The following is a 144,179-nucleotide window of genomic DNA, read 5'->3' as shown; positions in this document are numbered from 1 at the left end:
GGATGTTCGCAATATACACATATAGTGGTACCACAGACGGCTAACCGGGTCAAGCGCTCTGTGATAAAACGACGGTGGCCCTATTACTATGACGAAGGAACTATAATAACCTGCTGGACCTAAACCAATTGGGAAGCCGGTACAAATTCGGATGGCTTCTGCGTACTGTTAGCTGCTCCTAAAAAGGGAGAGTGAAATTTGGACCTACCCCTAAGTGTGTACAGTCTATCACGGTCTCTCACAGTGTCAGCTAGCACGAGTGAAGAACATGGGAAACTGGCATGGTACGCACGGTAAACACATCTCAAAGAGCTGGCTAATTTTGACAAGCGTAAAACATGCCTGAGTTCGTGGCCGAACCTGCAGGCCCCAATGGCAGTTAATGCCGCTCAATACACGCAATCGTCCACGCAATGACATCAGTGCTTGAATCTAATTATGCTTTGCAGTCTCGTTTTGAAATTCTCCAACTCGATTTCGAGCAAGCTTGGAACTGTGTTTTTTATCAGTTTATTCGCAATTTTAGAGTGCATGATTAATGGCTCGACAATCACTCAAAGCCTGGCCTGGTTATAATGAAGCTGCATTCATAGGTTAGTTAATTAGCAACTTTTCACGACCCTCGAATAACATTCAGCGTACCATGACCAAGGTTTACGCTGCCAGGCCACTTTTGTTTACTTATTTCGCCGATGCTCTGCATTTGTAAACCACCGGAAAACGTAATCGCGATTTTCAGTTGAAATTGTCGGAGGTTCAAACCTCAGCATACGACGACTATGTCGCGGTGCCTTGTGGCGAGAAGGAAAGCGTTTCGGAATTTGTGCACAAGGTTAAAACATTTGTACAGATTGCGGATTGTGGAGACAACCGGCATATTAGTGGCATTTGACACGGTGAGTGTCCATTGACTCCTGCCATTTTCGTTAATGGGAAATGGCGCTCAACACCTGCAATGCATTCACCTCTACCGCAAACCTTGACGAGAAGCGTGAAAACAGGTGGACAAAGCAAGGCACAAGTACGCAGGACGGGCTCAAACAAAAACTTTAGTGCAGCGTGAGGGTGCCGTTCGACGCGTATACATAAAGTGACCTCTACTTCAGAAAGCAAATAAAACGCGTGAGAGAAAGCAGACGGAAGAAAAGTGAGTCCCTTGTATATTTAGAAGGGTCACCCTGTCTAATTTATTTTTCGTTTGCGAAACTATGGAAAATAATTAAGTTATTCACTCCAATAGAATAAATGCACTGAAATGCATAGGATTTTTGCAGTTTTTTTCCGTGGGTTAGGTTTGAGGAGGTGCAATAGCAACAACTTGTTTGGCGAGTAAAGGACGGCAGATTTGGACGCGCGTTAGTATGCGGGACAATGAGGAAAAACGCCCTCTTTTCCGCCAAAAATAATGAACCTATGTCGCAGAAAGTTTGTCAAGTAAGAGTTGGACCACTGTTCGCTCAATTATTTAATTATTAATTAATTAATAGTTATTTATTAAATTATTAATTAAGTAATTAATTTATATATTTATTTTTATTTATCAAAATACCCACAGCGCCAGGTTGGCATTACAGTCAGGGGGGGGAGGGGGGAGACAAAATTATATCATTGAGAAAAAAAGCAGTATATAGAATACATAAAGAGAAAAAAATTACCTTTCTGGGCAAATCGCCAACGCAAAAAAAAGAAGAGAAAAAGATAAGAATAGCATAACTGTACATGCGCGAAGCGAAACAAAGCGGTTCTGGTGGCGCAAGCACAAACTACAGAACTAAAAACTGCAGGTCACCCGGCTGAAGCAAAGGCATCACTTAAAATCTCTGTTCTTCATATATACTCTTCAACCTTAAGTGGGTGATCGTGCCTGGAGATGTGTACTCCGGCGGTATTATGTAGCTATGACGATTGAACCCGGTTTTAGAATCATATATCTTACGCAAAAATTTTAATCTTAATGTTTTTCTACGATTTTGAAGTGTATTCAAGCCTAATGTTTCGTTTGTTTGGGATGTGCTAAAATACCGAGTATAATTTTAAACCACAGAACGGGCTGCTAAGCTTTGTACTCTTTCTAGTTTCCTTATGTCTGTCACCGTCCACGCGTCCCCGATCAACAAGCATACTCCCGTATTTGTCTTATGACAATCTTGTAAAGTAAGTTGCTTGTTTCTAAAGGAAAGTATTTCACATTTCTACGTAGCATGCAAAAAAGTCTACACGCCTTAGCAATTATATAGTTAACATAACGGTGCCAGCATAGTGGAGGGTCAACCCGATTATATTTATATTCACACAGAGATTCAAGACTTGTCCCGTTAATGCAATACGCAAAACACATGTGGTGACCTTCGTCTCGTAAAGCACATCTGCACACTTTTATCAAGATTTATGCTCATGCCCTATTTGTCACACCACTCTGCAACCTTGTCTAAATCCTTCTGTAGTTCATTGTAATCATCGGCACCTTTCATAACAGGTTAGAATACGCAGTTGTCCGCAAACGATCCCACGAAATATCGTATGATAACGGTACTATCCTTTATGTATAGCAAAAAACAATAGCGGACCCAAAACTGAACCTTGAGGCACCCCCGATGACACATCAACACCATGCGACCACTTACCGCCAAAGACTGCGCGTTGTGTCCTCCAATTTAAGTATTCTTTTATCCATTCAACAACCCTTTTATTTATGTTGTACTACAACAATTTCTCAAGCAGCAAGGAGTGGGGCACCAGGTCAAAAGCCTTCCGGAAATGTAAAAAAATCCCATTTACACAACCCTCTTTGTCTACAGCGGATGCTACGCCGTGCGTTAATTCTGTAAGCTGAGTAATACAAGAAAAACGGCTTCGAAACGCATGTTGCTGAGGGATCAATAATGAAAACTAATTAAAGTGAGTCATGATGTTGCTAAAAAGTACATGCTCAAAGATCTTGCAAAGTACGCTAGTCAAGGGCACCGGTCGATAATTAAACAGAGTTTCGAGGTCCAGACTTCGGAATTGGAACAACAAGCATAAAAAATACCGTTCGTGTGTGATATTGCAGACTTCACCTCATTGGACGCTAGTGGCAATTGTTGCTTTTTCTGGGGTGTCGGTTTCTTCTGTACGCCTTGTATATACTCGATTTTTTCCCCGGTGCTCTACGAACCTTCTCCTTGAACCACGGCTTACTTCTACCAACGCGTTGCCGTAATTGTTCATCACGGGATGAATTTGTCACGCAACTCGAAAACCCTATTTTTAAGTAAACGCCACAATTCGTCTACGTTCAGCGATTCTGACAATGTTTCAAATACGTTGAAATGCGAGTCGAGTGCCTACGAAATTTCATTGACTTGTGTCTTTCGGTAGCTGTATATCTGTCTGCATGCGCTATTAGAGAATTTAGTGTACTCCCATTCCAGTTTGCACAATGCATCGTTATGGCCGCTTATGCCTGGCAAGATGAGCACTGGTCGCGTATCCATAGGGAAATTAGTAAAAAGTAAGTCTATCACATTACTTCTACGCGTAGATTGGCACAAGGCGAACTGCGATAGCGCAAATGAATTGTATAATTTTATAATTTCCTTTGCCGACGCACTAGACAGGATAGGTATTGTAGCATTTTGCAACCAATTAATTTCGGGTAAATTAAGATTACGACAGAGCACTAAGGTGTCATAATTTCTCACTTCTACATCTTCCACTAGCTCAATTAAAACCTGTCCCTTTATGCCAGGAGGTCTGTAAGAGCAACAGACCGCCAGCGATTTTTCATCTTTCAAACGATGTTGCACCCAGACAGCCTCAGTAGAATCATCTGACTTGCGTAAACTCCGCGACTGTATGTTTTGATCAACGAGAATAAGCACACCACCCCCGTGAGAGTCTCTATCTTTTCTATAGCAGACGTAGTTGCTAGGAAGACCACGATTCAGTGCCAAAAATCACAGATGGTTTACTCATGTCAATCAAGTTAAAAAATTCGTCTGCTTTGTTTCGGAGGCTTTTGCAGTTAACGATAAGGAAAGACAACAACGCGCCTTTCTCTCGGCTTTTTCGAACAGCTCGCGCAACTTTCCCCATGGATTCGTCATAAACACACTTCATTTTGAGCAATTAGAGTACGTCACGCTTAACGTGGCCTTTCTCTGCCTCAGTCTAGTGTTCCTTGCCAGATGTTATTCTGTACACACCGGAACGTGCTCAAGGTTCCTTAACGGAAGTGCATGTTTTATGGCTACAATTCTCACCTGAGTACGCGCCTGTAGTTAAGAAGAAGCTCTACAATGAAGTATTCGACAATGTATTCGGCATCACGCTTTAGAATTTTATGTGCAGTAGAGGCCAGACTTAGAAAGTGAGAAACCTTCCAAAAGAATACAAGTGTCATAAAGTATGAATGCTTTCATTTTAAATTACAACCTAGAACACTGTCGGTCGCAACGTCTTTAGAATAGTGTTTTTATATGCCATGAGGATCTCACTGCTATACATGTAAGATAATTAAAACTATAGATAATGTTTTTCATTGGTGGGAAGGGCGGGATATATGTGACAGTTTCCAACACGCAATAAAGAACTAGTTTCGTTTCTGTCTGCAGGGACATTAAGCAATTAGCAATAAATAATGAAACCAGACCACCTATGTGCTCTATAGCGTTAACTGGCGTCTAAGGCACATGGCGCGCCCATATCTCCCTGTTCTGATGTGGTACGAATAAAAAACTTGGCCGTGTAATTTTTGTGGAAAAATTGTTAGTTTTCTGGCGATACACAAAGTCGGCATTATTCTTCGCGATAGGAGACCAGGGTGGTACCGCTGTCAAGCTTAAAGCTATGCCAAACGCAAATGCCAGTCTCAACGTGACTATAGCTTTAGGCGCTTTGTTTGTGATGTCTGATATACTGTCTTGATTACACATATTTTTGCTGAAATCCGACCGTAAAGAAGAAGAAGAAGAAACTGTAGTAAAGAATAGTCCGGCAATTCTTGATGAGGTAGCCTAAGGTGACGGCTCGAAGTTCTTGGACTCGAGCGGCATCTTTGGCTTGCCGGACGGCCCAGAGCTGGTCTGCCAGCTCTGAACTTCTGATAGCCGCCTCCCAGCGGCGGCGACGCCTTGGGAGAAGGTCCCCGGCGGCTCCCGCATCCGGGGCGGCGTCGGGAAGAACGGAGCTCGAGCCTAAACCGTAAAGAGTAATAAATATAGCCGACTGCTTGGAGAATTGAGCTCCTGTACTGCAATCCAGAGACTTCATCTAAACATTGCTCTTACATTTGCTTTGCAGGAAGGAGTCCAGCAGATTGAGTTACCTACGCGAAAGTGCCTAGAAACGAAAAAAAAGCTTAATAAAATGTGTCAAATAGGTTACTTTTTCTAGGACAGCCTAAACACACATACACAATGCTTTAGAGCGCAACTATTCGCACTATCAGCTTCTCCGCAGCGCGCAGTTAATGCGAACCTTAATAGCAATGCACAGTCAATTTAGCATATGCTAAATAAAAGTTTATGGAAAACACCTTAGAACTTGCGATTCGCCTTGCTTAGTAACTCAGGAGACCGACTGCAATGCATGCTCACTGACCTAGCGAGGCAAAGCAAAAGGGTGGGTCTGAAGTAATGTTAAACTGAAGTGATGTTTAACAGTCTCGGAAGAGAACGGATATTTACGATAGGTAGCAAGGCACTGGAAGTGGTAAGGTATTAGACCTACTTAGGGCAGGAAGTGACCACGGATCCGGATCGTGAGACTGAAATAATCAGAAGAATAAGAATGAGCTGGGGTGGGTTTGGCAGGCATTCTCAAATCATGAACAGTAGGTTGCCACTATCCCTCAAGAGAAAAGTGTATAATAGTGTTTCTTACCAGTACTCACCTACGGGGCCGAAACCTGGAGGCTTACGAAAAGGGTTCTACCTAAATTGAGGATGACGCAACGAGCTATAGAAAGAAGAATGATGGGTGTGACGTTACGGGATAAGAAAGGAGCAGATTGGGTGAGAGAACAAACGCGGGTTAATGACATCTTCGATGAAATCAAGAAAAATAAACGGGCATGAGCAGGAAATGTAATGAGTAAGGAAGATAACCGATGGCCGTTAAGCGTTACGGACTGGATTCCAAGGGAAGGGAAGCGTAGCAGGGGGCGGCAGCAAGTTAGGTGGGCGGATGAGATTAAGAAGCTTGCAGGGACGACATGGCCACAATTAGTACATGACCGGGGTTGTTGGAGAAGTATGGGAGAGGCCTTTGCTCTGCAGTGGGCGTAACCAGGCTGATGATGAATGATGGTGACGAATGATGAAAGTGGATGAATGAAAAAGCCTGCCTGCTCAAGTTAGATTCATTACATTATTTGACATCTTCTGTATAATGCATTGTTATTTTCTATTTCTTGTTTTCACCCAACAAATTTCCGGGATTCTATTCCGAATAATCGTCATGAGTTTGAGTGCCTTAATGAATTATATTGTGGTCATTTCTTATACACTTCACTTTCTGCAGGTGATTATTCTTCGGCCTCATCGGTTGTGGGGATCATCTTAAGATTGACCTGTCCCTGTAGTACGATCTGTCCGCCACGTATTTGAGTCGTAATTAAGAACCTGTTCCCTGCTACGTCGGAATATCCTAATTTCACATGCCCTAATTAAGTCAGGCTTGATAAATACCAAAGGTAGCCGGTTCGTCTCTCGACATTCACAACCTCCGAATGAATCCAAATTCCACATATGGTCACTTCGCACACAGCTCCAAGTGATTTTGACTCCCCCCAAAGCGCGAGGGTTTGACTTTCACCGAGGTCGTGGGTATGAATGTCTTAAATAGCTCTGTCCTAATTAACTATATGGAAACACAGGGATAGCGAATAATAGCAACGGGAAAGAGAAATGCGGCCATAATGAAACACAAAACGCTATAGGGATACAATAGGTACGAGGTGTCCCGAGGTCTGTGGAAATGTTTAAAATATCCAGGACTTAAATTCTGTGCTCGGTGGTGACCAATGGTCAGTAGGACTCATCGTATTTTGCACTCACCGGAAACTACACGTGATCCTGTACAGAATGATTTGTGTTGGACTAGATTAGAAGAAGGGATGCTCAGAGTAAAATTGATTTTTAAGAACGATTGAGGAATATTGAAGAAACGAATGGGTTGCGTGACTGTCCATGTACTTGTACAGGAAAGACATTCACTTACACTGGAGGAAAAGATTTAGGAAGCTCACCACCAAGTGTGCGACTAGTATAGCAAGCAACATAGCAATAAAGAACGTCAAATGCAAAGCCAGAGAGGTTGAGTCTATGTCATAGGTGGCTGAAATAGCAAACAAACATACTATGAGTTACTACCGAGGTGGAAAATTAACATCAGTAAAGAGACAAAATCTCGTATCTCAAACGGAAGCTCCTTAAACGAAGTCTGCCTTAAAAAGCGTAGTTATTGGGCGAGGTACACCAAGAAAGAAAACGCATGTGAGCGCTGTAGTAAAGGTAGGGAAACGATGAAACATGGCTTGTCAGAATGCGAACACAGCTACCCAGTTCACGTATTAGGCTTCCCTGGCCTCGTCGAAGCCCTTAGGCTCAGGGATAGCAGGGCGAAAGTAAAGAATGTTCCCATTGGAGGTTAGTAAGATGCGACGGAAGGTATCGTGGCAGAAAAGTAAAGAGACCACAAACAACGAAGCCTTACAGAAACAGAAATAGTGCTTCGGGTAGCTTGAGGCTGGGAATTCTCTGTGTGTGTCTATTTTTCAAAAAAAATAGGTAGGACAAGGGCCTAATGGCGCAACGCGCCACCCCGTTTCAAACGGGAAGCTCCATCTACGTACATCTACAAAGGGAAGCTCCATCAATCTACATACACGTTATGCGGCAGGAGAGAAGAAATACGCGGTAAAAATTTTGGATTGGAAGTAAAGAGCCGTCTAAAGATCACCGAGAAGAAAAAAGTTCGCAGTTTCGCCCGAACGGCGAAGCATCGATTCCGATAGCAAATTAGGAGGAAATATATGAGAAATAAGGATCTTAGTTTATCGTCCCTATAAACTTCGAAACATTCTCCGACTACCTGAAACGGCAAGCATGGTGTCGGCGCGTATAGGCAAAAATGGACGGCGAGAAAAGAGCATGCAGAAACGTTGTGAGCAGACTGCACATAGATTGCAAGATACCCCGCAAGAGGCATGGTGTTGCTGACGGTGTACAAGCCGCAGTCCTCTCCCTCCCGCGTTGCCTTCCCACTTTCATATCTTCCAAGCGCGAGATTAAGCCGTGATAACGAGTTCCCCTTGGACGCCGTGGTGAAAAACGCAGTTGCTGCTGTAGCCCAATACCGCGCCTCCCCCCTTTTATCCCCATGTCCTTTCACGTGACGGCCAACAGCGCGGTTACCCACTGCCTTACTTCCGTGCTGCCGTGGTGTGCTTTCACTTGCACATACACAATACGCCGTGCAGCGACGCTGTTTTCAGCATTGGACTTCATGCGGAACATCACTGTGGCGCCGACGGTAACGGCGACGGCAGAAATGCTCCTGCTGTGTTCATATAGTTGTCGCCATAAAACTTGGCATAACGCGAAAAGGAGTTCAATAAATGGAACAAATACCGTGGAGGCAGCTCGTGGAAGGAAATTATGAACGTTGGGTTCCTTACATACCAAAAAGAAACAAGGGCACGCCAATAAGATTCTGGAACCATGTAAGTGGACTCGCAGCTATGAGGAAACGGCTATAAGGGATGAAGGCGGTAACACCTTAGAAGAAAATGATGCGTTGCGCTATATCATAGCCGTTATTACGGATAACTTCGGCATGAAAGAAAGGGTAGTATAAACTCTGTCAGATCCAGAGACAACAGAGAAGCATGAGCGAACAAAAGTGTGCATATAAAATATTTAGTGGAAAAAAAATAAAATACTTCTAATCACGCCAAAATAGGGCGCGATGAAATCCCAATACAGCTGATCCAATCCTCGGTGCAAAGAGCAAGTCATTGTTGTTTAAGGCCATAGAGCAAGTGATTAGAACGAAGAAAGTTGAGGTTGTATGGCGTCAAAGCAAGGTGCTTTGACGCCATACACCTGTGCAATTTACGAAGGCACAGGTGACAACAATAAGAGGAGCTCATACAGAGCAGCTAGAGTAACGTAACGGACAGTAATGTTAACGTACAGTAACGTAAAATAATTTGCAGGAATTAGTAGCCGTGTTCCTGAAACGTGAGAATTCCGCTTGTTCCTGGCTAGGATAATATCTTGCCACTTCAAAACAATACTTCTTGGTCTACTGTTTTCTTGAGGAGACACATCTTTTCATCCATTCGGACTGTTTTCTCCAGTACTTTTTCTCCCACAGGCCACCAGCTGACGCTTCCAGAAGTAACACGCCGTCCTTCTTTTCTGTTAGCACAAAAAAAAAATTCAAAACATTTATTCCGACTTTTTGCTGGCCGTCATTGTAAAACTCCGCAGACCTTTTCTTTCAGCTTTTTCGTGACATTTACCGTCTTGAGCAGTAAGCGGAACATAAACTTTCTTTTTCATAACAACGAGTTTTCTACTCATACTTGCAATTACCGTGCAGTTGGTGGCCCATATTTTTGATATCTCCTTTTAATTCGTGTTTACATTATTAACGAACAAGCTCCTTCCACCCTTCCTTTGTATACTGTTTCCTATCAATGTCTATTCTCAAAAATAATATCATTCCACGCTTTTCTGGCTTCATAAGAAGCAGATACCTTGTCGCACTTCTCGTCTTCATTGTGGCATTGCAATTACACCAACGCCAATCGGCCCACCGACGTTTGGTTTACTTTCAAGCCTAGCAACCCCTCCAGATTTAGGCGCAAAATTACTTTTGCGAACATTACCGTTAGAACTACCGCTGCTTCCGAAGCGCCTCACACAATCTTACGTTTAGAAGAAATAAAATGAAGGACACCGACCAACAGAAGTGCTAAAAAATGAATGAATCTATAACACGTTTCAGCTTCGCTACGGAAGCCTTGTTCACAATGGGAGGACGGAAGGTTCATGGAAGCTTCCCTTAAAGCTTCCATGAACCTTCCGTCATCCCATTGTGAACAAGGCTTCCGTAGCGAAGCCGAAACGTCTTTTAGATTCATTCATTTTTTAGCACTTCTGTTAGCTTCCATGAACCTTTCGTCATCCCATTGTGAACAAGGCTTCCGTAGCGAAGCCGCAACTTATTTTAGATTCATTCATTTTTTAGCACTTCTGTTGCTTCCATGAACCTTCCGTCATCCCATTGTGAACAAGGCTTACGTAGCGAAGCCGAAACGTCTTTTAGATTCATTCATTTTTTAGCACTTCTGTTGGTCGGTGTCCTTCGTTTTATTTCTTCAGTGCTTCATCCCGACCAGACCGGCTTCCGTCGAACCCTCGATTTCAATCTTACGTTTATTGTGACATAAAATTGATCTATGTTTCAATATAGCCATGCTCCGCTTCCTCTTTATGCTCAAATTTTGTTTGTGTTTTCGTAGAACGCTGCTTCATGTATGCACCTACACAACAATTCTGATTAATCACAGCTAGTGGAGCGAACTGGTACAATTCTACCAATAGCGGGAACCGAATTGGCTCTACGCGGTCAGCGTGTTGTGTCGGCCTTCATATGTGTGCTGTAGGTCTTTCCCGTGCTGTAAGCAAGAATGAAACTACTGCAGAACAAATACTTTTTTATTATAAAGATACAGCTTGTACAATTTGAAATATGGAATTTAAAGGGTCTCTGCCACATTTCTATTAACCAGTTGTCTTGTCCTGAAGAACCTGCACAGCATAAACATGCAGTGTTTTAACAATATTGGAGAACATCACAAGTGTTATTTCGAAACACAAATTGGCCGAGCAGGTCCTTGTGCTCGAGGACTCCGCCACGGGCGCCACAGCTGCCCTCGCCGCCAGTATTCAGGACGTCATGGCACCTGACCCTCGCATGGATGAAGACAGCAGGCGTCGGACAACCACTTGCATGAATACGTGTATGGACTTCAAGGCCAAGCTCTTCGGACTTCCGCCATTTGAGGATGGCCCCAACGCAGGTTACTACGGCATTTTATGTGCGAATCACTTCAACCAATCCACATCAACGCTCCACGAAGACTTAGAGACCTGCAAGCCTATTTCACATTTACACCAGGGAATCATATATTGCCTCTTCCATGTTTTCCCTTCAGATTGATAGGAAAGGACGCTTGTTGTAGGTTCTATAAGTTGACACGTAATATTTCTAAATGCTACTGATGGAAGTGTTCATCTTCGATACACACGGTGGAGCGGATTTTTCGCTCTTTCCCGCATCCTAAACTAGGTCAGCACTGTCACTGTCTGTATGACACGTATAAAATAAATAGACTCCCAGCAATGAATACCTTTTGATTACGAAAACCGCGATAAGCGTGGGACTAGTTGCAAACACTACTCATGAGCACTGTCGTGTTTCTTTCTGGTCCCTTGTTCATCGGTTTTCTTCGATAGCATGGACTACCCACTCGACCAGCATTCAATGCTTCTATTGAACACTTTCCACTGGAAGCGCAATAATAGGAAGTGTACCTATAAAAACCCTTACGCGGAAAGAAGAACAGATATATGTTCATACTTTGTGCGGACCGATTGCAGATAGAAGAGTGCAGGATGTAGAAGTCCTAGGAAAGGGTAAATGTTAATGATTAGAGGTTAGTTTCGCTTGAGACGGCTCTCGATTTGAAGTAAAAAAGAGCAGTTATTCTTTAGAAAACAGGGCAACATAGGCGTAGTCGAGGTCGAAGCAGATGACTTGAGGCTGTTGCTCGCAAATAAATAGGCAGCTTTAGAAGAGGAAGATAAAGATATAAGATAGAGCTGATGAATGAACGCTTAACCTGGCTGATGTCAGACGCAGCAGTTGAAGTGGGAGGTACGGCACCAGGGCTGAACAGAAGGAACCTCTTAAGTTACAATAAAGGAACCACAAAGCGTGAAATTGTCTAATTCAAGAGATCAGAAAAAAATTTGCTGAACTGTCAAAGGTGATAAACAAGGAGAAATTAGTTCCTGTAATAAATAGTAACGTCGAAAAAAAATTTGAATGAAGTAGAAGAAAGGGGACGCAGCGCGAAATCATGGAGAAAGAAACTTTGCATGGGAAAGAGAAAAAACAATTCAGTGTCAGATGACCAGGGAAATGGAGTGAACTAGGGTGGTTGCTTAGGCTAGTTTGTTATTTTGACCAGGGAAATGTCATGAGCAGTTTGGACGGTATAATAAAGCTAGCACATTATTTGTATACTGACTTGTACAACACCTAAGCAGCCACGCAACATTGGTTATAATTAGTGACAAACGACATTACAGGTTCGACACGAGGCACAATTTTGAGTATCTTGCGGCCCTTTATACGAAATGCTTCATGACTTTTCACGGCTTTTCTCGCACCGAGGGACATGAGCAGCACCAGCACATATTTTTTTGCTTGAACTCCTCAACAATAGCACAAGTGCTGAGGAGTCAACAAACTTAAACCTAATGTTTGCACCGGCAAGTATGTCGGCAGCGTGCACATTGGCTAAGCGATGGCTTCCAAACACTGCGCTCGGTTTGAAAGGATTGATAACGCAATGAGCTTCGACCATGATGGTAACGCGCTTCGCGGGTGCATAAATCCGTAAGCTTGCGGAGCTGTTCGCCAGATGTTGGCGCTCAGGCCTTCAATGAGGTCACACACAGATGCCCATAACTGCGTGCTGCCCTGAGTGAGCTGAAGCGAGCTGCAGCCAGCTCTGCAAAGGGGCTCAACGAAGCGCTACGGCCGCGGCAGCTATGCTACCCTGCAGAGGCGTCACTACATGCAACTGTACTGAATAACTCCTATGTGCACGAGAGGCCTCGAGTTCGGGCTCGCCCTTGTGCTCTTCATTCGGATCGGACCAGCTTTGCCCTGCAACGAACTTGACCGACGGGTGGTAGCCATATCTATATTGCGGAATTTTTACGTGATAACTCGATATGAAGTGAAATCTGTAACGTGTCTAGCGAGAAGCTGCCAGGAGTGACGGAGCACTGGCAAGCCTATGCATCTAGTCTGACCTTAAGTTTTGGGCGGTCCGACGCTAGCTGGACGTTTGATACCTGAGCGTTAGCATTGTGTTTAGCTTATTGTTTTGCTTAAAGCACGAGTGTTAGCTCAGTGTTTGAACTCAGCGAGATCTGACAGCTACGACCCTGATAAGCTGCAGGGCCTAAGTTTCATTCCTACGCGGACGGGCGCGGACGAATATTAGCAGACGACACTCAGATATAGCACGACTTATGTTTTCATGTTGGTTTTTCTTATCCGAACCAGAAACGTAGATTTTCGTCACTTTCAAGCACCCTTCTTCATTGATGTCAGCTATTTAAAAGCAGAAGCATACAAGAATCTGCAATTTGACGAATTTTGGCAGCCCTGAAAAGAGGAAGGAAAAGGCTTCCGTGTAAGCAGAGTGTCTGAGTTAAAGGTGAGTTCGTGCTCCACTTGCGAGCTCCACGCGTAGTGCTCGAGTGCAACATTTGGCTCCGGCCTTCATGGCAGCACATGGTTTCATACGATTATCCGCAGAGTGTGCGTTTCAGTAATCCTTTGGAGTGGTTCAGCACCTCTTTAAGCAACGCATTTACCACATCTCTGATGTCCGCAAATTTTTTATATGTTATTGCATGCATTACAAGGTTCAAAGGGATGCCGAAAAGTCCACATTATTTTATTCGAATGCATATGGTGATCAGTGCAAGAAGTGATGTATAGAGGACACCGTAAGGTTCTTTTTTATCTTTGACAAGCCACTAGTATCATGAAGAGGTGCGCGACGACATAAGTATGACGCGAAAGGCAATGGTAAGTTTCAATATTAGTCCGCTGCAGTAATCAAGGGTCTGTAGCCCAAAAGTTGCAGTTTCGCCCATAAGGCGAAGCTTCGACTGTGATAGCAAAAATAGAAGATAGTATACGAAGTACGCATAGTAGTTTTATAGGCCGTATAAACTTGGAAACATTCTCTTCCTAACTGAATTAACAAGAGTGGTGTCAGCGCGCACTGAGAAACATGAACATGAACATGGGAGGACCGGTAACATCCGCTGTCAAAACGCTTGCGTGAGCAAGCGCGGTAGGATCAGCGATTGAAGTGACCTTCGTGCTGTCTATCGCTTTCACGTGGTCTGGGCGCAGAGAACACAGAACGCACAAAGGTCCGGGATGCCTGCAGGTCGTTTTCAAGATACGGTACGCGCGACCGGCCGACGCCACGGAAAGTACGCAGATTCTGGTGGAGTAGAATCCCCCCTACCCTCCTTCTTGTGCTGCCTGCCCACTTTCATCCCTTCCGCGCGCGAGAAAAGGCCTTGCTATTCTGATCTACTTGTGCACGGTCGTGAAATACGCAGTTAAAACCGGAGCCCAACGCAGACCACCCCTCTGTGGCCTTTCCCGCGAGGAAACATGGCGCGTTTGATCTCCATCTTCTTGCACCACGCGTTCCTGAGTGTGTCAACAGCACAGGAGAAAAAATATAATTATGTTGCTCGGATGCTAGAGGAATTCTTCAATTTAAATAGGTGCATTTTCTTGCACCAGTTTCAGTCTTTCTTTTTTCATGCTAGTCGAGGATAGCTGACATATTCATTAGCTGCGAGAACTTCGATAAGTTCCTCATTCGATAACCTATCTACAAAATATGTGACCTTTACACTAATCTAGGGACGTATGTGCTTTCTGTTCCTGACATTGTACTTTTCTGCTATTTTGCGTAATGTTGATTATAAGCGAAACTTTCTTTAAAAAAAGAATTAAACGAACTGAGAGGCCCAACTATTGTTGCTCAAAACTGCATGAAGTTCATGCAATCTCACGCGTGATGGTTGTTTCACATTTTAAGATCTGTAGGCGCGAACACTACCTATCTGCTTTTTTATTTCCTGTGGCAGATTCTCTTTTACGTTTTAATGTCGGAGCTTGGTATATAAGTCCTCATTCTTTGTTAGCCTACAGTTAAACCACCCTGCGCAATTTCGTGTATTGTGAGTAAATCATTCTCCTTTGAAAAAGATGTTCTATGTCAAAGTTTGTATAAACGTGTCTGCATGAACATACAGTATGCTTTCAGGCTGGGTACACAGATGTAGTGGAAATCACCCTAAAGCATAAATCAGGTGGAAATGGTTTTAATACCTGTGTATATAGGCGCAGCTTATATATCGAAGGTAGAGGCACTGAACTAATGTACATGATTCTTAAATCCGAATTCAGTCTCTCTTTCTATGATAACTAGGCATGCGAGCACGCAATCCATCTAATCTGCTGGCAACCACCGCCTGGCACACCTTAATATGCATAACAATGCACAATCGCGCCGTGCTGCCATAAAACAGAGCATCCGGTTTAAAGAGCCGGCACTATTATTTTATGTTGATTTAACTAAATCAAGCTGCGCATGAATATGACTCGTCTTTCGCACAGAGAATTGCTTGGATTCCAGATAACAGAAAGGGTTAATTGCGGTGGTGCAGATCATACGAATCTATCACAAGATACAAAGGGCAAATCGCATTTATTCCGGGTTCACTTTGCGTCAGAGCCGTGCACTTGCAAGGCTAGGAATGGAGCCTTTGTCACCATCGGTGCGCCAGAAAAATCGCGCCTGGCTAGACATCTTCAAACAGCTAAATAGTTATTTTGACGAGAGTAGCCACGGTAGCGTGGTGGCCTGTCGCATTCCGGCAGAAATGCAACAATGCTTGTGTCATCTTTTGGGTGCGCGTTAAATAACTCCAGGTGGGCAATTATACATGAAATCTCCAATATTGCGTCCCTCTTAATCCACGAGGCCCATTCCTACTTCACGTCCACCGTTCATGGCGACTTAGAAATGCCGGAGTTATCTGTGAGCCCATCAAGCGTCCCGTACGGCTGCCCCTTCATGTAGAATTGCAGTGTTTAGAACGCAAACGCGTGTATGATTGGCCACCGGGTATGGAACCCCAAGTAAACCTCAAGGAATATTAAAGCGCTGGCTGCCTTCATTTGCTACTTTTAGATGGGTACGCATTCATATGCTTACCCAACGAGACAACCACCTGTAAAGCAAGAGGAAAAGTTTCGGCCGATCCCCGAACCAGCGCAATACCGGCCCTTCCCGTGGCAGAGCTGAAGCAGGCTTCAAGCACTCAGCAAATGGAAGCGAAAAGTGCATACATTCTTCAGAATCCCGCATACGATGCAGATGGAGGCCGCTGCAGCGGGCGCCTTTACCTTTGTGCTGCCTGTCGCTTCCACGCGAACAAAGCAGCGAGAATACAGCGCTCACAAATCTCTGAGCACACGCCGCACCCAGCCCTTTTCGAGGATCGCTTTCGAGATATGGGCCTATGCGTCTCTCCTCAACGCAATGCCACGAGAACACAGCGCGCAAAGCTATCAGCAGTCGGCACACACTGTCTGCATAACAGATCACATTCAAGATATGGTCCGTGTGGCGCATAACGGTACTACGCTCATGGATGAGGCAGTAAAGAGGCGTTACAAGCTTATAATAATCAGATCGTCATCAGCGCATCCACTTGCAGTAGTTTGCTCGCCTTATCAATTTACCTTGCGCCGCCGTCTTCAGCAGTTCGTGAAGCCGCAGCGCTGCCGATTATACCGATAGTATCAAGTTTCATAACATTGATAATGTCACCGCCCTGCGTGGAGATAAGCCAATGGTACAGTACTTACACCTACTTAAACAACATCCAGAGGAGTTTCTGCGTGGCTTTTTTCTAACGCTTTCTCTCTTCCTGACTGATTTACTCCCATGAGGGAATAAAAATTACACAGTGGCGGAGTGGTTATTGCATCGCGCAAGGAATAGCATTAGTCGCAGTGCCATGAGTTAGAGCCACCGCTCTGGGTATGTTCTTTTTTTGGCATGCCGAAATCTACCTTTCCAAAATTTCTTACTCTGTAATTGGCTTCGTAACATTACGGTCCACACAAAAGATTCATTCAGCGCATTGCTAAAGGTGTCTTTCAGATTCGCAGTTAGTCAAAACTAAATATGTTTTTAGAGAATGTTTGCTTTCACAGACGACGAGCCTAATGAAAATGTCGCACAGATACCAATAACAGCGCAACAAAGAGGGATTACACTAAAGTTTACTGAGAGAAACATTTCCTGCTTTCTTTTTTATCTGTGAACGCACCTCTGAGTTCACAACGCATATCAAAGGGAAGTTGATCAAGCGTCGCCACGCTTATTCGTACTGTCCGTGGCGAGTGCTTCGATATAGATCATAACCAGCATCCGCAGTAACAGATAATGAACGAAAGCGTAAAAACCCTCGTCAGTGTGAGCATCGTGTACGACGCTTTAAGTTTGTCCACCAGAGTGTTATCTTCCATTGCTACATTGATAAGTTAGGTGATGCTGTTCGCACCATGCGTCACCGACTTTGTAACTCAATGTGACCGTGCTACGCTACCATTCATTTTATGCACCGAAACCAAAAATTCAGCGACGCAGAAATATAAAACGGCCGCAACAGCGAAACGAGATAGCATTTCAATGAAAAAAGGCTTGTCGAGCGAGCGCCTCCACCGCAGCCGTGGCGTAGTTCATTGGACGTCCGTCACGGCGGTGGCAGGTGGGTGGTTCGAAGCCCACTGCCGGACACCCACCGGTAACTAAAAGGGTACAGGCGCTCCCCCTCCTACCCGTGGCACGGTAGCGTGCGGGATGTATCGACGCCTGGGAGAGGCTAACCAATGCGGCGGACCACCCTGTGAGGCCCACAATTTCGTACGGTAGCCCGAAAAGGGTGGCATGTTTCAAAGAGTCGTGGTGTGCATGGCTGCTAGGGTGGCTTCTGCCCTGTGCGGCGCGCGATTTGTTCTATTCCAGAGTAAGACCCACAGCCCGGCTACGCATGCAACCAAATAACGCCCAGTGAAATACAAAGCCCGGTGATCTAGTTACGAACACCGAGTCAAACACAAAGCCCGGTGTCATATATATACCCCAAACCGGTGGCATATATGGCCCGGTGGCACATATGGCCCGGTGACACTTGGCGGTTGGTGTTAGCCCCTTTTTTTTCAAATTTTGTAACAGTAACTTATACGTGATGCTGACAATTCTAAAGCATTACGTACCTCAAAAAAAAACAATAGCCTTGCCAATACGACGCATATTTCGAATCTATGTGAAGCAAAGTTACCGTGAAACTGGAAAATAAGTGTTCTATTATCTTTTACAAGTTGTTTTCCGACATGACGGTTATGGCCTTGGCTGGCTGATCAGCAAGTGTCGTTCGCCGTATGACTGGTGCTGTATATTTGTAAGCTATCTGGAACGGTAATATGGCGGTCACATATATAGTTGCCAATTTTAGAAAAGGTTTGCTCATATTGTCGCAGCCTAGTAGAAAACCGGAAAGCCGGCGTAGGGGACGTATGGAAGCACTTTATCAGAGCAGTCAACGCGACGTCGTTGTCGTCTCTGTTTTTCCACTCGCGCGCTACTTCAGCGTCGTTCTCATCGCCTGGCACATACCCGCCGCGACCATATAGGATGTGGCATTTGCCCACCCCACCCCCTTTGAAGAAAGAGGCATCGTCCCGATGCACCAACGTCCGAAGGCTGTGTACAGGTGGTGCAAAGTAGAGGTCATGAGGAAATGTATGGTTTCATAAGAAGCACATGCACAACCTCGGGCAGATGCCTCCGGCGTTTGGAGCCGTTATGCCTGTCGAGGACAACTTCATAATTAACATCGCTGATGCGGCGCAGAACTGTGTACGGGCCGAAGTATGGTATGGTATGGTATGAATACCATTATTTAGGTCCTGAGGGATCAGTCTGGGACTGATGCGGGCCGCTCCCACGTCGGTACAGAGAGGCCGAGCCCCGCTGCCGTCACACGGGCCCTCTGGACAGCCCTGAGTTGGTCCGCCAGCACTTCACTCTGCAGCATCCTCTGCCACGACACTTCACCTCGAGAACCACCACCAGCTAACGCCAAGCAGCGCCAAAGCATGTGTTCTAAATCGAGCAAACCCTCACACTTACTACAATAGAGTGAAACGCCGAAGTCCGGATTAATTTTATTGAAGTATCTTCGCAGGAGCTTTTCAGACAGCCCCCGCCGACGAGTCCGAGTCCAGACCCACACGTGGTCACCGACGTTGTACGTGGCGGGTCTGTGTCGAAGATTGTAGTGTCGGGCATCGTATTCCTGTTGTTCTTTGGTTCGCAAACGCGCAAGCTGCCTGGTTTCCTCTGCGCGTTGCGTAAACTCCACGGGACCAGTCTTGTCGTCACTGCACTCGTGAGGCATCATTGCATCCAACATTGTTGTCACTTCGCGTCCGTAAACGAGGTTGAAAGGCGTCACGCGTGTTGTCTCTTGGCGAGCCGTGTTATACGCAAATGTAACATATAGTAAAATCTCGTCCCAGTTCTTGTGGTCGACGTCGACGTACATACTCATCATGTCTGCCAGATTCTTATTCATACGTTCTGTCGGCCCATTGGTTTGGGGATGATAAGCCGTGGTCTTTCGGTGAGTGGTACCACTTAGTCGCAACACGGTCTCCAGAAGCGCAGCCGTGAACGCAGATCCTGTGTCTGTTATGACCACTGCGGGAGCGCCATGCCTGAAGACTACGGATTCGACAAAAAATCGTGCTGCTTCGGCTGCTGTTCCCCGTTGGGTAGCACCTGTTTCGGCGTATCGGGTAAGATAATCCGTGACGACGATTATCCATCTATTTCCGGCAGTAGACAGTGGAAACGGCCCTAAAAGGTCCATGCCGATTTGTTCGAATGGCGATTCCGGTATCTAAACAGGATGCTGCAGTCCAGCTGGCTTGCCGAGTAGGGCTTTGCGGCGTTGGAAATCCAGGCATGTCTGTGTTTAACGTTTCACGATCGACGCAAGTCTCAGCCAATTGTACAATAGCCTAATTCTTGCCAATGTCCGAGTGTAGCCCAGCTGACCAGCGGTCGGCTCGTTGTGACAGGCATGCAGGACTTCGTCGCGAAGAGATGCGGGAATGACGAGTAGGGAGCTGTTGCCACTAGGTGAAAAGATTTTTTATACAGAACGTCGTGGCGTAAGCAGAATGAAGGCAGCTCTCTTGCGAATAACCGCGGCACGCTGCCTGTTCTTCCCTCATATTAATCAAAAAGAGGAACCAGTTCTGCGTCCTCGCGTTGGTGGCGTGAAACGGCGGCAGTATCTAGCACGCCTAGAAAAGCCGTGTCATCATCGTCGTGCACTGCAGTCTGAACAGGATACCGAGAAAGGCAGTCGGCGTCGGTGTGTCGTTTCCATGATTTGTAGACAACCGTGAAGTCGAACTCTTGGAGACGAAGACTCCAGCGCGCTAGCCGACCAGCTGGATCTTTTAAATTAGTTAGCCAGCAAAGTGCATGATTATCACTGACAACGGTGAAACGCCAACCATACAAATATGGCCGAAACTTCAGGACGGCCCACATCAGTGCGCGACATTCTTTTTCTGTAGTGGAGTAGTTTGCCTCCGTCCATGATAGCGTCCTGCTCGCGTAAGCAATCACTCTTTCGGCACCGTCCTGCCTCTGTACAAGCACTGCGCCGAGGCTGACATTACTAGCGTCGGTATGAAGAATCGTAGGAGCGTCGTCATCAAAGTGTGCGAGCACGGGAGGTGTCTGCAGCCGTTGCCGTAGGTCGTGAAACGCCCGTTGCTGGTCTTCACCCCATATGAAGGGGACATCTTCTCTGGTTAGATTCGTTACTGGGCATGCGATGCGCGAAAAGTCCGCAATAAAGCGTCGGTAGTAGGCGGAAAGGCCCAGAAAACGTCGCACGGCCTTTTTATCTGATGGCGTTGGGAAAGTAGCAACGGCAGAGATTTTATCAGGGTCAGGTCGGACACCTTCACGACTGACAACGTGACCGAGGAATTGAAGTTCTTCAAAGCCAAAATGGCACTTTTCAGGTTTTCAAGTTAGACCAGCTGAGCGTATTGCTTCAAAGACCGTCTTTAGTCTCCGTAAGTGTTCCTCGAACGTGACGGAGAAAACAATCACGTCGTCGCGGTACACCAGACAGGTTTTTCATTTGAGGCCTGAGAGTACCGTGTCCATTAGTCGCTGAAACGTTCCCGGCGCAGAACACAAACCGAAGGGGAGCACCTGAAATTCATAAAGTCCGTCGGGCGTCACAAAATCGGTCTTCTCACGGTCTCTCTCATCAACTTCTATTTGCCAGTAGCCGCTTTTCAAGTCCATCGACGAAAAGTAACGTGCGTTTCGTAGCCTGTCCAGTGAATCGTCGATACGCGGCAGCGGATAAACGTCTTCCTTGTGATCTGGTTGAGTTTTCGATAGTCGACGCAGAAGCGCAGGCTACCGTCCTTCTTTTTTACCAACACGACAGGCGATGCCCAAGGACTCTTAGATGGCCAAATAACCCCGTCCTCAAGCATCGTCTTCACTTGCGTTTGTATCGCCTCGCGCTCTTACGCTGCCACACGATAAGGATTCTGCCGAATTGGTCTGGCATCGGCTTCGGTAACAATACGGTGCTTAGTGAGCGGCGTCTGGCTGACTCATGGCGTAGATGAAAAGCAGCTCTTAAACTCGTCTATGAGCTCAAGAAGGCTATTACGTTAGACGGGTGACAAGGTGGGACTGATGTCAACCAGAGGGGCAGGCATGGCAACGGTGGCCGTCGCGTGCTCCACTGAGAGGCAGTCTTGTATTGAGGTAAATTCGTCGAAGTAAGCAACAGCCGTGCCTCTAACAATGTGTCGACGTTCCCTGGTAAAATTCGTCAGCAGGAGTCCAGCACGTGCGTCGTCTACGTTAATAACGGCCCTGGCGATGGAAACGCCTTGTCTCAGTACCAGTGCGTCGATGTGTTCAGCGACACCAGTCCCCATGTTCAAGTTGTCGCAGATTACAGGTACGAGGGAACAGCTTCGCGACAGAAGCGTGACGTCGTCGTCGGCGATACGTAAGCGGGGTCGCTGGTGCTCCGCGGGGTCGACGTCGTCTGAGTTCCTAGAAAATGTAACGACGAGGTCACGGACATTAATCACTGCACCGTACTCTCTGAAGAAATCCATACCCAATATAAGTTCCTTGCAGCACTCATAGAGGATGACGAGGGTGGCGACGAAGGTTTTACCAGCGATTACTATCATGGCTGTGAATTTCCGATCGGCGTCATCAACTGGCCGCCGGCAGTTCTGATGTTGGGCCAGGTCCACGGCATCTTCACTTTTCTCAACCTGTCGGCCAGCTTTTGTCTTATTATTTCGTAGCCGTCAATGAAAACAACAAGATCGGCGCTGACGGCATCGGTCACAGGGGGTGCGGTTGGAGATGTCAGAGTTTTCGAGTCGTCGGTCGTCGGTGATGGGGGCTCTTGGAAAGCTAGACGGTTTGCAACCTCACCTCCGGAGGTCACTGCTTCTAGTTTCCCCGGCGCGGGCTAGGGGACCTGTCCCTAGAGGTGTCAGAAAAATCGCGACGGATCGGTGGGGTATAACGAGCCAGAGAAGGAGAACGCGATCGAGCCGTCGCTGAACCTTCCGGCCGAAAGTTTGTAGAATTTTTGTCGCAGGTACGTGCAGCATCGAACACAGGGTAATTGCAGTTGGGAAACGTTGGATACCCGGCTGCGCGGTAGTGGCACGCGCGATAAACATGTCCTGCTTCGCCACAATGAAAGCACAGCGGCCCGCGGTCAGCGGTGCGCCGAAAATTGGTCTTTCGAAGCGGTAAGCCCACAGGGGATTCACCGTAAGACCGAGGTGCAGCGATCGGCTGGCGGCGATACGGCATAGCTGGCGGCGGCTGTGACTGGCGAAAATATGGCGTCGAGGGTGGCGGTGCTGGCTGCGTCGTAGTGGTCGACGGTGTCAGTAGCATCGAAGTCGCGGGAGGTGGACGACAGACAGCTTCTGCGTAGGTTAGTCGTCGCGGCACCACCTGCCGTCCGGGGGACGAAAAGGCCTGTCGAACTTCCTCCCGAACGATATCATCGACAGAATCCACCACTGGTGCCATAGGAGAAGTGCCGAGCTGCCGGATCTCCTCTCGCACGATCTCCCGGATGACTTCACGCAGAGACGTGCCGTAGCTCTCAGGTAGAACTGAAGCATTCACCGGCGAGTTCGCGCGATCATATTGGCGGTACCGTTGCTTTAGTGCCGGTTCTAGAGCGGTAGCCTCCTTGGTGAATTCGACCACTGTCGTCGGTGGGTTCCTCACGAGTCCGGCAAACAGTTCCTCTTTCACTGCGCACAAGAGATAGCGTAACTTCTTTTCTTCGGCCATCTCAGGGTCTGCTCTGCGGAAAAGGCGGGTCATATCTTCTGCATACATGGCTACGCTCTCGTTTGGTTTTTTAATACGGGATTCGAGCAGGCGCTGCGCAGTGTCTCTTCTGTCGGTACTAGTGAACGTGTCTAGCAGCTGGGTGCGTAAGGGATCCCATGTGGTCAAACTTCTCTCCCGGTTCACAAGCCACGTCCGCGCACTGTCTTGAAGCGCGAAATAGATTTTGCTGGGAGCCCCAGTCATAATAACTGGCGACACGCTCAAATTGGTCCATCCAATCTTGGACATCTTCAAAAGCGTCGCCATGGAAACTTTCTGCTATCTTAGGATTCCGCAGCGTCACCTGCGATGGAGTTGCAGTAGCCATGGCGGAAGTAGGTAGACGCGTTCCAGCAGGGTCTTGCAAAGGGTGGAACTCAGGCGTCAGTCCTAGCAGGGGGCGACTGTACCGGTGAACAGGAGTTTCCACGGACGAAGGTGATTCCGTTTTCAAGGTACGGCTCCGCGAAGGGGTGCCGAGCATGAAGCCGTCCTACCCCGAACCTCCACCAGCCTAGTAGAAGACGGGAAAGCCGACGTAGAGGACGTATGGAAGCACTTTATCTGAGCAGTCAACGCGACGTGGTTGTCGTCTCTGTTTTTCAACTCGCGCGCTACTTCAGCGTCATTCTCATCGCCTGGCACATACCCGCGGCGACCATATAGGATGTGGCAATATGGCTTCGGTTTAAGTCAAAACTAAGCCACAATGTAGCAATGCAAAATCTTCACGTATGCGAAAACATACCTAGATTTCGATCATTGCAGCAGCTCGAGAGCTGCGAACCCGCACACGAGTAGCAAACCTTGCACAGGCTCAATTAACAAAGAGCCGTTCCTGTGCAACGTAACCCTTAGAGACGTGCGATTGCGTCACAGTGTGACGCGAGCGCATACACTCCACAGATCTCGACTGTTCAGTTTTATAAATCGAAACAATGGGTGAAGTCAGCGTGCAAAGACAGCGACGTAGAAGACAATGACCCAGTACTCCGGAAAGAATTGGGGAACAGAAACCAAAGAGAAACAACAAAGTTGAAGCAGGGACCATGCAGTTGGGCAAGGCGGCCACCTTGACTTGTGCAAAGTGGTTGCTGTGCCCCATCGCACCTTTCTTGCTTCCTCAAAGTTTTCGAACAAAGATGAGCAGGGATTATGAGAGCGAGGGGCTGATCAAGAGCCTACACCATAATGTTTGCTCTTTCAGTTCCCATACTCTAAAATTTCACAAGCTGTATGTGCCTATGTAAGTAAAACGTATGGCGGTTTCAGCGTATTTTCTTTGTTTACCCCCATCTATTCCTGCTAGGAAGTCGATGCTCAAAGAGACACGGTGCGATGCCTGGTGTGTGCACATGAGGATACTGCAAAAATACACCGCACATATGTTGTGTGTTGCGAAGATGTAAAGCCAGCTGGTATGTTCGGTTTCACTGCCTAAGTAGGCTAGTTTAATGATGTTTTTTTTTTCAAGGCAATTACTTCATTGACGAGTTACCACCACTTTTGTGTGTCCGGTATAAATATGTAGGAGGCGGAGCCAGGGGTTGCGGCCGTGGCCACGGTTCATTAAGGCTGGCCTGCCAAGGTGCCGCGGGATCTCGGGAGAGGCCGATACTGAAGCGCCGCTATCCTGGTCTATATCTCACGCTCTACGCATGCGTGCCGTCCTCTTGTTCACCGGCTCTCGAGGCGATAGTCGTGCCGCTACAAATGTTTCTAATCTGATACTTGTAACATGTTCTTCTAACAATACTGATACTTCTAACAAGCAGCGAGAATGCCACGTCCCTGTGATGTCGTGGGATGCGAGAACGGTCCGCGGAACTTGGCCAAGGGTACTTGAAGCGGCGAATCAAACGTTACTTATCACTGTGTGCCAACGAGTGAACCTGTCCGTTCGAAGCGGTTAAGTGCCGTGCCTCTGCCACACTGCGTTGGCAAAGAGCCGCAAAGTCGCATAGTGTGCTCGCTGCACTTTCGTCAAGAGGATTACGAGTTCAACGCCGAGTTACAGAAGTCGTGTGGAGTGCCTTTCAAAGCAATGATTTCCCGTAGCGCTGTTCCGTCGGTCTTGCCTGCATGCTCCGAAGTGTACGAACAACTAAGTACTGTGATGATCTTGATGACTGAAATTATAGTGGTAATGAGGGTTATGATGATGATAATAATGGCAACGATGATGATTGTGAGGCATGATGATAATTACGCCAATGACGATCATGAGTGTGACGTTAACCTATAAAAAAGTGGCGAGGCGATTGAACCTCTAGTTTATGTCGATCATAAATCATACGCTTCATAGAGCCACTTCTCCCCCGCAAATCGCCAGAGAGGATATAGCTTTTCATCAACCACAGCTAGCCATTGAGTAGGCTTTCAAACTTTCTCGGTCAGTGGCATAACTGTATTCCTTCCTTGCGTGTGAAATGACTTTCCAGTTTTTTTTTTGTGAAACGTGGGCAAACTCGTGAACACCGTCCCTGATTTAAGGACTCCATGACTGGTGTATATGTCCTTAAATTTACCCCAGATAAATTCAAACAAATTACACCGTAGCCGAATGCAAAGAGAACGATGCCGTGTTAGCGTTTTCAAGTGAAATTTCGCAGATGCATTTCCATGCTTGCTATTCGATCTCATAAATAATTTATTGACACCAGCACTAAGCTTACGTCAGCATGAATGAATTTTCTCATTGGTATTATCACACACCAATCTTTTCGTATTTCTTTTCTCATTCCATTTAGCCTGCAAAATGCCAGATTTGTAGAATCGTATTGATACTTCATTTCAACCAAACCGGTCGTAACACGTAATACCGGAATGAGGATTATATGCTAGCTGCATGTCCTGGATTTAGGCCTAAGCGTGACATACCAATTATTCTAAAAGTAAAGCAAATCGAAAAAACTGTAAATAATTATATATGCCGTACTCATATTTAAGGCACGAACGTTAAATCTTCGTTACACTTGTTCATGCGTGGTCCACATTTCTGCCGAATGTGAACTCGCTGTAAAATAGACTTCATCTAAAACCGTCGATAATCGTGTGAAGGAGGCTATGTTTTTCTGTCGACCGCTTCCGCAAGGAGCTATGCTTAATGCCTATTTTTACCTTGCACTCCAAATGAATTCTCCCCTCATATTCTAAAAAATTCTGATTATTTACTCGAAAGTTGAAGGGTAAACTTTGGACACTTTGACTTCTTTCGGAAGAATGGCAATAATGCCTCCCCGCATTGAAAATTCGCCCTTAACGTCTATGAAATTGTCATACACATAATTTTATAGAAATGCTGTAATTACCTACATAGTATAAACTTTCATCGTACAGCAGTCACACAATCTTCCCCATTTGACCAAAATATAACAACGCTGTCTTGTTTCACTTATCAAGGAGTCTGAGAAAGCAAACTACGCACCACTTATAACGTAAAAACACAAAGAAAAAGCTGGAATATTCCGTAATTATTACTATAGCTTTATTATTCTCAATTCTGCCGACCATAAGACTTAATGGATTTCCAATAATAATGGGAAATCGTTCTAAGATTTGCATCTCACGCCTCTAGGAAAGAAAAAAAAGCTAATATAAGAAATGTGCTTAATCTACCAGAAACGAAGACATTTCAGAATTTTCTTGCAAATTTCTGTAAGTTCTTGTAATTTCTTGTAAATTCTTTAAAAAATTTCCCAATTTCTTGTAAGTAATATTGTGAGCAACCGACGCACTTTGATAAATTATGCCATGCGAAACACTTTGCAAGAGCCTGGCTATAACAGGGTATTTTCAGTTCCACAAAGCACATGAACGAACATGTTGTTCGATAGGCGAGCCGTTGTGCGTGTAACTTGAGCATGGGTGACAACATGACCACGACAGCGTTCACAACAATCGTATCATGGCTGGCAACGACAGCATGTGTACTCTGATCGTTCTACTTGAGTCTACGATATGCCGATTGTCAGGTTCTACATCAGCATAGGGGATGTTCGCAATATACACATATAGTGGTACCACAGACGGCTAACCGGGTCAAGCGCTCTGTGATAAAACGACGATGGCCCTATTACTATGACGAAGGAACTATAATAACCTGCTGGACCTAAACCAATTGGGAAGCCGGTACAAATTCGGATGGCTTCTGCGTACTGTTAGCTGCTCCTAAAAAGGGAGAGTGAAATTTGGACCTACCCCTAAGTGTGTACAGTCTATCACGGTCTCTCACAGTGTCAGCTAGCACGAGTGAAGAACATGGGAAACTGGCATGGTACGCACGGGAAACACATCTCAAAGAGCTGGCTAATTTCGACAAGCGTAAAACATGCCTGAATTCGTGGCCGAACCTGCAGGCCCCAATGGCAGTTAATGCCGCTCAATACACGCAATCGTCCACGCAATGACATCAGTGCTTGAATCTAATTATGCTTTGCAGTCTCGTTTTGAAATTCTCCAACTCGATTTCGAGCAAGCTTGGAACTGTGTTTTTTATCCGTTTATTCGCAATTTTAGAGTGCATGATTACTGGCTCCACAATCACTCAAAGCCTGGCCTGGTTATAATGAAGCTGCATTCATAGGTTAGTTAATTAGCAACTTTTCACGACCCTCGAATAACATTCAGCGTACCATGACCAAGGTTAACGCTGCCAGGCCACTTTTGTTTACTTATTTCGCCGATGCTCTGCATTTGTAAACCACCGGAAAACGTAATCGCGATTTTCAGTTGAAATTGTCGGAGGTTCAAACCTCAGCATACGACGACTATGTCGCGGTGCCTTGTGGCGAGAAGGAAAGCGTTTCGGAATTTGTGCACAAGGTTAAAACATTTGTACAGATTGCGGATTGTGGAGACAACCGGCATATTAGTGGCATTTGACATGGTGAGTGTCCATTGACTCCTGCCATTTTCGTTAATGGGAAATGGCGCTCAACACCTGCAATGCATTCACCTCTACCGCAAACCTTGACGAGAAGCGTGAAAACAGGTGGACAAAGCAAGGCACAAGTACGCAGGACGGGCTCAAACAAAAACTTTAGTGCAGCGTGAGGGTGCAGTTCGACGCGTATACATAAAGTGACCTCTACTTCAGAAAGCAAATAAAATGCGTGAGAGAAAGCAGACGGAAGAAAAGTGAGTCCCTTGTATATTTAGAAGGGTCACCCTGTCTAATTTTTTTTTCGTTTGCGAAACTATGGAAAATAATTAAGTTATTCACTCCAATAGAATAAATGCACTGAAATGCATAGGATTTTTGCAGTTTTTTTCCGTGGGTTAGGTTTGAGGAGGTGCAATAGCAACAACTTGTTTGGCGAGTAAAGGACGGCAGATTTGGACGCGCGTTAGTATGCGGGACAATGAGGAAAAACGCCCTCTTTTCCGCCAAAAATAATGAACCTATGTCGCAGAAAGTTTGTCAAGTAAGAGTTGGACCACTGTTCGCTTAATTATTTAATTATTAATTAATTAATAATTATTCATTAAATTATTATTTATTTATTTATTTATATAGTTATTTTTATTTATCAAAATACCCACAGCGCCAGGTTGGCATTACAGTCAGGGGGGGGAGGGGGGAGACAAAATTATATCATTGAGAAAAAAAGCAGTTGATATAGAATACATAAAGAGAAAAAAATTACCTTTCTGGGCAAATCGCCAACGCAAAAAAAAGAAGAGAAAAAGATAAGAATAGCATAACTGTACATGCGCGAAGCGAAACAAAGCGGTTCTGGTGGCGCAAGCACAAACTACAGAACAAAAAACTGCAGGTCACCCGGCTGAAGCAAAGGCATCACTTAAAATCTCTGTTCTTCATATATACTCTTCAACCTTAAGTGGGTGATCGTGCCTGGAGATGTGTACTCCGGCGGTATTATGTAGCTATGACGATTGAACCCGGTTTTAGAATCATATATCTTGCGCAAAAATTTTAATCTTAATGTTTTTCTACGATTTTGAAGTGTATTCAAGCCTAATGTTTCTTTTGTTTGGGATGTGCTAAAATACCGAGTATAATTTTAAACCACAGAACGGGCTGCTAAGCTTTGTACTCTTTCTAGTTTCCTTATGTCTGTCACCGTCCACGCGTCCCCGATCAACAAGCATATTCCCGTATTCGTCTTATGACAATCTTGTAAAGTAAGTTCCTTTTTTCTAAAGGAAAGTATTTCACATTTCTACGTAGCATACAAAGAAGTCTACACGCCTTAGCAATTATATAGTTAACATAACGGTGCCAGCATAGTGGAGGGTCAACCCGATTATATTTATATTCACACAGAGATTCAAGACTTGTCCCGTTAATGCAATACGCAAAACACATGTGGTGACCTTCGTCTCGTAAAGCACATCTGCACACTTTTATCAAGATTTATGCTCATGCCCTATTTGTCACACCACTCTGCAACCTTGTCTAAATCCTTCTGTAGTTCATTGTAATCATCGGCACCTTTCATAACAGGTTAGAATACGCAGTTGTCCGCAAACGATCCCATGAAAGATCGTATGATAACGGTACTATCCTTTATGTATAGCAAAAAACAATGGCGGACCCAAAACTGAACCTTGAGGCACCCCCGATGACACATCAACACCATGCGACCACTTACCGCCAAAGACTGCGCGTTGTGTCCTCCAATTTAAGTATTCTTTTATCCATTCAACAACCCTTTTATTTATGTTGTACTACAACAATTTCTCAAGCAGCAAGGAGTGGGGCACCAGGTCAAAAGCCTTCCTGAAATGTAAAAAAATCCCATTTAATACAACCCTCTTTGTCAACAGTGGATGCTACGCCGTGCGTTAATTCTGTAAGCTGAGTAATACAAGAAAAACGGCTTCGAAACGCATGTTGCTGAGGGATCAATAATGAAAACTAATTAAAGTGAGTCATGATGTTGCTAAAAAGTACATGCTCAAAGATCTTGCAAAGTACGCTAGTCAAGGGCACCGGTCGATAATTCAACAGAGTTTCGAGGTCCAGACTTCGGAATTGGAACAACAAGCATAAAAAATACCGTTCGTGTGTGATATTGCAGACTTCACCTCATTGGACGCTAGTGGCAATTGTTGCTTTTTCTGGGGTGTCGGTTTCTTCTGTACGCCTTGTATATACTCGATTTTTTCCCCGGTGCTCTACGAACCTTCTCCTTGAACCACGGCTTACTTCTACCAACGCGTTGCCGTAATTGTTCATCACGGGACGAATTTGTCACGCAACTCGAAAACCCTATTTTTAAGTAAACGCCACAATTCGTCTACATTCAGCGATTCTGACAATGTTTCAAATACGTTGAAATGCGAGTCGAGTGCCTACGAAATTTCATTGACTTGTGTCTTTCGGTAGCTGTATATCTGTTGCATGCGCTATTAGCGAATTTAGTGTACTCCCATTCCAGTTTGCACAATGCATCGTTATGGCCGCTTATGCCTGGCAAGATTAGCACTGGTCGCGTATCCACAGGGAAATTAGTAAAAAGTAAGTCCAACACATTACTTGTACGCGTAGATTGCCACAACGCGAAATGCGATAGCGCAAATGAATTGTATAATTTTATTATTTCCTTTGCCGACGCACTAGACAGGATAGGTATTGTAGTATTTTGCAACCAATTAATTTCGGGTAAATTAAGATCACGACCGATCACTAAGGTGTCATAATTTCTCACTTCTACATCTTCCACTAGCTCAATTAAAACCTGTCCCTTTATGGAGGTCTGTAAGAGGAACAGACCGCCAGCGATTTTTCATTTTTCAAACGATGTTGCACCCAGACAGCCTGAGTAGAATCATCTGACTTGCGTAAACTCTGCGACTGTATGTTTTGATCAACGAGAATAAGCACACCACCCCCGTGAGAGTCTCTATCTTTTCAATAGCTGACGTAGTTTCTTGGAAAATCACAGATGGTTTACTCATGTCAATCAAGTTAAAAAATTCGTCTGCTTTGTTTCGGAGGCTTTTGCAGTTAACGATAAGGAAAGATAACAACGCGCCTTTCTCTCGGCTTTTTCGAACAGCTCGCGCAACCTTCCCCATGGATTCGTCATAAACACACTTCATTTTGAGCAATTAGAGTACGTCACGCTTAACGTGGCCTTTCTCTGCCTCAGTCTAGTGTTCCTTGCCAGATGTTATTCTGTACACACCGGAACGTGCTCAAGGTTCCTTAACGGAAGTGCATGTTTTATGGCTACAATTCTCACCTGAGTACGCGCCTGTAGTTAAGAAGAAGCTCTACAATGAAGTATTCGACAATGTATTCGGCATCACGCTTTAGAATTTTAAGTGCCGTAGAGGCCAGACTTAGAAAGTGAGAAACCTTCCAAAAGAATACAAGTGTCATAAAGTATGAATGCTTTCATTTTACAACCTAGAACACTGTCGGTCGCAACGTCTTTAGAATAGTGTTTTTATATGCCATGAGGATCACACTGCTATACATGTAAGATAATTAAAACTATAGATAATGTTTTTCATTGGTGGGAAGGGCGTGATATATGTGACAGTTTCCAACACGCAATAAAGAACTAGTTTCGTTTCTGTCTGCAGGGACATTAAGCAATTAGCAATAAATAATGAAACCAGACCACCTATGTGCTCTATAGCGTTAACTGGCGTCTAAGGCACATGGCGCGCCCATATGTCCCTCTTCTGATGTGGCACCAATAAAAAACTTGGCCGTGTTATTCTTGTGGAAAAATTGTTAGTTTTCTGGCGATACACAAAGTCGGCATTATTCTTCGCCATAGGAGACCAGGGTGGTACCGCTGTCAAGCTTAAAGCTATGTCAAACGCAAATGCCAGTCTCAGCGTGACTAGAGCTTTAGGCGCATTGTTTGTGATGCCTGATATACTGCCTTGATTACACATATTTTTGCTGACATCCGACCGTAAAGAAGAAGAAGAAGAAACTGTAGTAAAGAGTAGTCCGGCAGTTCTTTATGAGGTGGCCTCAGGTGACGGCTCGAAGTTCTTGGACTCGAGCGGCATCTTCGGCTTGCCGGACGGCCCAGAGCTGGTCTGCCAGCTCTGAACTTCTGATAGCCGCCTCCCAGCGGCGGCGACGCCTTGGGAGAAGGTCCCCGGCGGCTCCCGCATACGGGGCGGCGTCGGGAAGAACGAAGCTCGAGCCTAAACCATAAAGAGTAATAAATATAGCCGACTGCTTGGAGAATTGAGCTCCTGTACTGCAATACAGAGACTTCATCTAAACGTTGCTCTTACATTTGCTTTGCAAGAAGAAGGCCAACAGATTGAGTTACCTAAGCGAAAGTGCCTAGAAACGAAAAAAAAAGCTTAATAATATGTGTAAAGTAGGTTACTTTTTCTAGGACAGCCTAAACACACATACACACTGTTTTAGAGCGCAACTATTCGCACTATCAGCTTCTCGGCAGTGCGCAGTTAATGCGAATCTTAATAGCAATGCACAGTCAATTAAGCATATGCTAAATAAAAGTTTATGGAAAACACCTTAGAACTAGATATTCGCCTTGCTTAGTAACTCAGGAGACCAATTGCAATGCATGCTCACTGACCTAGCGAGGCAAAGCAAAAGGGTGGGTCTGAAGTAATGTTAAACTGAAGTAATGTTTAACAGTCTCGGAACAGAACGGATATTTACGAGAGGTAGCAAAGCACTGGAAGTGGTAACGGAATAGACCTACTTAGGGCAGGTAGTGACCACGGATCCGGATCATGAGACTGAAATATACAGAAGAATAAGAATGAGCTGGGGTGCGTTTGGCAGGCATTTTCAAATCATCAACAGTAGGTTGCCACTATCCCTCAAGAGAAAAGTGTATAATAGTGTTTCTTACCAGTACTCACCTACGGGGCAGAAACCTGGAGGCTTACGAGAAGCGTTCTACCTAAATATAGGACGACGCAACGAGCTATAGAAAGAAGAATGATGGGTGTGACGTTAAGGGATAAGAAAAGAGCAGATTGGGTGAGGGAACAAACGCGGGTTAATGACATCTTAGTTGAAATCAAGAAAAATAAATGGGCATGGGCAGGAAATGTAATGAGGAAGGAAGATAACCGATGGTCGTTAAGGGTTACGGACTGGATTCCAAGGGAAGGGAAGCGTAGCAGGGGGCGGCAGAAAGTTAGGTGGGCGGATGAGATTAAGAAGCTTGCAGGGACGACATGGCCACAATTAGTACATGACCGGGGTTGTTAGAGAAGTATGGGAGAGGCCTTTGCCCTGCAATGGGCGTAACCCGGCTGATGATGAATGATGATGACGTATGATGAAAGTGGATGAATGAAAAAGCCTGCCTGCTCAAGTTAGATTCATTACATTATTTGACATCTTCTGTATAATGCATTGTTATTTTCTATTTCTTGTTTTCACCCAACAAATTTCCCTGATTCTATTCCAAATAATGGTCATGAGTTTGAGTGCCTTAATGAATTATATTGTGGTCATTTCTTATACACTTCACTGTCTGCAGGTGATTATTCTTCGGCCTCATTGGTTGTGGGGATCATCTTAAGATTGACCTGTCCCTGTAGTACGATCTGTCCGCCACGTATTTGAGTCGTAATAAAGAACCTGTTCTCTGCTACGTCGGAATATCATAATTTCACATGCCCTAATTAAGTCCGGCTTGATAAATACCAAAGGTAGCAGGTTCGTCTCTCGACATTCACAACCTCCGCATGAATCCAAATTGCACATATGGTCACTTCGCACATATCTCCAAGTGATTTCGACTCCCTCCAAAGCGCGAGGGTTTGACTTTCACCGAGGTCGTGGGTATGAATGTCTTAATTAGCTCTATCCTAATTAACTATATGGAAACACAGGGATTGCGAATAATAGCAACGGGAAAGAGAAATGCGACCATAATGAAACACAAGACGCTATAGGGATACAATAGGTACGAGGTGTGCGGAGGTCTGTGGAAATGTTTAAAATATTCAGTACTTAAATTCTGTGCTCGGTGGTGACCAATGGTCAGTAGGACTTCTCGTATTTTGCACTCACCGGAAACTACATGTGATCCTGTGCAGGATGATTTGTGCTGGACTAGATTAGAAGGAGGGCAGCTCAGAGTAAAATTGATTTTTAAGAACGATTGAGGAATATTGAAGAAATGAATGGGTTGCGAGACTATCCATGTACTTGTACAGGAAAGACATTGACTTACAGTGTAGGAAAAGATTTAGGAAGCTCACCACCAAGTGTGCGACTAGTATAGGAAGCAACATAGCAATAAAATCCGTCAAATGCAAAGCCAGAGAGGTTGAGTCTATGTCATAGGTGGCTGAAATGGCAAACAAACATACTATGAGTTAATACTGAGGTGGAAAATTAACATCAGTAAAGAAACAATTTCTCGTATCTCTAACGGAAGCTCCTTCCTTTTCGATACTTTTCGACGCAAAATAAGTATGCCGTAAAAAGCGTAGTTATCGGGCGAGGTACACCAAGAAAGAAAACGCGTGTGCGTGCTGTAGTAAAGGTAGGGAAACGATGAAACATGGCTTGTCAGAAGGCAAACACAGCTACCCAGTTCATGTATTATGCTTCCCTGGCCTCGTTGAAGCCCTTAGGGTCAGGGATAGCAGGGGGAAAGTAAAAAATGTTCCCATTGGAGGTTAGTGAGATGCCACGGAAGGTATGTGGCATAAAAGTAAAGAGACCACAACCAACGGAGCCTTACAGAAACAGAAATAGTGCTTCAGGTAGCTTGAGGCTGGGAATTCTCTGTGTGTGTCTATTTAAAAAAAAAAATAGGTAGGACAAGGGCCTAATGGCGCAACCCGCCACCCCGTTTAAAACGGGAAGCTCCATCTACATACATCTACAAAGGGAAGCTCCATCAATCTACATACGCGTTATGCGGCAGGAGATGAGAAATACACGGTAAAAATTTTGGATTTGAAGTAAAGAGCCGTCTAAAGATCACCGAGAAGAAAAGAGTTCGCAGTTTCGCCCTAACCGCGAAGCATAGTTTCCGATAGCAAATTTGGAGGAAATTATGCGAAATAAGGATCTTAGTTTATCGTCCGTATAAACTTCGAAACATTCTCCGACTACCTGAAACGGCAAGCATGGTGTCGGCACGTATAGGCAAAAATGGACGGCGAGAAAAGAGCATGCAAAACGTTGTGAGCAGACTGCACATAGATTGCAAGATACCCCGCGAGAGGCATGGTGTTGCTGACGGAGTACAAGCCGCAGTCCTCTCCCTCCCGCGTTGCCTTCCCACTTTCATATCTTACAAGCGCGAGATTAAGCCGTGATAACGAGTTCCCCTTGGACGCCGTGGTGAAAAACATAGTTGCTGCTGTAGCCCAATACCGCGCCTCCCCCCTTTTACCTCCATGTCCTTTCGCGTGACGGCCAACAGCGCGTTTACCCACTGCCTTACTTCCGTGCTCCCGTGGCGTGCCTTCAGTTGCACATACACAATACGCCGCGCAGCGACGCTATTATCACCATTGGACTTCATGCGGAACATCACTGTGACGCCGACGGTAACGGCGACGGCAGAAATGCTCCTGCAGTGTTCATATAGTTGTCGCCATAAAACTTGGCATAACGCGAAAAGGTGTTCAATAAAGGGAACAAATACCGTGGAGGGAGCTCGTGGAAGGAAATTATGAACGTTGGGTTCCTTACATACTAAAAAGAAACAACGGCGCGCCAATAAGATTCTGGAACCATGTAAGTGGACTCGCAGCTATGAGCAAACGGCTATAAGGGATGAAGGCGGTAACACCTTAGAAGAAAATGATGCGTTGCGCTATATCATAGCCGTTATTACGGATAACTTCGGCATGAAAGAAAGGGTAGTATAAACTCTGTCAGATCCAGAGACAACAGAGAAGCATGAGCAAACAGAAGTGTGCAAACAAAATATTTAGTTGAAAAAAAAATAAAATACCTCTAATCTCGCCAAAACAGGGCGCGATGAAATCTTAATACAGCTGATCCAATCCTCGGTGCAAAGAGCAAGTCATTGTTGTTTAAGGCCATAGAGCAAGTTATTAGAACGAGGAAAGTTGAGGTTGTATGGCGTCAAAGCAAGGTGAAAGCCATTTACGAAGGCACAGGTGATAACAATAAGAGGAGCTCGTACAGGGCAGCTAGAGTAACGTAACGGACAGTAATGTTAACGTACAGTAACGTAAAATAATTTGCAGGAATTAGTAGCCGTGTTTCTGAAACGTGAGAATTCCGCTTGTGCCTGGCTTGGATAATGTCTTGCCACTTCAAAACAATACTTCTTGGTCTACTGTTTTCTTGAGGAGACACATCTTTTAATCCATTCGGACTGTTTGCTCTAGTACTTTTTCTCCCACAGGCCACCAGCTGACGTTTCCAGAAGTAACACGCCGTCCTTCTTTTCTGTTAGCACAAAAAATATTCAAAACATTTATTCCAACTTTTTGCTTGCCGTCATGGTAAAACTCCGCAGACCTTTTCTTTCAGCATTTTCGTGGCATTTACCGTCTTGAGCAACAAGCGGTACATAAACTTTCTTTTTCATAACAACGAGTTTTCTACTTATACTTGCAATTACCGTGTAGTTGGTGGCCCATATTTTTTATATCTCCTTTTAATTCGTGTTTACATTATTAACGAACAAGCTCCTTCCACCCTTCCTTTGTATACTGTTCCTTATCAATGTCTATTCTCAAAAATCATAGCATTTCACGCTTTTCTGACTTCATAACAAGCAGATACCTTGTCGCGCTTCTCGTCTTAATTATGGCATTGCGATTACACCAATGCCAATCGGCCCACCGGCGTTTGGTTTACTTTCAAGCCTAGCAACCTCTCCAGATTTAGGCACAAAATTACTTTTGCGAACATTACCGTTAGAACTACCGCTGCTTCCGAAGCGCCTCACAAAATCTTACGTTTAGAAGAAATAAAACAAAGGACACCGACCAACAGAAGTGCTAAAAAATGAATGAATCTAAAAGACGTTTCGGCTTCGCTACGGAAGCCTTGTTCACAATGGGATGACGGAAGATTCATGGAAGCTTCCATTAAAGCTTCCATGAACCTTCCGTCATCCCATTGTGAACAAGGCTTCCGTAGCGAAGCCGAAACGTCTTTTAGATTCGTTCATATTTTAGCACTTCTGTTAGCTTCCATGAACCTTCCGTCATCCCATTGTGAACAAGGCTTCCGTTGCGAAGCCGAAACGTATTTTAGATTCATTCATTTTTTAGCACTTCTGTTGCTTCCATGAACCTTCCGTCATCCCATTGTGAACAAGGCTTCCGTAGCGAAGCCTAAACGTCTTTTAGATTCATTCATTTTTTTAGCACTTCTGTTAGCTTCCATGAACCTTCCGTCATACCATTGTGAACAAGGCTTCCGTAGCGAAGCCGAAACGTCTTTTAGATTCATTCATTTTTTAGCACTTCTGTTAGCTTCCATGAACCTTTCGTCATCCCATTGTGAACAAGGCTTCCGTAGCGAAGCCGAAACGTAGTTTAGATTCATTCATTTTTTGGCACTTCTGCTGCTTCCATGAATCTTCAGTCATCCCATTGTGAACAAGGCTTCCGTAGCGAAGCCGAAACGTCTTTTAGATTCATTCATTTGTTAGCACTTCTGTTGGTCGGTGTCCTTCGTTTTATTTCTTCAGTGCTTCATCCCGACCTGACGGGCTTCCGTCGAACCCTCGATTTCAATCTTACGTTTACTGTGACATCAAATTGATCTATGTTTCAATATAGCCAAGCTCCGCTTCCTCTTTATGCTCAAATTTTGTTTGTGTTTTCGTAGAACGCTGCTTCAGGTATGTACCTACACAACAATTCTGATTAATCACAGCTAGTGGAGCGAGCTGGTACAATTCTACCTACAGCGGGAACCGAATTGGCTCTACACGGTCAGTGTGTCGGGTCGGCCTTCATTTGTGTGCAGTAGGTCTTTCCCGTGCTGTAAGCAAGAATGAAACTACTGCAGAACAAATACTTTTTTATTATAAAGATACAGTTTGTACAATTTGAAATATTGAATTTAAAGGGTCTCTGCCACATTTGTATTAACCAGTTGTCTTGTCCTGAAGCACCTGCACAGCATAAACATGCAGTGTTTTAACAATATTGAAGAACATCACAAGTGTTACTTAGAAACACAAATTGGACGTGCAGGTCCTTGTGCTCGAGGACTCCGCCACGGGCGCCACAGCTGCCCTCGCTGCCAGTATGCAGGACGTCACGGCACCTGACCCTCGCATGGATGAAGACAGCATGCGTAGGGCAACCGCTTCAATGAATACGTTGATGGACTTCAAGGCCAAGCTCTTCGGTCTTCCGCCATTTGAGGACGGCCCCAACACAGGTTAGTACGGCGTTTTATGTGCGAATCACTTCAACCAATCCACATCAACGCTCCACGAAGACTCAGAGACCTGCAAGCTAACTTCACATTTACACCAGGGAATCATATATTACCTCTTCCATGTTTTCCCTTTAGATTGATAGGAAAGGACGCTTGTTGTAGATTCTATAAGTTGACACGTAATATTTCTAAATGCTACTGATGGAAGTGTTGATCTTCGATACACACGGTGGAGCGGATTTTTCGCTCTTTTCCGCATCCTAAACTAGGTCAGCACTGTCACTGTCTGTATGACACGTATAAAATAAATAGACTCCCAAGAATGAATACCTTTTGACGACGAACACCACGATAAGCGTGGGACTAGTTGCAAACACTATTCATGAGCACTGTCATGTTTCTTTCTGGTCCCTTGTTCATCGGTTTTCTTCGATAGCATGGACTACCCACTCGACCAGCATTCAATGCTTCTATTGAACACTTTCCACTGGAAGCGCAATAAAAGGAAGTGTACCAAGAAAAACCCTTACGCGGAAAGAAGAACAGATATATGTTCATACTTTGTGCGGACCGATTGCAGATAGAAGAGTGCAGGATGTAGAAGTCCTAGGAAAGGGTAAATGTTAATGATTAGAGGTTAGTTTCGCTTGAGACGGCTCTCGATTTGAAGTAAAAAAGAGCAGTTATTCTTTAGAAAACAGGCTAACATAGGCGTAGTCGAGGTCGAAGCAGATGACTTCAGGCTGTTGCTCGCAAATAAATAGGCAGCTTTAGAAGAGGAAGATAAAGATATAAGAGAGAGCTCGGACCAGCTTTGCCCTGCAACGAACTTGACCGACAGGTGGTAGCCATATCTATATTGCGGGATTTTTACGTGATAACTCGATATGAAGTGAAATCTGCAACGTGTCTAGCGAGAAGCTGCCAGGAGTGACGGAGCACTGGCAAGCCTATGCATCTAGTCTGACATTAAGTTTTGGGCGGTGCGACGCTAGCTGGACGTTTGATACCTGAGTGTTAGCATTGTGTTTAGCTTATTGATTTGCTTAAAGCACAAGTGTTAGCTGAGTGTTTGAACTCAGCGAGATCTGACAGCTACGACCCTGATAAGCTGCAGGGCCTAAGTTTCATTCCTACGCGGACGGGCACGGACGAATATTAGCAGACGACACTCAGATATAGCACGACTTACGTTTTCAAGTTGGTTTTTCTTATCCGAACGAGAAACGTAGATTTTCGTCACTTTCAAGCACCCTTCTTCATTGATGTCAGCTATTGAAAAGCAGAAGCATACAAGGATCTGCAATTTGACGAATTTTCGCAGCGCTGAAAAGAGGAAGGAAAAGGCTTCCGTGTAAGCACAGTGTCTGAGTTAAAGGTGAGTTCGTGCTCCAGTTGCGAGCTCCACGCGTAGTGCTCGAGTGCAACATTTGGCTCAGGCCTTCATGGCAGCACATGGTTTCATACGATTATCCGCAGAATGTGCGTTTCAGTAATCCTTTGGGGTGGTTCAACACCTCTTTAAGCACCGCATTTACCACATCTCTGATGTCCGCAAATTTTTTATATGTTATTGCACGCATTACAAGGTTCAAAGGGATGCCGAAAAGTCCACAGTATTTTATTCGAATGCATATGGTGATCAGTGCAAGAAGTGATGTATAGAGGACACCGTAAGGTTCTTTTTTTATCTTTGACAAGCCACTAGTATCATGAAGAGGTGCACGACGACATAAGTATGACGCGAAAGGCAATGGTAAGTTTCAATATTAGTCCGCTGCAGTAATCAAGGGTCTGCAGCCAAAAAGTTGCAGTTTCGCCCATAAGGCGAAGCTTCGACTGTGATAGCCCAAATAGAAGATAGTATACGAAGTACGCATAGTAGTTTTATAGGCCGTATAAACTTGGGAACATTCTCTTCTTAACTGAATTAACAAGCGTGGTGTCAGCGCGCACTTAGAAACATGAACACGAACATGGGAGGACCTGAAATATCCGCTGTCAAAACGCTTGCGTGAGCAAGCGCGGTAGGATCAGCGATTGAAGTGACCTTCCTGCTGTCTTTCGCTTTCACGTGGTCTGGGCGCAGAGAACACAGAACGCACAAAGGTCCGGGATGCCTGCAGGTCATTTTCAAGATACGGTACGCGCGACCGGCCGACGCCACGGAAAGTACGCAGATTCTGGTGGAGTAGAATCCCCCCTACCCTCCTTCCTGTGCTGCCTGCCCACTTTCATCCCTTCCGCGCGCGAGAAAAGGCCTCGATATGCTGATCTACTTGTGCACGGTCGTGAAATACGCAGTTAAAACCGGAGCCCAACGTAGACCGCCTCTCTGTGGCCTTTCCCGCGAGGAAACATGGCGCGTTTGATCTCCATCTTCTTGCCCCTCGCGTACCTGAGTTTGTCAACAGCACAGGAGAAAAAAATATAATGATGTTGCTTGGATGCTAGAGGAATTCTTCAATTTAAATAGGTGCATTTTCTTGCACCAGTTTCAGTCTTTCTTTTTTCATGCTAGTCGAGGATAGCTGACATATTCACTAGCTGCGAGAACTTCGATAAGCTCCTCATTCGATAACCTATCTACAAAATATGTGACCTTACACTAATCTAGGGACGTATGTGCTTTCTGTTCCTGACATTGTACTTTTGTATTTTGCGTAATGTTGATTATAAGCGAAACTTTCTTTAAAAAAAGAATTAAACGAACTGAGAGGCCCAACTATTGTTACTCAAAACTGCATGAAGTTCATGCAATCTCACGCATTATGTTTGTTTCACATTTTAAGATCTGTAGGCGCGAACACTACCTATCAGCTTTTTTATTTCCTGTGGCTGTTTCTCTTTTACGTTTCCACGGCGGAGCTTGGTATATAAGTCCTCATTTTTTGTAAGCCTATAGTGAAACTATCCTGCGCGATTTCGTGTATTGTAAGTAAGTGACCCTCCTTTGAAAAATATGTTCTGTATCAAAGTCTGTATAAACGTGTCTGCATGAACATACAGTATGCTTTCAGGCTCGGTACACAGATGTAGTGGAAATTACCCTAAAGCATAATTCAGGTGGAAATGGTTTTTATACGCGTGTATATGGGTGCAGCTCATACGTCGAAGGTGGAGGCACTGAACTAATGTACATGATGCTTAAATCCGAATTCAGCCTCTCTTTCGAGATAACTAGGCATGCGAGCATGCAATCCATGTCATCTTCTGGCAACCACTGCCTGGCACACCTTAATATGCCTAACCATGCGCAATAGCGTCGTGCCGCCGTAAAACAGAGCATCCGGTTTAAAGAGCCGGCACTATTATTTTATGTTGATTTAACTAAATCAAGCTGCGCATGAATATGACTCGTCTTTCGCACAGAGAATTGCTTGGATTCCAGATAACAGAAAGGTTTAATTGCGGTGGTGCAGATCATACGAATCTATCACAAGATACAAAGGGCAAATCGCCTTTATTCCGGGTTCATTTTGCTTCAGAGCCGTCCACTTGCAAGGCTAGGAATGGAGCCTTTGTCAGCATCGGTGCGCCAGAAAAATAGCGCCTGGCTAGACATCTTCAAACAGCTGAATTGTTTTTTTGACGAGAGTAGCCACGGTAGCGTGGTGGCCTGTCGCATTCCGGCAGAAATGCAACAATGTTTGTGTCATCTTTTGGGTGCGCGGTAAATAACTCCAGGTGGGCAATTATACATGAAATCTCCAATATTGCGTCCCTCGTAATCTACGAGGCTCATTCCTACTTCACATCCACCGTTCATGGCGACTTAGAAATGCCGGAGTTATCTGTGAGCCCATCAAGCGTCCCGTACGGCTGCCCCTTCATGTAGAATTGCAGTGTTTAGAGCGGAAACGCGTTTATGTTTGGCCACCGGTGATGGAACCCCAAGTAACCCTCAAGGAATATTAAAGCGCTGGCGGCCTTCATTTGCTACTTTTAAACGCGTACGCATTCATATGCTTACCCAACGATACAACCATCCGTAAAGTAAGAGGAAAAGTTTCGGCCGATCCCCGAAATAGCGCAACACCGGCCCTTCCCGTGGCAGAGCTGAAGCAGGCTTCAAGCACTCAGCAAATGGAAGCGAAAAGTGCATACATTCTTCAGAATCCCGCATACGATGCAGATGGAGGCCGCTGCAGCGGGCGCCTTTACCTTTGTGCTGCCTGTCGCTTCCACGCGAACAAAGCAGCGAGAATACAGCGCTCACAAATCTCTGAGCACACGCCACACCCAGCCCTTTTCGAGGATCGCTTTCGAGTTATGGGCCTATGCGTCTCTCCTCAACGCGATGCCAACGATCAGCAGTCGGAACACACTGTCTGCATAACAGATCACATTCAAGATATGGCCCGTGTGGCGCATAACGGTACCACGCTCATGGATGAGGTAGTAAAGAGGCGTTACCAGCTTATAATAATCAGATCGTCATCAGCGCCTTCACTTGCAGTAGTTTGCTCGCCTTATCAATTGACCTTGCGCCGCCGTCTTCAGCAGTTCGTGAAGCCGCAGCGCTGCCGATTATACCGATAGTATCAAGTTTCATGACATTGATAATGTCACCGCCCTGCGTGGAGATAAGCAAATGGTACAGTACTTACACCTACTTAAACAACATCCAGACGAGTTTCTGCGTGGCTTTTTTCTAATGCTTTCTCTCTTCCTGACTGATTTACTCCCATGAGTGAATAAAAATTAGACAGTGGCGGAGTGGTCATTGCATCGCCCAAGGAATAGCATTAGTCGCAGTGCCATGAGTTAGAGCCACCGCTCTGGGTATGTTTTTTTTTCGCATGCCGAAATCTACCTTTCCAAAATTTCTTACTCTATAATTGGCTTCGTAACATTACGTTCCACACAGAAGATTCATTCAGCGCATTGCCAAAGGTGTCTTTCAGATTCGCAGTTAGTCTAAACAAAATATGTTTTCAGAGCATGTTTGCTTTCACAGACGACGAGCCTAATGAAAATGTCGCAGAGATACCAATAACAGCGCAACAAAGAGGGATTACACTAAAGTTTACTGAGAGAAACATTTCCTGCTTTCTTTTTTATCTGTGAACGCACCTCTGAGTTCACAACGCATATCAAAGGGAAGTTAATCTAGCGTCGCCACGCTTATTCGTACTGTCCGTGGCGAGTGCTTCGATATAGATCGTAACCAGCATCCGCAGTAACAGATAATGAACGAAAGCGTAAAAACCCTCGTCAGTGTGAGCATCGTGTACGACGCTTTAAGTTTGTCCAACAGAGTGTTATCTTCCTTCGCTACATTGATAAGTTAGGTGATGCTGTGCGCACCATACGTCACCGACTTTGTAACTCAATGTGACCGTGCTACGCTACCACTCATTTTATGCGCCGAAACCAAAAATTCAGCTACGCAGAAATATAAAACGGACGCAACGGCGAAACGAGATAGCATTCCAATGAAGAAAGGCTTGTCGAGCGAGTGCCTCCACCGCAGCCGTGGCGTAGTTCATTGGACGTCCGTCACGGCTGCGGCAGGTGGGTGGTTCGAAACCCACTGCCGGACACCCGCCGGTAACTAAAAGGGTACAGGCGCTCCCCCTACCCGTCGCACGGTAGCGTGCGGGATGTATCGACGCCTGGGGGAGGCTAACCAATGCTGCGAACCACCCTGTGAGGCCCACAGTTTCGAACGGTAGCCCGAAAAGGGTGGCGTGTTTCAAAGAGTCGTGGTGTACATGGCTGCTAGGGTGGCTTCTGCCCTGTGCGGCGCGCGATTTGTTGTATTCCAGAGGAAGACCCACAGCCCGGCTACGCATGCAACCAAATAACGGCTAGTGAAATACAAAGCCCGGTGATCTAGTTACGAACACCGAGTGAAGCACAAAGCCCGGTGTCATATATATGTCCCGGTGGCACATATGGCCCGGTGACACTTGGCGGTTGGTGTTAGCCCCTTTTTTTACAAATTTTGTAACAGTAACTTATACGTGATGCTGACAATTCTAAAGCATTACGTACCTCAAAAGAAAACAATAGCCTTGCCAATACGACGCATATTTCGAATCTATGTGAAGCAAAGTTACCGTGAAACTGGAAAGTAAGTGTTCTATCATCTGTCCATCTTTTACAAGTTGTTTTCCGACATGACGGTTATGGCCTTGGCTGGCAGATCAGCAAGTATTGTTCGCCGTATGACTGGTGCCGTATATTTGTAAGCTATCTGGAACGGTAATATGTCGGTCACATATATAGTTGCCAATTATAGAAAAGGTTTGCTCATATTGTCGCAGCGTAGTAGAAAACGGGAAAGCCGGCGTAGAGGACGTATGGAAGCACTTTATCAGAGCAGTCAACGCGACGTCGTTGTCGTCTCTGTTTTTCCACTCGCGCGCTACTTCAGCGTCGTTCTCATCGCCTGGCACATACCCGCGGCGACCATATAGGATGTGGCATTTGTCCACCCCACCCCCTTTGAAGAAAGAGGCATCGTCCCTATGCACCAACGTCCGAAGGCTGTGTACAGGTGGTGCAAAGTTGAGGTCATGAGTAAATGTATGGTTTCATAAGAAGCACATGCACAACCTCGGGAAGATGCCGCCGGCGTTTGGAGCCGTTATGGCTGTCGGGTACAACTTCATAATTAACATCGCTGATGTGGCGCAGAACTGTGTACGGGCCGAAGTATGGTATGGTATGGTATGAATAACATTATTTAGGTCCTGAGGGATCAGTCTGGGACTGATGCGGGCCGCTCCCACGTCGGTACAGAGAGGCCGAACCCCTCTGCCGTCATACGGGCCCTCTGGACAGCCCTGAGTTGGTCCGCCAGCACTTCACTCTGCTGCATCCGCTGCCACAACTGTTCACCTCGAGAACCACCACCGGCCAACGCCAAGCAGCGCCAAAGCATGTGTCCTAAATCGAGCAAACCTCCACACTTACTACAATAGAGTGAAACCCCGAAGTCCGGATTAATTTTATTGAAGTATCTTCGCAGGAGCTTTTCAGACAGCCCCCGCTGACGAGTCTGAATCCAGACCCACACCTGGTCACCGACGTTGTACGTGGCGGGTCTGTGTCGAAGATTGTAGTGTCGGGCATCGTATTCCTGTTGTTCTTTGGTTCGCAAACGCGCAAGCTGCTTGGCTTCCTCTGCGCGTTGCGTAAACACCTCGGCACCAGTCTTGTCGTCACTGCACTCGTGAGGCATCATTGCATCCAACATTGTTGTCACTTCTCGTCCGTAAACGAGGTTGAAAGGCGTCACGCGTGTTGTCCCTTGGCGAGCCATGTTAAACGCAAATGTAACATATGGTAAAATCTCGTCCCAGTTCTTGTAGTCGACGTCGGTGTACATACTCATCATGTCTGCCAGAGTCTTATTCATACGTTCTGTCAGCCCATTGGTCTGGGGATGATAAGCCGTGGTCTTTCGGTGAGTGGTACCACTTAGTCGCCACACGGTCTCCAGAAGTGCAGCCGTGAACGCAGATCCTCTGTCTGTTATGACCACTGCGGGAGCGCCATGCCTGAAGACTACGGCTTCGACAAAAAATCGTGCTGCTTCGGCTGCTGTTCCCCGTTGGGTAGCACCTGTTTCGGCGTATCGGGTAAGATAATCCCTGACGACGATTATCCATCTATTTCCGGCAGTAGACAGTGGAAACGGCCCTAAAAGGTCCATGCCGATTTGTTCGAATGGCGCTTCCGGTATCTAAACAGGATGCTGCAGTCCAGCTGGCTTGCCGAGTAGGGCTTTGCGGCGTTGGAAATCCAGGCATGTCTGTGTTTAGCGTTTCACGATCGACGCAAGTCTCAGCCAATTGTACTTTAGCCTAATTCTTGCCAATGTCCGAGTGTAGCCCAACTGACCCGCGGTCGGCTCGTTGTGACAGGCATGTAGGATTTCGTCGAGAAGAGATGCGAGAATGACGAGTAGGTAGCTGCTGCCACAAGGTGAAAAGTTTTTTATAAAGAACGTCGTGGCGTAAGCAGAATGAAGGCAGCCCTCTGGCGAGTAACCGCGGCACGCTGCCTGTTCTTCCCTCTGAGTAATCAAAAAGAGGAACCAGTTCTGTGTCCTCGTGTTGGTGGTGTGAAACGGCGACAGTACCTAGCACGCCTAGAAAAGCCGTGTCATCATCGTCGTGCACTGCAGTCTGAACAGGATACGGAGAAAGGCAGTCGGCGTCGGTGTGTCGTTTCCCTGATTTTTAGACAACCGTGAAGTCGAACTCTTGGAGACGAAGACTTCAGCGCGCTAGCCGACCAGCTGGATCTTTTAAATTAGTTAGCCAGCAAAGTGCATGATTATCACTGACAACGGTGAAACACCAACCATACAAATATGGCCGAAACTTCAGGACGGCCCACATCAGTGCGAGACATTCTTTTTCTGTTGTGGAGTAGTTTGCCTCCGTCCATGATAGCGTCCTGCTCGCGTAAGCAATCACTCTTTCGGCGTACAAGCACTGCGCCGAGGCCGACATTACTAGCGTCGGTATGAAGAATCGTAGGAGCGTCGTCATCAAAGTGTGCGAGCACGGAAGTGTCTGCAGCACGAAAAGTCCGCAATAAAGCGTCGGTAGTAGGCGCAAAGGCCCAGAAAACGTCGCACGGCCTTTTTATTTGCTGGCGTTGGGAATGTAGCAACGGCGGAGATTTTATCAGGGTCAGGTCGGACACCTTCACGACTCACAACGTGACCGAGAAATTGAACTTCTTCAAAGCCAAAATGGAACTTTTCAGGTTTTCAAGTTAGACCAGCTGAGCGTATTGCTTCAAAGACCGTCTTTAGTCTCCGTAAGTGTTCCTCGAACGTGACGGAGAAAACAATCACGTCGTCGCGGTACACCAGACAGGTTTGTCATTTGAGGCCTGAGAGTACCGTGTCCATTAGTCGCTGAAACGTTCCCGGCGCAGAACACAAACCGAAGGGGAGCACCTGAAATTCATAAAGTCCGTCGGGCGTCACAAAAGCGGTCTTCTCACGGTCTCTCTCATCAACTTCTATTTGCCAGTAGCCGCTTTTCAAGTCCATCGACGAAAAGTAACGTGCGTTTCGTAGCCTGTCGAGTAAATCGTCGATACGCGGCAGCGGATAAACGTCTTTCTTTGTGATCTGGTTGAGTTTTCAATAGTCGACGCAGAAGCGCAGGCTACCGTCCTTCTTTTTTACCAACACGACAGGCGATGCCCAAGGACTCTTAGATGGCCAAAAAACCCCGTCCTCAAGCCCCGTCTTCACTTGCGTTTGTATCGCCTCGCGCTCTTTCGGTGCCACACGATAAGGATTCTGCCGAATTGGTCTGGCATCGGCTTCGGTAACAATGCGGTGCTCAGTGAGCGGCGTCTGGCTGACTCATTACGTAGATGAAAAGCAGCTCTTAAACTCGTCGATGAGCTCAAGAAGGCTATTACGTTAGACGGGTGACAAGGTGGGACTGATATCGACCAGAGGGGCAGGCATGGCCACGGTGGCCGTCGCGTGCTCAACTCAGAGGCAGTCTTGTATTGAGGGAAATTCGTCGAAGTAAGCAACAGCCGTGCCTCTAACAATGTGTCGATGGTCCCTGGTAAAATTCGTCAGAAGGAGTTCAGCACGTGCGTCGTGTACGTTAATTACGGCGCTGGCGATGGAAACGCCTTGTCTCAGTACCAGTGCGTCGATGTATTCAGCGACACCAGTCCCGATGTTCAAGTTGTCGCAGATTACAGGCACGAGGGAACAGCTTCGCGACAGAAGCATGACGTCGTCGTCGGCGATACGTAAGCGGGGTCGCTGGTGCTCCGCCGGGTCGACGTCGTCTGAGCTCCTAGAAAATGCGACGACGAGGTCACGGACATTAATCACTGCACCGTACCCTCTCAAGAAATCCATTCCCAATATAAGTTCCTTGCAGCACTCATAGACGATGACGAGGGTGGCGACGAAGGTTTCACCAGCGATTGCTATCCTGGCTGTGCATTTTCCGATCGGCGTCATCAACTGGCCGCCGGCAGTTCTGATGTTGGGCCAGGTCCACGGCATCTTCATTTTTCTCAACCTGTCGGCCATCTTTTGTCTTATTGTTTGGTAGCAGTCAATGAAAACGACAAGATCGGCGCAGACGGCATCGGTCACAGGGGGTGCGGTTGGAGACGTCGGAGTTTTCGAGTCGTCGGTCATCGGTGATGGGGGCTCTTGGAAAGCTAGACGGTTTCCAACCTCACCCCCGGAGGTCAGTGCTTCTAGTTTCCCCGGTGTGGGCTAGCGGACCTGTCCCTAGAGGCGTCAGAAAAATCGCGACGGGTCGGTGGGGTATAACGAGCCGGAGAAGGGGAACGCAATCGAGGCGTCGCTGAACCTTCCGGCCGAAAGTTTGTAGAATTTTTGTAGAACGTGCAGCATCGAACACAGGGTAATTGCAGTTGGGAAACCTTGGATACCCGGCTGCGCGGTAGTGGCACGCGCGATAAGCATGGCCTGCTTCGCCACAATGAAAGCACAGCGGCCGGCGGTCAGCGGTGCGCCACAAATCGGTCTTTCGAAGCGGTAAGCCCACAAGCGATTCACCATAAGACCGAGGCGCAGCGATCGGCTGGCGGCGATACGGCATAGCTGGCGGCGGCTGTGAAGGCGAAAATATGGCGTCGAGGGTGGCGGTGCTGGCTGCGTCGTAGTGGTCGACGGTGTCAGTAGCATCGAAGTCGCGGGAGGTGGATGACAGACAGCTTCCGCGAAGGTTAGTCGTCGCGGCACCACCTGCCGTCCGGGGGAGGAAAAGGCCTGTCGAACTTCCTCCCGAACGATATCATCGACAGAATCCACCGCTGGTGCCATAGGAGAAGTGCCGAGCTGCCGGATCTCCTCTCGCACGATCTCCCGGATGACTTCACGCAGAGACGTGCCGTAGCTCTCAGGTAGAACTGAAGCATTCACCGGCGAGTTCGCGCGATCATATTGGCGGTACCGTTGCTTTAGTGCCGGTTCTATAGCGGTAGCCTCCTTGGTGAATTCCACCACTGTCGTCGGGGGATTTCTCACGAGTCCGGCAAATAGTTCCTCTTTCACTCCGCGCAAGAGATAGCGTAGCTTCTTTTCTTCGGCCATCTCAGGGTCTGCTCTGCGAAAAAGGCGGGTCATATCTTCTGCATACATGGGTACGCTCTCATTTGGTTTTTGAATACGGGATTCGAGCAGGCGCTGCGCAGTGTCTCTTCTGTCGGTACTAGTGAACGTGTCTAGCAGCTGGGTGCGGAAGGGATCCCATGTGGTCAAACTTCTCTCCCGGTTCACAAACCACGTCCGCGCACTGTCTTGAAGCGCGAAATAGATTTTAGACAGCTTTTGCTGGGAGCCCCAGTCATTATAACTGGCGACACGCTCAAATTGGTCCACCCAATCTTGGACATCTTCAAAAGCGTCGCCACGGAAACTTTCTGCTATCTTAGGATTCCCCAGCGTCACCTGCAATCGAGTTGCTGTAGCCATGGCGGAAGTAGGTAGACGCGTTCCAGCAGGGTCTTGCAAAGGGTGGAACTCGGGCGTCAGTCCTAGCAGGGGGCGACTGTACCGGTGAACAGGAGTTTCCACGGACGAAGGTGATTCCGTTTTCGAGGTACGGCTCCGCGAAGGGGTGCCGAGCATGAAGCCGTCCTACCCCGAACCTCCACCAGTGTCGCAGCCTAGTAGAAGACGGGAAAGCCGGCGTAGTGGACGTATGGAAGCAATTTATCAGAGCAGTCAACGCGACGTCGTTGTCATCTCTGTTTTTCAACTCGCGCGCTGCTTCAGCGTCATTCTCATCGCCTGGCACATACCCGCGGTGACCATATAGGATGTGGCAATATGGCTTCGGTTTAAGTCAAAACTAAGCCACAATGTAGCAATGCAAAATCTTCACGTATGCGACAACATACCTAGATTTCGATCATTTTCGATTTCGGACATACCTAGATTCGAGCCTACACCATAATGTTTGCACTTTGAGTTCCCATACTCTAAAATTTCACAAGCTGTATGTGCCTATGTAAGTAAAACGTATGGCGGTTTCAGCGTATTTTCTTTGTTTACCCCCATCTTTTCCTGCTAGGAAGTCGATGCTCAAAGAGACACGGTGCGATGCCTGGTGTGTGCACATGAGGATACTGCAAAAATACACCACACATATGTTGTGTATTGCGAAGATATAAAGCCAGCTGATGATGATGATGATGATGTTTTTTTTTCAAGGCAATTACTTCATTGACGAGTTACCACCGCTTTTGTGTGTGCGGAATAAATATGTAGGAGGCGGAGCCAGAGGTTCCGGCCGTGGCCACGGTTCATTAAGGCTGGCCTGCCAAGGTGCCGCGGTATCTCGGGAGAGGCCGATACTGAAGCGCCGCTATCCTGGTCTATTTCTCACGCTCTACGCATGCGTGTCGTCCTCTTGTTCACCGGCTCTCGAGGCGATAGTCGTGCCGCTACAAATGTTTCTAATCTGATACTTGTAACATGTTCTTCTAACAATACTGATACTTCTAACAAGCAGCGAGAATGCCACGTCCCTGTGATGTCGTGGGATGCGCGAACGGTCCGCGGAACTTGGCCAAGGGTACTTGAAGCGGCGAATCAAACGTTACTTATCACTGTGTGCCAACGAGTGAACCTGTCCGTTCGAAGCGGTTAAGTGCCGTGCTTCTGCCACACTGCGTTGGCAAAGAGCCGCAAAGTCGCATAGTGTGCTCGCTGCACTTTCGTCCAGAGGATTACGAGTTCAACGCCGCGTTACAGAAGTCGTGTGGAGTGCCTTTCAAAGCAATGATTTCCCGTAGCGCTGTTCCGTCGGTCTTGCCTGCATGCTCCGAAGTGTCCGAACAACTAAGTACTGTGATGATCTTGATGACTGAGATTATAGTGGTGATGAGGGTTATGATGATGATAATAATGGCAACGATGATGATTGTGAGGCATGCTGATAATTTCCACAATGACGATCATGAGTGTGACGTAAACCGATAAAATATTGGGGAGGCGATTGAACCTCTAGTTTATGTCGATCATAAATCATACGCTTCATAGAGCCACTTCTCACCCCCAAATCGCCATAGAGGATATAGCTTTTCATCAACCACAGCTAGCCATTGAGTGGGCTTTCAAACTTTCTCGGTCAATGGCATAACTGTATTCCTTCCTTGCCTGTGAAATGACTTTCAGGTTTTTTTGTGACACGTGGGCAAACTCGTGAACACGGTCTCAGATTTTAGGACTCCACGACTGGTGTATATGTCCTTAAATTTATCCCAGATAAATTCAAACAAATCACACCGTAGCCGAATGCAAAGAGAACGATGCCGTGTTAGCATTTTCAAGTGAAATTTCGCAGATGCATTTCCATGCTAGCTATTCGATGTCATAAATCATTTATTGACACGAGCACTAAGCTTGCGTCAGCATGAATGAATTTTCTCATTGGTATTATCACACACCAATATTTTCATATTTCTTTGCTCATTCCATTTAGCCTGTTAAATGCCAGATTTGTAGAATCGTATTGATATTTCATTTCAACCAAACCGGTCGTAACACGTAATACCGGAATGAGGATTATATGCTAGCTGCATGCCCTGGATTTAGGCCTAAGCATGACATACCAATTATTCTAAAAGTAAAGCAAATCGAAAAAACTGTAAATAATTATATATGCCGTACTCATATTTAAGACACGAACGTTAAATGTTCGTTACACTTGTTCATGCGTGGTCCACATTTCTGCCGAATGTGAACTCGCTGTAAAATAGGCTTCATCTAAAACCGTCGATTATCGTGTGAAGCAGGCTATGTAACTCTGTCGAGCACTTCCGGAAGGAACTATGCTTAATGCCTATTATTACCTTGCGCTCCAAATGAATCCTCCGCTCATAATCTATAAAATTCTGATTATTTACTCGAAAGTTGAAAGGTAAACATTGACTTCTTTCGGAAAAATGACAATAATGCCTCCCCGCATTGAAAATTCGCCCTTAATCTCTATGAAATTGTCATAGAGATAACTTTATAGAAATGCTGTAGTTACGTACATAGTATGAACTTTCATTGTACAGCATTCACACATTCTTGCCCATTTGACCAAAATATAACAACGTTGTCTTGTTTCACTTGTCGAGGAATCTGAGAACGCAAACTACGCATCACTTATAACGTAAGAACACAAAGAAAAAGCCGGAATATTCCGTAATTATTGCTATACCTTTAATTATTCTCAATTTTGCCGACCATAAGACTTAATGGATTTCCAATAATAATGGGAAATCGTTCTAAGATTTGCATCTCACGCCTCTAGAAAAGAAAAAAAACTAGTATTAGAAATGTGCTTAATCTACCAGAAACGAAGACATTTCAGAATTTGCCTGCAAATTTCTTGTAAGTTCTTCTAATTTCTTGTAAATTCTTAAAAAAATTTCCCAATTTCTTGTAAGTAATATTGTGAGCAACCGACGCACTTTGATAAATTATGCCATGCGAAACACTTTGCAAGAGCCTGGCTATAACAGGGTATTTTCAGTTCCACAAAGCACATGAACGAACATGTTGTTCGATAGGCGAGCCGTTGTGCGTGTAACTTGAGCATGGGTGACAACATGACCACGACAGCGTTCACAACAATCGTATGATGGCTGGCAACGACAGCATGTGTACTCCGATCGTTCTACTCGAGTCTACGATATGCCTATTGTCAGGTTCTACATCAGCATAGGAGATGTTCGCAATATACACATATAGTGGTACCACAGACGGCTAACCGGGTCAAGTGCTCTGTGATAAAACGACGATGGCCCTATTACTATGACGAAGGAACTATAATAACCTGCTGGACCTAAACCAATTGGGAAGCCGGTACAAATTCGGATGGCTTCTGCGTACTGTTAGCTGCTCCTAAAAAGGGACACTGAAATTTGGGCCTACCCCTAAGTATGTACAGTCTATCACGGTCTCTGACAGTGTCAGCTAGCACGAGTGAAGAACACGGGAAACTGGCATGGTACGCACGGGAAAGACTTCTCAAACAGCTGGCTGATTTTGACAAGCGTAAAACATGCCTGAATTCGTGGCCGAACCTGCAGGCCCCAATGGGCACGCAATCGTACACGCAATGACATCAGTGCTTGAATCTAATTATGCTTTACAGTCTCGTTTTGAAATTCTCCAACTCGATTTCGAGCAAGCTTGGAACTGTGTTTTTTATCAGTTTATTTGCAATTTTAGAGTGCATGATTACTGGCTCCATAATCACTGAAAGCCTTGTCTGGTTATAATGAAGCTGCATTCATAGGTTAGTTAATTAGCAACTTTTCACGACTCTCTAATAACATTCAGCGTACCATGACCATGGTCTACGCTGCCAGGCCACTTTTGTTTACTTATTTCGCCGATGCTCTGCATTTGTAAACCACCGGAAAATGTAATCGCGGATTTCAGTTGAAATTGTCGGAGGTTCAAACCTGAGCATACGACGACCATGTCGCGGTGCCTTGTGGCGAGAAGGAAAGCGTTTCGCAATTTGTGCACAAGGTTAAAATATTTGTACAGATTGCGGATTGTGGAGGCAACCGGCATATTAGTGGCATTTGACACGGTGAGTGTCCATTGACTCCTGCCATTTTCGTTAATGGGAAATGGCGCTCAACACCTGCAATGCATTCACCTCTACCGCAAACCTTGACGAGAAGCGTGAAAACACGTGGACAAAGCAAGGCACAAGTACGCAGGACAGGCTCAAAGAAAAACTTTAGTGCAGCGTGAGGGTGCCGTTCGACGCGTATACATAAAGTGACCTCTACTTCCGAAAGCCAAAAAAATGCGTGAGAGAAAGCAGACGGAAGAAAAGTGAGTCCCTTGTCAATATTTAGGAGGGTCACCCTGTCTAATTTATTTTTCGTTTGCAAAACTATGGAATATAATTAAGTTATTCACTCCAATAGAATAAATGCACTGAAATGCATAGGATTGTTGCAGTTTTTTTCCGTGGGTTAGGTTTGAGGAGGTGCAATAGCAACAACTTGTTTGGCGAGTAAAGGACGGCAGATTTGGACGCGCGTTAGTAAGCGGGACAATGAGGAAATACGCCCTCTTTTCCGCCAAAAATAATGAACCTATGTCGCAGAAAGTTTGTCAAGTAAGAGTTGGACCACTGTTTATTTATTTATTTAATTATTTATTTAATTATTTATTTATTTATTTATTTATTTATCACAATACCCACAGCGTTAGGTTGGCATTACAGTCAGGGGGGGGGGAGACGTAAATATATCATTGAGAAAAAAAGCAGTTGATATAGAATACATAAAGAGAAAAAAATTACCTTTCTGGGCAAATCGCCAACGCAAAAAAAAGAAGAGAAAAAGATAAGAATAGCATAACTGTACGTGCGCGAAGCGAAACAAAGCGGTTCTGGTGGCGCAAGCACAAACTACAGAACAAAAAACTGCAGGTCACCCGGCTGAAGCAAAGGCATCACTTAAAATCTCTGTTCTTCATATATACTCTTCAACCTTAAGGGGGTAATCGTGCCTGGAGATGTGTACTCCGGCGGTTTTATGTAGCTATGACGATTGAAGCCGGTTTTAGAATCATATATCTTGCGCAAAAATTTTAATCTGAATGTTTTTCTACGATTTTGAAGTGTATTCAAGCCTAATGTTTCTTTTGTTTGGGTTGTGCTAAAATACCGAGTATAATTTTGAACCACAGAACGGGCTGCTAAGCTTTGTACTCTTTCTAGTTTCCTTATGTCTGTCACCGTACACGCGTCCCCGATCAACAAGCATACTCCCGTATTTGTCTTATGATAATCTTGTAAAGTAAGTTCCTTGTTTCTAAAGGAAAGTATTTCACATTTCTACGTAGCATACAAAGAACTCTACACCCCTTAGCAATTATATAGTTAACATAACGGTGCCAACATAGTGGAGGGTCAGCCCGATTATATTTATATGCACACAGAGATTCAAAATTTGTCCCGTTAATGCAATACGTAAAACACATGTGGCGACCTTCGTCTCGTAAAGCACATCTGCACACTTTCATCAAGATTTATGCTCATGCCCCATTTGTCACACCACTCTGCAACCTTGTCTAAATCCTTCTGTAGTTCATTGTAATCATCGGCGCCTTTCATAACAGGTTACAATACGCAGTTGTCCGCAAACGATCGCATGAAAGATCCTATGATAACGGTACTATCCTTTATGTATAGCAAAAAACAATAGCGGACCCAAAACTGAACCTTGAGGAACCCCCGATGACACATCAACACCATGCGACCACTTACCGCCAAAGACTGCGCGTTGTGTCCTCCAATTTAAGTATTCTTTTATCCATTCAACAACCCTTTTATTTATGTTGTACTACAACAATTTCTCAAGCAGCAAGGAGTGGGGCACCAGGTCAAAAGCCTTCCTGAAATGTAAAAAAATCCCATTTACACAACCCTCTTTGTCAACAGTGGATGCTACGCCGTGCGTTAATTCTGTAAGCTGAGTAATACAAGAAAAACGGCTTCGAAACGCACGTTGCTGAGGGATCAATAATGAAAACTAATTAAAGTGAGTCATGATGTTGCTAAAAAGTACATGCTCAAAGATCTTGCAAAGTACGCTAGTCAAGGGCACCGGTCGATAATTCAACAGAGTTTCGAGGTCCAGACTTCGGAATTGGAACAACAAGCATAAAAAATACAGTTCGTGTGTGATATTGCAGACTTCACCTCATTTGACGCTAGTGGCAATTGTTGCTTTTTCTGGGGTGTCGGTTTCTTCTGTACGCCTTGTATATACTCGATTTTTCCCCGGTGCTCTACGAACCTTCTCCTTGAACCACGGCTTACTTCTACCAACGCGCTGCCGTAATTATTCATGACGGGACGAATTTGTCACGCAACTCGAAAACCCTATTTTTCAGTAAACGCCACAATTCGTCTACGTTCAGCGATTCTGACAATGTTTCAAATACGTTGAAATGCGAGTCGAGTGCCTACAAAATTTCATTGACTTGTGTCTTTCGGTAGCTGTATATCCGTCTGCATGCGCTATTAGCGAATTTAGTGTACTCCCATTCCAGTTTGCACAATGCATCGTTATGGCCGCTTATGCCTGGCAAGATGAGCACTGGTCGCGTATCCACAGGGAAATTAGTAAAAAGTTAGTCTAACACATTACTTCAACGCGTAGATTGGCACAACGCGAACTGCGATAGCGCAAATGAATTGTATAATTTTATAATTTCCTTTGCCGACGCACTAGAAAGGATAGGTATTGTAGCATTTTGCAACCAATTAATTTCGGGTAAATTAAGATCACGACCGATCACTAAGGTGTCATAATTTCTCACTTCTACATCTTCCGCTAGCTCACTTAAAACCTGTCCCTTTATTCCAGGAGGTCTGTAAGAGGAACAGACCGCCAGCGATTTTTCATTTTTCAAACGATGTTGCACCCAGACAGCCCCAGTAGAATCATCTGACTTGTGTAAACTCTGCGACTGTATGTTTTGATCAACGAGAATAAGCACACCACCCCCGTGAGAGTCTCTATCTTTTCTATAGCTGACGTAGTTGCTAGGAAGACCACGATTCAGTGCCAAAAATCACAGATGGTTTACTCATGTCAATCAAGTTAAAAAATTCGTCTGTTTTGTTTCGGAGGCTTTTGCAGTTAACGATAAGGAAAGATAACAACGCGCCTTTCTCTCGGCTTTTTCGAACAGCTCGCGCAACCTTCCCCATGGATTCGTCATAAACACACTTCATTTTTTGCAATTAGAGTACGTCACGCTTAACGTGGCCTTTCTCTGCCTCAGTCTAGTGTTCCTTGCCAGATGTAATTCTGTACACACCGGAACGTGCTCAAGGTTCCTTAACGGAAGTGCATGTTTTATGGGTACAATTCTCACCTGAGTACGCGCCTGTAGTTAAGAAGAAGCTCTACAATGAAGTATTCGACAATGTATTCGGCATCACGCTTTAGAATTTTATGTGCAGTAGAGGCCAGACTTAGAAAGTGAGAAACCTTCCAAAAGAATACAAGTGTCATAAAGTATGAATGCTTTCATCTTAAATTACAACCTAGAACACTGTCGGTCGCAACGTCTTTAGAATAGTGTTTTTATATGCCATGAGGATCACACAGCTATACATGTAAAATAATTAAAACTATAGATAATGTTTTTCATTGGTGGGAAGGGCGTGACATATGTGCCAGTTTCCAACACGCAATAAAGAACTAGTTTCGTTTCTGTCTGCAGGGACATTAAGCAATAAAGCATTAAGCATTAAGCAATAAATAATGAAACCAGACCACCTATGTGCTCTATAGCGTAAAATGGCGTCTAAGGCACATGGCGCGCCCATATGTCCCTGTTCTGATGTGGTACCAATAAAAAACTTGGCCGTGTAATTTGTGGAGATGCGTGACTCTCACGCCTCCCCTGAGATCTAGTTTTCCCGCATAGCTCGTCTCCTGCAGGGCGGCTTCGCCCGCAACGTGGCCGGGCGCCCGCGGCGGATGGAGTGATTGAAGCGCAGTGCGAGAGATGCCGCTAGTGTTGAGCTGCGGCGGGGTTACTTAGGCGCGGGAAAGAAGGCGCTGTGGCTTCCCCGACGCGTCGGCGAACGGCGTGGACATCCCGCGTGCCGCCGACGGATGCTTCTGCGAGACCGCCTCGCGTGGCCGCCTTCGAACGCGCCACGATTCGCGTGACCATACACGCGAAGGACCAGGCGTTAAGATCCAGCATGGGGCGAACATATTCGCTCGCTTCCGGTCGCGGTGAGTCAGACTTCTGGATTTGTCGCGCCCATCGGCATGTTTTGTGGATAGCAACTCGGCTAGCAGGCATTGATCTATGAAAGGTGCAATAAATGCCCTTGTGATTGTTTGCACTACTGTGTTGTCGTTCCTTTGTCCCAAGAGCACGGGTGTGAGAGACCCCACAAATTTTTGTGGAAAAATTGTTAGTTTTCGGGTGATACACAAAGTCGGCATTCTTCTTCGCGATAGGAGACCAGGGTGGTACCGCTGTCAAGCTTAAGGCTATGTCAAACGCAAATGCCAGTCTCAACGTGACTAGAGCTTTAGGCGCTTCGTTTGTGATGTCTGATATACTGTCTTGATTACACATATTTTTGCTGACATCCGACCATAAAGAAGAAGAAGAAGAAACTGTAGTAAAGAATAGTCCGGCAGTTCTTGATGAGGTGGCCTCAGGTGACGGCTCGAAGTTCTTGGACTCGAGCGGCATCTTCGGCTTGCCGGACAGCCCAGAGTTGGTCTGCCAGCTCAGAACTTCTGTTAGCCGCCTCCCAGCGGCGGCGACGCCTTGGGAGAAGGTGCCCGGCGGCTCCCGCATCCGGGGCGGCGTCGGGAAGAACGGAGCTCGAGCCTAAACCGTAAAGGGTAATAAATATAGCCGACTGCTTGGAGAATTGAGCTCCTGTACTGCAATACAGAGACTTCATCTAAACATTGCTCTTACATTTGCTTTGCAAGAAGAAGTCCAACAGATTGAGTTACCTACGCGAAAGTGCCTAGAAACGAAAAAAAAGCTTAATAAAATGTGTCAAATAGGTTACTTTTTCTAGGACAGCCTAAACAGACATACACAATGTTTTAGAGCGCAACTATTCGCACTATCAACTTCTCGGCAGTGCGCAGTTAATGCGAATCTTAATAGCAATGCACAGTCAATTTAGCATATGCTAAATAAAAGTTTATTGAAAACACCTTAGAACTTGATATTCGCCTTGCTTAGTAACTCAGGAGACCAATTGCAATGCATGCTCACTGACCTAGCGAGGCAAAACAAAAGGGTGGGTCTGAAGTAATGTTAAACTGAAGTAATGTTTAACAGTCTCGGAAGAGAACGGATATTCACGATAAGTAGCAATGCGCTGGAAGTGGTAAGGGACTCGACCTACTTAGAGCAGGTAGTGACCACGGATCCGGATCATGAGACTGAAATATACAGAAGAATAAGAATGAGCTGGGGTGCGTTTGGCAGGCATTCTCAAATCATGAACAGTAGGTTGCCACTATCCCTCATGAGAAAACTGTATAATAGTGTTTCGTACCAGTACACACCTACGGGGCAGAAACCTGGAGGCTTACGAAAAGGGTTCTACCTAAATTGAGGACGACGCAACGAGCTATAGAAAGAAGAATGATGGGTGTGACGTTAAGGGATAAGAAAAGAGCAGAATGGGTGAGGGAGAAAACGCGGGTAATGACATCTTAGTTGAAATCAAAAAAAATAAATGGGCATGGGCAGGAAATGTAATGAGGAAGGAAGATAACCGATGGTCGTTAAGGGTTACGGACTGGATTCCAAGGGAAGGGAAGCGTAGCAGGGGGTGGCAGAAAGTTAGGTGGGCGGATGAGATTAAGAAGCTTGCAGGGACGACATGGCCACAATTAGTACATGACCGGGGTTGTTGGAGAAGTATGGGAGAGGCCTTTGCCCTGCAGTGGACGTAACCAGGCTGATGATGAATGATGATGAAAAATGATGAAAGTGGATGAATCAAAAAGCCTGCCTGCTCAAGTTAGATTCATTACATTATTTGACATGTTCTGTATAATGCATTGTTATTTTCTATTTCTTGTTTTCACCCAACAAATTTCCCGGATTCTATTCCAAATAATGGTCATGAGTTAATGACCAGGATGACGGATGACCAGAATGGCATGACGGAAGGTTCAAGGAAGCTTCCATTAAAGCTTCCATGAACCTTCCGTCATCCCATAGTGACCAAAGCTTCCGTAGCGAAGCCGAAACGTCTTTTAGATTCATTCATTTTTAGCACTTCTGTTAGCTTCCATGAAACTTTCGTCATCCCATTGTGAACAAGGCTTCCGTAGCGAAGCCGAAACGTATTTTAGATTCATTCATTCTTTAGCACTTCTGTTGTTTCCATGAACCTTCCGTCATCCCATTGTGAACAAGGCTTCCGTAGCGAAGCGGAAACGTCTTTTAGATTCATTCGTTTTTTAGCACTTCTGTTGGTCGGTATCCTTCGTTTTATTTCTTCAGTGCTTCATCCCGACCAGACGTGCTTCCGTCGAACCCTCGATTTCAATCTTATGTTTACTGTGACATCAAATTGATCTATGTTTCAATATAGCCATGTTCCGCTGCCTCTTTATGCGCAAATTTTGTTTGTGTTTTCGTAGAACGCTGCTTCAGGTATGTACCTATACAACAATTCTGATTAATCACAGCTAGTGGAGCGAGCTGGTACAATTCTACCTGCAGCGGGAATCGAATTGGCTCTACACGGTGAGCGTGTCGGGTCGACCTTCATATGTGTGCAGTAGGTCTTTCCCGTGCTGTAAGCAAGAATGAAACTACTGCAGAACAAATACTTTTTTAGTATAACGATACAGTTTGTACAATTTGAAATATGGAATTTAAAGGGTCTCTGCCACATTTGTATTAACCAGTTGTCTTGTCCTCAAGCACCTGCACAGCATAAACATGCAGTGTTTTAACAATATTGAAGAACATCACAAGTGTTACTTAGAAACACAAATTGGACGTGCAGGTCCTTGTGCTCGAGGACTCCGCCACAGGCGCCACAGCTGCCCTCGCTGCCAGTATGCAGGACGTCACGGCACCTGACCCTCGCATGGATGAAGACAGCATGCGTAGGGCAACCGCTTCAATGAATACGTTGATGGACTTCAAGGCCAAGCTCTTCGGACTTCCGCCATTTGAGGACGGCCCCAACGCAGATTAGTACGGCATTGTATGTGCAAATCACTGCAGCCAATCCACATCAATGCTCCACGAAGACTTAGAGACCTGCAAGCCTATTTCGCATTTACACCAGGGAATCACATATTACCTCTTCCATGTTTTCCCTTTAGATTGATAGGAAAGGACGCTTGTTGTAGGTTCTATAAGTTGACACGTAATACTTCAAAATAATACTGATTGAAGTGTTGATCTTCGATGCACACGGTGGAGCGGATTTTTCGCTCTTTTCCGCATCCTAAACTAGGTCAGCACTGTCACTGTCTGTATGACACGTATAAAATAAATAGACTCCCAACAATGAATACCTTTTCACCACGAACACCACGATAAGCGTGGGACTAGTTGCAAACACTATTCATGAGCACTGTCGTGTTTCTTTCTGGTCCCTTGTTCATCGGTTTTCTTCGATAGCATGGACTGCCCACTCGACCAGCATTCAATGCTTCTATTGAACACTTTCCACTGGAAGCGCAATAATAGGAAGTGTACCTAGAAATACCCTTACGCGGAAAGAAGAACAGATATATGTTCATACTTTGTGCGGACCGATTGCAGATAGAAGAGTGCAGGATGTAGAAGTCCTAGGAAAGGGTAAATGTTAATGATTAGAGGTTAGTTTCGCTTGAGACGGCTCTCGATTTGAAGTAAAAAAGAGCAGTTATTCTTTAGAAAACAGGCCAACATAGGCGTAGTCGAGGTCAAAGCAGATGACTTCAGGCTGTTGCTCGCAAATAAATAGGCAGCTTTAGAAGATGAAGATAAAGATATACGACAGAGCTAATGAATGAGCGCTTAACCTGGCTGACGTCAGACGCAGCAGTTAAAGTGGGAGGTACGGCACCAAGGCTGAACCGAAGGAACCTCTTAAGTTACAATAAAGGAACCACAAAGCGTGAAAATGTCAAATTCAAGAGATCAGAAAAAAATTTGCTGAACTGTCAAAGGTGATAAACAAGGAGAAATTAGTTCCTGTGATAAATAGTAACGTCGAAAAAAAATTTGAATGAAGTAGAAGAAAGGGGACGCAGCGCGAAATCATGGAGAAAGAAACTTTGCATAGGAAAGAGAAAAAATAATTCAGTGACAAATGACCAGGGAAATGGAGTGAACTAGGGTGGTTGCTTGGGCTAGTCTGTTATTTTGACCAGGGAAATAACATGAGCAGTTTCGACGGTATAATAAAGCTAGCACATTATTTGTATACTGACTTGTACAACACCTAAGCAGCCACGCAACATTGGTTATAATTAGTGACAAACGACATTAAAGGTTCGACACGAGGCACAATTTGGAGTATCTTGCGGCCCTGTATACGAAATGCTTCATGACTTTTCACGGCTTTTCTCGCACCGAGGGACATGAGTAGCACCAGTACATATTTTTTGCTTGAACTCCTCAACAATAGCACAAGTGCTGAGGAGTCAACAAACTTAAACCTAATGTTGGCACCGGCAAGTATGTCGGCAGCGTGGACATCGGCTAAGTGATGGCATCCAAACACTGCACTCGGTTTGAAAGGACTGATAACGCAATGAGCTTCCACCATGATGGTAACGCACTTCGCGGGTGTATAAATCCGTAAGCTTGTGGAGCTGTTCGCCAGATGTTGGCGCTCAGGCCTTCAATGAGGTCATTCACAGATGCCCATAACTGCGTGCTGCCCTGAGTGAGCTGAAGCGAGCTGCAGCCAGCTCTGCAAAGGGGCTCAACGAAGCGCTACGGCCACGGCAGCTATGCTACCCTGCAGAGGCGTCGCTACATGCAACTGTACTGAATAACTCCTATGTGCAAGAGAGGGCTTGAGGTCGGGCTCGCCCTTGTGCTCTTCATTAGGATCGGACCAGCTTTGCCCTGCAACGAACTTGACCGACGGGTGGTAGCCATATCTATATTGCGGAATTTTTACGTGATAACTCGATATGAAGTGAAATCTCCAACGTGTCTAGCGAGAAGCTGCCAGGAGTGACGGAGCACTGGCAAGCCTATGCATCTAGTCTGACCTCACCGTTAGGCTCTTTTTTATCTTTGACAAGCCACTAGTATCATGAAGAGGTGCACGACGACATAAGTATGACGCGAAAGGCAATGGTAAGTTTCAAGATTAGTCCGCTGCAGTAATCAATTGTCTGTAGCCAAAAAGTTGCAGTTTCGCCAACAAGGCGAAGCTTCGACTGTGATAGCAAAAATAGAAGATAGTATACGAAGTACGCATAGTAGTTTTATAGGCTGTATAAACTTGGAAACATTCTCTTCCTAACTGAATTAACAAGCGTGGTGTCAGCGCGCACTGAGAAACATGAACATGAACGTGGGAGGACCGGTAACATCCGCTGTCAAAACGCTTGCGTGAGCAAGCGCGGTAGGATCAGCGATTGAAGTGACCTTCGTGCTGTCTATCGCTTTCACGTGGTCTGGGCGCAGAGAACACAGAACGCACAAAGGTGTGGGATGCCTGCAGGTCGTTTTCAAGATACGGTACGCGCGACCGGCCGACGCCACGGTAAGTACGCAGATTCTGGTGGAGTAGAATCCCCCCCTACCCTCCTTCCCGTGCTGCCTGCCCACTTTCATCCCTTCCGCGCGCGTGAAAAGGCCTCGATATTCTGATCTACTTGTGCACTGTCGTGAAATACGCAGTTAAAACCGGAGCCCAACGAAGACCGCCTCTCTGCTGCCTTTTTCGCGAGGAAACATGGCGCCTATGATCTCCATCTTCTTACCCCACGCGTACCTGAGTGTGTCAAGAGCACAGGAGAAAAAATATAATTATGTTGCTTGGATGCTAGAGGAATTCTTCAATTTAAATAGGTGCATTTTCTTGCACCACTTTCAGTCTTTCTTTTTTCATGCTAGTCGAGGATAGCTGACATATTTATTAGCTGCGAGAACTTCGATAAGTTCCTCATTCAATAACCTATCTACAAAATATGTGACCTTACACTAATCTAGGGACGTATGTGCTTTCTGTTCCTGACATTGTACTTTTCTGCTATATTGCGTAATGTTCATTATAAGCAAAACTTTCTTTAAAAAAAGAATTAAACGAACTGAGAGGCCCAACTATTGTTGCTCAAAACTGCATGAAGTTCATGCAATCTCACGCGTTATGTTTATTTCACATTTTAAGATCTGTAGGCGCGAACACTACCTATCTGCTTTTTTATTTCCCGTGGCAGTTTCTCTTTTACGTTTTCACGGTGGAGCTTGGTATATAAGTCCTCATTTTTTGTAAGCCTATAGTGAAACTATCCTGCGCGATTTCGTGTATTGTAAGTAAGTGACCCTTCTTTTAAAAATATGTTCTGTATCAAAGTCTGTATAAACGTGTCTGCAAGAACATAACGTATGCTTTCAGGCTCGGTACACAGATGTAGTGGAAATTACCCTAAAGCATAATTCAGGTGGAAATGGTTTTGATACGTGTGTATATGGGGGAAGCTCATACATCGAAGTTAGAGGCACTGAACTAATGTACATGATGCTTAAATCCGAATTCAGCCTATCTTTCGAGATAACTAGGCATGCGAGCATGCAATCCATGTCATCTGCTGGCAACCACTGACTGGCACACCTGAATATGCATAACAATGCACAATCACGCCGTGCCGCCATAAAACAGAGCATCCGGTTTAAAGAGCCGGCACTATTATTTTATGTTGATATAACTAAATCAATCTGCGCATGAATATGACTCGTCTTTCGCACAGAGAATTGCTTGGATTCCAGATAACAGGAAGGGCTAATTGCGGTGGTGCAGATCATAGAATCTATCACAAGATACAAAGGGCAAGTCGCCTTTATTCCGGGTTCATTTTGCTTCAGAGCCGTCCACTTGCAAGGCTAGGAATGGAGCCTTTGTCAGCATCGGTGCGCCAGAAAAATCGCGCCTGGCTAGACATCTTCAAACAGCTAAATAGTTATTTTGACGATAGTAGCCACGGTAACGTGGTGGCCTGTCGCATTCCGGCAGAAATGCAACAATGTTTGTGTCATCTTTTGGGTGCGCGTTAAATAACTCCAGGTGGGCAATTATACATGAAATCTCCAATATTGCGTCCCTCGTAATTCACGAGGCCCATTCCTACTACACGTCCACCGTTCATGGGCACTTAGAAATGCCGGAGTTATCTGTGAGCCCATCAAGCGTCCCGTACGGCTGCCCCTTCATGTAGAATTGCAGTGTTTAGAACGCAAACGCGTGTATGATTGGCCACCGGTTATGGAACCCCAAGCAAACCACAAGGAATATTAAAGCGCTGGCCGCCTTCATTTGCTACTTTAAACGCGTACGCATTCATATCCTTACCCAAAGAGACAACCATCCGTAAAGTAAGAGGAAAAGTTTCGGCCGATCCCCGAAATAGCGCAATACCGGCCCTTCCCGTGGCAGAGCTGAAGCAGGCTTCAAGCACTCAGCAAATGGATGCGAAAAGTGCATATATTCTTCAGAATCCCGCATACGATGCAGATGGAGGCCGCTGCAGCGGGCGCCTTTACCTTTATGCTGCCTGTCGCTTCCATGCGAACAAAGCAGCGAGAACACAGCGCTCACAAATCTCTGAGCACACGCCGCACCCAGCCCTTTTCGAGGATCGCTTTCGAGCTATGGGCCTATGCGTCTCTCCTCAACGCGATGCCACGACAACACAGCGCGCGAAGCTATCAGCAGTCGGCACACATTGTCTGCATAACAGGTCACATTCAAGATATGGTCCGTGTGGCGCATAACGGTACCACGCTCATGGATGAGGCAGTAAAGAGGCGTTACCAGCTTATAATAATCAGATCGTCATCAGCGCCTCCACTTGCAGTAGTTTGCTCGCCTTATCAATTGAGCTTGCGCCGCCGTCTTCAGCAGTTCGTGAAGCCGCAGCGCTGCCGATTATACCGATAGTCTCAAGTTTCATGACATTGATAATGTCACCGCCCAGCGTGGAGATAAGCAAATGGTACAGTATTACACCTACTTAAACAACATCCAGAGGAGTTTCTGCGTGGCTTTTTTCTAACGTTTTCTCTCTTCCTGACTGATTTACTCCCATGACTGAATAAAAATTACACAGTGGCTGAGTGGTTATTGCATCGCGCAAGGAATAGCATTAGTCGCAGTGCCATGAGTTAGAGCCACCGCTCTGGGTATGTTTTTTTTTCGCATACCGATATCTACCTTTCCAAAATTTCTTACTCTATAATTGGCTTCGTAACATTGCGTTCCACACAGAAAATTCTTTCAGCGCATTGCCAAAGGCGCCTTTCAGATTCGCAGTTAGTCAAAACTAAATATGTTTTTAGAGCATGTTTGCTTTCACAGACGACGAGCCTAATGAAAATGTCGCAAAGATACCAATAACAGCGCAACAAAGAGGGATTACACTAAAGTTTACTGAGAGAAACATTTCCTGCTTTCTTTTTTATCTGTGAACGCACCTCTGAGTTCACAACGCATATCAAAGGGAAGTTGATCTAGCGTCGCCACGCTTATTCGTACTGTCCGTGGCGAGTGCTTCGATATAGCTCATAACCAGTATCCGCAGTAACAGATAATGAACGAAAGCGTAAAAACCCTCGTCAGTGTGAGCATCGTGTACGACGCTTTAAGTTTGTCCACCAGAGTGTTATCTTCCTTCGCTACATTGATAAGTTAGGTGATGCTGTTCGCACCATGCGTCACCGACTTTGTAACTCAATGTGACCGTGCTGCGCTACCATTCATTTTATGCACCGAAACCAAAAATTCAGCTACGCAGAAATATAAAACGGCCGCAACAGCGAAACGAGATAGCATTTCAATGAAGAAAGGCTTGTCGAGCGAGTGCCTCCACCGCAGCCGTGGCGTAGTTCATTGGACGTCCGTCACGGCGGCGGCAGGTGGGTGGTTCGAAACCCACTGCCGGACACCCACCGGTAACTAAAAGGGTACAGGCGCTCCCCCTCCTACCCGTGGCACGGTAGCGTGCGGAATGTATCGACGCCTGGGAGAGGCTAACCAATGCTGCGGACCACCCTGTGAGGCCCACAATTTCGAACGGTAGCCCGAAAAGGGTGGCATGTTTCAAAGAGTCGTGGTGTGCATGGCTGCTAGGGTGGCTTCTGCCTGTGCGGCGCGCGATTTGTTCTATTCCAGAGTAAGACCCACAGCCCGGATACGCATGCAACCAAATAACGCCCAGTGAAATACAAAGCCCGGTGATCTAGTTACGAACACCGAGTGAAACACAAAGCCCGGTGTCATATATATACCCCAAACCGGTGGCACATATGGCCCGGTGACACTTGGCGGTTGGTGTTAGCCCCTTTTTTTTCAAGTTTTGTAACAGTAACTTATACGTGATGCTGACAATTCTAAAGCATTACGTACCTCAAAAGAAAACAATAGCCTTGCCAATACGACGCACATTTCGAATCTATGTGAAGCAAAGTTACCGTGAAACTGGAAATTGAGTGTTCTATCATCTCTCCATCTTTTACAAGTTGTTTTCCTACATGACGGTTATGGCCTTGGCTGGCAGATCAGCAAGTATCGTTCGCCGTATGACTGGTGCCGTATATTTGTAAGCTATCTGGAACGGTAATATGGCGGTCACATATATAGTTGCCAATTATAGAAAAGGTTTGCTCATATTGTCGCAGCCTAGTATGAAACGGGAAAGCCGGCGTAGAGGACGTATGGAAGCACTTTATCAGAGCAGCCAACGCGACGTCGTTGTCGTCTCTGTTTTTCAACTCGCGCGCTACTTCAGCGTCATTCTCATCGCCTGGCACATACCCGCGGCGACCATATAGGATGTGGCAATATGGCTTCGGTTTAAGTCAAAACTAAGCCACAATGTAGCAATGCAAAATCTTCACGTATGCGACAACATACCTAGATTTCGATCATTGCAGCAGCTCGACAGCTGCGAACCCGCACACGAGTAGCAAACCTTGCACAGACTCAATTAACAAAGAGCCGTTCCTGTGCAACGTAACCCTGAGAGACGTGTGATTGCGTCACAGTGTGACGCGAGCGCATACACTCCACAGATCTCGACTGTTCAGTGTTATAAATCGAAACAATGGATGAAGTCAGCGTGCAAAAACAGCGACGTAGAAGACAATGACCCAGTACTCCGGAAAGAATTGGGGAAGAGAAACTAAAGAGAAACAACAAAGTTGAAGCATGGACCATGCAGTTGGGCAAGGCGGCCACCTTGACTTGTGCAAAGTGGTAGCTGTGCCCCATCGCACCTTTCTTGCTTCCTCAAAGTTTTCGAACAAAGATGAGCAGGGATTATGAGAGCGAGGGGCTGATCAAGAGCCTACACCATAATGTTTGCTCTTTGAGTTCCCATACTCTAAAATTTCACAAGCTGTATGTGCCTATGTAAGTAAAACGTATGGCGGTTTCAGCGTATTTTCTTTGTTTACCCCCATCTATTCCTGCTAGGAAGTCGATGCTCAAAGAGACACGGTGCGATGCCTGGTGTGTGCACATGAGGATACTGCAAAAATACACCGCACATATGTTGTGTGTTGCGAAGATGTAAAGCCAGCTTGTATGTTCGGTTTCACTGCCTAAGTAGGCTAGTTTAATGATGTTTTTTTTTCAAGGCAATTACTTCATTGACGAGTTACCACCGCTTTTGTGTGTCCGGAACAAATATGTAGGAGGCGGAGCCAGAGGTTGCGGCCGTGGCCACGGTTCATTAAGGCTGGCCTGCCAAGGAGCCGCGGGATCCCGGGAGAGGCCGATACTGAAACGCCGCTATCCTGGTCTATTTCTCACCCTCTGCGCATGCGTGCCGTCCTCTTGTTCACCGGCTCTCGAGTCGATACTCGTGCCGCTACAAATGTTTCTAATCTGATACTAGTAACATGTTCTTCTAACAATACTGATACTTCTAACAAGCAGCGAGAATGCCACGTCCCTGTGATGTCGTGGGATGCGCGAACGGTCCGCGGAACTTGGCCAAGTGTATTTGAAGCGCCGAATCAAACATTACTTATCACTGTGTGCCAACGAGTGAACGTCTCCGTTCGAAGCGGTTAAGTGCCGTGCCTCTGCCACACTGCGTTGGCAAAGAGCCGCAAAGTCGCATAGTGTGCTCGCTGCACTTTCGTCCAGAGGATTACGAGTTCAACGCCGAGTTACAGAAGTCGCCGAGTTACAGAAGTTACAGAAGTTACAGAAGTCGTTACAGAATGATAATAATGGCAACGATGATGATTGTGAGGCATGATGATAATTACGACAATGACGATCATGAGTGTAACGTTAACCGATAAAAAATTGGGGAGGCGATTGAACCTCTAGTTTATGTCGATCATAAATCATACGCTTCATAGAGCCACTTCTCACCCCCTCATCGCCAGAGAGGATATAGCTTTCCATCAACCACAGCTAGCCATTGAGTAGGCTTTCAAACTTTCTCGGTCAATGGCATAACTGTATTCCTTCCTTGCCTGTGAAATGACTTTCCAGTTTTTTTGTGACACGTGGGCAAACTCGTGAACACCGTCCCAGATTTAAGGACTCCATGACTGGTGTATATGTCCTTAAATTTACCCCAGATAAATTCAAACAAATTACACCGTAACCGAATGCAAAGAGAACGATGCCGTGTTAGCGTTTTCAAGTGAAATTTCGCAGATGCATTTCAATGCTAGCTATTCGATCTCATAAATAATTTATTGACACCAGCACTAAGCTTACGTCAGCATGAATGAATTTTCTCATTGGTATTATCACACACCAATCTTTTCGTATTTCTTTGCTCATTCCATTTAGCCTGCAAAATGCCAGATTTGTAGAATCGTATTGATATTTCATTTCAGCCAAACCGGTCGTAACACGTAATACCGGAATGAGGATTATATGCTAGCTGCATGCCCTGGATTTAGGCCTAAGTATGACATACCAATTATTCTAAAAATAAACCAAATCGAAAAAACAGTAAATAATTATATATGCCGTACTCATATTTAAGACACGAACGTTACATCTTCGTTACACTTGTTCATGCGTGGTCCACATTTCTGCCGAATGTGAACTCGCTGTAAAATAGACTTCATCTAAAACCGTCGATAATCGTGTGAAGGAGGCTATGTAATTCTGTCGAGCACTTCCGGAAGGAACTATGCTTTATGCCTTTTATTACCTTGCGCTCCAAATGAATCCTCCGCTGATTCTGATTGTTTACTCGAAAGTTGAAAGGTAAACATTGACTTCTTTCGGAAAAATGACAATAATGCCTCCCCGCATTGAAAATTCGCCTTTAACGTCTATGAAATTGTCATACAGATAATTTTATAGAAATGCTGTAGTTACCTACATAGTATAAACTTTCATTGTACAGCATTCACACAATCTTGCCCATTTGACCAAAATATAACAACGTTGTCTTGTTTCACTTATCGAGGAGTCTGAGAACGCAAACTACGCATCACTTATAACGTAAAAACACAAAGAGAAAGCCAGAATATTCCGTAATTGTTGCTATAGCTTTAATTATTCTCACTTCTGCCGAACATACCACTTAATGAATTTCCAATAATAATGGGAAATCGTTCTAAGATTTGCATCTCACGCCTCTAGAAAAGAAAAAGAAAACTAGTATTAGAAATGTGCTTAATCTACCAGAAACGAAGACATATCAGAATTTGCCTGCAAATTTCTGTAAGTTCTTGTAATTTCTTGTAAATTCTTATAAAAATTTCCCAATTTCTTGTAAGTAATATTGTGAGCAACCGACGCACTTTGATAAATTATGCCGTGCGACCGACGCCTCAGCTAGCACGAGTGAAGAACACGGGAAACTGGCATGGTACGCACGAGAAACACTTCTGAAACAGCTGGCTGATTTTGAGAAGCGAGAAATATGCCTGAAATCGTGGCCGAACCTGCAGGCCTCAATGGCAGTTAATGCCGCTCAATACACGGAATCGTCCACGCAATGACATCAGTGCTTGAATCTAATTATGCTTTGCAGTCTCGTTTTGAAATTCTCCAACTCGATTTCAAGCAAGCTTGGAACTGTGTTTTTTGTCAGTTTATTTGCAATTTTAGAGTGCCTGATAACTGGCTCCACAATCACTGAAAGCCTGGCCTGGTTATAATGAAGCTGCATTCATAGGTTAGTTAATTAGCAACTTTTCACGACCCTCGAATAAACTTCAGCATACCATGACCAAGGTCTACGCTGCCAGGCCACTTCTGTTTACTTATTTCGCCGATGCTCTGCATTTCTAAACCACCGGAAAACGTAATCGCGGGTTTCAGTTGAAATTGTCGGAGGTTCAAACCTCAGCATACGACGACCATGTCGCTGTGCCTTGTGGCGAGAAGGAAAGCGTTTTGGAATTTCTGCACAAAACAAAAATAATGAACCTTTGTCGCAGAAAGTTTGTCAAGTAAGAGTTGGACCACTGTTTTTTCATTTATTTATTTATTTATTTATTTATTTGTTTATTTATTTATTTATTTATTTATCACACTACCCACAGCGCCAGGTTGGCATTACAGTCAGCGGGGAGGGGTTAGGTGGTGAGACGTACATATATCATTGAGAAAAAAAGCAGTTAATAAGAATACATAAAGAGAAAAAAATTACGGTTCTGGGCAAATCGCCAACGCAAAAAAAGAAGAGAAAGAGATAAGAATGGCATATTCGTACATGTGCGAAGCGAAAAAAAGCGGTTCTGGTGGCGCAAGCACAAACTACAAAACAAAAAACTGCAGGTCACCCGGCTGAAGCAAAGGCATCACTTAAAATCTCTGTTCTTCATATATACTCTTTAACCTTAAGTGGGTGATCGTGCCTGGAGATGTGTACTCCGGTGGTTTTATGTAGCTATGACGATTGAAGCCGGTTTTTGAATCATATATCTTGCGCAAAAATTTTAATCTGAATATTTTTCTACGAATTTTAAGTGTATCCCAGCCTAATGTTTCTTTTGTTTGGGTTGCGCTGAAATACCGAGTATAACATTGAACCACAGAACGGGCTGCTAAGCTTTGTGCTCTTTCTAGTTTCCTTATATCTGTCACCGTCCAAGGCTCCCCGATCAACAAGCATACTCCAGTATTGGTGGCATGACAGTCTTGTAAAGTAGGTTCCTTGTTTCTAAAAGAAAGTATTTCACATTTCTACGTAACATAGCAAGAACTCTACACGTCTTAGCAATTATATGGTTAACATGACGGTTCCAGCGCAGTGGAGGGTCCAATCCGATTATATTTATATTCACTCACAGATTCAAGATTTGTCCCGTTAATGCAATACATATAACACATGTGGTGACCTTCGTCTCGTAAAGCACATCTGCCCACTTTTATCAAGATTTATACTCATGCCCCATTTGTCACACCACTCTGCGACCTTGTCTAAACCCTTCTGTAGTTCATTGTAATCATCGGGACCTTTCATAACACGTTACAATACGCAGTCATCCGCAAACGATCGGATGAAAGATGATATGATAAAGGTACTATCTTTCATGTATAGCAAAAAAAAATAGAGGACCAAAAACTGAACCTTGAGGCACACCCGAGGACACATCAAGAACATGTGACCGCATACCGCCAACGACTACGCGTTGTGTCCTGCAATTTAAGTATTCTTTTATCCATTCAACAACCCTTGTATTTATGTTGTACTACAACAATTTCACAAGCAGCAAGGAGTGGGGCACCAGGTCAAAAGCCTTCCTGAAATGTAAAAAAATGCAATTTACGCAACCCTCTTTGTTAACAGTGGATGCTACGTCGTGCGTTAATTCTGCAAGCTGAGTAATACTAGAAAAACGGCTTCGAAATGCATGTTGCTGAGGGATCAATAATGCAAACAAATTAAAGTGAGCCATGATGTTGCTAAAAAGTACATGTTCAAAGATCTTGCAGAGTACACTAGTCAAAGACACCGGTCGCTAATTCAACACAAATTTTTGAGGTCCTGACTTCAGAATAGGAACAACGTTGGCAATTTTCCAGTCTGAAGGCAATGTTCCGCATGCCAACGACTTAGCAAAGAGCACATGAAGGTATTTAGACATCGGGCCTGCACAAGCAGTAAGCTGAAAGTTCGGCAAGTCAACGGGACTGCAGGCACTAGTGGTACTTAAACGCTCAAGTTGTAGTTTAATGTCCCGCCTGTCGAAAATGATGTCATTCATAGGTCCCCCTCCGATAAGCCCGTAGTGAAACATTGAATGAGTATTAGTTGCGCGCGCAGAAAAAACAGAACAAGGAGCTAAAAAATTCTGCCTTATCTAGACTATCATGAACAAGAGACCTATGGTGTTCGAGCACAAGAATCCACACCATTCTTTTTTCAAATTATGGGGTTTTACGTGCCAAAACCACTTTCTTATTATGAGGCACGCCGCAGTGGAGGACTCCGCAAATTGCGACGACCTCGTGTTCTTTAACGTGCACCTAAATCTATGTACACGTGTGTTTTCGCATTTCCCCCTCATCGAAATGCGGCCGTCGTGGCCGGGATTTGATCCCGCGACCTCGTGCTCAGCGAACCAACACCATAGCCACTGAGCAACCTCGGCGGGTGACACTATTCTTCTTAATAACCTGCCAGAATTCTCCAGTGCTACTTTTTAACCTAGAATGAAAAGAAGCAGAAAAAATGCCGTTCGCGTGTGATATTGCGGAATTCGCCTCATTTGACGCTTGCTGCAATTGTTGCTTTTTCTGCAGTGTCAAACCGACACTGTTTGTTCTGTACGCCTGGTATACTCAATTTTTCGCCAGTGCCCTACGAACTTCCCTTGTGAACCACGGCTCAATTTTACCCCGCCTTCCCGTCATTATCCATGATGGGACGCATTTCTCACGCAACTCGAAAATCTTACTTTTAAGCAAACGCCACGATTTGTCTACGTTCAGCCATTCTGACAATGTTTCAAATGCGTCGTAATACGAGTCGAGTGCCAACGAAATTTCATCGACTTGTACCATTAGGTAGGTGTATATCCGCCTACCAGCGCAATTAGAGACTTTGATGCACTCCATTTTCAGTTTGCACAAGAAAGAGGGTTGTAAGATGAGCAGAGGTTGCGTATCCACAGGCAGATTAGTTAAAAGTAAGTCTTACACATTACTTCCATGCGTAGATTTGCACACCAACTGCCATAACGCAAATGAGTTGTATAATTTCATCATTTCCTTTGCCGATGCACTAGATACATTAGGAATTGTAGCAATTTGCAACCAATTAATTTCGGGTAAACTAATATCACCACCGATCACTAAGGATTCATAATTTCTCATTTGCACATCCTCCACAAGCTTAGCTAAAACCTGTAGCTTCCTGCCAAGAAGCCTGTAAATGGAACAGACCGCCAGCGATTTTCCATTTTTCAAATGAAGTTTCACCAAGGCAACCTCAGTAGAATCGTTTCACTTGACTAACATCGGCGACTGTATTTTCTGATCAACGAGAATAAGCACACCACCTCCGTGACAGTCTCTTATCTTCTGTTTAGTTATCGTAGTTGCTAGGAAATACAACCCAATCCCTGTCGTTACCATCTAACCGCGATTCAGTGCTAAAAATTACAGATGGTTTACTGATGTCAATCAATTTATAAAATTCCTCTGTTTTGTTTCGGAGGCTTTTGCAGGTAACGATAATGAACGATAACAACGCGTCTTTCTCTCGGCTTTTTCAAACAACTCGCACAACTTTCCCCATGGATTCGTCATAAACACACTTCATTTTATGCAAGTGGAGTACGTCACCTTTAACGCACCCTTTATCTGCCTCAGTCTGGTGTTCCTTGCCAGAACTTATTCTCTACACACCGGAACCAGATCAAGGTTGCTTAACGGAAGTGCATGTTTCATGGCTATGATTCTCGCCTGAGTACGCGGTTCTAGTTAAGAAGGAAAAGCTCTACAATGAAATATTGGACAGTGTATTTATTCGGCATCACGCTTTAGAGTTCTATAAGCAGCAGAGGCCAGGATTAGAAAGTTAAAAACCTTTCAAGAGAACGGAAGTCACATAAGGAATTCATTCTTTCGTTTTTAAATTACACCCTGGAACACTGGCGGTCGCAACGTTTTTAGAATAGTGTTTTTATGTGCCATGAGGATCCCACTGTTTTACATGTAAGCAAATGAAAACTATAGATAATGTTTTTTTATTCGTGGGAAGGGCGTGATATATGTGACATTTTCCAACACTCAATAAAAAACTAGTTTTGTTTCTAGCTGCAGGGACATTAGGCAGTTAGCAATAATTAATGAAGTCAGACTACTTAAGCGCTCTAGAGCGCTAACTGGCGTCTAGGTTAGATGGCGTGCCCATCTATTCCTGTTCTGTTGCCGTACCGATAGAAAACTAGCCCGTGCATTTTTTGTGGGAGAATTGTTTGTTTTCTGGCGATACACAACGTCAGCATTGTTGTTCGCGATAGGAGACCAGGGTGGCACCGCTGTCAAGTTGAAGGCAATGTCAAACGCAAATGCCAGTCTCAATTTGACTAGAGCTTAGGTACTTTGCTTGTGAAGTGTAACACGCTGTCTTGATTACACACATTAGTAACAAATTATGGCCGATTTCTTTGAGAATCGAGCTCCTGTGCTGGAACACAGAGACTTCATCTAAGCATCGGTCATGCATTTCCTTTAAGTGAAGTGCAATACATTGAGCTACATACGCGAAAGTGCCCAGAAACGAAAAAAAGAAGCCTAATAAAAACGTGTCAAATAGTTTACTTCTTCTAAGGCTACCTAAAAACATATGCACATTGTTTTAGACCGCATCTAGTCACACTATCAACTTCTCGGCAGTGCAATGTTAATGCAAATCCTAATAGCAATGCACACTCATTTTAGCATGTGCAAAAGTGGATGAATGAAAAAGCTTGCCTGCTCAAGTTAGATTCATTACAGCACTTGACATTCTCGTTCTAATGCATTGTTATTTTCCATTTCGTGTTTTCACCCATGAAATATCCTGGCTTCTACTCCTAACAGAGGTCATGGGTTGAAGTGCCTCGATGAAATATACTGTGGGCATTTCTTATGCACTTCATTGTGTGCAGGTGATTATCATCACATTGGTTTCTTCGGCTTCATCGGTTGTGGGGACTCATATCGAGTTTTACCTGTCCCTATAGTGCGATCGGTCCGCCACGTATTTGGCGCGTAAAAAGGGTCCTGTTCTCTGCTACGTCGCAATATCATAATTATACATGCCTTCATTGAGTCCGGCTTGATAAATACCAAAGGTAGCAGGTTCGACACTCGATTTTCACAACGTCAATTGGAAACTAAGTTGGGCATATCGTTGGTTCGCACATGTCTTCAAATGAGTTCGACTCACCCCAAACGCGAGGGTGTGACTCTCACGGATGTCGAGGGTATGAGTGTCTTAATTAGGTCTATCCTAATTAACTATATGGAAACACAGGGATAACCATTAATAGGAACAGGGATTAGAAATGCGGCCATAATGAAACACAATATGATATGGCCATATAATAGGTGCGAGGTATCCCGAGGTATGTTGAAAGGTGTAAAGTATCCAGGATTTAAATTTGGATATGAGGTCGTTTGCCTGAAGTCAGGAATACCGTCAGTACTCGGTGGCGAGCAATGGTCAGTCGGACTCCTCGTATTGTGCGCTCACTGGAAGACTACTCATGAACATGTGCAGTGTGATTTGGGCTGGACTATTTTTGGAGGGAGGGAATGGCTAAGAGTAAAATGGATTTTTAGGAACGTATAAGGAATATGGAAAAAAATGAGCGTGGACGGCGAGACTGCTCAAGTACTTGCAAAGAAAAACACTGACTCACAATGGAGGAATAAATTTTGGAGGAAGAAATAGCAACCAACATGGCAAAAGAAGAACGCCAAATGCAATGTCAGAGAGGCACAGACTATCTCATAGGTGGCTGCGATGGAAAAGAAACCTTCTAGGAGGTACTACAAGGGAGGAAAACAAAAGCCGCACTCCTCATCTCCGGCGTTGCGCCCCCCCCCCCGCCCACCTTCATCTCTTACACGCCCGGGATTAAGCCGCGACAGCCAGTTGCCGTTCCCCGTGGCGAAATACACAGTTGCTGCCAGTGCCCAATGCCTCCCTCCCCCCTTTTCTCCCCATGGACTTTGCGCGACGGCCAACGGCACGTTTTCTCACTGCCTTCCTCCCTCGCTCACGACAAATCGAGCCGCGATCGCGAGCTCCCATGGCGTACAGAATACAGAATACGTACAGAATAAGGCGCGCGGCGGCGGTATTATCGCCCTTGGACTTTATACGGAACATCACCGTGACGCCAACGTTGACGGCAACGGCTCAATGGCGTCTGGACTGTCCATATGATTGTTACCGCAATAAAAGTTGGGATTACACGAAGAGCTGCTCCTTAGGTGGAATAAATGCCCAGAAAAAAAAAGGGTGGCGGGCGAGCTCGGGGTTTGAAAATTAAATGCGCTATTGATCGTGAGCTTAATAACATATTCAAAAGAGACAAAGGCACCCAAATAAGATTCTAGGCTCGTGTAAGAGCACTCGGAGCTTAAGGAAAGATGTGCAAACGGCTAAAAGAGGTGAAGGGGGTAACATGTTCGAAGGAGACGATGCGCTGCGCTACATCAGAGCCGGTATTAAGGGTGGCACGTAAGAAAGTGTAGTCCAGACTCAAACAGATCCAGCGACAATATAGAAGAATGAGAGAACAAAATTAGACATATAAAATACATACTGCAAAAAAGAAAACAGAAGAAAATGTATCTCCTAACACCCCAACAGGACTCGATGAAATTCCAAAAGAGCTAATCTATACCTCGGTCCGAAGCGCAAGGGATTGCTGGCTAATGCCATAGAGCAAGTGATTAGAACAATGAAGATTGAAATTGCAAGGCGTCAAAACAACGTGAACGTCATATACAAATGTATAGGTGATAATGACAAGAAAAACTAGTGCAGGCCAGTTAGAGTAACGTAACGTACGGTAATGTTGTGTACAGTAACGTAAAGTAATTTACAGTGAGTAGCAGTCGTGCTTCTGAAAAGTGAAAATTCCGTTAACTACAGGCTAGGATAATATTTTTCCACTTCCTAACAATACTTAATGGTCTTCTATTTTATTGAGAATACACACCTTTTAGTCTATTCGGAATGATTTCTCCAGTACTTTCTTTTCCCCCAGCCACCAGCTTACACTTAAATAATTAATACGCCGTCCTTAATTTCTGTTTGCATGAAAAAATCAAAAATTTTATTCCATCTTATTGCTTGCCGTATTTGCAAAACTCCGCTGTCTTTTCTCACCTTTCTCGTGGCCCAATCCATCTTTATTTTAAGCGGCCATAAACTTTCATTTTCGTAACAACGAGCGTTCTACTCATATTTGCAATAACCGTGTACTTGGTGTCCCACATTCTTGATATCTCCCTTCATTTCGTGTCAAAATTTTCAACGAAGAGGCATTTGTAGACTCCTGCCACACATTCCTTCTATATTGTTTTCTATCAATGTCTATTCTAATAAATGGTTTCATTCCGCGCTTTTCTGGCTTCATAAGGAGCAGAGAGCTTGTAGCCCTACAAGTCTTAATTGTGGCTTTGCAATGACGCCATGCCAATCAGTCCACCGACGTTTGGTTAACCTTAAAGCCAAGCAACCTCTTTAGATTTAGGCGCAGAATAATTCTTGCGAACGTTAACGTTAGTACAGTTGCTGCTTTCGAAGTGCATCGCACTATCTTCCGTTTACTGTGACCTAATATCAATCTATGTTTAAATGTAGTTAGTTCCGCTTCCCCTTTATTCTCAACGTTTTATGTGTGTTTACATAGAACGTTGCATCACATATGCACCTGTACAACAATGCTGATGAATCAGAGCAAGATGAGCCAGCCGGTACAATTCTACCTAATGCGGGGACTTAATAGGCTGTCAAGCTGCCCTGTCCTCCTTCATTTGTGTTTTGTAGTCTTTTCCCGCCCTTTAAGTAAGAATACAATTACTGCAGAACAAATGTTTTGTTATTTATAAAATACACTTTGTACAATTTGAAAGAACAAATTTAAAGTGTCTCGGCCACATTTGGGTTATCCAGTTGTCTCGTTCTGAAGCATTCGCACTGCATAAACATGCAGTGTTTTAATATAATTGATGAACATGGCACGGTATCGTTTATAAGCACGCATTGGACGAGCAGGTAGGTCCTCGTGCTCGAGGACTCCGCCACGGGCGCCACAGCTGCCCTCGGTGCCGGCATGCAGGTCGCCATGGTATCTGATCCACGTATGGATGAAGACAGCAAGCGTCAGGCAACCACTTGCATGAACACGTTGATAAACTTCAAGCCCGAGCTCTTAGAACTTCCGCGATTTGAGGACGGCCCCTGCGCAGGTTAGTACGGCATTTTATATGCGAATCACTTGAGCCAATCCACTTTAAAGGTCCACGAAGTCTAGGAGACACGCAAGCCTGTTTCACATTCACATAAGGGAATCATCTATTACCTCTTCCATATATTCACTTTGCATTGACAGTAAAATACATTTGTTGTAGGTTCTATTGCTGGCCCGTAGTAATTCTCAATGCTACTGATGGAAGTGTTGATCTTCGATGCAGATAGTGTAGCCCATTTTTCACTCTTTTCTCCATCCTAAAGTAGGTGAGCGCCATCGTTGTCTGTAGAGCAGGTATAAAATAGGCTCCGAATATAATATAATATAATATTTGGGGTTTTACGTGCCAAAACTACTTTCTGATTATGAGGCACGCCGTAGTGGAGGACTCGGGAAATTTTGACCACCTGGGGTTCTTTAACGTGCACCTAAATCTAAGCACACGAGTGTTTTCGCATTTCGCCCCCATCAAAACGGGGCCGCCGTGGCAGGGATTCGATCCCGCGACCTCGTGCTCAGCAGCCCAACACCATAGCCACTGAGCAACGATGGCGGGTTAGGCTCCGAACGATGAATACCTTTTGACGATGAGCGTGGACGTGATGGACGTGATGCAAACGCCCATGAGCAGTGTCGTGTTTCTTCCTGGTCCGTTGTTCATCGGTTTTCTTCGATAACATGGAGTACCCACTCAACCAGCGTTCAATGCTTCTAATCAACACTTTCCTTCGGAAGCGCAATAATAGGAAGCGTTCCTTGAGAAGCTTTAACAGGGAAAGAAAAACTGATATATATTCGTCATGATGCGTTTGGTGCCACACGCGTGGGGTGCCGCCGAGACAAAAGATGACATTGGCGAGCATAATCGTTGGGTCCCAGCTGTATTAGTACTGGCGTGTTCACAGAGCTTGATCCAGTCGTCGACATCCTGTCCCTCCAGGTCAGAGAACACACCTGGGTCACGATGTGGGGCAACCGTGACGATTGGAGCATTCGGACAAGCCGAAGCCGCGAAGAAGCCGGAGGGCTTGTCACCTGGAGGCATGGCGACAAGCTCGGTGTGCCGACCACTTCGGAGTTCCGTGGTGAGGACGGTGATCACTGACCTCCACCAGAAATGTTACTTGTGGAAAGGCACTGACGAAAGATGGTATTTACACGCTATTTACATTAAGGCCAGGCAGCCAGGCTGACACTCGTTCGTGCCAAGGGCACCGACAAACTTATTCGTCGTTCTCGCGGCGGCTTGTCTCTTTAGCATTGCTCTATGATATCGCAATAATACTTTGTGCCAACCGAATGCAGATATATGAATGCAGGAAGTGAAAGTGTTAGGCAAGGGTAAATATTAGTGATCAATGATTAGTTTCGTTTGAGACGGCTCTCAATTTAAAGTGAGAAAGAGCAAGGCTATTCAATAGAATACCACGCAACCTAGCCGTAGTCGAGGTCAGAGCAGATGAATTTAGGCTGTTGCTCGCAAAGAAATAGGCCGCTTTATAACAGGAAGATAAGGATATAGCATAGACCTATTGATTGAACGTTTAACCTGGTTGATGTCATACGCAGCAGTTGAAGTGGGAGGTAAAGCACCAAGGCAGTAAAGAAAGAAGTTCTCTTAAGTTACAATAAAGAAATCACAAAGCTAGAAAGTGTCTACCTCAGAAGATAGGATAAAGCTCGCGGAATTTTCAAAGCTGATAAACAGGAAGAAATTAGTACCTATTAAAAATGATAACATGGAAAAAAATTTTGGATGCCGTAAGGAAGTTGACGCGGCAAGAAAACATGGCATAGCAAATACCAAAAAGCATCCACTGAAAGGTGAGCAGGGCAATGTCATGAGCAGGTTCGATGGCACAGTAAAGCTTGCAGATTATTTTCTACTGACCTGTACAGCAGCTAGAGCGGCCACGCAACCTTGATTGGAAGTAGACAGGTGCAAGAAAGAGAGGCCCCTTGTGTAACAAGAGATGACTTTCTACGTATTTGCAAGACATGTCTCGCGAAAGGGTTAGGGGAAGATGGAATAACAAGCAATTTTATCAAAGATGGTGGGGATACTCCCTTTTTTATTCGTTTGGTATCACACGGACCATAACTTTGTGTAGCTTGCGGCCCTTTATACCCAATGCTTCACGACTTTTCACGGCTTTTCTCGCACCGAGAGATTCGAGTAACAGCAGCACATTTTTTTCCCCTTTAACCCCTCGACAACAGCACAATTGCTGAGAGTAGAAAAACTTAATCAGAATGTTTGCAGCTGCAAATATGTCAGCAGCATGCACATCGGCTAAGCGATTGTCTCCACGCTATGGACTCCGTTTGAAAGGATTCATAAAGTAACGAGCATCGACCATATTGGCAACACACTTCGTGGGTGTGTGGATCGATAAGCCTACACGAGCTATTCGCCAGATGTTGGCGCTCGGTCCTTCAATAAGGTTACCCACAGATTCCCACGGAAGCATGCTGCGCTGAGCGAGCAAGAGTGAGCTCAGCAAACGGGCTCAATGAACCGCGGCGGCCGCGGCATCTATGCTACCCTAATGTCGCGTCGCCACATGCAACGGTAGGGGCCCCTCGGTTAACCCCCTTTCTTCTTGTTGATCTCCACAAATGTGGAGATCAACAAGAAGAAATGCTATGCAACAATAAGCTATGCGATGAGCAAAATGAGAACAAGTGGAAAGCAGGAGCCGTTTAAGCAGGAGCCAACGTTTCGACAAGCGGACTTGTCTTCATCAAGGCGACGTGTTTTCCTCGCCACAGTATATATAGATTGGGTTCTTATGAAGGGGAGAGAGTGTCTGCTATGCTAATAAGCTGTCTGTACGAACCCACTTGCAAAAGAAACTCTGAGTGTCACTGCTCTTGGAAAAAAAAATTTTCATGAAAAATGCCCGTTAGGCCGCATATTCTTGAGCAGAATATTTGAGCCGTTTAGTAAGCCGGCAGATTTGATCTATAATACCGCATGCGGATATGGCGTCATGTGTGCCGTTTTCCAAGCGGGCAAACGCAAGCGCGTTTATGATTGGCCGCTGGTGCTAGAACCTGTGGTAAAACTCACAGAATAATGAAGTGACTGGCTGACTGCGTTTACTACTTTTAAATGCGTAGCATTGATATGCTTACCCAACGAGAAAACCACCCGTAACGTAACACGAAAAGCTTCGGCCCATCCCTGAAACAGCGCAATGCCGGTCCTGCCCACGGAGGAGATGAAGCAGGCTTCATGCACTCAGCAAAGGGAAGCGCAAAGTGCATACATTCTTCAGAATCACGCATACGATACAAAGAGATCTCGCAGCAGCGAGCTGCTTTACCTTCGTGCTGCCTGTGGCTTCCAAGCGAACGAAGTGGCGAGAACACAGCCCTCCCAAATCTCTGAGCACATCGCGCACCCAGTGCTTTTCGCGGATCGCTTTCAAGATATGGGCCCATACGTCTCTCCTGAACGCGAAGCCACGAGAACACAACGCGCGAAAGTATCAGAAGTCGGCACACACTGTCGGCACCGCAGATTGCGTTCAAGATATGGTCAGCGCTGTGCATCCTCGTTCGACGCTCATGGATTTATAGCAATCAGATGGTCATCAGCGCGTGCAGTGCCTCCACTTGCAGTAGTTTGCTTGCCTTTTCAATTGACCATAGGTCGCCGTCGGCAGCAGTGCGTGTCGCCGCAGCGCTGTCGTTTATAGCGATCGTATCAAGTTTCATACCATTTATAATGACACCGTTCTACTTGGAGATGCACAAGTGCTACAATGCTTACACATACTTTCAGGTTCAGTACAGTTTGACTTTATTCTTCATTCAAAAAACAATGAGTAAATAACAAATAGTACGCAGACGAGGGTCTCAAATTCCATTACTGCACCGGGACCCCCAATTCTAAAAAGGAAAAAGAAAGATGTGTACAAAACGTGGGTTAAAGCAGCAAAGATTTTTAAAAAAGTACAATGAAAACAAATTAATGCAGGTAATGCAATAAATTGGTAACAGACAACAAACAAAAAATTACATACATCAAAAGGCATAATTGTACAGAGAACATGTTATAGGAATGAAACTATTTTCAAAAACAAATAAACCACCTTAACTTATGTTTGAATACATTCAAAGATGACCTTAGTTTAAGTGAATGGGGTTGGTCATTCCATATGTTTCATGCTGAAAACGACGATATCATTTTTCCTAGCTTGTGTTACATTTAGGTAATAAAACTTGTAATAATACGCAAAACAAGTGTGGTTGGTATTAGTGAGTAACTGATTTGCAGTCCAGAAATTCGTAAGGAACTTGTTTGTTATGTAATTTAAAAGAGAGAATACTTAGTGGACACTTAAACAAGACAGATACAGATAATATAAAGTTTGCCTGCAGTAGCGGGAGAGCATTTGAATAATAAGATATCTCGGTGATCATGGGAATAGCCTCGTTCTGTGTGTGTTGAATAGAGAAGAAGTGGCAGTTCTACGTTTTTCCACAGGAATCAATACCATAGGCGATATGATTATAAATGAGCGAAAAGTATAGAGATAAGAATATGTTTTCTGAAAGAAATTCAAGTCATTTTATGAGATCTCTTACACCAAAAGCTGCTTTCTACTTAACAAACAGAATATGATTAGTAAATTAGAAGTGAGAATCTAATTTCATTCCAAGGAACAACACACAGTCCGCGACAGGAATAAGAGTACTGTCGAGAGTTACTTGCGGGATAGAGGGCACGATCCTTTGCTTTGTTTTAAATAACATGAACTGAGCTTTGAAAGTGTTTAAAATTAAAATATTTAACTGACACCATTCAAATATTGTCGCTATAGTTCAATGTTCCGTTTCACAGCTACGGTTTGTTAAAAGTTATCAGACATGGGAATAATGGTACCATCAGCATATAAAATAGCTTTAGTCACAACATCGTGTGACTAAACGTGTGGTCAACAACATTGTGTAAGTCGTTCATGTAAATGCCAAACAACAAGGGTCCCAGTATTGAGCCCTGTGGTACCCCTTGATAAATAACTTTCGGCTCGCAATAAGCGCCCCCTACACAGACTTAAAGAACTTGCAGAGGAGTTTCGGCGTGGCTTTCTTCTAGTGCTTTCCTTAGTCCAGATTGTTTTCCTGCCATGAGTGAATAAAAATTACACAGTCGAACATTGGTTATTGCATGGCGCAGGGAATGGCTTTAGTCGCAGTGGCATGAGTGAGAACCGCCGATGTGGGTGTTTCTTTGTTTTTTGGCATGCCGAAATCTTCCTTTCCGTGATTTCGTACTCTATAGTTGACATCGCAACTGCGCGTTCTACGCAAGATTCATTCAGCACATTGGCAGAGGTGTGCGTTGGTCTTTCAGCTTTGCAGTTAGTCAAAACTAAATACGTTTTTAGAACATGTTTGCTTTCACCATGAACGAGCCTAATGAAAATGTCGCACAGATGCCAATAACAGCGTAACTAACAAGTATTACACTAGCGCTTACAAAGGGAGACATTTCTTGCTTTCCTTTTTATCTGTGAACGCACCTGCGAGTTCACAACGCATATCAAAGTGAAGCTGGCCTAGCGTAGACACGCTCATGCGTACTGCTCGTGGCGAGTGCTTCGATATAGACCAAAACCAGCATCCGAGATAACATATAATGAACGCTAGCGCAAAAAACCGTCGCCAGTGTGAGCATCGTGTGCGACGCTTTAGGTTTTGACAACTAACCATGTGTTGTCTCCTTTCGTTACATTGATAATTTAAGTGATGCTGTGTGCAGCAATCGTCACCGACTTTGTAGCTCAATGCGACTGCGCTACGCTATCACTCATTTTATACGTCGAAACCAAAAAATTTTCTACGCACAAAAATAAAACAAACACAACGGTGAAACGAGATAACATTTCACTGAAGAAAGACTTGTCTAGCGAGTGCCTCCACCGCAGCCGTGGCCTAGTGCGTAGGGCGTCCGACACGGCTGCGGCAGGTGGGTGGTTCGAAACCCACTGCCGGACACCCGCCGGTAACTAAATGGGCACAGGCGTTCACCCTACCCGGCGCCCGGTAGAGTGCGGGATGTATCGACGCCTGGGGGAGGCTAGCCAAAGCTGCGGACCACCCCGCGAGGCACACAATTTCGAACGGTAGTGCGTAAAGCGCGGTGTGTTTAAAAAAAGTCGTAGTGTGCATGGCTGCTAGGTTGGCATCTGCGCTGTGCTGCGCGCGATTTGTTCTATACTCAGTGATAGGCCGGTGACGCGTGCGACCTACCCAGTGACACATCCAACCCAGTTACACATAAGGCCCAGTGAGCCAGTGGCGAGCATTACCCAGCGACACATTCCGACCCGTGACACATACAGCCCGGTGACACCTCGCGGGTGGTGTTGGCCCCTCTTTTTGAATTTTTTTTCCGCAGCAATTATGGCGAGATGCTGACAATTCTAAAGCGATACATAGCTAAAACGAAAACAATAACCACGCAGATACGAGGCATATTTCGTATCTATGCGATGAAAATATATTGTGAAACGGGAAATCATTGTTCTATCTTCGACCGTCATTTACAAATTGTTTTGCGACATAACGGTTACGTCCCTGCCTGGGAAATCAGCAAGTATCATTGACCGTATGAGTATATATCTGAGCTATCAGGAACGACAGTCTGGCGGCCAAGTATAGAGTTGGCAATTTTCGCGAAGGTTCTGGCAAATGCTTCGCTTTAAAACAAAACTAAGCCGCAATTTAGCACCGCTAACTCATGTAGGAGATAGTATACCCGGATTTAGATAACTGCGGCCGCTCGAAAGCTGCAAGTACGTGAGCAGAAACCTTGCACAGTCTCAATAATCAGTGTTACGTTCTCATGCACCGTAACCCATAAAACATGCGATCACCTACATACTGTGACACAATCGCGTACACTCCACATATCGTGAGTTTTCAGCGTTATACTTCGAAGAAATGGCTCAACTCTGCCTCTAATGCTGTAAAAATTTGATCACCGGTAGTTGGGTAGAATCTCCACTTTCCAACCAAGCAGCCCAGTGCTGCAACTATTTTGAGCTACGTAAGCACGGATGATTTTATCATGCCAAACGCACTCTTTCAAATGACTGGCGCCTCCGTGAAGTGCCAGTTTTTTCGCGTTCCTCTATAGTGACAGCTAGCGCTTTGAGGAGCTGCATTAAACTGCAATGCCTACATTCTAAGTTTATCTATAATGCTATCACCTTTAAATAATGTAGTCTGATGGTGCTGCCTTAAGGCCTTTGTTCTGGGTAGTGGAGCGTTCACACCACTATCATGTACTGATTTCTTATTTTACGTGAATGAGCTATTTGCCAAGAGACCAAAGGCATCCACTAGCAGTAGTGCCTTTTGGGGGGACTCGTCAACAAAGCGTCGGTAAATGAATATCCTCACCTTTTCTTATATATAAAATATTGCCGCCTATGTTTTCTCTGTTTCTTTTGGCAGCTCCTCAAACAAGAAGGCCCATTGTCCTTCCCATTCTCATAAAGAAGCAGGCGTAAAGATTTTCTGGTAACTTGAAAGAAGAACCCGTGTTGTGGTGCCTACATGGCTGTGCACACGGGTACAGGTGCTTTACGTCTTGGTTTGCAAAAGCTGCCCACATGCCGTGTGTTACCAGATATGAAATTAGTGCTACATCTAGAGTCTTGCGCAGTTTAGCTGAGCAGCCCCATCATGCTGTGCTTCTGTTACCCTCTGCTATTTGTTTCACGAGCTCTCTTTTCCCTGTCAAAGACACCGAAAAGCTGTACACCGGAGCTGCGGTGAGGGTGGCCTCCCAATATGGCAAGCAGTTGACGTCAGAGCTTAAACTGTGGGTGCTAGGCACGCCAGACACCGACACGGCGCGCATGATCGTCGAGTACCGCGGTCTCCCGATCACTGCAGACAGCTTCATCGCCTTCTCCCCATCGCCAGCTTCTCCCCATCGGCGAACTCATGCCCGGTGAGATCGCACCTCGGGGAACCACTTCACTGAAGTCGTAACTACCTGAATCCATGCCTAATATTCCGACTACCGGGAAAACGGGGTGTTCTTTATTTTCCTAGCAACCAATTTTAGTTTCGCTAATGAAGTACTTCATGTGTATCAACGACATTAGTGCCATATGTTCTGTTGTGTTTGTGGTGACGCCAGAAAGCAAAATTCCAGTTTTCGATGGTTACGAAAAAGGAAAGCCTGTCTCAGCTGACTATATGATAATTAATCACTGGGAACAGTGGTCACTAGCAGCTTGCTCCTGGACTCGCTTAGCTAGTTCTGCTACAGTGCAATGCTGAATAGTAACTGACATTTCTCGTAGCCAGTGATAGTAACGCATACGAAAAACTTGTAAATAATCATTAGGGAAGCAAAATTTATGACGTAGTTCTCACCAGATATCACATATTTGTAGCGAGAGAATAGCTTCGTAATTTTCTTTTCCTTGTGTGGTAGTGTTATATTCGGAACAAAATGTGTTTTCCCCTTATTGCGCATCGTCAAAACGTGGTTTTCTGACAGTTTCACAGCCTAGATGCTATTTGTGCAATAAAACGCGCCGAAACATGCCGAAACTTGAACATCTAGGCTCACATTTCGCAATATCCTATTATTCCGTAATCCGCCCTCTACAAGCACAGATTAGGAGAGACTTGTGGTAGCCACGCATCAATATCTCTGTAAGAAAGCGAATTTCAATATCTTCTCAGCACGTGTGTCAATCTCAAGTAGAGCCTTTGTTGTTTGGCCTTTGGCAAGCTTCCCTACCTCTTGATATATTAAAGTGATATTCTTTATACCTTGTCATGTTCGTATGCTGCGGTATGTGCAATCATTTTTATGTTGACAGTTTCAATAAAGATTTAGTTGACGGTACGGTTAGCGCTCGTACTGTCTTCTAGTCTGTGTGTGTGTCACTTCGCGCTACAATACAAGAATATACGCTACAAGCACGTTACGTGATGCCAACCTTGTGTTGCCCCCACTGTGTTCAATCTGTAACTATTGCGGTCGCCTGTTTCGATCAAGTTTTGTAACACTCTTTAAATATACTCAAAACACTCGACGGCCTTCAAGCAAAGTTCTCCTAACATGCGTGCATGCAGGCGCTGACCGCATCGGGCGCCACCTACAGGCTCACGGCATCCCCATGGGCGTCACGACCATCTCTAAACGCCCTTCATTTGACGTCAAGATGACACCGAATCAACATCTTCTGACACTCTTTCACCACGTGGTCTGCTCGGGCGGAGATCCGGAAGTAAATCGCGGCAAGCCACAACTAGATATATTCCTCGTTGCCGCATCCAGGTTCGACGAGAAGACACTTCCTGAAAAGGTGGCGTGTAAATAATTTGTTTAAGATAATTTATATATGCTCTTTTTGTTCAATCGCAGTGCCGTGATTCGTGTTTTCAACAGGCATTGTTTGTTTGTCACTACGCAGTTGCTACCTTTTGAAATATTTAGCTCCGAAGCATCTTCGATGCATGTTCGATACATCTCTTACCGAGATGTACCGAGGCATCTTCTTCGGTGCATCTTCGATACATCTCATACCGCACACGCATTATATAAACCAGTAGTAAGACTTAGTTTACTGACTAAGCAGGCTCAGTTGCAACCTGTTCTAAAATTTGCTTGAAATACCTTGAGACCGCGGGGATAGGCCTTTGTCTTCAATTGGACATAAAAATAGCCCAGGAATGATTAGGATGATGATGATGATGGTGATGATGATGACATAAGAAAAGGAATTGCAATTACTGGCACATCTTTACCACAGGTGCTGGTGTTCGAATGCTCTCCCATGGGTGTTGAAGCTGCCCTAGCCGCCGGCATGCAAGTTTTCATGGTTGCTGAATCTCGCGTCGACGAAGAGAACGCGCGCCATGCCACCGTGCACCTGACCACGCTACTGGAATTCAAGCCGGAGCTGTTTGGTGTCCCTTCTTTTCCCGATTCTCCGAATAAGAACTGAAGCACTGGAATAAAGATTCGCAGTCGAAGAAATCACTTTTACCCTATCTGATGCGATAGTTGAGTCTAGTCAGTGCAGGTTGCGTAAGAACACATCTCCTCTTGCTTTTGAGGTTCGGCGATCTATCTGAGCCCACACAATTTACAAGACGCCCGGATCTTGTAAATGCAACCTAAAAAAATAATTTCTGTCTTGTTCAAACTGCGACATTCTAGACAATGGCCCGGTCCTCCGGAATGAAATCAGAGGAGCAGGTGCTAAAGAGAAACAACAAAGGTAGGTAAATATTTGCCATACAATGGGGCACGCCGGCAACCGGGACTTGTGCAAAGTGGTAGCCGGCCACGTCGCACCTTTTTTGCTTGTTTGAAGCAGAAGAGCTGACTAGGGCTTACGAGGGCGAGAGGCCGATCAACAGCCTACATGATGTTTGCTCAGTGAATTGCCATACACTAAAATTTCACGAAATGTATGTGCCTATATAATTAAAACGTAATCTGCGCTTAGCGTATTTTCTTTAAATTTGCAACCATATCTTCCTGGTAAGAAGTCGATCCACATAGATACACGGTGCGATGGTGCTACATGCATGTGGAGTTAACGCAAAAAATACGTCGTTTGTGTGTGCCTCAAAGATACAAAGCGAGCTGATATGTTGGGTTTTACTGGTGAAGTAAGCTATCACATTGAAATTTCATGGTGCTTTTATAAATCAATTACATTCCGTGGCTAGTTACCATCGCTTTTCTGTTTCTGGTATGATTGCATGAGAGGCGGAGCAAGGCGGTAGCGGCCTAGGCCACGGTTCGTTTAGGCTGGGCTGCCATGGTGCCACGAGATCTCGAGAGCAGCTGATACCGCTCAGGTCGGGAGCGTTAGCCTGTTCTATTTCTCGTGTACTACGCACGTGTGCCTTCCTCTTCTTCACCGGCTTTGGAGGCGATAGTCGTGCCGATACAAAATGTTTCTAATCTGATACTTATTAGCTGTACTTAGCCTCTGGTGAGGGGCCGAGAGAGGCTAGGAACAGGTTGTGGGGAAGTCTAAATGTAGGTGCCACTTTTGCCACACGGCTTACTCGTTATACAGTAGAGGGTAAATGCCCAACGGGAGCACACAGGTATGTGGTGACATTGGGTACGTGTCCCTGGTGTGTGCCCGGTGGTTTATCTGGGCATATGCCACGGAGTATGTGCAACTGGAGACAGTGTGTAAGTTCTGTGATGATGATGATGACTGTGATTATAGTGGTGATGGGCTTTATGAGGATGATAGTAATAATGGCAATGGTGATGATTGTGATAGTCATGATGATAATTACGACAATGGCGATCATGAGTGTGATGTTAACCGACAAAGAATTTGCGAAGGAGATTGAACATCCAGTTTACGTCGATCATAAATCATGCGCTTCATAGAGCCGCTTCGCCCCCCCCCCCCATATCGCCAGGGAGGATATAGCGTTTCATCAACCGCAGTTAGCCATTGAATAGGCTTTCAAACTTTCTCGGTCAGTGGCATAACCGTTTTCCTTCCTTGTGTGTGAAATGACTTTCCCGTTGTTGTTGTTTTTTTTTGTAACACGCGGGCAAACTCGTGAACACCGTGCCAGATTTACAGGCTCCATGACTGGTGTCTTGTGTTTATACTTCACCCCAAATTAATTTAAACAAATTACACCGTAGCCCAATGCAAATAGAACGATGCGTGTTAGCGTTTTCGGGTGAAATTTCACAGGTGCATTTCTATGGCAGCTACGCGATGTCATACATAATTTATTAACACTAAGAAAAAGCCGGCATATTCCGTAATTACAGCTATAGCTTTAATTATTTTCAAATCTGCCGAACATAACAATTAATTTATTTCCCATGTTAGTGGCAATCATTCTAAGATTTGCATCTCGTGCCTCTAGAAAAGAGAAAAAAACTAATATTAAAAATGTTTTAATCCTACCAGAAACACAGACATTTTAGAATTTGCCTGCAAAACAACATGGTCCTAATTTCTTGCTAGTAGTATTGTGAGCAACCCACGCCCTTTGAGAAATTATGCTGTGCGAAGTATTTTGCAAGTGCCTGGCTATAACAGGGTACTTGCAGTTCCACAAAGCACTTGAAGGAACATGTTGTTCGAAGGTGAGCAGTTGTGTGTGTAAGTTGAGCATGGGTGACAACAGCAAAAGGACCACAACTGCGTTGGCAACAACTGTATGACGGATGACAACGCCAACATTTGTACTCCGATCGTTGGACTCGAGCCTACGACATTCTTATTGTTAGGTTCTCCATAAGTATAGGACATATGTGCGTATTATATACACATTCTGGTGTAATACACGGCTAACCGTGTCATGTGCTCTGTGACTAAACGACACAATGGCTCGATTACTACGTCAAAGGCACATTGCAAACCTACTAGACCTAAACCAATTGTGAAGCCGGTGCAAGTTCATATGACTTCTACGTAGTGTTAGCTGCTCTTTAAACGGGACAGTGACATTTGGGCCCACCCCTAACTATAAGCAGTCTATCACAGTCTCTGACAGTGTCAGCTAGCACGATAGAAGAACACGGGAGACTCGCATGGTACGCACGGGAAACACTTCTGAAGCAGCCGGCTGATTTTGACAAGCGAGAAATATGCTTGAAATCGTGGCCGAACCTGCAGGCCCTGATGGCATGAAAGGCCGCGCAATACCCGCAATCGTCCGCGCAATGACATAAGTGTTTGAATCTAATTATGCTGAGAAGACGGGTTGTGCAGCTCGATTTCGAGCAACCTTATCACTGTGTTGTTCCTGGTCTGGTCATAATGAAGCTACATTCATAAGTTATTTAATTAGCAACTTGTCACGACCTTCGAATAACATTCGCGTACCATGCACAAGGTCTACGCTTCCAGCCCGCTTTTGTTTACTTATTTCGCCGAAGCTCTCCGTTTATATATCATCGGAAAACGTGATCGCGGGATTCAGTTGCAATTGTCGGAGGTTAAAATCTCAGCATACGACCACCATGTCGCGGTGCCTGTGACGAGAAGGAAAGCATTCTGGAATTTTTACACGAGGTTAAAACATTTGTGCAGAAGACGGATTGTGGAGGCAACTGGCATAATAATGGCATCTGACACGGTGAGTATCCATTGACGCCTGCCACTTCTGTTAATGGGAAATGGCGCAAGACACCTGCAATGCATTTATCTCTACCGTAAACATTGGCGAGCACCGCAAAAACACCTGGACAAAGCAAGGCACAAGTACGCAGGACAGGCTCAAATAAAAGCTTTATTTTAGCGTGAGGGTGCCGCTCGACGTGTATACATAAAGCGACCGCTACTTCTGAAAGCAAATAATATGCGTACGAGAAGCAGACGGAAGAAAAGCGAGTCCCTTGTCCATATATAGAACGGTCACCTTGTCGAATTAATTTTTCGTTTGCGAAACGATGGAATACAATTAAAGTATTCACTCCAATAGAATTAATGCACAGATATGAAAAGTATTCTTGCAGTTTTTCTCTGCGGGTCAGGTTTCAACAGGTGCAATCGCAACAACTTGTTTGGGCTACTAAAGGACGGTAGATTAGGACGCCAATTGTATGCGAGATAATCAAGAAATACCTCCTCTTCTCTAGCAACAATAATGAACCTTTGTCGCAGAAAGTTTGTCAAGTAAGCATTTGACTACTATTTATTTATTTGTTTATTTATTTATTTATATAGCAGGGTACCCACAGCACCATTTTGGCATTCCAGTCGGGGTGGGGAGGTACATATGTCAAGAAGCAGTTAATATAGAATACATCAAGAGAAAAAGATTACAGTTGAGGGAAATTCGCCAACGCAACAAAAAAAAAGAGATAAAGATGAGCAGAGCATAACCGTATATGCGCGAACCGGTTCTGGTGACGCAAGCACAAAGTACCGAACAAAAAGTTCCAAATCACACTGCTGTACCAAAGGCAATACTTCAAGATGGCGATACAACATCACTAGGGAACCTGGTCCACTCACTGGCCATCTTAGGAAAAAAGACATTTTAAAAAGCTCCATTCCACATCATCAGCCTGGTTACGCCCACTGCAAGGCAAAGGCCTCTCCCATACTTCTCCAACAACCCCGGGCATGTACTAATTGTGGCCATGTCGTCCCTGCAAACTTCTTAATCTCATCCGCCCACCTAACCTTCTGTCGCCCCCTGCTACGCTTGCCTTCCTTCGGAATCCAGTCCGTAACCCTTAACGACCATGGCTTATCTTCCTTCCTCATTACATGTCCAGCCCATGCCCATTTCTTTTTCTTGATTTCTACTAAGATGTCATTAACCCGCATTTATTCCCTCACCCAATCTGCTCTTTTCTTAACCCTTAACGTTACAGCGATCATTCTTCTTTCTATAGCTCGTTGCGTCGTACTCAATTTAAGGAGAACCCTTTTCGTAAGCCTCCAAGTTTCTGCCCCGAAGGTGAGTACTTGTAAGACGCAGCTATTATACACTTTTCTCCTGTGGGATATATGGCAACCTGCTTTTCATGATCTGAGAATGCCTGCCAAACGCACCCCAGTCCATTCTTATTCTTCTGGTTATTTCAGTCTCATCATCCCGATCCATGGTCACTACCTGCCCTAAGTAGATGTATTCCCTTACCCCTTCCAGTGCCTCGCTACCTAATGTAAATTGCGGTTTTCTTCCGAGACTGTTAAACATTACTTTAGTTTTCTGTAGATTAATTTTTAGACCCACACTTATGCTTTGCCTCTCCAGGTCAGTGAGCATGCATTGCAATTGGTCCCCTGAATTACTAAGCAAGGCATATCATCAGCGAAACGCAAGTTACTAAGGTATTCTCCATTAACTTTTATCCCAAATTTTCCCAATCCAGGTGTGGAATACCTCCTGTAAACACGCTGTGAATAGCATTAGAGAGATGGTATCTCCATGCCTGACGCCTCGTTCTACATACATACTCTTTAATCTTAAGTGGGTGATCGCGACTGGCAGAAGTGTACTCCCGTGGCTTTATATAGCTATCACGATTGATGCCGGTTTGAGAATGATATGTAATGTGCAAAAATTTTAATCATAATGTTTTTCTGCCTATTTTGAAGTGCATTCCAGCTTAATGTTTCTTTTGTTTGGGTTGCGCTAAAACACGGAGTATAATTTTGAACCACGAAACAGGCTGCTAAGCTTTGTACTCTTTCTAGTTTCCTTATGTCTGTCTCCGTTCACGGTTCCCACATCGTACAAGTATTTTCCAGTATTGCTCTTATGTTAGTCTTGTAAAGTCAGTTCCTTGTTTCTAAAGGAAAGCATTACGCATTTCTGCGTAGCATAGCAAGAACCCTACACGCATTAACAATAAAATAGTTAACATGACGGTGCCAGCATAGTTGAGGAGTCAAGTACACCCCAATATATTTATATTCACACACGGATGCAAGATTTGTCCCGTTAATGCTATACGAATACACCTGTAACGACCTTTGTCTCGTAAAGCACATATACATTATTTTATCAAGATTTATACTCATGCCCCATGTATCACGCCAGTCTGCAACCTTGTTTAAATCCTTCTGTAGTCCATTGTAATCAATGGGACCTTTCATAACACAGTACATGGCGGAGTCGGCCGCAAACAATCGGATGAAAGTTGATATGCTAACGGTAATGTCATTCATGTATAACAAAAACTACAGCGGACCCAAAACTGAACAATGACTCCCCCTGATGACATATCAACACCATGCGATCGCTTCCCGCCAAGGACTGCGCGTTCTTTCCTACAATTTAAATATTCTTTCTTCCATAGCTCGTTGCGTCGTCCTGTGTTTAAGTAGAACCCTTTTCGTAAGCCTCCAGGATTCTGCATCATACGTGAGTTCTCGTAAGACACAGCTGCTGTACTCTTTCCTCTTGAGGCATAATGGCAAGCTGCTGTTCGCCATGTGGGAATGCCTCCCAAACGCACCCAAGTCCATTCTTATTCTTCTTATTATTTCTTTCTCATGGTCCGTATCGGCGGTGATTACCTGCCCTAAGTAGATGTATTTCCTTACCATTTCCAGTGTCTCGCTAAAGGCCGTAAATTCCTGTTCTCTTCCAAGACTCTGAAACCTTGCTTTAGTCGTCTGCAGATAAATTTTTGACCCGCCCATATACTTCGCCTGACCAGGTCAGTGACTATCCATTACAATTGGTCGCCTGAGTTAATAAGCAAGGCAATATCATCAGCGAAGCGCAGGTTAAGAAGGTATTATCCATTAATTCTTATCGCCAATTCTTCCCAATCCAGGTCTCTGAATACCTCCTGTAAACACGCTGTGAATAGGATTGGAAAGATCGTATCTCCCTGCCTGACGCCTTTCTTTATCCGGATTTTGTTGCTTTCTTCATGTAGGACAATGGTGGCTGTGGAGCCGCTATAGATATCTTTCAGTATTTTTACATACGGCTCTTCTACACCCTGATTCCGTAATGCCTCCATGACTGCCGAGGTTGCGACTCAATCAAACACTTTCTCGTAATCAGTGAAAGCTATATATAAGCGTAAGTTATATTCCACAGATTTTTCTATCGCCTGATTGACAGCGTGAATATTGTCACGTGGTGGTGACGTTCAAGAACACAGTAGCAATACTGTAAAAGAAAAACTAACTTTTATTGGGCGAACCTGTGCCCACAAAAATAGGCTACACTGATAGCACAACGATAGCGGCGAACACGGTCGGCGATCGTCGAAAATCTGATCAGCGGGTCAAGCGCGTCGGCTTTTATACAGCAGTCGTCGAATGTTCCAGACTAATCGTTCGGACCCGTGTGCCTACCACAAAGTTCTGCACCATTCGCGTCACGCGATGAAACCAGATAACACAAGGTTAGGCGACAACAGACAGCCTGGTAGAAGCAGCGATAACTTTCCAGAAACTTCGGATACATGCAGGCGCGTCCCGCGCTGTGAGATTACATTTGTTAGGCGGCGAAACGTGGTCGCCCGATAAAGATAGGTACACGTGTCAATACCCCCCTCGTAAAGAGCATCGACCCCATACTGCATACAAACGAAATCAATAAAGAAAAAAGACCGTTAGAACTACAATGTAAGGAAGTTCGTCAGCGTCCGTAAAAGGGTTTCAGACGCACAACGTGGACCACTTCAGATCGTGCGCGGCGCCGCTGTGAATGCGAAATTCCGTCTGGCACGACCTCATAGTCGAGTGCGCAAATACGTCGAATGACCTTGTAGGGTCCGAAATAGCGGCACAATAGTTTCTCACTCAGTCCGGTGTCCAAACACAAACACGGTCACCGGGCTGGTACTCGACGAAGCGTGGTCGGTGATTGTAGTGTCGGCTGTCGGTCCTCTGTTGGTTCTTGATCCGTAGGCGGGCGAGCTGTCGGGCTCCTTCGGCGCGCTGGAGATAGCTAGCGACGTCAACATTCTCTTCGTCAGTGACGTGGCACAGCATGGCGTCGAGCGTCGTCGTCGGGTTCCTGCCGTAAACTAGCTTTAACGGCGTGATCTGTGTTGTTTCTTGCACCGCCGTGTTGTAAGCGATGGTAACATACGGCAGGACCGCGTCCCACGTCTTGTGCTCGACGTCGACGTACATTGCTAGCATGTCGGCGAGGGTCCTGTTCAGGCGCTCCGTGAGACCATTCGTCTGCGGATGGTGGGCAGTTGTCCTCCTGTGGCTTGTCTGGCTGTACAGCAGAATGACTTGGGTGAGCTCTGCTGTAAAAGCCGTTCCTCTGTCGGTGATGAGGACTTCTGGGGCACCATGTCGCATAAGGAAGTTCTCGACGAAAAATTTCGCCACTTCGGCTGCGCTGCCTTTTGGTAGAGCTTTAGTTCCAGCAAAGCGGGTGAGATAGTCCATCGCCACGACGGTCCACTTATTCCCGGATGTTGACATCGGAAACGGCCTCAACAAATCCATCCCAATCTGCTGGAATGGTCGGCGAGCAGGTTCGATCGGCTGTAGTAATCCTTCTGGCCTTGTCGGTGGTGTCTTGCGTCGTTGACAGTCTCGGCATGTCTTGACGTAATGGGCGACATCGGTGGACAGACGCGGACAGTAATACCTTTCCTTTATTCTCGACAGCGTCCGGGATAATCCGAGCTTACCAGTGGTTCGATCGTCGTGTAGGGCGTGCAGTATTTCTGGACGCAGCGCTGACGGTACACAAGAAGGTAGCTGGCGCGGACTGGTGAGAAGTTCTTCACGAGCAGGTTGTTTTGTAGCGTGAACGAAGACAGCCCTCGCTTAAAGGCCCTAGGGACAACGTCTGTGTTCCCGTCCAAATAGTCGAGGAGGACTTTTAGCTCCGGGTCTGCTCGTTGCTGTTTAGTGAAGTCTTCCGCGCTTATTATCCCAACGAAGGCGTCTTCGTCCTCGTCGTCTTGCGGCGGGGGATCTATGGGGGCGCCTGATAAGCCGACGCCGTCGGAGTGTTTTCTTCCAGACTTGTATATTACCGTGACGTCTTATTCTTGCAGTCTGAGGCTCCACCGCGCCAGCCCTCCTGAAGGGTCCTATAAGTTAGCTAGCCAACACAACGCGTGATGGTTGCTGACGACTTTGAATGGCCTGCCATAGAGGTAAGGGCGGAATTTAGCTGTAGCCCAAATGATGGCGAGGCATTCCTTTTCAGTCGTAGAAAAATTGCTTTCCGCTTTTGACAGCGACCGGCTGGCATACGATATCACCCGTTCAAGTCCATCTTTCCTCCGGACTAGGACGGCACCGAGGCCTAGGCTACTGGCGTCAGTGTGGATTTCGGTATCCGCGTCCTCGTCGAAGTGTGCAAGTACCGGCGGCAACTGCATGCGCTGTTGGAAGTCTTGAAATGCCTTGGCCTGCGGCGTTTCCCACTTGAACTCGACACCACATTTGCTTAGATGTGTTAGCGGCTCCGCGATGCGTGAAAAGTCCTTGACAAAGCGCCTATAGTAGGCACACATGCGAAAGAATCTGCTCACTGCGTTCTTGTCGGTTGGCTGCGGGAACTTTGCGATGGCAGCTGTCTTCTGTGGGTCGGGGCGTACTCATGATTTGGTGATGACGTGGCCTAGGAACAAAAGTTCATCGTAAGCGAAGCGGCACTTTTCCGGCTTCAGAGTGATGACTGATGACTTGATGGCCTCTAACACTGTCGCAAGCCGCCTAAGGTGATCGTCCAATTTTCCGGCGAAGACAACGACGTCATCCAAGTAAACAAGACAGCTCTTCCACTTCAATCCAGCTAAAACCATGTCCATCACGCGCTGGAACGTTGCAGGCGCCGAGCACAGTCGAAATGGCATAACCTTGAACTCGTAGAGGCCGTCTGGGGTGATGAAGGCGGTCTTTTCGCGATCTCGTTCGTCGACTTCTATTTGCCAGTAGCCAGACCTGAGGTCCATCGACGAGAAGTATATAGCTTTGCAGAGCCGATCCAATGCTTCGTCTATCCGTGGAAGAGGTTACACATCCTTCTTCGTGATCTTGTTCAGTCGACGATAATCGACGCAGAAGCGTAGGGTTCCGTCCTTTTTCTTCACCAGTACTACAGGAGAGGCCCACAGGCTTTTTGACGGCTGGATGATCTCGTCACGCAGCATTTCGTCGAATTGTTGCCGAATAGCTTCACGTTCTCGCATCGAAACTCGGTAAGGGCTCTGGCGGAGTGGTCGAGCGCAGTCTTCGGTTATTATGCCATACTTTGCAACTGGTGTTTGTCGAATCCTCGATGACGTAGAAAAGCAGTCTTTGTATCGTCGGAGAAGACTTCTGATCTGTTGCTGCTTACTCATAGGAAGACTTGGATTCACCTCAAAATCTGGTTCGGGGACTATGCTCATCGGGGTACATGCGTCTGAATCCGAGAGGACAAAGGCATTGCTTATTACCCCAATTTCCTCGATGTATGCGAGATTCGTGCCTTTGTTGATGTGCTTGAACTCTTTGCTGAAGTTGGTTAGCATCACTTCCGTTTTCCCTCCGTGGAGTCGAGCGATCCCTCTTGCGACGCGGATTTCACGGTCGAGCAGTAGAAATTGGTCGCCCTCGATGACGCCTCCTACGTCAGCGGGTGTTTCGGTACCGACGGAAATAATAATGCTGGAGCGCGGCGGGATGCTCACTTGATCTTAGAGCACACTCAAGGCGCGTTGACTACGACAGCTCTCCGGCGGTATCGCTTGATCTTGCAACAGCGTTATCGATTTCGACTTCAGGTCGATGACTGCGCCATGTTGATTCAGGGAGTCCATGCCGAGAGTGACGTCTCGCGAACACTGTTACAGGATAACGAAGGTGGCAGGGTAAGTCCGGTCTTGAACGGTAATTCTTGCCGTGCCGATCCCAGTCGGCGTAATCAGGTGTCCTCCAGCGGTCCGAATTTGAGGGCCTTCCCATGCAGTCTTAACTTTCCTCAACTGGGCGGCGATGGGTCCACTCATGACGGAGTAATCGGCTGCTGTGTCTACTAAGGCGGTGACTGCGTGGCCGTTGAGGAGCACGTCGAGGTCGGTGGTTCTTTGTTTTACGTTACAGTTAGATCTTGACGTCGGATCACGGCTGCGTCGTGTTGAAATTAAGTTTGAAGGTCGCGTCCTCAAGTCGTCTTTCGTCGGTGTAGTCTTGGCTTGCTGATTTCGTCGGAACGGTGGCGTGTCGTTATTATGTCGTCTAGATGGTCTCTTCGTCGTCTTCGTTGGCGGCGGAGCATCTTCACCGCACCTCCATCGGTTGCTGCTTTCAGTTTTCCGGATATGGGCTGACGGAACGGCTTCGGACTGGGCCAGTGTATCGTCAGCGCTGCGGCGACAGGTAGCGGCCTGGTGACGGCGGACGGGAAGGTCGTCGAGTGCTCCATTGAGTGGCGGCGAGGTAATCGGCGATATCGCGGGGTCTTTCGCCAATCTGTGGCCGCAGCGCGTTAAACGCGAAACCTCGCAGTCCCATCTCCCTGTACGGGCATCGAAAGTAAACATGGCCGGCTTCTCCGCCGTGCTAGCAGAGCGGGCGGTGGTCAGCGGCGCGCCAAACGTCAATCTTCCTTGGAATGCTGCGTGGGTTGATGGGTTGGCGTGCTGGCGACGGGGCTGGTGGTGGTCGACGGAACGGTGTCTTCGCTGGGCCCGGCCGTGGGCACGGAGGGGTAACGTGACGGCGGGCAACAGCGGCGTGTGTCATCGCTTGCGGCTGAGGCTGCGGCGATTCAGGGGCTACTCCGTGTTGTTGTTGGAGCTCCTCACGCACGGCGTCGGCAATCGAAGTCACTTGAGGCTGTGATGACGGGAACAGCTTCTGTAGCTCCTCCTGCACGACCGCTCGGATCGTCTCGCGCAGGTCGTCGGTGGCCAGTGACTGAACTCCCGCGTAGCTTGTCGAGTTCGGACGGCGGTCGAATTGCCGGTTTCGTAGCTCGAGTGTCTTCCTAATGCTGTTGGCCTCGCGAAGAAACTCATCGACTGTCTTTGGTGGGCTTCGTACCAATCCGGCAAGAAGTTCCTCCTTCACACCACGCATGAGTAGGCGGGGTTTCTTCTCCTCGGGCATTTTAGGGTCGGCGTGGCGAAACAGACGGCTCTTTTCTTCCGTAAAGATGGCAACGTTCTCGTTTGGTAGCTGCACTCGGGCGTCCAGCATAGCTTCGGGCCTTTCCTTGCACACGATGCGCACTACGCTTGTAAAGGTGCGCAGGAAGCCGCTACGGAACAGCTCCCACGTTGTCAAGGTCGACTCCCTGTTATCAAACCACGTTCTGGCGGCGTCTTCTAAGGCGAAGTAGACATGCCGCAGGTTGTCGTCGGCGGCCCATTTGTTGAAAGTCGCAATTCGTTCGTAGGTCTCCAGCCACGATTCCGAGTCTTCAGTCGCTGCCCCACGGAAGGTAGGTGGGTCCCGCGGTTGTTGTAGGATAGCGGGGAACGCTGGGGCAGCCATTGGGGTTGTCTTGACCACGATCTTCTTTGTCGTCTCAGGTCCCTGCTCTGGGGGCAGTCCTTGCAGTCTGCGGCCAGCATGCTAGTCTTGGGCGATGTTGCTTGTGTCCTCGGGCTTCGGGCTTGGATCGCGGCTTTGCGGGGGCGTTCGGTAAATGAACGCACAAGCACCTCCTCCATATGTCACGTGGTGGTGACGTTCAAGAAAACAGTAGCAATACTGTGAAAGAAAAACTTTGATTGGGCGATCCTGTGCCCATAAATAAAGGGTACACTTATAGCACAGCGGTAGCGGCGAACACGGTCGGCGATCGTCAAAAATCTGATCAGCGGGTCAAGCGCGTCAGCTTTTATACAGCAGTCGTCGAATATTCCAGACTAATCATTCGGACCCACGTGCCTTCCACAAAGTTCTACACCATTCGCGTCACGCGATGAAATCAGATAACACAAGGTTCGGCGACAACAGACAGCGGGGTAGAAGCATCGATAACTTTCCAGAAACATCGGATACATGCAGGTGCGTCCCGCGCTGCGAAATTACATTTGTTAGGCGGCGAAACGTGGTTGCCCGATAAAGATAATACACGTGTCAATATGGTCTATTGTTCAGTAGCCTTTACGCAGTCCTGCCTGGTACTTTGGTTGGCTGTAGGTCTAAGGTGGTTCCAGATTCTATGTGCGATTACCTTTTTAAATACCTTGTAGGCAACGGACAGGAAGCTGATCGGTCTATAATTTTTGAAGTTTTTGGCGTCCCCTTTCTTGTGGATTATGATTATGTTAGCGTTCTTCCAAGATTCCGGTACACTCGAGGTCATGAGGCATTGCGTATACAGGGTGGCCAGTTTTTCTAGAACATTCTGCCCACCATCCTTCAACAAATCTGCTGTTACCTGATCCTCCCCAGCTGCCTTCTCCCTTTGCAGAGATCCCAAGGCTTTCTTTACTTCTTCCGGCGTTACTTGTGGGATGTCAAATTTCTCCAGATTATTCTCTCATCCATTATCATCGTGGGTACCACTTGTAGTGTATAAATTTCTATAGAACTCCTCAGCCACTTGAACTATCTCATACATATTAGTAATGATGTTCCCGGCTTTGTCTCTTACCGCATACATCTCAGGCTTGCATATTCCTAGTTTCTTCTTGACGGCTTTTAGGATTCCTCCGTTCCTGAGAGCATGTTTAATTCTATCCATGTTATACTTCCTGATGTCAGCTGTCTTACGTTTCTTGATTAACTTGGAAAGTTCTGCCAGTTCTATTCTAGCTGTACGGTTAGAGGCTTTCATACATTGGCGTTTCTCGATCAGCTCTTACGTCTCCTGCGATAGCTTACTGGTATCCTGCCTAACGGAGTTACCACCGACTTCTACTGCACACTGCTTAATGATGCCCATAAGATTGTCGATCATTGGTTCAACACTAAGCTCCTCTTCCAGAATTAAAGCGGAAAAATGTCCTGTAGCTTGATCCGGAAATTCTCTATTTTCCCTCTTACCGCTAGCTCATTGATCGGCTTTTCCCCTCCACAAGTCTAATCTAATTCTAGTTCTTAGCATCCTATGGTCACTGCAGCTCACCTTGCCGAGTACGTCCACATCTTGTATGATGCCAGGGTTAGCGCAGAGCATAAAGTCTATATCATTTCTGGTCTCGCCTTTTGGGCTCCTCCACTTCCACTTTCGGCTATCCCGCTTGCGGAAGAAGATATTCATTATCCGCATATTATTCTGTTCTGCAATCTCTACAAATAACTAGCTCCTAATATTTCTAGAGCCTATGTCATATTCCCCCACTGACTACTCTCCAGCCTGCTTTTTGCCTACGCTGGCGTTAAAGTCGCCCATCAGTTTAGTGTATGTTGTTTTAACTTTACCCGTCGCCGAATCCATGTCTTCATAGAAGCTTTCGACTTCCTTGTCATCATGGCTGGATGTGGGGGCGTATATCTGTACGACCTTCAATTTGTACCTCTTATAAGTCGCACAAAAAGATCTGCTACCCTTTCCTAATGCTATAGAATTCCTGTATGTTACCAGCGATATCCTTATTAATGAGTAATCCGTCTCCATCTTCTCCTCTCGCCGCTATGCCTCGGTAGCAGAGGGCGTGCCCGCTTTATAGAGCTGTAAATGCTTCTTTTGTCCTCCTAACTTGCCTGAGCCCTAGTATATCCCATTTACTGCCCTCTAATTTCTCCAATAGTACTGCTAGACTTGCCTTACTAGATACCATTCTAGCATTAATTAAACGTTGCCAGGTTCAGATTCCAATGGCGGCCTGTCCGGATCCAGGGATTCTTAACACCCTCTGCTGTGTAACAGGTCTGACCGCCGCCGTGATCAGTTGCTTTGCAGCTGCTGGGGACTGAGGGCCGGTGTTTGATTTTTGTGTTCATATAGGAGGTGACTTTAATGTACTCCAATTTCAGTTTGCACAAAACAGCGTTATGGTCACTTATGCCTAGCAAGGTGAGCACATGTTGCGTATCGTTAAGAACGGCCCGCCGAGGCGCAAGTTTTGCCAGCCAGGTGCGGCAGTGGCGTCGGCTTTTCATGGATAAGACAAACGGCGTCACTATGTCTACTGTTTACCAAGGACAATACGTCGCGTTCAGAACTGTGCATCGCGGCATTGCCAAGATGAGTTCGACGGACAGGGCTTTGTGGCGGAACACGCCACCGCCGACCCGGTCTGCTGTGAGCAAGGGAGTCCCCGAGGGAACGTAGTTCGAGGCCCCTTCCCACGCACCGTTCCTGACGTCAGCCCCGAGCTCGGCGAAGGCCGTGTGACCTCGGTTGGGGGCCGTGAACCTGTTCGGAAGTGTGTGTGTGTAAGCCCTAGTGCAAAGAGGCGGCTCGTCTACGGTGTCTGGTCGAACGTTTGCCTCACCTTGGAATCGAGGCAGGACCGAGTGTTTATAAACCGCTGTTGTGCGGCTGCTCAGTCGACTTTCTCTCGCGGTCATGCTACACTAATGAACTGCAACGTCCTTATGTTGATACTGTAAGTAAACCCACATTCCTCGTTCTCGATGAGAAGCAGTCCTTCCCTTCAACAACGTACTCAGCGTGGATAAGCAGAACGACGGCGAGGGCCAGCTACCATCTAATTTATGCCCGACTCCAATCTTCACAACTGGTTACGAACGGTGGGATTGACCTCCCGATCCTTACAGTATCCATGGGCAAATTAGCAAACGTAAGTCTAACACATTACTTCCACGCGCAGCTTGGCACACCATCTGCGATAGCGCAAATGAGTTGCATAATTTCATCAACTCCTTTGCCGACGCAGTAGACATATTAGCTTTCGTAGTATCTTGCAACCAATTAGTTTCGGCCAAATTAAGATCACCACCGACCACTAAGGAGTCATAATTTGTCATTTCTACATACTCCACTACAGCTTAGTTAAAACCAGTAGCTTTCTGCCAGGTGGCCTGTAAAAGGAACAGGCCGCCAACGATTTTCCATTTTTCAAACGAAGTTGCACCCAGACAGCCTCAGTAGAATCATCTGATTTGTGTAATACCTGCGACTGTAGTTTTCGATCAACGAGAATAAACACACGATCCCCGTGACAGCCTCTAACTTTTCTATAGCTGACGTAGTTGCTAGGAAAGACATCACAATCCCTATCGTTATCATCTAACCACGATTCAGTGGCAAAATCACAGATCGTTTACTCATGTCAATCAAGTTAAAAAATTAATCTGCTTTGTTTCGGAGGCTTCTGCAGTTAACGATAAGTGAAATGGGGTTTATTGTAGCTCGTTCGAGGGATCGCAGGTAGCTCTAGATCACGAGTCCTAGCGCTTCGCATCAACAACCCGCGCTCGTGTCTCGCGCCGCAGCGGTGGCAGTCCGCACAGTGCCACATGCATATTACCCACTACAACTACAGTGCCACATGCATATTACCCACTACAACTTCCCCCGGGGCGAAGAGGAGCCATCCTGGCGACCTAAGGCGATGATACGATAAGGGGGTCGTGGTACGGCTTCAGGCGGCTGACGTGAACAGTCTCGCGGCCACGGCGGCGTTTGTCCGAAGATGGCGTCACCGGTTCGACCACATAATTCACAGGCGAAGTACACGCGACGATCCGGTACGGACCTTGATATTTCGGAGCAAGCTTTGGGCTAAGGCCTGGAGCTTGGAAGGGCAGCCGAAGCCAGACGTGAGAGTCCACGGCGAAGGACTGTGTGGGCTGATCGTTGTCGTGGCGATCTTTGTGGATTCCTTGGGTATCCGACGTGAACGAGCGAGCAAGTTGGCGGCACTCTTCAGCATGGCGAGCAACTTCGGAAAGAGGGGTGAATTCAGAGGCATCCGGGTGATATGGGAGTACGGTGTCGAGGGTAGTGGATGGTTCACGGCCATAAAGAAGGAAAAATGGTGAGAAGCCTGTGGTAGCCTGAACGGCGGTATTGTATGCGTACGTCACAAAAGGGAGGACATCGTCCCAATTGGAATGATCTGACGCAACATACATGGTGAGCATGTCCCCAAGGGTGCGGTTGAATCGTTCCGTTAGACCGTTAGTTTGTGGGTGATACGCCGTAGTGGTGCGGTGAATAGTGCGGCACGCGGCGAGGAGCTCATTAATAACTTAGGACAAGAAGACACGGCCTCGGTCACTGAGCAGTTCTCGCGGTGCGCCGTGCCGTAAGACGAAATGCCGTAAGATGAATGCGGCGACGTCGCGAGCAGCAGCCGAAGCAAGTGCAGCAGTTTCAGCATATCTTGTCAGGTGGTCTACTGCGACAATTATCCAACGATTGCCGGTAGCACTGCATGGAAGAGGCCCATAAAGGTCGATGCCAACCCGATCAAAAGGACGTGCAGGACAAGGTAAAAGTTGCAGAGGGCCTGTCGTATGAGAAGATGTCTTGCGTCGCTGACAGGCTGCACATGACCTAATGTATTTGCGGACATTAGAATACATGCCGCGCCAGTAGTACCGCTGGCGGAGCCGCTCGTAGGTTTTCAGGACGCCAGCATGAGCTTGTTGTGGGTCTGCATGGAAATACGTGCATACGTCGGAACGCAAATGGCGAGGGATGACTAGCAGCCATTTGCGACCGTCGGGCTGATAGTTTCGGCGGTACAAGATGACGTCCCGTAGCACGAAGTGGGTGGCTTGGCGACGAATGGCTCGAGGGCATGTAGACGTTGAAGAACTGCTAAGAATGTCAATAAGAGACACAATCCACGGATCTTTTCTCTGTTCAGACGGCATGTCACTAACGGCAAGCGTAGCAACCGGGCACTCTATGGGTGAAGGTGGCCTTTCGTCGGAGCGCATGGGCGCACGCGAGAGCGCATCTGCATCAGAATGTTGGCGCCCGGATCGATAAATGACGCGAATGTCAAATTCTTGGATCCGAAGAGCCCAATGTCCAAGACGCCCCGACGGGTCTTTCAGTGACGCAAGCCAGCAGAGCGCGTGGTGGTCTGTCACAACGTCGAACGGACGGCCATACAAGTAAGGGCGAAATTTGTTTAAGGCCCAAACTATAGCTAAACATTCTTTTTCCGTGACAGAATAATTGGATTCTGCCTTCGTGAGAGCACGACTCGCATATGCAACCACATATTCTGGAAAGCCAGGCTTCCGTTGTGCAAGGACGGCCCAAAGACCAACGCCGCTGGCGTCGGTATGAACTTCAGTCGGTGCACTCGGGTCGTAGTGGCGTAGAACAGGCGGTGAGGTAAGCCGACGGCGCAAAGTGGTGAAGGCTTGGTCACATGCCGGAGTCCAGTCGCGAAGGTCACCAGAGCCAGCCAGGAGCTTCGTCAGGGGAGCGATGATGCAGGCAAAATTGCGCACAAAGCGGCGAAAATAAGAGCAAAGACCGACGAAACTGCGGAGCTCTTTCACTGTAGTCGGCCGCGGAAATTCTGCGACAGCACGAAGTTTGTCAGGGTCGGGAAGGACGCCGTCTTTGGACACGACATGGCCAAGTATGGTCAGCTGGCGGGCTCCGAAGCGGCACTTTTTCAAGTTAAGTTGAAGGCCGGCGGTGGTAAGGCAAGTAAGGACGTCGCGTAGACGAGAGAGGTGAGTGGCGAAATCAGGGGAGAAAACTACCACGTCGTCTAAATAACACAAACACGTCTTCCATTTGAGGCCTCGTAGAAGATTGTCCATCATCCTTTCGAATGTCGCGGGTGCATTGCAGAGGCCGAATGGCATTACTGTAAACTCATACAGGCCATCAGGAGTAATAAAAGCTGTCTTCGAGCGGTCGGATTCAGCCACTGGCACTTGCCAATAGCCCGATCGCAAGTCCAAAGAAGAAAAGAATTCGGCACCATGAAGACAATCCAGGGCGTCATCTATGCGCGGTAGAGGATAGACATCTTTTCGTGTAATCTTGTTGAGGCGACGATAGTCCACACAGAAACGAATCGAGCCATCTTTTTTCTTAATGAGTACTACAGGAGATGACAAAGGGCTGCAGGATGGCTTGATAACACCACGTTCAAGCATGTCTTCAACTTGCTCGGCGATGACACGACGCTCGGTGGATGACACGCGGTACGGACGCTGGCGTAATGGTGCGTGGGGTCCCGTATCAATGTGGTGAGAGACGGTACTGGTGCGGCCTAATGATGCTTGGTTGCAGTCAAAAGAGGCGTGAAAATCATTTAAAAGAGTAATAAGCCGCTCACGTTGTGTCGGCTCGAGGTCATCGGCAATAGAGCGACAAAAAACATCCGGTGGTACTCGGTTAGATGGCACATGGGGTGCCAGTGCTGTTACGTTGGCAGTATCCACGTCGTCGGGAACAGGGAAATGCACAATAACGTCAGCGTCCACAGTCTGGATGGTACCAATAGTCTCGCCACAGTGCAAAGCCAAAGTGTACGAATTTGGGTTAGAAATCAGTATTGCTGCAGCCCCATGGTGAATTGTGAGGAGGGCGAAAGGCAACAATATAGGTAGGCGGCGAATGAAGACGGCAGCGGGTGAAAACATGACCGTCGCTTCGGCAAGCGAGGCGCATGAAAGAGGGACAAATACCGCGCTGTGAGGGGGAAGGTCAGTATCTGAAGCTACACAGATCCTGGTAACATCATGAACTTGAAAGTCGTGAGATGGCAAATCGCACAGTACGGAGAACTGAACCTCAGCACGTGCACAGTCAATGACGGCGTGATGGCGCGACAGAAAATCCCAACCGAGAATCACATCGTGGGAGCAACAAGTTAGCACAAAGAAATCAATCGAATACAAAATGTCTCGAATCAACACCCTGGCAGTGCACATAGCGACTGGCTGAACTTGTTGTGCACTGGCTGTTCTAAGCAATAATACCGAAGGCATCATGGTCACTTTCCGTAATGCACGGCAAAGTTTCTCACTAATCACACATACAGCAGCACCTGTATCGACGAGCGCAAGACATTTGATGCCATCAACAGACACTTCAATAACGTTAGCGGGGGAAAAACGAGGACTTTGATGTTCCGACGATGACGCAGTTCGTGCCTCAGGAACTGCGGAAATCAGTTTTCCGCCTCAGTAGTACTGGCACTGGGCCTACGACGCATGGGTGAGAGTGAGCGCCGACGAGGGGAAGGCGAGCGACGAGTATTGTAGAGCTGTGACTGCGGTGCTGGTATGTCATCAGCAGCGTAGACTTCCGGTGGTGGTCGCTGAGGCATACGGTATGGTCGGAAGCCGGAGCTGGGTGGTCGCGCGGTGCCCACGAAGGCCGGCAAGCGCCGGCGGCAGAAGCGCGCGACATGTCCCGGTGTACCGCAGGCATAGCATATTGGGCGGTTGTCAGGAGTGCGCCAAGGATTTGTGCCTTGCTGCTGTGCGCTGAAAAAGGGAGCGACCTGCTGGCGAGGCGAGGGCGGATGAGAGAACACCGGCTGGAGAGGCGCTGAAGGCGGAGGCGAGAATCCCGGCAGACGAGGCGCCCGTGCAGCGGCTTCAGCATACGTCAGAGGCGCGGCCACGAGAGCCGGCTGACACGGAGGTGGAAGAGCTTCGGTCACTTGCTCTTGAATTACCTGTCGGATCGCTGGAGCCAAATATTGAGAAGGCTTCTCCGTGGTCGGCAAAATCGAGAGCTGTCGCGCGACCTCCTCGCGCACAAATTCTTTTATTTGCGTCAGCAAAGTTGTGTGGTTGTCGCCAATAACCAATGCTGCTAACGAATCTTCCGTAGGCGGTGGGCGCCGAGCTAAGATACGTTGTTTCCGTAGCTCGTCAAAACTTTGGCACAAGTTGATAACTTCGGCCACGGTACGCGGATCCTTCGCTAGCAACATTTGAAATGCGTCCTCATCAATGCCTTTCATAATGTGTTTTATCTTGTCCTGTTCCGCCATTGACGGATTCACGCGCTTACACAGGTCGATGACATCTTCGATTTAACTTGTGAACGTTTCACCGTGATGTTGCGCGCGCCCCCGTAAGCGTTGTTCTGCGCGAAGCTTGCGCACAGCGGGGCGCCCGAACACTTCTGTGAAACTTGTCTTGAATCTGCTCCACATTGTGAAATCGTGTTCGTGGTTTCGGAACCAGAGGTTCGCGACGCCGGTTAAGTAAAACAGCACATTGTGCAACTTCGTGACGTCGTCCCACTTGTTATGCTGGCTCACCCTTTCGTAAGATGACAACCAATCCTCCACGTCATGATCATCGGTGCCGCTAAAGATGGCAGGATCACGCTGGCGCAATGCACCGGAAACGATGACCGTCGGAGGCTGTGGTGCATCTTCCTGGGTGGTTTCGTCAGGCATGGTCGCAGCAGTCGGTAGCGTCCGGCTTCGGAGTTCCAGTTTTCGAGGTTACCCCGCACCTCCACCAAATGAAATGGGGTTTATTGTAGCTCGTTCGAGGGATCGCAGGTAGCTCTAGATCACGAGTCCTAGCGCTTCGCATCAACAACCCGCGCTCGTGTCTCGCGCCGCAGCGGTGGCAGTCCGCACAGTGCCACATGCATATTACCCACTACAACTACAGTGCCACATGCATATTACCCACTACAATAAGGAACTATAACAACGCGCCTTTGTCAAGCCTTTTTGAAACAAATCGCGCAACCTTCCCCATGGATTCGTCATAAACACACTTCATTTTGTGCAAGTAGAGTACGTCACGCTTAACGTGCCCTTTATCTGCCTCAGTCTGGTGTTCCTTGTCAGAGCTTATTCTGCGCACGCCGGAACGTGCTCGAGGTTCCTTAACGGAAGTGCATGTTTTATGGCTACGATTCTCGCCTGAGTACGCGCCTATAGTTAAGAAGAAGCTCTACAATGAAGTATTCGAATATGTATTCGGCATGACGCTTTAGAGTTCTAGGCGCAGCAGAGGCCGGGCTTAGAAAGTTAAAAACCTTCCAAAGGAATACAAGTGTCATGAAGAATGAATACTTTCATTTTCAATTACAACCTGGAACACTGTCGGTCGCAACGTTTTTAGAATAGTGTTTTTATACGCCATGAGGTTCACACTGCTATACATGTAAGATAATTAAAACTACATATAATGTTTTTTATAGTTGGGAAGGGCGTGATATATGTGACATTTTTCAACACAAAATAAAGAACTACTTCCGTTTCTACCTGCAGGGACATTAAGCAATTAGCAATAAATAATGAAACCAGACCACCTATGTGCTCTATAGCGTTAATTGGCGTCTAAGGCACATGGCGCGCCCATATGTCCCTGTTCTGATGTGGTACCAATAAAAACTTGGCCGTGTAATTTTTGTGGAAAAATTGTTAGATTTCTGGCGATACACAAAGTCGGCATTATTCTTCGCGATAGGAGACCAGGGTGGTACCGCTGTCAAGCTTAAAGCTATGTCAAACGCAAATGCCAGTCTCAACGTGACTAGAGCTTTAGGCGCTTTGTTTGTGATGTCTGATATACTGTCTTGATTACACATATTTTTGCTGACATCCGACCGTAAAGAAGAAGAAGAAGAAACTGTAGTAAAGAATAGTCCGGCAGTTCTTGATGAGGTGGCCTGAGGTGACGGCTCGAAGTTCTTGGGCTCGAGCGACATCTTCGGCTTGCCGGACGGTCCAGAGCTTGTCTGCCAGCTCTGAACTTTTGATAGCCGCCTCCCAGCGGCGGCGACGCCTTGGGAGAAGGTCCCCGGCGGCTCCCGCATCCGGGGCGGCGTCGGGAAGAACGGAGCTCGAGCCTAAACCGTAAAGAGTAATAAATATAGCCGACTGCTTGGAGAATTGAGCTCCTGTACTGCAATACAGAGACTTCATCTAAACATTGCTCTTACATTGGCTTTGCAAGAAGAAGTCCAACAGATTGAGTTACCTACGCCAAAGTGCCTAGAAACGAAAAAAAAAGCTTAATAAAATGTGTCAAATAGGTTACTTTTTCTAGGACAGCCTAAACACACATACACAATGTTTTAGAGCGCAACTATTCACACTATCAGCTTCTCGGCAGTGCGCAGTTAATGCGAATCTTAAAAGCAATGCACAGTCAATTTAGCATATGCTAAATAAAAGTTTATGGAAAACACCTTAGAACTTGCGATTCGCCTTGCTTAGTAACTCAGGAGACCAATTGCAATGCATGCTCAATGACCTCGCGAGGCAAAGCAAAAGGGTGGGTCTCAAATAATGTTAAACTGAAGTAATGTTTAACAGTCTCGGAAGAGAACGGATATTTACGATAGGTAGCAAGGCACTGGAAGCGGTAACGTAATAGACCTACTTAGTGCAGGTAGTGACCACGGATCCGGATCATGAGACAGAAATAATCAGAAGAATAAGAATGAGCTGGGGTGCGTTTGGCAGGCATTCTCAAATCATGAACAGTAGGTTGCCACTATCCCTCAAGAGAAAAGTGTATAATAGTGTTTCTTACCAGTACTCACCTACGTGCAGAAACCTGGAGGCTTACGAAAAGGGTTCTACCTAAATTGAGGACGACGCAACGAGCTATAGAAAGAAGAATGATGGGTGTGACGTTAAGGGATAAGAAAAGAGCAGATTGGGTGAGGAAACAAACGCGGGTTAATGACATCTTAGTTGAAATCAAGAAAAATAAATGGGCATGGGCAGGAAATGTAATGAGGAAGGAAGATAACCGATGGTCGTTAAGGGTTACGGACTGGATTCCAAGGGAAGGGAAGCGTAGCAGGGGGCGGCAGAAAGTTAGGTGGGCGGATGAGATTAAGAAGCTTGCAGGGACGACATGGCCACAATTAGTACATGACTGGGGTTGTTGGAGAAGTATGGGAGAGGCCTTTGCCTTGCAGTGGGCGTAACCAGGCTGATGATGACGAATGATGAAAGTGGATGAATGAAAAAGCCTGCCTGCTCAAGTTAGATTCATTACATTATTTGACATCTTCTGTATAATGCATTGTTATTTTCTATTTTTTGTTTTCACCCAACAAATTTCCCGGATTCTATTCCAAATAACGGTCATGAGTTTGAGTGCCTTAATGAATTATATTGTGGTCATTTCTTACACACTTCATTGTCGGCAGGTGATTATTCTTCGGCCTCATTGATAGTGGGGATCATCTTAATATTGACCTGTCCCTGTAGTACGATCTGTCCGCCACGTATTTGAGTCGTGATAAAGAACCTCTTCCCTGCTACGTCGGAATGTCCTAATTTCACATGCCCTAATTAAGTCTGGCTTGATAAATACCAAAGGTAGCAGGTTCGTCTCTCGACATTCACAACCTCCGCATGTATCCAAATTGCACATATGGTCACTTCGCAAGTGATTTCGACTCCCCGCAAAGCGCGAGGGTTTGACTTTCACCGAGGTCGTGGGTATGAATGTCTTAATTAGCTCTATCCTAATTAACTATATGGAAACACAGGGATAGCGAATATAGCAACGGGAAAGAGAAATGCGGCCATCAGGAAACACAAAACGCTATAGGGATGTAATAGGTACGAGTTGTCCCGAGGTCTGTGGAAGTGTTTAAAATATCCAGGACTTAAATTCTGTGCTCGGTGGTGACCAATGGTCAGTAGGACTCCTCGTATTTTGCACTCACCGGAAACTACATGAGATCCTGTGCAGGATGATTTGTGCTGGACTAGTTTAGAAGGAGGGAAGCTCACAGTAAAATTGATTTTTAAGAACGATTGAGGAATATTGAAGAAATGAATTGGTTGCGAGACTGTCCATGTACTTGTACAGGAAAGACATTGACTTACACTGGAGGAAAAGATTTAGGAAGCTCACCACCAACTGTGCGACTAGTATAGCAAGCAACATAGCAATAAAGAACGTCAAATGCAAAGCCAGAGAGGTTGAGTCTATGTCATAGGTGGCTGAAATAGCAAACAAACATACTATGAGTTACTACCGAGGTGGAAAATTAACATCAGTAAAGAAACAATTTCTCGTATCTCAAACGGAAGCTCCTTCCTTTTCGGTACTTTTCGACGCAAAATAAGTATGCCTTAAAAAGCGTAGTTATCGGGCGAGGTACACCAAGAAAGAAAACGCATGTGCGTGCTGTAGTAAAGGTAGGGAAACGATGAAACATGGCTTGTCAGAAGGCGAACACAGCTACCCAGTTCACGTATTAGGCTTCCCTGGCCTCGTTCAAGCCCTTAGGGCCAGGGATAGCAGGAGGAAAGTAAAGAATGTCCCATTGGAGGTTAGTAAGATGCGACGGAAGGTATAGTGGCAGAAAAGTAAAGAGACCACAAACAACGGAGCCTTACAGAAACAGAAACAGTGCTTCAGGTAGCTTGAGGCTGGGAATTCTCTGTCTGTGTCTATTTTTCAAAAAAAAAAATAGGTAGGACAAAGGCCTAATGGCGCAACCCGCCACCCCGTTTCAAACGGGAAGCTCCATCTACATACATCTACAAAGGGAAGCTCCATCAATCTACATACACGTTATGCGGCAGGAGATACGAAAGACACGGTAAAAATTTTGGATTGGAAGTAAAGAGCCGTCTAAAGATCACCGAGAAGAAAAAAGTTCGCAGTTTCGCCCGAACGGCGAAGCATCGATTCCGATAGCAAATTAGGAGGAAATTATGCGAAATAAGAATCTTAGTTTATCGTGCGTATAAACTTCGAAACATTCTCCGACTACCTGAAACGGCAAGCATGGTGTCGGCGCGTATAGGCAAGAATGGACGGCGAGAAAAGAGCATGCAGAAACATTGTGAGCAGACTGCACATAGATTGAAAGACACCCCGCGAGAGGCACGGTGTTGCTGGCGGAGTACAAGCCGCAGTCCTCTCCCTCCCGCGTTGCCTTCCCATTTTCATATCTCACAAGCGCGAGATTAAGCCGTGATAACGAGTTCCCCTTGGACGCCGTGGTGAAAAACACAGTTGCTGCTGTAGCCCAATACCGCGCCTCCCCCCTTTTATCCCCATGTCCTTTCGCGTGACGGCCAACAGCGCGTTTACCCACTGCCTTACTTCCGTGCTCCCGTGGCGTGCTTTCACTTGCACATACACAATACGCCGCGCAGCGACGCTATTATCACCATTGGACTTCATGCGGAACATCACTGTGACGCCGACGGTAACGGCGACGGCAGAAATGCTCCTGCAGTGTTCATATAGTTGTCGCCATAAAACTTGGCATAACGCGAAAAGGTGTTCAATAAATGGAACAAATACCGTGGAGGGAGCTCGTGGAAGGAAATTATGAAGATTGGGTTCCTTACATACTAAAAAGAAACAAGGGCACGCCAATAAGATTCTGGAACCATGTAAGTGGACTCGCAGCTATGAGCAAACGGCTATAAGGGATTAAGGCGGTAACACCTTAGAAGAAAATGATGCGCTGCGCTATGTCATAGCCGTTATTACGGATAACTTCGGCATGAAAGAAAGGGTAGTATAAACTCTGTCAGATCCAGAGACAACAGAGAAGCATGAGCGAACAAAAGTGTGCATATAAAATATTTAGTGGAAAAAAAATAAAATACCTCTAATTACGCCAAAACAGGGCGCGATGAAATCCCTATACAGCTGATCCAATCCTCGGTGCAAAGAGCAAGTCATTGTTGTTTAAGGCCATAGAGCAAGTGATTAGAACGAAGAAAGTTGAGGTTGTATGGCGTCAAAGCAAGGTGAAAGCCATTTACGAAGGCACAGGTGATAACATTAAGAGGAGCTCATACAGGGCAGCTAGAGTAACGTAACGGACAGTAATGTTAACGTACAGTAACGTAAAATAATTTGCAGGAATTAGTAGCCGTGTTTCTGAAACGTGAGAATTCCGCTTGTTCCTGGCTAGGATAATGCCTTGCCACTTCAAAACAATACTTCTTGGTCTACTGTTTTCTTGAGGAGACACATCGTTTAATCCATTCGGACTGTTTGCTCCAGTACTTTTTCTCCCACAGGCCACCAGCTGACGCTTCCAGAAGTAACACGCCGTCCTTCTTTTCTGTTAGCACAAAAAAAAATTCAAAACATTTATTCCAACTTTTTGCTTGCCGTCATTGTAAAACTCCGCAGACCTTTTCGTTCAGCTTTTTCGTGACATTTACCGTCTTGAGCAGTAAGCGGAACATAAACTTTCTTTTTCATAACAACGAGTTTTCTACTCATACTTGCAATTACCGTGCAGTTGGTGGCCCATATTTTTGATATCTCCTTTTAATTCGTGTTTACATTATTAACGAACAAGCTCCATCCACCCTTCCTTTGTATACTGTTTCCTATCAATGTCTATTCTCAAAAATAATATCATTCCACGCTTTTCTGGCTTCATAAGAAGCAGATACCTTGTCGCACTTCTCGTCTTAATTGTGGCATTGCAATTACACCAATGCCAATCGGCCCACCGACGTTTGGTTTACTTTCAAGCCTAGCAACCCCTCCAGATTTAGGCACAAGATTACTTTTGCGAACATTACGGTTAGAACTACCGCTGCTTCCGAAGCGCCTCACACAATCTTACGTTTAGAAGAAATAAAACGAAGGACACCGAAAACAGAAGTGCTAAAAAATGAATGAATCTAAAACACGTTTCCGCTTCGCTACGGAAGCCTTGTTCACAATGGGAGGACGGAAGGTTCATGGAAGCTTCCATTACAGCTTCCATGAACCTTCCGTCATCCCATTGTGAACAAGGCTTCCGTAGCGAAGCCGAAACGTCTTTTAGATTCATTCTTTTTTTAGCACTTCTGTTAGCTTCCATGAACCTTCCGTCCTACCATTGTGAACAAGGCTTCCGTAGCGAAGCCGAAACTTCTTTTAGATTCATTCATTTTTTAGCACTTCTGTTGGTCGGTGTGCTTCGTTTTATTTCTTCAGTGCTTCATCCCGACCAGACGGGCTTCCGTCGAACCCTCGATTTCAATCTTACGTTTACTGTGACATCATATTGATCTAGGTTTCAATATAGCCATGTTCCGCTTCCTCTTTATGCTCAAATTTTGTTTGTGTTTTCGTAGAACGCTGCTTCAGGTATGTACTTATACAACAATTCTGATTAATCACAGCTAGTGGAGCGAGCTGGTACAATTCTACCAATAGCGGGAACCGAATTGGCTCTGCGCGGTCAGCGTGTCTTGTCGGCCTTCATATGTGTGCAGTAGGTCTTTCCCGTGCTGTAAGCAAGAATGAAACTACTGCAGAACAAATACGTTTTTATTATAACGATACAGTTTGTACAATTTGAAATATGGAATTTAAAGGGTCTCTGCCACATTTGTATTAACCAGTTGTCTTGTCCTGAAGCACCTGCACAGCATAAACATGCAGTGTTTTGACAATATTGAAGAACATCACAAGTGTTATTTAGAAACACAAATTGGACGTGCAGGTCCTTGTGCTCGAGGACTCCGCCACGGGCGCCGCAGCTGCCCTCGCCGCCAGTATTGAGGACGTCATGGCACGTGACCCTCGCATGGATGAAGACAGCAGGCGTCGGGCAACCACTTGAATGAATACGTTGATGGACTTCAAGGCCAAGCTCTTCGGACTTCCGCCATTTGAGGACGGCCCCAACGCAGGTTAGTACGGCATTTTATGTGCGAATCACTTCAACCAATCCACATCAACGCTCCACGAAGACTTAGAGACCTGCAAGCCTATTTTACATTTACACCAGGGAATCATATATTGCCTCTTCCATGTTTTCCCTTCAGATTGATAGGAAAGGACGCTTGTTGTAGGTTCTATAAGTTGACACGTAATATTTCTAAATGCTACTGATGGAAGTGTTCATCTTCGATACACACGGTGGAGCGGATTTTTCGCTCTTTCCCGCATCCTAAACTAGGTCAGCACTGTCACTGTCTGTATGACACGTATAAAATAAATAGACTCCCAGCAATGAATACCTTTTGACGACGAAAACCGCGATAAGCGTGGGACTAGTTGCAAACACTATTCATGAGCACTGTCGTGTTTCTTTCTGGTCCCTTGTTCATCGGTTTTCTTCGATAGCATGGACTACCCACTCGACCAGCATTCAATGCTTCTATTGAACACTTTCCACTGGAAGCGCAATAATAGGAAGTGTACCTATAAAAACCCTTACGCGGAAAGAAGAACAGATATATGTTCATACTTTGTGCGGACCGATTGCAGATAGAAGAGTGCAGGATGTAGAAGTCCTAGGAAAGGCTAAATGTTAATGATTAGAGGTTAGTTTCGCTTGAGACGGCTCTCGATTTGAAGTGAAAAAGAGCAGTTATTCTTTAGAAAACCGGCCAACATAGGCGTAGTCGAGGTCGAAGCAGATGACTTCAGGCTGTTGCTCGCAAATAAATAGGCAGCTTTAGAAGAGGAAGATAAAGATATAAGATAGAGCTGATCAATGAACGCTTAACCTGGCTGATGTCAGACGCAGCAGTTGAAGTGGGAGGTACGGCACCAGGGCTGAACAGAAGGAACCTCTTAAGTTACAATAAAGGAACCACAAAGCGTGAAATTGTCTAATTCAAGAGATCAGAAAAAAATTTGCTGAACTGTCAAAGGTGATAAACAAGGAGAAATTAGTTCCTGTAATAAATAGTAACGTCGAAAAAAAATTTGAATGAAGTAGAAGAAAGGGGACGCAGCGCGAAATCGTGGAGAAAGAAACTTTGCATAGGAAAGAGAAAAAATAATTCAGTGTCAGATGACCAGGGAAATGGAGTGAACTAGGGTGGTTGCTTGGGCTAGTTTGTTATTTTGACCAGGGAAATGTCATGAGCAGTTTCGACGGTATAATAAAGCTAGCACATTATTTGTATACTGACTTGTACAACACCTAAGCAGCCACGCAACATTGGTTATAATTAGTGACAAACGACATTAAAGGTTCGACACGAGGCACAATTTTGAGTATCTTGCGGCCCTTTATACGAAATGCTTCATGACTTTTCACGGCTTTTCTCGCACCGAGGGACATGAGCAGCACCAGCACATATTTTTTTGCTTGAACTCCTCAACAATAGCACAAGTGCTGAGGAGTCAACAAACTTAAACCTAATGTTGGCACCGGCAAGTATGTCGGCAGCGTGCACATTGGCTAAGCGATGGCTTCCAAACACTGCGCTCGGTTTGAAAGGATTGATAACGCAATGAGCTTCGACCATGATGGTAACGCACTTCGCGGGTGTATAAATCCGTAAGCTTGAGGAGCTGTTCGCCAGATGTTGGCGCTCAGGCCTTCAATGAGGTCACTCACAGATGCCCATAACTGCGTGCTGCTCTGAGTGAGCTGAAGCGAGCTGCAGCCAGCTCTGCAAAGGGGCTCAACGAAGCGCTACGGCCGCGGCAGCTATGCTACCCTGCAGAGGCGTCGCTACATGCAACTGTACTGAATAACTCCTATGTGCACGAGAGGCCTCGAGTTCGGGCTCGCCCTTGTGCTCTTCATTCGGATCGGACCAGCTTTGCCCTGCAACGAACTTGACCGACGGGTGGTAGCCATATCTATATTGCGGAATTTTTACGTGATAACTCGATATGAAGTGAAATCTGTAACGTGTCTAGCGAGAAGCTGCCAGGAGTGACGGAGCACTGGCAAGCCTATGCATCTAGTCTGACCTTAAGTTTTGGGCGGTCCGACGCTAGCTGGACGTTTGATACCTGAGTGTTAGCATTGTGTTTAGCTTATTGTTTTGCTTAAAGCACGAGTGTTAGCTCAGTGTTTGAACTCAGCGAGATCTGACAGCTACGACCCTGATAAGCTGCAGGGCCTAAGTTTCATTCCTACGCGGACGGGCGCGGACGAATATTAGCAGACGACACTCAGATATAGCACGACTTATGTTTTCAAGTTGGTTTTTCTTATCCGAACCAGAAACGTAGATTTTCGTCACTTTCAAGCACCCTTCTTCATTGATGTCAGCTATTTAAAAGCAGAAGCATACAAGAATCTGCAATTTGACGAATTTTGGCAGCCCTGAAAAGAGGAAGGAAAAGGCTTCCGTGTAAGCAGAGTGTCTGAGTTAAAGGTGAGTTCGTGCTCCACTTGCGAGCTCCACGCGTAGTGCTCGAGTGCAACATTTGGCTCCGGCCTTCATGGCAGCACATGGTTTCATACGATTATCCGCAGAGTGTGCGTTTCAGTAATCCTTTGGAGTGGTTCAGCACCTCTTTAAGCAACGCATTTACCACATCTCTGATGTCCGCAAATTTTTTATATGTTATTGCATGCATTACAAGGTTCAAAGGGATGCCGAAAAGTCCACAGTATTTTATTCGAATGCATATGGGGATCAGTGCAAGAAGTGATGTATAGAGGACACCGTAAGGTTCTTTTTTATCTTTGACAAGCCACTAGTATCATGAAGAGGTGCGCGACGACATAAGTATGACGCGAAATGCAATGGTAAGTTTCAATATTAGTCCGCTGCAGTAATCAAGGGTCTGTAGGCAAAAAGTTGCAGTTTCGCCCATAAGGCGAAGCTTCGGCTGTGATAGCAAAAATAGAAGATAGTATACGAAGTACGCATAGTAGTTTTATAGGCCGTATAAACTTGGAAACATTCTCTTCCTAACTGAATTAACAAGCGTGATGTCAGCGCGCACTGAGAAACATGAACATGAACATGGGAGGACCGGTAACATCCGCTGTCAAAACGCTTGCGTGAGCAAGCGCGTTAGGATCAGCGATTGAAGTGACCTTCGTGCTGTCTATCGCTTTGACGTGGTCTGGGCGCAGAGAACACAGAACGCACAAAGGTCCGGGATGCCTGCAGGTCGTTTTCAAGATACGGTACGCGCGACCGGCCGACGCCACGGAAAGTACGCAGATTCTGGTGGAGTAGAATCCCCCCTACCCTCCTGCCTGTGCTGCCTGCCCACTTTCATCCCTTCCGAGCGCGAGAAAAGGCCTTGATATTCTGATCTACTTGTGCACGGTCGTGAAATACGCAGTTAAAACCGGAGCCCAACGCAGACCGCCTCTCTGCTGCCTTTCCCGCGAGGAAACATGGCGCGTTTGATCTCCATCTTCTTGCCCCACGCGTTCCTGAGTGTGTCAACAGCACAGGAGAAAAAATATAATTATGTTGCTTGGATGCTAGAGGAATTCTTCAATTTAAATAGGTGCATTTTCTTGCGCCAGTTTCAGTCTTTCTTTTTTCGTGCTAGTCGAGGATAGCTGACCTATTCATTAGCTGCGAGAACTTCGATAAGTTCCTCATTCGATAACCTATCTACAAAATATGTGACCTTTACACTAATCTAGGGACGTATGTGCTTTCTGTTCCTGACATTGTACTTTTCTGCTATTTTGCGTAATGTTGATTATAAGCGAAACTTTCTTTAAAAAAAGAATTAAACGAACTGAGAGGCCCAACTATTGTTGCTCAAAACTGCATGAAGTTCATGCAATCTCACGCGTGATGGTTGTTTCACATTTTAAGATCTGTAGGCGCGAACACTACCTATCTGCTTTTTTATTTCCTGTGGCAGTTTCTCTTTTACGTTTTAACGTCGGAGCTTGGTATATAAGTCCTCATTCTTTGTTAGCCTACAGTGAAACCACCCTGCGCAATTTCGTGTATTGTGAGTAAATCATTCTCCTTTGTAAAAGATGTTCTATGTCAAAGTTTGTATAAACATGTCTGCATGAACATACAGTATGCTTTCAGGCTGGGTACACAGATGTAGTGGAAATCACCCTAAAGCATAAATCAGGTGGAAATGGTTTTAATACCTGTGTATATAGGCGCAGCTTATATATCTAAGGTAGAGGCACTGAACTAATGTATATGATTCTTAAATCCGAATTCAGTCTCTCTTTCTATGATAACTAGGCATGCGAGCATGCACTCCATGTCATATGCTGGCAACCACTGCCTGGCACACCTTAATATGCCTAACAATGCAAAAACACGCCGTGCCGCCATAAAACAGAGCATCCGGTTTAAAGAGCCGGCACTATTATTTTATGTTGATATAAATAATCAAGCTGCGCATGAATATGACTCGTCTTTCGCACAGAGAATTGCTTGGATTCCAGATAACAGAAAGGGTTAATTGCGGTGGTGCAGATCATACGAATCTATCACAAGATACAAAGGGCAAATCGCATTTATTCCGGGTTCACTTTGCGTCAGAGCCGTGCACTTGCAAGGCTAGGAATGGAGCCTTTGTCACCATCGGTGCGCCAGAAAAATCGCGCCTGGCTAGACATCTTCAAACAGCTAAATAGTTATTTTGACGAGAATAGCCACGGTAGCGTGGTGGCCTGTCGCATTCCGGCAGAAATGCAACAATGTTTGTGTCATCTTTTGGGTGCGCGTTAAATAACTCCAGGTGGGCAATTATACATGAAATCTCCAACATTGCGTCCCTCGTAATCCACGAGGCCCATTCCTACTTCACGTCCACCGTTCATGGCGACTTAGAAATGCCGGAGTTATCTGTGAGCCCATCAAGCGTCCCGTACGGCTGCCCCTTCATGTAGAATTGCAGTGTTTAGAACGCAAACGCGTTTATGATTGGCCACCGGGTATGGAACCCCAAGTAAACCTCAAGGAATATTAAAGCGCTGGCTGCCTTCATTTGCTACTTTTAAATGCGTACGCATTCATATGCTTACCCAACGAGACAACCATCCGTAAAGTAAGAGGAAAAGTTTCGGCCGATCCCCGAACCAGGGCAATACCGGCCCTTCCCGTGGCAGAGCTGAAGCAGTCTTCAAGCACTCAGCAAATGGAAGCGAAAAGTGCATACATTCTTCAGAATCCCGCATACGATGCAGATGGAGGCCGCTGCAGCGGGCGCCTTTACCTTTTTGCTGCCTGTCGCTTCCACGCGAACAAAGCAGCGAGAACGCAGCGCTCACAAATCTCTGAGCACACGCCGCACCCAGCCCTTTTCGAGGATCGCTTTCGAGATATGGGCCTATGCGTCTCTCCTCAACGCGATGCCACGAGAACACAGCGCACAAAGCTATGAGCAGTCGGCACACACCGTCTGCATAACAGATTACATTGAAGATATGGTCCGTGTGGCGCATAACGGCACTACGCTCATGGATGAGGCAGTAAAGAGGCGTTACCAGCTTGTAATAATCAGATCGTCATCAGCGCCTCCACTTGCAGTAGTTTGCTCGCCTTATCAATTGACCTTGCGCCGCCGTCTTCAGCAGTTCGTGAAGCCGCAGCGCTGCCGATTATACCGATAGTATCAAGTTTCATAACATTGATAATGTCAACGCCCTGCGTGGAGATAAGCAAATGGTACAGTATTTACACCTACTTAAACAACATACAGAGGAGTTTCTGCGTGGCTTTTTTCTAACGCTTTCTCTCTTCCTGACAGATTTACTCCCATGAGTGAATAAAAATTACACAGTGGCGGAGTGGTTATTGCATCGCGCAAGGAATAGCATTAGTCGCAGTGCCATGAGTTAGAGCCACCGCTCTGGGTATGTTTTTTTTTTTCGCATGCCGAAATCTACCTTTCCAAAATTTCTTACTCTGTAATTGGCTTCGTAACATTACGTTCCACACAAAAGATTCATTCAGCGCATTGCTAAATGTGTCTTTCAGATTCGCAGTTAGTCAAAACTATATATGTTTTTAGAGCATGTTTGCTTTCACAGACGACGAGCCTTATGAAAATGTCGCACAGATACCAATAACAGCGCAACAAAGAGGGATTACACTAAAGTTTACTGAGAGAAACATTTCCTGCTTTCTTTTTTATCTGTGAACGCACCTCTGAGTTCACAACGCATATCAAAGGGAAGTTGATCAAGCGTCGCCACGCTTATTCGTACTGTCCGTGTCGAGTGCTTCGATATAGATCATAACCAGCATCCGCAGTAACAGATAATGAACGAAAGCGTAAAAACCCTCGTCAGTGTGAGCATCGTGTACGACGCTTTAAGTTTGTCCACCAGAGTGTTATCTTCCATCGCTACATTGATAAGTTAGGTGATGCTGTTCGCACCATGCGTCACCGACTTTGTAACTCAATGTGACCGTGCTACGCTACCATTCATTTTATGCACCGAAACCAAAAATTCAGCTACGCAGAAATATAAAACGGCCGCAACAGCGAAACGAGATAGCATTTCAGTGAAGAAAGGCTTGTCGAGCGAGTGCCTCCACCGCAGCCGTGGCGTAGTTCATTGGACGTCCGTCACGGCGGCGGCAGGTGGGTGGTTCGAAACCCACTGCCGGACACCCACCGGTAACTAAAAGGGTACAGGCGCTCCCCCTCCTACCCGTGGCACGGTAGCGTGCGGGATGTATCGATGCCTGGGAGAGGCTATAACCAATGCTGCGGACCACCCTGTGAGGCCCACAATTTCGAACGGTAGCCCGAAAAGGGTGGCATGTTTCAAAGAGTCGTGGTGTGCATGGCTGCTAGGGTGGCTTCTGCCCTGTGCGGCGCGCGATTTGTTCTATTCCAGAGTAAGACCCACAGCCCGGCTACGCATGCAACCAAATAACGCCCAGTGAAATACAAAGCCCGGTGATCTAGTTACGAATGCCGAGTCAAACACAAAGCCCGGTGTCATATATATACCCCAAACCGGTGGCATATATGGCCCGGTGGCACATATGGCCCGGTGACACTTGGCGGTTGGTGTTAGCCCCTTTTTTTTTCAAATATTGTAACAGTAACTTATACGTGATGCTGACAATTCTAAAGCATTACGTACCTCAAAAAAAAAAACAATAGCGTTGCAAATACGACGCATATTTCGAATCTATGTGAAGCAAAGTTACCGTGAAACTTGAAAATAAGTGTTCTATTATCTCTTACAAGTTGTTTTCCGACATGACGGTTATGGCCTTGGCTGGCTGATCAGAAAGTATCGTTCGCCGTATGACTGGTGCCGTATATTTGTAAGCTATCTGGAACGGTAATATGGCGGTCACATATATAGTTGCCAATTTTAGAAAAGGTTTGCTCATATTGTCGCACGGGCCCTCTGGACAGCCGTCACACGGGCCCTCTGGACAGCCCTGAGTTGGTCCGCCAGCACTTCACTCTGCAGCATCCGCTGCCACAACAGTTCACCTCGAGAACCACCACCAGCCAACGCCAAGCAGCGCCAAAGCATGTGTTCTAAATCGAGCAAACCCCCACACTTACTACAATAGAGTGAAACCCCGAAGTCCGGATTAATTTTATTGAAGTATCTTCGTAGGTGCTTTTCAGACAGCCCCCGCCGACGAGTCCGAGTCCAGACCCACACCTGGTCACCGACGTTGTACGTGGCGGGTCTGTGTCGAAGATTGTAGTGTCGGGCATCGTATTCCTGTTGTTCTTTGGTTCGCAAACGCGCAAGCTGCCTGGCTTCCTCAGCGCGTTGCGTAAACTCCACGGGACCAGTCTTGTCGTCACTGCACTCGTGAGGCATCATTGCGTCCAACATTGTTGTCACTTCGCGTCCGTAAACGAGGTTGAAAGGCGTCACGCGTGTTGTCTCTTGGTGAGCCGTGTTATACGCAAATGTAACATATGGTAAAATCTCGTCCCAGTTCTTGTGGTCGACGTCGACGTACATACTCATCATGTCTGCCAGATTCTTATTCATACGTTCTGTCGGCCCATTGGTCTGGGGATGATAAGCCGTGGTCTTTCGGTGAGTGGTACCACTTAGTCGCAACACGGTCTCCAGAAGCGCAGCCGTGAACGCAGATCCTGTGTCTGTTATGACCACTGCGGGAGCGCCATGCCTGAAGACTACGGATTCGACAAAAAATCGTGCTGCTTCGGCTGCTGTTCCCCGTTGGGTAGCACCTGTTTCGGCGTATCGGGTAAGATAATCCGTGACGACGATTATCCATCTATTTCCGGCAGTAGACAGTGGAAACGGCCCTAAAAGGTCCATGCCGATTTGTTCGAATGGCGATTCCGGTATCTAAACAGGATGCTGCAGTCCAGCTGGCTTGCCGAGTAGGGCTTTGCGGCGTTGGAAATCCAGGCATGTCTGTGTTTAACGTTTCACGATCGACGCAAGTCTCAGCCAATTGTACAATAGCCTAATTCTTGCCAATGTCCGAGTGTAGCCCAGCTGACCAGTGGTCGGCTCGTTGTGACAGGCATGCAGGACTTCGTCGCGAAGAGATGCGGGAATGACGAGTAGGGAGCTGGTGCCACTAGGTGAAAAGATTTTTTATACAGAACGTCGTGGCGTAAGCAGAATGAAGGCAGCTCTCTGGCGAATAACCGCGGCACGCTGCCTGTTCTTCCCTCATATTAATCAAAAAGAGGAACCAGTTCTGCGTCCTCGCGTTGGTGGCGTGAAACGGCGACAGTATCTAGCACGCCTAGAAAAGCCGTGTCATCATCGTCGTGCACTGCAGTCTGAACAGGATACCGAGAAAGGCAGTCGGCGTCGGTGTGTCGTTTCCATGATTTGTAGACAACCGTGAAGTCGAACTCTTGGAGACGAAGACTCCAGCGCGCTAGCCGACCAGCTGGATCTTTTAAATTAGTCAGCCAGCAAAGTGCATGATTATCACTGACAACGGTGAAGCGCCAACCATACAAATATGGCCGAAACTTCAGGACGGCCCACATCAGTGCGCGACATTCTTTTTCTGTAGTGGAGTAGTTTGCCTCCGTCCATGATAGCGTCCTGCTCGCGTAAGCAATCACTCTTTCGGCGCCGTCCTGTCTCTGTACAAGCACTGCGCCGAGGCTGACATTACTAGCGTCGGTATGAAGAGTCGTAGGAGCGTCGTCATCAAAGTGTGCGAGCACGGGAGGTGTCTGCAGCCGTTGCCGTAGGTCGTGAAACGCCCGTTGCTGGTCTTCACCCCATATGAAGGGGACATCTTCTCTGGTTAGATTCGTTACTGGGCATGCGATGCGCGAAAAGTCCGCAATAAAGCGTCGGTAGTAGGCGGAAAGGCCCAGAAAACGTCGCACGGCCTTTTTATCTGATGGCGTTGGGAAAGTAGCAACGGCAGAGATTTTATCAGGGTCAGGTCGGACACCTTCACGACTGACAACGTGACCGAGGAATTGAAGTTCTTCAAAGCCAAAATGGCACTTTTCTGGTTTCAAAGTTAGACCAGCTGAGCGTATTGCTTCAAAGACCGTCTTTAGTCTCTGTAAGTGTTCCTCGAACGTGACGGAGAAAACAATGACGTCGTCGCGGTACACCAGACAGGTTTGTCATTTGAGGCCTGAGAGTACCGTGTCCATTAGTCACTGAAACGTTCCCGGCGCAGGACACAAACCGAAGGGGAGCACCTGAAATTCATAAAGTCCGTCGGGCGTCACAAAAGCGGTCTTCTCACGGTCTCTCTCATCAACTTCTATTTGCCAGTAGCCGCTTTTCAAGTCCATCGACGAAAAGTAACGTGCGTTTCGTAGCCTGTCCAGTGAATCGTCGATACGCGGCAGCGAATAAACGTCTTTCTTTGTTATCTGGTTGAGTTTTCGATAGTCGACGCAGAAGCGCAGGCTACCGTCCTTCTTTTTTACCAACACGACAGGCGATGCCCAAGGACTCTTAGATGGCCAAATAACCCCGTGCTTAAGCATCGTCTTCACTTGCGTTTTATCGCCTCGCGCTCTTTCGCTGCCACACGGTAAGGATTCTGCCGAATTGGTCTGGCATCGACTTCGGTAACAGTACGGTGCTTAGTGAGCGGCGTCTGGCTGACTCATGGCGTAGATGAAAAGCAGCTCTTAAACTCGTCGATGAGCTCAAGAAGGCTATTACGTTAGACGGGTGACAAAGTGGGACTAATATCAACCACAGGGGCAGGCATGGCCACGGTGGCCCTCGCGTGCTCCACTGAGAGGCAGTCGTGTATTGAGGTAAATTCGTCGAAGTAAGCAACAGCCGTGCCTCTAACAATGTGTCGATGTTCCCTGGTAAAATTCGTCAGCAGGAGTTCAGCACGTGCGTCGTGTACGTTAATTACGGCCCTGGCGATGGAAACGCCTTGTCTCAGTACCAGTGCGTCGATGTGTTCAGCGACACCAGTCCCGATGTTGAAGTTGTCGCAGATTACAGGTACGAGGGAACAGCTTCGCGACAGAAGCGTGACGTCGTCGTCGGCGATACGTAAGCGGGTTCGCTGGTGCTCCGCGGGCTCGACGTCGTCTGAGTTCCTAGAAAATGTAACGACGAGGTCACGGACATTAATCACTGCACCGTACTCTCTGAAGAAATCCATACCCAATATAAGTTCCTTGCAGCACTCATAGAGGATGACGAGGGTGGCGACGAAGGTTTCACCAGCGATTACTATCCTGGCTGTGCATTTTCCGATCGGCGTCATCAACTGGCCGCCGGCAGTTCTGATGTTGGGCCAGGTCCACGGCATCTTCACTTTTCTCAACCTGTCGGCCAGCTTTTGTCTTATTATTTGGTAGCCGTCAATGAAAACGACAAGATCGGCGCTGACGGCATCGGTCACAGGGGGTGCGGTTGGAGATGTCAGAGTTTTCGAGTCGTTGGTCGTCGGTGATGGGGGCTCTTGGAAAGCTAGACGGTTTGCAACCTCACCTCCGGAGGTCACTGCTTCTAGTTTCCCCGGCGCGGGCTAGGGGACCTGTCCCTAGAGGTGTCAGAAAAATCGCGACGGATCGGTGGGGTATAACGAGCCGGAGAAGGGGAACGCGATCGAGCCGTCGCTGAACCTTCCGGCCGAAAGTTTGTAGAATTTTTGTCGCAGGTACGTGCAGCATCGAACACAGGGTAATTGCAGTTGGGAAACCTTGGATACCCGGCTGCGCGGTAGTGGCACGTGCGATAAACATGTCCTGCTTCGCCACAATGAAAGCACAGCGGCCCGCGGTCAGCGGTGTGCCGAAAATTCGTCTTTCGAAGCGGTAAGCCCACAGGGGATTCACCGTAAGACCGAGGCGCAGCGATCGGCTGGCGGCGATACGGCATAGCTGGCAGCGGCTGTGACTGGCGAAAATATGGCGTCGAGGGTGGCGGTGCTGGCTGCGTCGTAGTGGTCGACGATGTCTGTAGCATCGAAGTCGCGGGAGGTGGACGACAGACAGCTTCCGCGTAGGTTAGTCGTCGCGGCACCACCTGCCGTCCGGGGGACGAAAAGGCCTGTCGAACTTCCTCCCGAACGATATCATCGACAGAATCCACCGCTGGTGCCATAGGAGAAGTGCCGAGCTGCCGGATCTCCTCTCGCACGATCTCCCGGATGACTTCACGCAGAGACGTGCCGTAGCTCTCAGGTAGAACTGAAGCATTCACCGGCGAGTTCGCGCGATCATATTGGCGGTACCGTTGCTTTAGTGCCGGTTCTATAGCGGTAGCCTCCTTGGTGAATTCGACCACTGTCGTCGGTCGGTTCCTCACGAGTCCGGCAAACAGTTCCTCTTTCACTCCGGGCAAGAGATAGCGTAAATTCTTTTCTTCGGCCCTCTGAGGGTCTGCTCTGCGGAAAAGGCGGGTCATATCTTCTGCATACATGGCTACGCTCTCGTTTGGTTCTTTAATACGGGATTCGAGCAGGCGCTGCGCAGTGTCTCTTCTGTCGGTACTAGTGAACGTGTCTAGCAGCTGGGTGCGGAAGCGATCCCATGTGGTCAAACTTCTCTCCCGGTTCACAAACCACGTCCGCGCACTGTCTTGAAGCGCGAAATAGATTTTAGACAGCTTTTGCTGGGAGCCCCAGTCATTATAACTGGCGACACGCTCAAATTGGTCCATCCAATCTTGGACATCTTGAAAAGCGTCGCCATGGAAACTTTCTGCTATCTTAGGATTCCGCAGCGTCACCTGCGATGGAGTTGCAGTAGCCATGGCGGAAGTAGGTAGACGCGTTCCAGCAGGGACTGTACCGGTGAACAGGAGTTTCGACGGACGAAGGTGATTCCGTTTTCGAGGTATGGCTCCACGAAGGGGTGCCGAGCATGAAGAAATCCTAACCCGAACCTCCACCAGTGTCGCAGCCTAGTAGAAGGCGGGAAAGCCGACGTAGAGGACGTATGGAAGCACTTTATCTGAGGAGTCAACGCGACGTCGTTGTCGTCTCTGTTTTTCAACTCGCGCGCTACTTCAGCGTCATTCTCATCGCCTGGCACATACCCGCGGCGACCATATAGGATGTGGCAATATCGCTTCGGTTTAAGTCAAAAGTAAGCCACAATGTAGCAATGCGAAATCTTCACGTATGCGACAACATACCTAGATTTCAATCATTGCAGCAGCTCGAGAGCTGCGAACCCGCACACGAGTAGCAAACCTTGCACAGGCTCAATTATCAAAGAGCCGTTCCTGTACAACGTAACCCTTAGAGACGTGTGATTGCGTCACAGTGTGACGCGAGCGCATACACTCCACAGATCTCGACTGCTCAGTGTTATAAATCGAAACAATGGGTGAAGTCTGCGTGCAAAAACAGTGACGTAGAAGACAATGACCCAGTACTCCGGAAAGAATGGGGGAAGAGAAACTAAAGAGAAACAACAAAGTTGAAGCATGGACCATGCAGTTGGGCGAGGCGGCCACCTTGACTTGTGCAAAGTGGTAGCTGTGCACCATCGCACCTTTCTTGCTTCCTCAAAGTTTTCGAACAAAGATGAGCAGGGATTATGAGAGCGAGGGGCTGATCAAGAGCCTACACCAGAATGTTTGCTCTTTGAGTTCCCATACTCTAAAATTTCACAAGCTGTATGTGCCTATGTAAGTAAAATCTATGGCGGTTTCAGCGTATTTTCTTTGTTTACCCCCATCTATTCCTGCTAGGAAGTCGATGCTCAAAGAGACACGGTGCGATGCCTGGTGTGTGCACATGAGGATACTGCAAAAATACATCGCACATATGTTGTGTGTTGCGAAGATGTAAAGCCAGCTTGTATGTTCGGTTTCACTGCCGAAGTAGGCTATTTTAATGATGTTTTTTTTTCAAGGCAATTACTTCATTGACGAGTTACCACCGCTTTTGTGTGTCAGGAATAAATATGTAGGAGGCGGAGCCAGAGGTTGCGGCCGTGGCCACGGTTCATTAAGGCTGGCCTGCCAAGGTGCCGCGGGATCTCGGGAGAGGCCGATACTGAAGCACCGCTATCCTGGTCTATTTCTCACGCTCCACGCATGCGTGCCGTCCTCTTGTTCACCGGCTCTCGAGGCGATAGTCGTGCCGCTACAAATGTTTCTAATCTGATACTTGTAACATGTTCTTCTAACAATACTGATACTTCTAACAAGCAGCGAGAATGCCACGTCCCTGTGATGTCGTGGGATGCGCGAGCCGTCCGCGGAACTTGGCCAAGGGTACTTGAAGCGGCGAATCAAACGTTACTTATCACTGTGTGCCAACGAGTGAACCTCTCCGTTCGAAGCGGTTAAGTGCCGTGCCTCTGCCACACTGCGTTGGCAAAGAGCCGCAAATTCGCATAGTGTGCTCGCTGCACTTTCGTCCAGAGGATTACGAGTTCAACGCCGAGTTACAGAAGTCGTGTGGAGTGCCTTTCAAAGCAATGATTTCCCGTAGCGCTGTTCCGTCGTTCTTGCCTGCATGCTCCGAAGTGTACGAACAACTAAGTACTGTGGAGAGCTTGATGATTGAGATTATAGTGGTGATGAGGGTTATGATGATGATAATAATGGCAACGGTGATGATTGTGAGGCATGATGATAATTACGACAATGACGATTATGAGTGTGACGTTAACCGATAAAAAATTGGGGAGGCGATTGAACGTCTAGTTCCCTGCCCTGGATTTAGACCTAAGCATGACTTACCAATTATTCTAAAAGTAAAGCAAATCGAAAAAACTATAAATAAATATTTATGCCGTACTCATATTTAAGACACGAACGTTAAATCTTCGTTACACTTGTTCATGCGTGGTCCACATTTCTGCCAAATGTGAACTCGCTGTAAAATAGACTTCATCTAAAACCGTCGATAATCGTGTGAAGGAGGCTATGTAATTCTGTCGAGCACTTCCGGAAGGAACTATGCTTTATGCCTATTATTACCTTGTGCTCCAAATGAATCCTCCGCTCATAATCTATAAAATTCTGATTGTTTACTCGAAAGTTGAAAGGTAAACATTGACTTCTTTCGGAAAAATGACAATAATGCCTCCCCGCATTGAAAATTCGCCATTAACGTCTATGAAATTGTCATACAGATAATTTTATAGAAATGCTGTAGTTACCTACATAGTATAAACTTTCATTGTGCAGCATTCACACAATCTTGCCCACTTGACCAAAATATAACAAAGTTGTCTTGTTTCACTTATCGAGGAGTCTGAGAACGCAAACTACGCATCACTTATAACGTAAACACACAGAGAAAAAGCCGAAATATTCCGTAATTATTGCTATAGCTTTCATTATTCTCATTTCTACCGACCATAACACTTAATGAATTTCCAATTTTAATGGGAAATCGTTCTGAGATTTGCATCTCATGCCTCTAGAAAAGAAAAAAAAAACTAGTATTAGAAATGTGCTCAATCTACCAGAAACGAAGACATTTCAGAATTTGCCTGCAAATTTCTGTAAGTTCTTGTAATTTCTTGTAAATTCTGATAAAAATTTCCCAATTTCTTGTAATATTGTGAGCAACCGAAGCACTTTGATAAATTATGCCGTGCGAAGCACTTTGCAAGTGCCGGGCTATAACAGGGTATTTTCTGTTCCACGAAGCACTTGAACGAACATGTTGTTCGAAGGCGAGCCGTTGTATGTGTAACTTGAGCATGGGTGACAACATGACCACAACAGCGTTCACAACAATTGTATGATGGCCGGCAACGACAGCATGTGTACTCCGATCGTTCTACTCGAGTCTACGATATGCCGATTGTCAGGTTCTACATCAGCATAGGAGATGTTCGCAATATACACATATAGAGGTACCACAGACGGCTAACCGGGTCAAGTGCTCTGGGATAAAACGACGATGGCCCTATTACTATGACGAAGGAACTATAATAACCTGCTCGACCTAAACCAATTGGGAAGCCGGTACAAATTCGGATGGCTTCTGCGTACTGTTAGCTGCTCCTAAAAAGGGACAGTGAAATTTGGGCCTACCCCTAAGTATGTACAGTCTATCACGGTCTTTGACAGTGTCAGCTAGCACGAGTGAAGAACACGGGAAACTGGCATGGTACGCACGGGAAACACTTCTCAAACAGCTGGCTGATTTTGACAAACGTAAAACATGCCTGAATTCGTGGCCGAACCTGAAGGCCCCAATGGCAGTTAATGCCACTCAATACACGCAATCGTCCACGCAATGACATCAGTGCTTGAATCTAATTATGCTTTGCAGTCTCGTTTTGAAATTCTCCAACTCGATTTCGAGCAAGCTTGGAACTGTGTTTTTTATCAGTTTATTCGCGATTTTAGAGTGCATGATTACTGGCTCCACAATCACTCAAAGCCTGGCCTGGTTATAATGAAGCTGCATTCATAGGTTAGTTAATTAGCAACTTTTCACGACCCTCGAATAACATTCAGCGTACCATGACCATGGTTTACGCTGCCAGGCCACTTTTGTTTACTTATTTCGCCGATGCTCTGCATTTGTAAACCACCGGAAAACGTAATCGCGATTTTCAGTTGAAATTGTCGGAGGTTCAAACCTCAGCATGCGACGACCATGTCGCGGTGCCTTGTGGCGAGAAGGAAAGCGTTTCGGAATTTGTGCACAAGGTTAAAACATTTGTACAGATTGCGGTTTGTGGAAGCAACCGGCATATTAGGGGCATTTCACACGGTGAGTGTCCATTGACTCCTGCCATTTTCGTTAATGGGAAATGGCGCTCAACACCTGCAATGCATTCACCTCTACCGCAAACCTTGACAATAAGCGTGAAAACACGTGGACAAAGCAAGGCACAAGTATGCAGGGCGGCCTCAAACAAAAACTTTAGTGCAGCGTGAGGGTGCCGTTGGACGCCTATACATAAAGTGACCTATACTTCCGGAAGCCAATCAAATGCGTGAGAGAAAGCAGACGGAAGAAAATTGAGTCGTTTGTCAATATTTAGAAGGGCCACCCTGTCTAATTTATTTTTCTTTTGCGTAACTATGGAATATATTATTCACTCCGATAGAATAAATGCACTGAAATGCACAGGATTTTTGCGGTTTTTTTTCGTGGGTTAGGTTTGAGGAGGTGCAATAGCAACAACTCGTTTGGCGAGTAAAGGCCGGCAGATCTGAACGCGCGTTAGTATGCTAGACAATGAGGAAATACGTCCTATTTTCCGACAAATATATTGAACCTTTGTCGCAGAAAGTTTGTCAAGTAAGAGTTGGACCACTGTTTTTTTATTGATTTATTTATTTAGTTATTTATTTATTCATTTATTTATCACAATACCCACAGCGCCAGGTTGGCATAACCCTCAGGTGGGGAGGGGGGGGGGAGGTGGTGAGACGTACATATATCATTGAGAAAAAAAGCAGTTAATATAGAATACATAAAGAGAAAAAAATTACGGTTCTGGGCAAATCGCCAACGCAAAAAAAAGAAGACAAAAAGATAAGAATAGCATAACCGTACATGCCCGAAGCGAAACAAAGCGGTTCTGGTGGCGCAAGCACAAACTACAGAACAAAAAACTGCAGGTCACCCGGCTGAAGCAAAGGCATCACTTATATACTCTTAACCTTAACTTATATATACTCTTTAACCTTATGTGGGTGATCGTGCCCGAAGATGTGTACTCCGGTGGTTTTATGTAGCTATGACGATTGAAGCCGGTTTTAGAATCATACATCTTGCGCAAAAATTTTAATCTGAATGTTTTTCTACGATTATGAAGTGTATTCCAGCCTAATGTTTCTTTGGTTTTGGATGCGCTAAAATACCGAGTATAATTTTGAACCACAGAACGGGCTGCTAAGCTTTGTACTCTTTCTAGTTTCCTTATGTCTGTCACCGTCCACGGGTCCGCGATCAACAAGCGTACTCCAGTATTGGTCTTATGACAGTCTTGTAAGGTAAGTCCCTTGTTTCTAAAGTAAAGTATTTCACATTTCTACGTAGCATAGCAAGAACTCTACACGCCTTAGCAATTATATAGTTAACATGACGGTGCCAGCATAGTGGAGGGTCAACCTGATCACATTTATATTCACACACAGATTCAAGATTTGTCCCGTTAATGCAATACGTATAGCACATGTGGTGACCTTCGTCTCGTAAAGCACATCTGCACACTTTTGTCAAGATTTATACTCGTGCCCCAGTTGTCACACCACTCTGCAACCTTGTCTAAACGCTTCTGTAGTTCATTGTAATCATCGTGACCTTTCATAACACGTTACAATACGCAGTCGTCCGCAAACGATCGCATGAAAGATCATATGATAACGGTACTATCTTTCATGTATAGCAAAAAACAATCGCGGACCCAAAACTGAACCTTGAGGCACCTCCGATGACACATCAACAACATGCGACCGCTTACCGCCAACGACTACGCGTTGTGTCCTGTAATTGAAGTATTCTTTTATCCATTCAACAACCCTTTTATTTATGTTGTACTACAACAATTTCTCAAGCAGCAAGGAGAGGGGTACCAGGTCAAAAGCCTTCCTGAAATGTAAAAAAATGCAATTTGCACAACCCTCTTTGTGAACAATGGATGCTACGTCGTGCGTTAATTCTGTAAGCTGAGTAATACAAGAAAAACGGCTTGGAAATGCATGTTGCTGAGGGATCAATATTGAAAACAAATTAACGTGAGTCATGATTTTGCTAAAATGTACATGCTCAAATATCTTGCAAAGTACACTAGTCATTGACACCGGTCGATAATTCAACACAAATTTTCGAGGTCCTGACTTCAGAATAGGAACAACGTTGGTTATTTTCCAGTCTGAAGTCAATGTTCCGCATGCCAACGACTTAGCAAAGAGCGCATGAAGGTATTTAGACATCTGGCCTGCACAAGAAGTAAGCAGAAAGTTCGGCAAGTCAACGGGAGTGCAGGCACTAGTGGTACTTAAACGCTCAAGTTGTAGTTTAATGTCCCCCCTGTCGAAAATGATGTCATTCATAGGTCCCTCTCCGATAAGCTCGTAGTGAAACATTGAATGAGTATTAGTTGCGCGCGCAGAAAAAACAGAACAAGGAGCTAAAAAATTCTGCCTTATCTAGACTATCATGAACAAGAGTCCTATGTCGTTCGAGCACAAGAATTGACACTATTATTTTTTTCAAATTATGGGGTTTTACGTGCCAAAACCACTTTCTTATTATGAAATTTGCGTAGTGCAGGACTCCGCAAATTTCGACTACCTCGTGTTCTTTAATGTGCACCTAAATCTATGTACACGGGTGTTTTCGCCCTCATCGAAATGCGGCCGTCGTGGCCGGGATTTGATCCCGCGACCTCGTGCTCAGGAACCCAACACCATAGCCACTGAGCAACCACGGCGGGTGACACTACCCTTCTTAATAATCTACCAGAATTCTCCAGTGCTACTTTTTTAACCTAGAATGAAAAGAAGCATAAAAAATACCGTTCGCGTGTGATATTGCGGAATTCGCCTCATTTGACGCTTGTTGCAATTGTTGCTTTTTCTGCAGTGTCGGTTTGTTCTGTACGCCTTATACACTCGATTTTTTGCCAGTGCCCTACGAACTTCCCTTGTGAACCCCGGCTTACTTCTACCCCGCCTTTCCGTCATTATCCATGATAGGACGAATTTGTCACGCAACTCGAAAATGTTACTTTTAAGTAAACGCCACGAATTGTCTACATTCAGCGGTTCTGACAATGTTTCAAATACATCGAAATACGAGTCGAGTGCCAACGAAATTTCATCGACTTGTGCCTTTAGGTAGGTGTATATCCGCCTACCTGCGCAATTAGAGACTTTAATGTACTCCATTTTCAGTTTGCACAAGAAAGTGCGTTATGGTCACTTATGCCTGGTAAGATGAGCAGAGGTTGCGTATCCACAGGTAAATTAGTAAAAAGTAAGTCTAACACATTACTTGCATGCGTAGGTTGGCACACCAACTGCGATAACGCAAATGAGTTGTATAATTTCATCACTTCCTTTGCCGATGCACTAGATACATTAGGAATTGTAGCAATTTACAACCAATTAATTTCGGGTAAATTAATATCACCACCATTCACTAAGGAGTCATAATTTCTCATTTCATCTTCTCATCTTCTCATTTCTCATCTTCCACTAGCTTAGTTAAAACCTGTACCTTCCTGCCAAGAAGCCTGTAAAAGGAACAGACTGCAGCGATTTTCCATTTTTCAAATGAAGTTTCACCCAGCCAACCTCAGTAGAATCATTTGACTTGACTAACATCGGCGACTGTATTTTCTGATCAACGAGAATAAGCACACCACCCCGCGACAGTCTCTATCTTCTGTTTAGTTATCGCAGTTGCTAGGAAATACATCCCAATCCCTGTCGTTACCATCTAACCGCGATTCAGTGCCAAAATTTACAAATGGTTTACTGATGTCAATCAAGTTGTAAAATTTCTCTGTTTTCTTTCGGAGGCTTTTGCAGGTAACGATAAGGAACGATAACAACGCGTCTTTCTCTCGGCTTTTTCAAACAACTCGCACAACTTTCCCCGTGGATTCGTCATAAACACACTTCATTTTATGCAAGTGGAGTACTTCACCTTTAACGCACCCTTTATGTGCCTCAGTCTGGTGTTCCTTGCCAGAGCTTTTTTGTTTTTCTGTTTTTGTTTCATGGCTATAATTCTCGCCTGAGTACGCGGTTGTAGTTAAGAAGGAAAAGCGCTACAATGAAATATTGGACAGTGTATTTATTTGGCATCACGCTTTAGAGTTCTATAAGCAGCAGAGGCCAGGCTTAAAAAGTTAAAAACCTTTCAAGAGAATGGAAGTCACATAAGGAATTAATTCTTTCGTTTTTAAATGACACCCTGAAACAGTGTCGGTCGCAACCTTTTTCGAATAGTGTTTTTATATGCCTTGAGGATTACACTGGTTCACATGTAAGCAAATTAAAACTATAGATAACGTTTTCTTATTGGTGGGAAGGGCGTGACATCTGTGACATATTGCATCACGCAATAGAGAAATAGTTTCGTTTTTATCTGCAGGGGCATTAAGCAGTTAGCAATAAATAATAAAGCCAGACCACCTAAGCGCTCTATAGCGTGAACTGGCGTCTTGAGTACATGGGCGCCCATATGTCCCTGTTCTGTTGCGGTACCGATAAAAAACTAGCCCGTGTAAATTTTGTGGGAAAATTGTTAGTTGTCTGGCGATACACAATTTCAGCATTGTTTTCAAGATAGCTGACCAGGGTGGCACCGTTATTAAGTTTAAGGCAATGTCAAACGCAAATGCCAGTCTCAGTGCGACTAGAGCTTTGAGCACTTTGCTTGTTAAGTGTAATATGCTGTCTTGATCACACGCATTAGTAATAAATATATGGTCGATTGCTTTGAGAACTGAGCTCCTGTGCTGGAATACACAGACTTCATCTAAGCATTGGTCATGCATTTCCATTGAATGAATAAGTGCAACACATTGAGCTACCTACGCGTAAGTGTCCAGAAACGAAAAAAAAAGGAGCTTAATAAAAATGTGTCAAATAGTTTACTTCTCCTAGGACAAACTAAAAACATATGTACATTGTTCTAGAGCGCATCTGGTCGCACTATCAGCTTCTCGGCAGTGCAATATAAATGCAAATCTTAGTAGCAATGCACAGTCAATTTAGCATATGCAAAATTGGATGAATGTAAAAGCTTGCCTACTCAAGTTCGATTCATTGCATTACTTGACATTTTCGTTCTAATGCATTGTTATTTTCTATTTCATATTTTTACGCACGAAATATCCCGGCTTCTACTCCCAATAAAGGTCATCGTTTGAAGTCCCTCGATGAAATATACTGTGGGCATTTCTTATGCACTTCATTGTGTGAAGGTGATTATCATCACATCGGTTTCTTCGGCTGCATCAGTTGTGGGGACTCATATCGAGTTTGACCTGTCCCTATAGTGCGATCGGTCCGCCACGTATTTGGGATGAATTAGAAGTCCTGCTCTCTGCTACGTCGCAATATCCTAATTATACATGCCTTCATTAAGTCCGGCTTGACAAATACAGAAGGTACGAGGTTCACTCTCGATTTTCACAACGTCAGTTGGAAACTAAGTTGGACATATGGTTGGTTCGCACATATCTTCAAGTGAGTTCGACTCACCCCAAACGCGAGGGATTGACTCTCACAGATGTCGCGGGTATGAGTGTCTTAATTAGGTCTATCCTAATTAACTATATGGAAACACAGGGATAACCAATAATAGGAACGGGGAATAGAAATGCGGCCATAATGAAACACAATATGATATGTCGATACAATAGGTGCGAGGTATGCCGAGGTATGTTGAAAGGTGTAAAGTATCCAAGATTTAAATTTGGAAATGAGGTCGTCTGCCTGAAGTCAGGAATACCGTCAGTTCTCGGCGGCGACCACTGGTCAGTCGGACACCTCGTATTGTGCGCTCACTGGAAGACTAATATGAACATGTGCAGTGTGATTTGGGCTGGACTATTTTTGGAGGGAGGGAATAGCTAACAGTAAAATGGATTTTAATAACGATTAAGGAATATGGAAAAAAGGAATGTGGGCTAAGAGACTGCTCACGTACTTGCAAAGGAAAAACTCTGACTCACATTTGAGGAAAAACTATACTATTCCTACGCAACCTTGAGCGATCGGAAAGCGCGTTTTCCACGCCTGGCCGGCGGAGAGGGGGGGCTTCGTTCCGGCCGCGAAGCTCTCCACATCCCCGTAAGCAGCCTGGTGGTGGTCTCGTGCGGACGATGCCCTCTCGGTGAGCGCATATTTCCCCCCTCATCTTTTAAGAGATTCCATACATACAAGCATTTGTCTCGCAAACCAGATTTATTTCAAGGGAATTTTCCACGTCTCAATTATTTCTCTCGTCGTATTCGAGCGCTCATTGCCGTGTTATAGTTTGTTAACGAAGCTTCCCCTCAAGTCTAAATATTGTAAGGCAGTTTGTCGTGTGCGTATCATGGCCACGCATGCTTATATCGCCTTTTTGTTTCTCTACCACGGTTGCGCCTTAAAACCACGGCGCTGCAAGTTTGCTTTCTTTTCCTTCCCTCTTCTCCGCCCTTAAACTGGCTCTCTTAACTACTACACGCAGAGGCAAGAAACAACGCGCGCTTTAGATACTATAGATGAGATGAATATTTACAATTATTATTAGGGTTATAATTATATTCGAGTGCTGATTGCCGTGTTATAGTTTGTTAACGAAACTACCCCTCAATTCTAAATACTTTAAGGCAGTTTTCCTAGTCTCTAAAGCCGCTCGAGTTCACGCTGCTCCTCTGGCGGCCATTTTTCCAAGAAATTATGCCTTCCAACCACTCAGAATCGACCACTCAAAATCGACTGGCGCGGACAACACCAGCCCCTTTCCACATAAGTATGAGGCTCGGAGCAGGAGCTATAGCGCTTGAAAGTAACCGCTGGCTTGACGAACCAACCGACTGAGCTACCTTTCCGGGCGACATTGAAGGATCACGAGTTCAAATCACATGTTATGTTCTTTTTTTTTAAAGGTATTTTCCTTCCTTTTATCACTGTACGGAAACCCTCCTAAAAAAAAAACAAATTATATATCCTCAATTATGTGTGGCCACACATGTGCAGGTCATAAATACCAGGTTCTCTAGCCGAGTGCCATCCATGCGGTATAACCCAGATTGGTCCACCTTGACTGATCAAATAGGGCGCCACTGTAGGTTAAATGAGGCGTACAACTCCTGCGGGACCCGCCGTGGTTGCTCAGTGGTCATGGTGTTAGACTGCTGAGCACGAGGTCGCGGGATCGGACCCCGGCCACGGCGGCCGCATTTCGACGGGGGCGAAATGCGAAAACACCCGTGTACTTAGAATTAGGTGCACGTTAAAGAACCCCAGGTGGTCGAAATTTTCGGAGTCCTCCACTACGGCGTGCATAATCAAAAAGTGGTTTTTGTCACGCAAAACACCATAATTCAATTTTTAATTTAACTCCTGCGGGGACGGTAGAGTATCCGTCTCCAGTGCAAGAGGACCGTGATTCAAATCCCGGTGCCACGCAATTCTCCTCCGGGAAATACAAAAAAAAAGAAAAAATAAACCGTGTGTTGAGAAATTGCACAAACAGGCCTGGAGTGCGGCCTGATCCCGGTGACCAGAACTGGTAACGCACTCTCTCACCAGAGCAGGATTGGCCACCCTGGTGCAGTACTTGGCCACAACCTCCTATATGAATACAACAATCAAACCCCGGCCCTCAGTCCCCAGCAGCCGCGAAGCAACTGACCACGGCGGCGGTCAGATCTGTAACGCTGCAGAGGGTGCTAAGAATACCTGGCTCCGGACAGGCCACCATTGGAATCTGAACCTGGCAACGTTTAACGTTAGAACGCTATCTAGTGAGGCGAGTCTAGCAGTATTATTGGAGGAATTAGAGGGCAGTAAATGGGATATAATAGGGCTCAGTGAGGTTAGGAGGACAAAAGAAGCATATACAGTGCTAAAAAGCGGGCATGTACTGTGTTACCGGGGCTTAGCGGAGAGACGAGAACTAGGAGTCGGATTCCTGATTAATAAGGAAATAGCTGGTAACATACAGGAATTCTATAGCATTAACGAGAGGGTGGCAGGTCTTGTTGTGAAACTTAATAAGAGGTACAAATTGAAGGTGGTACAAGTCTATGCCCCTACATGCAGTCATGATGACCAGGAAGTCGAAAGCTTTTATGAAGACGTGGAATCGGCGATGGGTAAAGTCAAAACAAAATACACTATACTGATGGGCGACTTCAATGCCAGGGTAGGCAAGAAGCAGGCTGGAGACAAGTCAGTGGGGGAATATGGCATAGGCTCTAGGAATAGCAGAGGAGAATTATTAGTAGAGTTTGCAGAACAGAATAATATGCGGATAATGAACACCTTTTTCCGCAAGCGGGTTAGTCGAAAGTGGACGTGGAGGAGCCCAAATGGTGAGACTAGAAATGAAATCGACTTCATACTCTGCGCGAACCCTGGCATCATACAAGATGTAGACGTACTCGGCAAGGTACGCTGCAGTGACCATAGGATGGTAAGAACTCGAATTAGCCTAGACTTGAGGAGGGAACGGAAGAAACTGGTACACAAGAAGCCAATCAATGAATCAGCGGTAAGAGGGAAACTAGAGGAATTCCGGATCAAGCTACAGAACAAGTATTCGGCTTTAACTCAGGAAGAGGACCTTAGTGTTGAAGCAATGAACGACTATCTCATGGGAACCATTAAGGAGTGCGCAATAGAAGTCGGTGGTAACTCCGTTAGACAGGAAACCAATAAGCTATCGCAGGAGACGAAAGATCTGATCAAGAAACGCCAATGTATGAAAGCCTCTAACCCTACAGCTAGAATAGAACTGGCAGAACTTTCTAAGTTAATCAACAAGCGTAAGACAGCGGACATCAGGAACTATAATATGGATAGAATTGAACAGGCTCTCAGGAACGGAGGAAGCCTAAAAACAGTGAAGAAGAAACTAGGAATAGGGAAGAATCAGATGTGTGCGTTAAGAGACAAAGCCGGCAATATCGTTACTAATATGGATGAGATAGTTCAAGTGGCTGAGGAGTTCTATAGAGATTTATACAGTACCAGTGGCACCCACGACGATAGTGGAAGAGAGAATAGCCTAGAGGAATTCGAAATCCCACAGGTAACGCCAGAAGAAGTAAAGAAAGCCTTAGGAGCTATGCAAAGGGGGAAGGCAGCCGGGGAGGATCAGGTAACAGCAGATTTGTTGAAGGATGGTGGTCAGATTGTTCTAGAGAAACTGGCCACCCTGTATACGCAATGCCTCATAACCTCGAGCGTACCGGAATCTTGGAAGAACGCTAACATAATCCTAATCCATAAGAAATGGGACGCCAAAGACTTGAAAAATTATAGACCGATCAGCTTACTGTCCGTTGCCTACAAAGTATTTACTAAGGTAATCGCAAATAGAATCAGGAACACCTTAGACTTCTGTCAACCAAAGGACCAGGCAAGATTCCGTAAAGGCTACTCAACAATAGACCATATTCACACTATCAATCAAGTGATAGAGAAATGTGCAGAATATAACCAACCGTTATATATAGCTTTCATTGATTACGAGAAAGCGTTTGATTCAGTCGAAACCTCAGCAGTCATGGAAGCATTACGGAATCAGGGTGTAGATGAGCCATATGTAAAGATACTGGAAGATATCTATAGCGGCTCCACAGCCACCGTAGTCCTCCACAAAGAAAGCAACAAAATCCCTATAAAGAAAGGCGTCAGACAGGGAGATACGATATCTCCAATGCTATTCACAGCATGTTTACAGGAGGTATTCAGAGGCCTGGAGTGGGAAGAATTGGGGATAAAAGTTGATGGAGAATACCTTAGCAACTTGCGATTCGCTGATGATATTGCCTTGCTTAGTAACTCAGGAGACCAATTGCAATGCATGCTCACTGACCTGGAGAGGCAAAGCAGAAGGGTGGGTCTGAAAATTAATCTGCAGAAAACTAAAGTAATGTTTAACAGGCTCGGAAGAGAACAGCAGTTTACGATAGGTAGCGAAGCACTGGAAGGGGTAAGGGACTACATCTACTTAGGGCAGGTAGTGACCACGGATCCGGATCATGAGACTGAAATAACCAGAAGAATAAGAATGGGCTGGGGTGCGTTTGGCAGGCATTCTCAAATCATGAACAGCAGGTTGCCACTATCCCTCAAAAGGAAAGTGTATAACAGCTGTGTGTTACCAGTACTCACATATGGGGCAGAAACCTGGAGACTTACGAAAAGGGTTCTGCTGAAATTGAGGACGACGCAACGAGCTATGGAAAGAAGAATGATGGGTGTGACGTTAAGGGATAAGAAGAGAGCAGATTGGGTGAGGCAACAAACGCGGGTAAACGACATCTTAGTTGAAATCAAGAAAAAGAAATGGGCATGGGCCGGACATGTAATGAGGA

The 144,179-nt window shown here is 46.0% G+C and overlaps 1 protein-coding gene across 1 annotated transcript; it reads left to right on the top strand.

Annotated features, from left to right (window-relative positions):
• The first annotated feature begins 35,031 nt into the window (after positions 1-35,031).
• LOC142591479 (pseudouridine-5'-phosphatase-like) lies at positions 35,032-89,849 on the top strand. Its single transcript, XM_075703808.1, has 4 exons — positions 35,032-35,043; positions 38,546-38,735; positions 88,975-89,207; positions 89,655-89,849. Exons 1-4 carry the CDS (start codon positions 35,032-35,034, stop codon positions 89,847-89,849), a joined length of 630 nt encoding a protein of 209 aa, XP_075559923.1.
• The last annotated feature ends 54,330 nt before the right edge of the window (positions 89,850-144,179 follow it).

The sequence above is a fragment of the Dermacentor variabilis genome, chromosome 8 (assembly GCF_050947875.1).
Source record: "Dermacentor variabilis isolate Ectoservices chromosome 8, ASM5094787v1, whole genome shotgun sequence".
Taxonomy (NCBI): domain Eukaryota; kingdom Metazoa; phylum Arthropoda; class Arachnida; order Ixodida; family Ixodidae; genus Dermacentor; species Dermacentor variabilis.
This window is presented reverse-complemented; position numbering and strand designations above follow the sequence as displayed.

Coding starts and splice junctions, on each gene's coding strand:
- LOC142591479 (XM_075703808.1), top strand. Junction 38,736..88,974: donor TGAGGACGGCCCCAACACAG/GTTAGTACGGCG, acceptor GCGTGCATGCAG/GCGCTGACCGCATCGGGCGC. Junction 89,208..89,654: donor AGAAGACACTTCCTGAAAAG/GTGGCGTGTAAA, acceptor TCTTTACCACAG/GTGCTGGTGTTCGAATGCTC.